This window comes from Patiria miniata, unplaced genomic scaffold (genome assembly GCF_015706575.1).
Source record: "Patiria miniata isolate m_02_andy unplaced genomic scaffold, ASM1570657v1 HiC_scaffold_29, whole genome shotgun sequence".
Lineage (NCBI taxonomy): Eukaryota > Metazoa > Echinodermata > Asteroidea > Valvatida > Asterinidae > Patiria > Patiria miniata.
The window spans coordinates 25164205-25299226 of record NW_024037068.1 but is presented as its reverse complement, the minus strand read 5'-3'; the positions used below and the strand labels follow the sequence as shown (position 1 = coordinate 25299226).

The 135022-nt window shown below is 40.9% G+C and overlaps 7 protein-coding genes and 1 pseudogene across 8 annotated transcripts; 2 read left to right on the top strand and 6 right to left on the bottom strand.

The window, feature by feature from the left end:
• Positions 1-2313: 2313 nt before the first annotated feature.
• LOC119735315 (tripartite motif-containing protein 2-like) lies at positions 2314-4970 on the bottom strand. The gene is made up of 3 exons (XM_038209014.1): positions 4949-4970; positions 3728-4525; positions 2314-2936 (listed from the first exon to the last, which is right to left on the bottom strand). Exons 1-3 carry the CDS (start codon positions 4968-4970, stop codon positions 2314-2316), a joined length of 1443 nt encoding a protein of 480 aa, XP_038064942.1.
• Positions 4971-17729: 12759 nt separating this feature from the next.
• Positions 17730-18920, top strand: LOC119736071. Its single transcript, XM_038210080.1, has 2 exons — positions 17730-18386; positions 18838-18920. The coding sequence occupies exons 1-2, from the start codon at positions 18039-18041 to the stop codon at positions 18859-18861; spliced, it is 372 nt and encodes a 123-aa protein (XP_038066008.1). The 5' UTR covers positions 17730-18038; the 3' UTR covers positions 18862-18920.
• A 5289-nt stretch (positions 18921-24209) lies between these two features.
• On the bottom strand, positions 24210-45250 carry LOC119735725 (multidrug resistance-associated protein 4-like). 2 transcript variants are annotated; one of them, XM_038209624.1, is made up of 25 exons: positions 45047-45250; positions 44435-44524; positions 43399-43562; positions 42855-42917; positions 38220-38282; positions 37558-37807; positions 36758-37108; positions 35631-35720; positions 34480-34671; positions 33984-34165; positions 33791-33887; positions 33326-33499; positions 33068-33205; positions 31608-31694; positions 30507-30711; positions 30057-30136; positions 29708-29858; positions 28963-29193; positions 28030-28136; positions 27368-27559; positions 26817-26972; positions 26499-26588; positions 25983-26155; positions 25455-25560; positions 24210-25251 (listed from the first exon to the last, which is right to left on the bottom strand). In XM_038209624.1, the coding sequence occupies exons 1-25, from the start codon at positions 45245-45247 to the stop codon at positions 25093-25095; spliced, it is 3792 nt and encodes a 1263-aa protein (XP_038065552.1). In that variant the 5' UTR covers positions 45248-45250; the 3' UTR covers positions 24210-25092. The 2 variants fall into 2 exon arrangements, with proteins under 2 accessions (XP_038065552.1, XP_038065551.1); XM_038209623.1 differs by lacking the exon at positions 31608-31694 and having other exon boundaries at positions 45047-45247.
• Positions 45251-46087: 837 nt separating this feature from the next.
• Positions 46088-48808, bottom strand: LOC119735314 (multidrug resistance-associated protein 4-like). The gene is made up of 4 exons (XM_038209013.1): positions 48231-48808; positions 46851-46961; positions 46494-46614; positions 46088-46168 (listed from the first exon to the last, which is right to left on the bottom strand). The coding sequence occupies exons 1-4, from the start codon at positions 48401-48403 to the stop codon at positions 46088-46090; spliced, it is 486 nt and encodes a 161-aa protein (XP_038064941.1). The 5' UTR covers positions 48404-48808.
• Positions 48809-52126: 3318 nt separating this feature from the next.
• Positions 52127-69730, top strand: LOC119735313 (multidrug resistance-associated protein 4-like). The gene is made up of 26 exons (XM_038209011.1): positions 52127-52233; positions 52476-52596; positions 53219-53434; positions 53981-54070; positions 54941-55104; positions 56182-56307; positions 56969-57218; positions 57608-57955; positions 59812-59901; positions 60521-60712; positions 61049-61230; positions 61327-61423; positions 61714-61896; positions 62018-62155; positions 62407-62493; positions 62885-63089; positions 63422-63501; positions 63706-63856; positions 64342-64572; positions 65870-65976; positions 66414-66605; positions 66975-67130; positions 67710-67799; positions 68135-68307; positions 68693-68798; positions 69453-69730. Exons 1-26 carry the CDS (start codon positions 52127-52129, stop codon positions 69630-69632), a joined length of 4062 nt encoding a protein of 1353 aa, XP_038064939.1. The 3' UTR covers positions 69633-69730.
• A 3137-nt stretch (positions 69731-72867) lies between these two features.
• LOC119735312 lies at positions 72868-74970 on the bottom strand. The gene has a single exon (XM_038209010.1). The coding sequence runs from the start codon at positions 74968-74970 to the stop codon at positions 72868-72870; it is 2103 nt and encodes a 700-aa protein (XP_038064938.1).
• LOC119735724 lies at positions 74940-78771 on the bottom strand. The gene is made up of 2 exons (XM_038209621.1): positions 78623-78771; positions 74940-78251 (listed from the first exon to the last, which is right to left on the bottom strand). Exon 2 carries the CDS (start codon positions 78139-78141, stop codon positions 75121-75123), a length of 3021 nt encoding a protein of 1006 aa, XP_038065549.1. The 5' UTR covers positions 78142-78251; positions 78623-78771; the 3' UTR covers positions 74940-75120.
• A 48051-nt stretch (positions 78772-126822) lies between these two features.
• Positions 126823-135022, bottom strand: part of LOC119736046 — a 23437-nt pseudogene continuing 15237 nt past the window's right edge.

Below are 135022 nucleotides of genomic sequence, written 5' to 3'. Positions count from 1 at the left end.
ACATATCACTTTATAACATTACGACCATAAGCAAAACAATTGACACACGCCCAAGCCAAACATTATACAATTATGGTTCATTTCTTTTAATCTCTTATATTGTTATGCTATGAACAAAAGTAATAGCAACCGTCATTGTTCTAAAATCCAAGTTAACTGCCAGATTACCGCACTTTTTGTATTACAATTCCATGTCAACTGCAGTTGTTTACAACGAAAGTTTGTTACCATGACAAGTCAAGTCAAACGTTAAAACGAGTGAATTGTTGAATCATTGTCGTCAAATCTCTGCATTAGTGCTGGCTAGATACAGCAACAATTTAATTGATACCATTATTTATACACCAAACAACGGAACTACGCCATTTGGATAATGTGTTTACGACATGTTTTAGTCTTCAGGTTATGGCGGCTATTGCGTGTGTTAGGACGAATAAAAGTATTATGGTGTTCAAGTACAAATTTAACATGAAAAGTGTTTTATCAAATATATCCACCAAATTAATTCAGTTTTCAACCTGAACATACTTTTCAGAAGTAAAATCTGAAAGTTATGCGGAAAAATGAAAGCAACAAACGATCAAACAAAGGTAAAAAAGGGCTCTGCAATTTACGAGGTTACTTTTCGGTAATCAAAGGGGAACGCAAAATACCATTCGTAACGTTTAATCGCAAATTACCAATGGAAACGTTATGTACTGCTTTAGTTTACTTCGTTGATCATAAACTGTGATTTACCGATTACTATTCAAACTAAACAGTTTTCTTTCGGATAATCAAATATTAGTCTTGGGAAAAACAAAACTTGTATTTATTATAAGAACCTGTCCACACGAATACCGGAACATCCAATGAAAAAAATGCTATAAGATCATTTAAAACACAACAGTTCACATGCAACCAAAACAGGTCCCACAACACACAAAAACAACAACGAAAATATGCAATACCAATGAATGTTGTGTACATGCAATTGTACAACGTTTACACACTGTAATCTATATGCAAACCATTTGTATACACAAAAATCGGAGTCGAATTTTTCTAATCTAATTCAATAAAAATGAATTCATAAAAGGTGTAATAAATTCATAAAAGGTGTTTACCATGTTCCTTGTAGAATAAAGCACTGTACCTCCAACATGGAAGTAATGCAACGGGTCCATATTAGATCGATTAACCGGAAAAGCAATGTAAAGATTCCACTGTTGTCATCGGAAGCTGGTACGACATTTGCGTTTTCTTCAGACAGTATATACAGAAATTATAGCGTTGCTGAACTTGCTGTTGAAACCCCTCAGCCAGAGTCAAGTAATCATCCGTGACCTTGACCGTTGAACTTTGACCCCAGAACCAATCCCAACATGCCTGTACCAATGGGCAACCTACCGAAGTTAGACACCAAAATCTCATTTCCAACATAAGTCATCATCCACAAACCATTTAACTTTAACTCCCCCACAGTGACCTTGACCTTTGACCTTTTGACCTGAAAACCAATCCCAACTTGCGTACTTATGAGGGCAACCCGCTACCGAAGTTACAATCCCAATAATCATTTCTAACTCAAGTTATCATCCGGAAACTAAGCTGCCTGGACACTCTGGCCTAACGGACGGACAGACGGACAGCTAAATATTTCATTTGCGGGGTACCTCGAACAGGTACCCCACAAGTGGTCCATGGTAAGGGTTTCTCGGTGGACGGACGGACAGACGCCGTAGGCGTACGCGTTGACAGTACCCCTTGAGCCTCTCGGCTGAGGGGTAAAAACTAACATACATGTTTTAAGTGTGGATGCGTTTCAAAACCAAGATTGTATCTCTATGTAAGGTTGACAAGACATGCAATTATCGCTTAGAGTCACCCATCAAGATTTCTGAAAAATATGGCTGTGTATCAATATTACCTATAAAAATGTAATTTTAAAGAGTCAAAGTCGATACACATACCGGCGAATGGGAGTCAACTTCGTGCAGTGGTTCTTTCTCACCTTGCACATATGCGACACAGATTCAAATTATGCCTAGTGTTGACATGTGGATAGGGTTTATTGTCTCACTCTATGGGGTTTGCGTGGAGCTTTATTCTGGGTTTCTTACCACCTCATTGTCCGAATATTTCTTCATTGTATTCACGTTGTCATTTTCGTCAAGCATTCGAGCTACTATTGCTTGCTCACTTCCGTAAACTAAAGAAAATACTTCCAAGAAATTATGGAAAGATGGGGATATCTTATAGAACAATGTTATAGACCGTTTTCAACCGTTTGTTCGGAGCTAGGGAGTGACATGCCAGTCGCGTCATGCTGAATTACACCTTGTGATATATCTTAACTGAATGGAGGTCAGCCACTGCCAGCTGCTGCCCATCGGCTGTGAATGCGATTCCTGTGGGATTGTATAGTCCCTGGGCCACACAGCTGACAAACTGACCTAAATCATCATAGTGGTGAACGTGACCGCTGTTGACGAAGCCTGTGCTCACCACAAGGTAGATACCCGAGCTGTTGCTGCAAACACCCGCGCAGTGATTCACTGGATCGCCGTCGATGGTTGGTCGGACGGTGGCGACTTCAGCAGCTTTGCCATCAGACACATCCACTATGCCCGCTAGTCCCTCTTCATAGTCACTGATCACAATCCAACCATTGCTCAGTACAGACAAGAAGTCAGGTCGTATCGAAACCGGTATGGTGCGTATGAGTTTGCCCCTTTTTCCCGACTGATGTTGCGTCAACACCTTCCGTTTGATATCGCCGGCTATGATGTCTCCATTCTGCATGACTGTTACACTCACGAGGCGTACCTCTGTCTTGCCAACCTCACTCTCAGCTACTGTCTTGAACTCATATGCTAGCGTCATGTATCTTGTGTACACCTTGACGTCTCGTTGGCTAGCAACCACCCATCCATCCGGCATAATCGTTACGTCATCTGAAAATAAAATTGAGAAACTGAAATGGAGTTCTACCTGAATGGGTAAAAAAAAATACAGGATTCAAAAAAGACATCTCAGGTTTTATTACTATAAAACGAATCTCGACGATAGCCAGCATAGAATCTACACAGATTGAACCAGCCATATCAAAACCTTGGATAAAAAGAAAGAAAGAAATTATCTAATTCATTGATTCGCTTTAAAAAATGTGGGTTTTTTTCGTCTTAACTCATGATACCTAAAAACAAACATGGAACACTTTCCTGCAATTTTGTTGGTAAAGTCACTTAAAACTGTAGTCTGAAACACTGAAGTAACGTATACCTTTTATACAACTGATAGTTAGTGCCAAATCCCATTGAGAATCATGTCAGTGTCAGTATGTATAATGGATGCAAGGGAGGTACCGTCACTCATATTACATCACTTGCATTACTCCCTCTTCGTTGTTTCTCACACGGTAATAATTCTAAATTTTCCAAACGGAAACGATTTTTTTGGGCAAATGTATGTTTTGTTTAGAACAATTGTGCAATTACTTCATCACTCGAATAAAAGCTTTTGTAGTTCTCTTTAATTTGACATTTGAGACTGTGTTTTTGTTTGATTGGAAGAGTTCGAAGAGTTCCCTATTTTAGCTTTCTCCACTAATTATTTTTCAATTTTTAAGGAATATTCATAATTGTATATGTAAGACCAGGCTTTGAGTCTAAATGAAATGCGTTCAAGTCAGATAACTTACCTGAATCTCCGGAATGTAGTTATTTAATTCCCCCCTGATTGTTACAGATGACGAAGCGCCTGTTTTTCCAGTCCGTCACAGCAATCTCGTCAGGTTCAGCAGCAGCAGCAACTCCTCTGGCTGTTTCAAACTCCCCTACACCTTGTCCTTGTTTCCCAAATTCATGACACAGCTCCCACGTGTCCTCCATCACCACCTTACCAAGATCGACGGCACCAATGTTTTGACTCCGTTGAAACGTTGGGTATACAAGTTTGACGTCGCTTTTGGGAGGACGTTCGCAACCACGCTTTTGCAACTGCATGCGTATGTCAGTGTAGCGGACCAAAAAAATGCTGCTAAAGTCTTCCTGATTGGCAGCCTCGGCTACAGCCAACGTATGCAGTTTCTGTTTCTGCAGTTCAAGCAGTATTTTCCTTTTCTCTTCCAATGTTTGTCCGTTATCCTTTTCTCGTTGTTTCAGTTCATCCAAAACTCGTTTCTCTTCTGCTTCGACTTCTTTCATTGCCCGAGCAGCTCTGTCTTGCACGACGCCTAATGCCTGAGTAACTCGGGAGCTGAATGTCTGTTCGGCTTGAGATATGGACATCAAATTTTGGTCTATTTTGACCAAGTCTGTGTTGAGTAACTGCAACTTATCGTTCAAGTCATGTTTAAATTTTGCCGAAGCTTCTTCAACAGTAACGTAATGATGAGATTCATGATCGTCACGTAACGAGCAGAACCTGCAAATCAGTTCTTGACATGTTTCACAGTAAAACTCTTTCTTGTACTGATGCTCATCACACGACGTGGTCTCAGCAAATCCTTGTAGTTTTTTTGCACCGTCGCCCTGGTGAATTCCTGTGAAGTACAATAATATTAGAATTCACCTTATAAAGTTTCCCATAAAAACAATAATCCTAACAGAAAGCAGTTGTTCACCTCTATTGCAATAAGTGTCACAAGAGCTGTACCTTTTGCTCACAGTGTCATGCTCGCCGAGTTTCATTGAAAGGTGATTTAACGGCCCATTTTCAAGTTGAAAGGGAAACGACATTTGCAAATACCAAAAAAAAAAACGTCAAAGTTTTACGAAATACCTTACAGGATAATGGTAAATGACAGTCTAAAGCACCCTGTAAAATAATGGCACCTGATGTGAAGTTGTTTTCAAGAAAATGGTATTTTTTGTATACATTTCCAACGATGGTTAGCCGACCACCTTTGGAAAATCCTAACTATCTTTCAACCACTGCTCCAAATTTACCCTTGTTTCAGTCCAACTTTTGGTTAGTTTTCGTTGCATGTTTACGAATGAATGCAGGCCAGCTAGACCGGTTCCCTTAACGTACAATTTTCCGGCATCTTAAAATTGATCAATTTCATCTTCAGTGGAGTCAGGGAACCAGACTACTTAAACATATGGGTTTTTCTTGGTTTCCCAGCATTTTCAAACACAAAACGTCAAAATGTAAGTGTAACAATAATTTGATCTATTATACTGAACTCCTTAAATAGTTCATTTCTGAAAATTAAAGCAAAAGCCAATGATGTACATTCGCTTTAATACCATATTTTGATTTTAATGCAAACATAGTTAACTTTTGAAGGAGATAAACAAAACAATATTTTGCCCACGTTAGGTATGGACTATTTATTTTACAAACAGGGGAACTATTATGCATCCCAACAACAATTCAGGAGTAACGATTGTTTGCATTAAGGGTGCTAAGGCAATCCGAAACAAAGGTGTGTGTTTTTTTTAGAGGGAACAAAATAGAGTTTTCTTTTGAAATAAAAATGCGCAATTAAAACCGACAATTTTCAATGTAAATGGTTTTCGAGTACATTTGTAAAAGAAAAATGATCCGGCTACTGGCAATGCTTCTTGGAGATAAGATGGAAGTACCTAACAAATCATCAGCTAGATGCTCTCTGCCAACTTTACGCAAGTGGCTTGACAGTGTTTTAACCTGAGCGTCAGGGGTTAAAGGACTTTGTTGTCTCCACTCGACCAGCATGCTGAACATTTGCTCTTCTGTTTGTTGTGGATTGTCACTCTCTAATCTGTAGATTTGCGCATTGCTGAAACCGAGGCGTGTAGCTAAGTTTTTCCATGCCTGACCAAGTTCACTAGCCAGCTTCCGCAAGAGTACATCAGTCAGCTCTAAATGAAACGACAAGGTAAAAGTAATCAAATGACAGAGCGCGCAAAAGTCTCAACAATAAACATTGGCCAGTCACTGACAGTATTTTAAAGCTTCTTGTGTTGATAATGGACCGGATTTAGCCCGATAACTAGCTGGTAAAATCATGTATGTACGAGGCACCAGCCCACAGGCACAGTGGCGTATCCAGCGGCGGGAAGAGGGTGTATTGGGTATTTTAACCCCCCCCCCCCCCCCGCCGTAAATAATTACTACCCAGGTGCCCTTATTTCAGCAGCAGTGACCCCCCCCCCCGTAATATTTTATACAAATTGCTTTTTTTTTTAAACACAAGTGTATTTTTCGAGTGCCCTTTTTGGAATTTCGCGCAAATGTCGGCAATTGTGCTGCCCGAAAAAGCGCCACATTTTGTCCGATAGTGCCCATGACCTTCCTGTTTGAACAGCGCTAACATGGGAATTATTGTAGCACCCCTACACTTACATTTTTTTACGGCGGCCCAGTGATAAATGAGAGGAAAAAAAACGATATGTTTCAGCACGGATGTACGGTGGCCCTGGTACGACATTTTAATATTGACCTTCTTAATACGAACCTTGTAACTCCTAAATGTTTACGTTGTACGTTCGCAATATGCACGTTGCACGTACTTAATATCGTATTGTGGAAGTAGTTTCTGCTTAATGTGAATGTGCCATCTTGTTAATGTTCACGTTTGATCTTCTTAATATACACCATTGATCATGCTTGATGTCATCGTTGCACCTTCCTTTTTCGCAATATGAACCATGTACCTTCGTATTGTGAACGTTTGACCTTGCATCTTCTTAATATCATTGTTTAATCGTCCTCCTTCGCAAAGTGAATCATGCATCTTGAAAAGTACAAAGTCCTTGCCAAGCCCTACACTTAAACAACCAGTTATGAGGGAGTTTCAATCTGACGGCTGTTTAATGTCACTTAACCTGTTTCTACATTGTAGTGAGTTTTATCATGAATCAAAGCTCTCTGTTTTAATTCACTCATCTTTTACAATTCATGTTCATGATATTGTGCGCTGTTTCACTAGAAAAGAAGTCTGTTTAATTAATTAGACTAATTAATTTCTTGACGGTATACTCTCCGTCAATTACAAAAATGCAAAACAGTGTTCTGTGATCACGTTGAGAAGGCTTTTATCGTAATACTTTACATCCTTCTATCCCTTTCCCTATGGATTCGTCTTGATATCCGCGTATTTAATTAGTATAAGAGTATGATCTAAAGAAGCAATTGAAAGGACCATCATTTATTTGCGGTGGTACCGTTACGAAATAATGTCCACGTCTTTTAAATCAATAACAACAATAGTAAGGACATACTTTGATATTTATTACTTATGGGAAATATCGGGGATTTCACCAACGGTCCCATTCCCGTCAATCATTGCAAAAGCGATAGCGCGCGGGGCACAGGTGGCTTCCGTCAATTATTTTATTGTTTATTCAGTGCATTCCCCCGCAACATTTTACTCGAGTTTGTCTAGGGGATGGATGTTTTCATGGTTTAATGCGCGATTACCCGCCTCTGCGATAACCCGCCACCGCGAGAGAGCGTTATCACGACCACACCGTTGCGTTGAGCGCGAAAAAACGTGTTGCCGGGGCACCCTATACGAAGTTGTTTGCTTGGAGTCAGCCAATTGCACATATTCTTCATGGGGGGGGGGGGGGTGGTTTTACTGAGCAGTAGACCGAAAACCAAAATGCTAGTCAAAACAGCGGGGATTCTCATACTATTGACAAATCCGTAGGGATAGGGATTGAAGGATGTAAAGTATTATGATAAAAGCCTTCTCAACGTGATCACAGAACACTGTTTTGCATTTTTGTAATTGACGGAGAGTATACCGTCAAGAAATTAATTAGTCTAATTAATTAAACAGACTTTTTTTCTAGTGAAACAGCGCTCAATATCATGAACATGAATTGTACAAGATGAGTACATTGAAACAGAAAGCATTGATTCATAATCAATGCTCACTACAAGGTAGAAACAGGTTAAGTGACATTAAACAGCCGTCAGATTGAAACTCCCTCATAACTGGTTGTTTAAGTGTAGGCTTGGCAAGGACTTTGTACTTTTCAAGATGCATGATTCACTTTGCGAAGGAGGACGATTAAACAATGATATTAAGAAGATGCAAGGTCAAACGTTCACAATGCGAAGGTACATGGTTCATATTGCGAAAAAGGAAGGTGCAACGATGACATCAAGCATGATCAATGGTGTATATTAAGAAGATCGAACGTGAACATTAACAAGATGGCACATTCACATTAAGCAGAAACTACTTCCACAATGCGATATTAAGTACGTGCAACGTGCATATTGCGAACGTACAACGTAAACATTAAGGAGTTACAAGGTTAATATTAAGAAGTTCAATATTAAAATGTCGTTCCAGGGCCACCGTACGGATGGGCTTCTCCCCTTTTTCACGTCCCCCTTCTAAAATGGAACCTGCACAGGACACAAGTCCTGCAAGTAGAAAAAAGTGTGAAATCACATGCGAATGGACTCCCCAGTTGTGAGGCCGATTTTCTCGGTTTTACCCCACCTTATGTAACCATACACATCCATAAGAAAACAAATTATAGGAATTGCGCCTCTTTGGCGGGTATTTATGAACTACCAGGGTGACGTGATCAAAACAAGAAGAAGAAAGAACACCATTCCGAAAGGCTGAGACTTTATGGCACGTCTATGTCAACTAAAAGGATGAATACTCATAATTAAATACAGGAACCAAAACGTGATAGATAAAATATTGCTTTCGCCATTGAAAAGGGTCTCCAGTGTACATTTAAAGCGTGCTTTGATCGGTCAATAGGGTCTAGCAAGAATCATGAAACATAACACTTTGCAATATTTTTTTTGTTTTTATAGGAATGAAATTTCTCAAAAGAAATAAGTCAAAACAATAACTAGATTATCAACTAGGACGGATTTACATCGGACCATCAGAGTATACGTCTGATCCCCTGATGTAAATCAGAGTTAAAAAAAAAAAGGCTATCCCGTCGGATTTTTACCTGTAACACAGGTCTTACGCAGCCTCTTCACACCAGTCGTAATTTCCTCGTCATCTCCGACCTGTGTACTAGCTTCTACCGACGTTCTCTTGGCGGTATCCCTTGACGTGTCCATTTGACTGGAAAAGAATCAGCGTAGTTCTAATTTACACATAGTTGTGACGTAATATTGATGAAATCACGCAAGTCGTTAATTAGTCTTCAATTACACTTTGCCACCTTCAAAATGTTTCTGAGACATTCCTTTAGTAGTTTACGTTTTGATTCTAAGAATAAAACAAGTCCTAGTTCTTACACAACACCTGAGGGGTAACTCTTTTTTTTTTAAAGAGGTTTGTTGGTCTTGGTGAACTTTGGCGACCTACGTTAAATGCTTTACCTTTGCTTTACCTTTGCTTTACAGAGAAAAGTCTCTAGAAAAGTCTCAAAATGTTTACAATGCCGTTTTGATATGTTCACTCAACCATTAGAGGGTTCACGTCAAAGCAATGAACATCTCTATAGGCTTAAAGCATTACAGGTGAATGTTATCTGTACCCTTATACAACTTATTAGAAACGGCATTATTTTCCCATTTCGTATCGGTCCATTTACATGCATGTCTAATGCCTTTTGTTTTCCATAACATAAACCAAAGATAGGCTTTACGTCTTGTGAAAAAGTGAAGAAAAAAAACGCTCACTGAGATTTGAACTCGATCACCTGATTACAAGTCAGGACTACTGAACCAGTCCACGAATCAGTGGTTGAACAGCATTATCCCTTGTTATATAACTTGTTCTCAAAAGCCCTGGAAATCATCAATATGCATAACGCAGTGAGAGCGCCCTCTTTTGATATTGTCCGATCCCGTTTGGGTTTGACGCCGTGCAACTTCCGCGCCTAACTTAAATGAAATAAGTGCAGCAATAGCTGTCTATGGCACTACAGTTGCTCTAAATGCCGAACGTAATAGTCGAACCTTAATGCATACTGAGTAATGGACCGTAATTAAAGCAGTTCAAGCAGATTAGTGAACTTTCAGCGCGGTAAAACTATTCGCAGCAATTTACATCCCCCCCCCCCCTGCAGACACGGGAGAGGGTATTGTTAGCGTGCGCATTTTTGAAAGGTTTGCTATAACTTCGGATTGGATTGAGTTTGGCATTCGGTTCAGTTCCATTCATTCTGCGGTGTGCAATAGCACTGACATTGTCTGTACATGTTAAAAACATTTTTTTTTAATTACTCCGTCTTTATTTTCTTAGTCAAAACATTTCATATTCCACAAATTTGAGACATAGTTAAAAAACAATTGTTGGTCTTTTTAACTAAAAATTCTTAGGCAAAATCAGACCCAGGATTAGGACAACTCCCATTATGATTTGTTATGTCCAGCTCTAAACACCAGTGTTGAGAAGTATACGCTCCTGTTATTAAAAGGCCATCAATCATCCATTTTTTTGTGATGCAGGTAATGTCTCAATGCTGTTCAAAAAATGATTTCCCCAAATGTTGTAGTTCATCTTAACGCGTCACGTAAAACCGTACGTATTAACGTTCCTTGGTCTTGACACTGATGCACCTAATCCATTATCCCAGTTCTTGACTCCTGAATGTAAGCTGCGGCGTGGTGATAATTTTTTTAAGTGATCTCACACGAAAAAAATGTCAGGGATGTGAAATCTGGTGAACTTGTGGCCATATTCGACTCGGTAGAATAAAGAAATAACCCCGTCCCAAAAATTCTTCCATCGACGCCCCACAGAAACAAATCCGAGACCACCTCACCAATCCGAAAAATCCACGTCGCGACGTGGAGCTTCAACTGAAACTCAGCTTTAACTGTAGTACCATAAAGTGATTGATAATATCCAGATATGTTATATGCGGCCTGTCCAACCATGATTTATTATAACGGCAAAATGATAACATTTGTCTACCAAGCAGGTAAACACTTGCCAGAGTGCTTATTTTGACTTCTTTTATGCCTATAGAGGCCAAGTTTGATCAGACATATATGGTAATGACGTAATGACAACTGGGCAATTTTTTCAGGATATTGTTTGTGTTTACAGCAATAGTCTTACTGAGCCTTATCAAGATGCAACGAAAACAAGCGCTGTTGTGAAATTTGATTTCAGCAGGCATTCACAAAAATCTTGCATGTCATGAAGTAAAAAACCATAGGGTTTCAGACCAGTAGACTGGCATATACCTCAATGGTAGTTACAGGTACCTCCCAAAATTATGAAATTCTACTCACAACTCCAAATGTTCACTACACGCATCAAATTAAAGTCCTCATCTTCTTAATTTATTCATATGTGTTTATTTATGTATTCATTTATCTATTTATTTACTTTGGGGGAGGGGGCCGCGGGTTAATCTGATGACTCTGAAGAATGATCACCCTTACAAATGGTACCGAAGACCTCACAATTTTGGGGAAAAAAACATGCAAAACAGAGCGCTTTTAGTGCCCAATTTCATTTAAATTTCACAGAAATACAAGGTCACAATCCTTTGCACGGCTTCCACCTTTTTTTTACCAACCATCAAGTTCATGGACCACACAATCCTCTAATACCGAAGAATTTGAGGGCAGGCAAATCGTGATTTGACGGCGTACGCAATTTTGGGCCTTTTTACTGGTCTGGACCCTGTAGAATTCCATGTTTGCTCCGTCATTTCATGGCAATGACGTACTAACATTTAATTTGGTCAAAGAAATCCTGGCCTTCTTCATGACATTTCTGATAATTTGCATTATGGGTATACATTATTTTGAGACACCATGTACGCAGTTTACCAACTACATAAGCTAGTACAATAAGGAGGACCCGATACACTGAGTTTGTGAATTTAATGAACACCACAGGATGAAAAAAGGGGGAAAACAGCGAAAGAAAAACACCTGTACACTGAAATAAGAAGGTTGATTAATTTAAGAGTACATATGGAACCTGTGCACATAAGACATTGCTTTAAGTTCTCCCTATGTTTTCCAGCGTACTTTGACTTTTTTATTGAAATTATATGATAACAGCCCTTCAACTTTGTATTGATAATTATTTGTTATACTCAATTTTAAACAGGTAATCCGATTCTCCACAATTAAAGGCCCTACCCAACACGAGACAGATCACACCACAGGGACTTATATCACAGGTTGATATGAAGGGAATGTCAGTGTGAGGACCCAGTCTTCACTAAGGGAATAAATGTGTGTTTGGGAGGTATTATAACACTCTGTTTAAGACCGGTATGAGTCTGGGCGGGCGATAATTACCCGAGGCGAAGCCGAGGGTAATTATCGCCCATCCAGACTCAAACCGGTCTTAAACAGAGTGTTTTATACCGACCGAACACACATTTATTCCCATTCATAAATACCTTTTCGGTCCAAAAATTAAAAAAAATGTCAAAAGCTAGACGTTGCCAACCTTTTTGTTCAACAATTTTACATCATGTTTTACGAAACACCCCTCTGACTATAATATGGAATGCCCCTCTACAACTCGTTACCTTAGAGGGACATTGGCGTGCGCGTCGCGCGTACTGCGCAATGTCGCGCAAAACGCAGCTGGGCAGGTGAAGTGTAAATTTCGGACCATGAAATACTGATTCACTGGTAGTACATTGCACATGCATACGGGATGAATCTGAACGTTCAACCAATGAAACGTTAAAAGGCACCGGGCCTTTTAACGTTTCATTGGTTGAACGTTCAGATTCATCCCGTATGCATGCGCAATATACTACCATTTCATGGGACTCCAAATTTCATGTGACACTGGAAAAGCGTTTAAGACCAGCTAGCCATGTCTTTATCATCCGTTTAAGACCGGCCACGTGACGGGCTCTCTCGACAAGTTGCCGTCTTTATAGACAGCATGATTTCTTTTGTAGCATCGCAGTTCACTTAACTTATATTTTGACCACCACTACTGACCAAGGTTTTATTTTTCTAACGTCGTGGTTTACTTTTTTAATTCCAGCAGTTCACTTTTTCGGCGTTTTGGAAATAATAATCACTACGGAAATGTGTCCTTTTTAGAACATCATGATATATGTGTACGTGACCAAATTGCGCGTCAACTGTTGAATCAACGGTCGCTGTATACGCGTAGAACGTTCGTATTATACGCGGCCATCTTCGTGAGACCGGGGGCGAATTGGTCAATATGCAAAGTCTACTGTGAATGACGTATGGATATCCGCTATCCAGTCTTTATATAGAGATCAGTGAATGTAAAGTATGCGCCGTGAGTGGATTTACTATAGGCACAGACCGAGCGCAACCCAGACTTGGCCAAGTCTACCATAGAAATTATTCGTTATCTTGCGAGCGCGAGTGGAACACGGAATAATGTAGTGCGTCTGTGTCCCACATGCCACGAGGCCGAAGGATCGAGGAATCTAGTTTGCTTGAAGATAAAGAATAATAAGACTAGATTGGCAGTGCATACAGACGCGCGTTCTACCATGGGCGGCGCCATTTTTTAGCGCGTGGGGCATAAGTTGCGTTACGCGCACCTTTTGTCCCGTAGGTTTGTATGGAAAGACATATTTTAATGTCCGCAAAAGTGATATTTTTTACCTGTAGTAGTTATTTCTTCAACAAAATTCGAAATGGGTTATCAAGCTGAATGTTCATTTCGAAGTTTGGTCCATTTTATTTCTCGTATTTATTTCCCGTTTTAAAATGCTGGTGTGCGTTGCTTAAAAAACCCTTGCATCCAGCTCTTTGAGTGTTATTTTCTTCAACAAACAGAACAATTATCATTTTGAACGTCTTAAATCCGTAGGTGTTGCACTGTCCTTTAATTTAAAATCATGGCAACTTTTAAGGGATAACACCCAGAACATTTTTTCTCTCCATTGTCCCTCCTCAGGGTCTGTTATACGCCGTAATCAGATGCAGTTTTGTACTGTTGAATACGGGGGGGGGGGGGGGGATGCATGCCCCTCCCCAGCCCTTGAATTCACTAACTTTGGACCTCTAGTGGCGTATCCAGCATCTGAAAATCCCCAAGAAGGCGCAAGAATCTCACGATGTTGAAAAAAATGGGTACCAAAAGTAAAGCACAATGTAAATAAACTTGAGGAGTTAATTAGGTTATTCAGAAGTCTGGAACATTACGGGAGTGTAATTTAATCTCATTCTTAAAACGGTTTTCAGGGGCAATATTATTGTCATTAAAAGTCAGACATAAATAATGCAATCCAAGTAAATTGTTCTCATCCCAAAAAGATAATAATTGTAACACAAATATCTTAAATCATCCATTGAAACATTTTACAATTTTCTTAAATAATTCAACGGTAATTTAAAGCAGTTTTTACATTCTACGTTTTCCTTTTCATTGTTTAGAACAATGTCTTTATACACATTATATCAGATAAACTGACATTCATTTGGAGATTTTTTGCAACGCGCACCACAATTTTGAAACGAAAAAAATACGAGGGGAAAATAGGGCAAACTTCGAAATGACCACCAAGATTGAAGATGCATATTGAATTTTGTTGGATACATAATAACTACTGGCTAAAAATGTTACTTTTAAGGACATAAAATTGCAAGATTGTGCACAATTCTACGGGACATACGTGCGCGTAACGCACGTTTTGCCCCACGCACTACTGCGCGTACAGCGTCTATGCGGGATCCGGGAACGGGAAAAGTTCATAGATATATAGTCGTGTTCCCTAACGTGGCGCACTTCGAAGTCTACCCAACTTTCCTCGTGTAGCGTTGCCAAACCTCTTTGTTGACAAACCTCAAATTCATGCAGTAAAATACTTGTACGTTTACCTTATTAATGCTTGCTGTTTAACCTCTATGAACAATTTCGATTTCATACAATTTATTCCGAAATTCAAAAACGGTGGCGTCCGAAAATTGGGCACAAATTGGCGGAGTGTTCCCTAATGTGGCGCACTTGAATGAATCTCGGAAAATTACAAATCAACATTTGAGAATTTCTGTAACTTGATAAATTCTGATAAATCGTTATTATCTCTATTAACATACCCAGCCAGATGTTTGTCAGAAAATTATTTTCTTATTTTTTGGGGCATTTTCAAAGGGTTCACTTTGCAATTGAAAAAAACCCAGAAAATCACGCCAAAATATTTTTTTTCTTCTAAATTTGATACGGGTGAATAAACTTGCGATTAATGAACTGGAGTGTTTAGAACTTGATGAAATTTCAGTTAAAACTTTTGCTCTAGATCGGCGCTACAGGCAAAAAATCAAAGTGCACCACGTTGGGTGCCGCGCCACGTTAGGGTACATCAACGATATGAGAGCAACAGTGTTTCAAACGCGCGCGTAAAACTTCAAACGATGATTGTTGAGCGCATGTTTACTGCTGTACCGTTACAAGCTACCGTAAGACTGTTGTCTATTTGGTCAATCATTGGCTGGATCAATGCTGGTTCAGGGTCCATTTATTCGTTCGAAGCCGGTGGAGCGTTTATACCGACTCCTTGAAATATAGACTCTTTGGAAGTATTGCGCATGCATAAGTATGATAATTAAGAAAGTGATTGGTTGCGTGCGTAGGATTAACCAATAATAGGAAAAAGGAGTCCGATTTTAATAGGAGTCGGATTTTCATATGACACCGGTATTTATATCACACGTTAATACAGCCCCAAGTGTTCGAGTCTCAACCGATCAAAAGCTATCAACTCTCCAAGGTTTGTATAAATTATTAATAGCGTTATCTAGTTGAAGTGTTTACAGCACTGCATAATGATATTTCTCATATATAAATAGATTTGGGTCTACTTGACTTTTGAAACTTTGAGGGTTAGGCCAAAAAAAAAAATACTCGGTCTCTGGTCAGACCAAAGTTCAGTTGTTTGTGTGTGTGCATGTCTTTTTCCTTTTCCCCTTGCTACTCAACCCTATTTACCCTCCAGCATACCTTCTTTATCCCCAGGCAGCCTGATTAATGTGGTCCATGTGTGTACTTTTAGGCTTTTAACGTATTTTGAGAAACATTTTAATCTATTATTTTATTTATTGCCTTTTATTGAAAGTTTTAACGTGTATACTGTATGTTTATATATATTTATTTTTCTATTTTGTAGGTATTTGAAATTTTCAGTGCAAATCGAGATGGAGAATGTCATGCTGGCATGATGAATAAATTTAATTGAATTGTAATTGTATAAGTCCACGTTATTCTCCATCTGTTATCGTTGACTATGCACGGAGATCCTAGATACCGACCAAAAAAACACATTTTATGCCATGAATACTCAAGGTTGGAAGCCAAGTCTGTATAAAAATATTTTTATGCCACAAAATAAATATCCCAGGTTGAAAACCAAGTCTATGTTCGATACTGAACATCCTTGTAATATTGACTGTATACTTGCACATACTTCGATCCTAAATATGTTGAATTATAGGGTCAATGCACTTTATTGAACTCAAATTTGGATAGCGTGGATTGCAAGAGAAAAATTTTAGCCTGAAATGAAACACATGATACATGTAGATGGATGTACGAATACAGAATATTGAATACTCTTTTTATATGAGCATCGCTGTTTAAACAAACAATGTAAAGACATAAATGTACCGTATAAAATGCATTGTAATTTCATCAATATAGCATAACTAAGGATGTGTACACATGTACTGTGGAGATGAAACATGTTTAATGGCCAATGAGCACTTTACACTGGTGCTCCGCGCGTTCTGTGCATCATCATACAGTACGCACCAGGTGCACGTTAGTCACCATAATTATAAGGAGATTGTTTACCTACTTACGAGAGGATATTCTATGGCATAGCTATAGGGGTGTTTAAAAATGAAATAAAATTGTTCAACAAAAGCATTGGAAATTTATAATGTTTGACTTGTGTCAACTTTTAGAATCAAATGTATTTTTGAATGGGCATACCGCAAGTACATTTAAGACCGTATCAGGGGAATGCGCGTTGATAATAGCTCGAGCCGAACCGGCCAAACACTAAATTACGGTAAAGAAGTCACATGATTGTCTATGCTGTGGCGTGGAATTGTGGTCGATCGTGACATAAGCATGGTTGCGATTATTTTACGTCGGGATGCCACTTGTTCCAGAGAATCACACGATTTTTTATCAGTTTTGTGACCTAAGCATAAATGTTCTGCTTAATGCCGACCTGAGGCCGGCTTAACAAGTCGTAACTTGGGTTGCAACGCGTCGTAGCGTTTCGTGAAATCGGGCCCTTGACCTCCAAAGTGGGGACGAACGAATCTATGGTAAGGGATATGGACTGGCCGACACTAGAATTTACACTGTACATTGCTCACCAAGGTAGCATAAACAAACACCCTATAAATCAATAAAAAATCAAAGTCTTAATTAATTACATGTACAGTACAATTTATCAATAAATAATATTCTAATAATCATACAATAAGATCCTCATAAAGTGTCAATACCTCGCCGAAGTGAGCAAGGGAGAGTGCTCGAGTGTTTAGCAAGCGCGCGACTGACGAGCGCGCGTTATAGTTTAGCGAGCCCTCTCGCAATCACACTCGAAGAGCTGCACTTGTACCATGTGTATATGCTGCACACACACAACACGTTACGTCATGTGAAAAAGTCACAAGCTAAAGTGTCGAAAAACGCAAAATACCGTCGCAAGGACATATGAAATACACTGAAATCCTACTCACCCGGACAATAAGGGGTGGGCAGGAATTCCCTGCGGCCAGCAAGACCAGGATGGAATCTCAGAACTCAATCTCTAATGCAATTTGCTGCCGGAAACGATGCTATGTATCAAACAGATTCAGCCATCATGGAAAAAGGACAAGTAAGTCCGTGGGACGAGGCCTTTTTTTTCGCTCGTTACGCGATCTGGTTTTCCGAATTTTTTCTAATATTTCTCATTCCATTGATCAAAAATAGAAAGCGCTAACAAACCACGTTCCCGCATTCCTGGGTGGTTTGGGACTTCACAAATGAATTTTAATTAACGTCAAATTCGAGGTTACAGCCAAAAAATCGTTAGACAAATATAACGCCCGAGAGAGGATGAAAATCAACCAATAACGTGCAAGGTTTGTGTTGCGTCGCCAAAGAACCAATCAAATTGCACGTTCTATATACGTCGCCAAGAGGCGAGTCCAACATGGCGTCGTCCATGTCGTCGCGGAAGCAAGTACCGAGTCCGAGACCGCAGCGGAGACAGAAGGTGAAAATGCTCCAAAATCATCAGTTCAGTGTCTCATGCACTTTCCGACTGGAAAGGGTGAAATGCAGTTTTTCACGGAGCACAGCTGGTCACGTTTCCTTGAGTATACCGACGTCTGGAAGGCCTTCACAAAAGGACCGCAAAGTGCAAGCCGAGATAGCAAGGCACTTCATCGCCAAAACATGCGCCACGTCAGCTGGCGCAATTGTTGCTACGGATCAGCATGATCAGCCCGTCAGTATGCGGTTGCAATCTCACGATCCTAGAGAATGCCGGTCATCATCGGTGAGATACAAATCATACACTTCCCTTCACTTCGAGATTGTGTAATATCATACTAACCTACCAATCATCATCGATCATATCCATGACCAGATGACTTGACTATTTTATGATCATGATGATCGAGATAAAATAAGGGCAAGGGCATTAAGGGGGGGGGGGGGGGCAAGGGGGGGCTCTGAAAATTCATGGGCAAGATTGCCATATGCGAAGTTCACTAATTTTCCTCTGTATTGACTAACAAGCCCCCAGATAGCAACTTCATGTCATCAAAGTCAATTTGAGCAGTGAGAAAATACAATCATTTTCTTAGAAGACACTTAGAATCTTTCAGTTCACTCTCATAGGGTTTGTACACAGAGTGTTGAGTGAACTTCGTATATGGAAATCTTTCCGCCTATTGGTCATGTTGGTACTATGTAAATGTAAACCTCCACATTTTTTTTCTGTATAGGTCATGCTACAGTCAGTACACTGACAAGTCCAAGGTGAAGAGAGCAGTTCAAGCCCAGCAAAAAGAGAAGTCTTAAATTGCAGGTACATTTTATTTGTATAGAAACTGCTGCTTCCATTTCTATTCATTAACACATTTGGTAACCTTCATGAAAAAAAAACTGCAGGGGGAGGGTGGTGTGATAATCTTATACAAGTATATTTGTGAGGTGCTGTTGATAATCTCCCTCCCCCCAGTATTTATCTGATGTCTGTAACTAAGTTACTCTGGAAAACTGTTGTCATAGTTCAGTTCACCCAGTGTCCATGTGAAATGTATTTTGTTTATGAAAAAACAGTCCAAAGAGTTTAATGTATCTTTTGAAACTTTTACTTTTAGCTATAAAAACGCAATGTACGTGTAACGTAGGGAAAGGGAGTCCACCTGGGCTAGTGTACCATCCACAAATATATACATGGCCATGTACATGCACATGTGTATACCAGTATTAGGCCCAAGAACTGATAACTTTCTTTCCATTTATTTGTAATTTCGAAGAAGGGGAAGGTTTTAATGTATACTGTTGTTTACCCTCCCCAACCGACCCCCCCCCCAAAAAAAGATAATCTCACAAATTTAAGGAAGAAACATGACATATACCCTCCTGATTTTGTTTATTTGAGAGCAACACAACATTTTCATTGAAAAAATGGCCTTATTTCAATAAATACAACCAATTAAATGTTAATTACATGTTAACAGTTGAATAAGATTGTATTTTCTGTTTCTCTACTGTATTCTAGAAACTGTAACAGCCAAAAAGGTTCCCCACCCCCCTGTGAAAACGGGAAGACTCCGTTCAGCCACGCAAACGGTTTCCAAGACTGCAGCAAGATCACAACACGTTCTACCCAAACAGTGCATCCTTTGCAGGAAGGAGAAGTGTGTGACCTGCCGAGTCACAAGGAAGAGGAGGCAAGAACCCCTGGTCACATTTACTACCCTACAGGCTGAAAGATTGCTACAGGCGGCGGAAGACAACAACAATGAAGAACTTCTTATGCACATTGTCAAATCCAAAATGGATGTGCTGAGAATTGTTTCGGTGCATTTGTGTAATTGCTCTTATTGTTTATTGTATTTGACACTTATACATGTACTGTAATTGCAGAAATTCAACTGAGGAAGTGCCATTGCATTGGAGTGGTCAGAATAATTGATATCTGTGAAAACACATTTGTGTTTGTTTACAAACTGGCATTTAGAAAACTTATTTTTGTTTTAATTTCTTTTTCATGAAGGCTGTTAACCAAATTGGCAAAAAGATACATGTAACACTGCATAAGGTGTGTTTGAAGTTGTATTTAACCCTTGTGAATGTTTGATGTGGTGTATATTGGGATTTGGGGAATGGATAGGGCCAAAAAGGAAATAGTGGTTGTATCGTCGTTTAAAACAGAAGTTCAAGAAACAAATGTATACTAGATGGTTTTGAATCCAATTTTCTACTTAAAGTGGAATGCCTGCACACCTTAAACAACTTTTGTAAAGTTATCTGCTACTGGAAGCTGTTCTTTTGGGCTCTTTCTTCTGGGGAGGATCTTTGTCATTTCATTTGGAATACATGAACTCATCCTGTTTGAGGTACCTGCCGTCTTTACTCAAATTGTTCATTCAAGAAAACAACACTAACTGATTAAGATTTTTCCATCTGTGTATTTCTTTTGGCTGAATGCAGAATGTCATGTACAGCACATCAAAGTTGGAATAAAAAAGTTATAGAAACAGTATTCGGATCGTATTTGTTATTTATTGTTTCAAATCGTTCTGATCAAATTTAATCTAAATTTAAATCAATTTAAGTATGACACCTGCTCCATATTAATGATGATCTTGCGTTTCAGCTAACTAGCAGCCATTTAGAGAAGATTGACTGATTTACAGTTTTTGTGGGATATCATAACAAAGCAAATTGCAAGTTCTCTCAAAATGGATTTGTCTGGGGCTCATGGGTTTTACACATTATTCTTTCATAAAGGCTTGTCATTTACAAGATATTTTATAATGTAAGGAACTCTCTGGTTATTTCAAATTGAAATTAACTGTAATAAGCATCCTGCTTTAGAAATAATTACAAATAAAAAGGCTAGAATCTAACATTAAACAAAATGTTCAGCAAGACGGGCGAACCCGCCTCGCGCGCGCATGCATTGCGTGTAAAATGTATATTTGCTGTGTCAAAAGAGGGCGCTATTTCTTTCTTTTTTTCTCATGGACAATTCGTGCGTGTTTTTGTCGTAGAATTTCTCATTCCCAAACAATTTGTTGACCAGGGAACAACGTTTTTCTTAAATGGTACACCGTAATCTACATATCTGGCAAGTTTCATAAAATTAGGTGAACCAGATCGCCTATCTCGAAAACTAAAGCGTTTTCGGGCTCTCGTAAAGCTCCTGCGAAACCAAATATAACGGTGGGGCCGGTCATATATCCGTGCGCGGTAAAATACACAAATATTCATAATAATTAACATTATGAAATGTGCCATTAAAACAATATGGGGACAACATTCATGATAATTTGCAGGAAAATAATAGATATGAATTCCTACCCAAATGTGTTTAAATGATATTATTATAGGAAACATGGTTAAGGAACTACTTTCCCTACAGGCGTGGGAACAATAAAAAGTATACGGTGAACCAAATACTCGTTGCTATTTACGCAACAATGTAAAGGAAAATTAAAGGAACGGTGGAAGTGCATGAGCGATAATTGGGCAGATCGCCACGTTAATGTAGACAACGAAAAGAAGATGACCAAGTATGGAGCCTCGAACTGAGCTCTTTCCAGGTTAACGTCGGCAATGTCGAACTTGTCACCTAGTAGGCTATTTGCCTGTGCTAAACAGTCTACTCCGGTATTTTGTGGAAGGCATTATCGTGTTGCGGCCATCTTGATTGTTTTCCATTCAAATCAACGTGGTAACATGATCTGCGGATTATTCCTGCGGATGAACTGTTCCAGTTTATATAAATAACGATAATATTAATAATAATGACAATAATAATCAGAATCGGCATTTACGAACCCTCTTAATAGCAAACTAAATCACAGCGCTTACGAATAATGAACAATTAGTTGTAAATAAATAATTTAAGTTGAATAATAAAAACAGGTATGAATTGATTATTGGCTGAATAAATGGGCCATCAGCTTTGTGAATTGCTCGAGAGATTTGACATTTTACATAGAAAAGGTCAGAAGAAAAACTAGTTTGGTTCTATGTTGTTGTTGTTTTGGTTTTTTTTGGGGGGGGGGAGTTGAGTTGTTCTGCCCGATCTGCAATGATTTGTTTTTTGTTAAGCCTTTGCCATCTTCGATACAAGCAGATCAAGGTCTTTCTTCTTGCATTGGAGGTCATTGATGCGCAAGCAGATGGTACAAATGTATGATTATACTGTATTGGTGGCTGAGTTGTCAGAACCTCTCAGTTGTGCATCTTTATTATTATCGCCGTTGTAGAAAGAAACATAATGTAGGTTTCAATATTGTTAAACGAACATCATCACTATTTTAATATTCAAATTGTTTATCGAAGATCAATAGCAAATATAATAGGACAATGCCTTTTCGACTTATTTGCATTTATCTGTAATTCAGTGCTTTATTTAAACAGCTCAAATTTTCTGTATGTTTAATTACACTTCCGATATATACGTTTATGCATCACAAGAAATTGACAGATCTAAAGGCAAGGCAAACACGTTTCATTGACACGGTCACTCACGTCTAAGGTGACATTTGAAAATTATCGTTCACCTCGACTCGAATCGTAACTGAGTGGAAAGAGAAACAATGTTTTATTTGTAACATTTATTCAAAATAAATAATTTACTCAAGATGGGCATTTCTTCACCACACATTTCTCGTATTTCGTATTTCCTCATTTGCAAACCCTTCAGGTTTGTTGTCCTTTTTATATTGTTTACTCCAAAGGTGAACCTTACCTCAAAACTACAGCCGCCTTAAGATAATTTAAAGGGGAAAATGAAGAAGGAAAAAACAATATTAGTATAACTACCTATTAGCATAGCAATTGGAAGCAGAACGTTTGAAAGCCATGCATCGGTGAGCGAGCACATGATTATGCGAATGTGTTTCAATCAATCATGCGATCACTTTGAGTCTCTAATGAATAGAGTTGGGGTTGACTGATGCACAAATAATTGAACTATTTCAATCATTTTGATCGTAGTACAGTGTTGTCCGCGATCGGTCGAAGCTTACCAGTGATATAAAAGGCTTGGCGAGGTACGGTATTTAAGGGGCTAACAGGGATGTTATTTTTTGGGCTTAGACCAACTTCTTTTGTAAGGAAACTAAACACGTTTAAATGTGCATACATAGTTCAATTTCCTCATGCGATACAAACTGTGCAAAGTACAACGAGAATCACAGCTCATTTGTACCTAAAGGGTGATGGAGCTATTCAAGGGCGGATCGGGGGGGGGGGGCAAAGGGGACCATGTCCCCCCCCCCCCCTCCCAAAAAAAACCCCGAAACCAATTGGGTTTTTTTATGTGACATCGCAATAAAGGCAGGCAATGAGTACACCACCATCTTTTCCTCAAAAAAAAACATTGGTTAAAGTGGTCAGAAATTGCCTCAGATCGCACCACAAAGCATATAGAATCCATTTTTTTCGGGGCCCTTAAGCGGGCCCCGAACCCCACGCCGTAATTTTTTTGACCCACTTTTTTGCGGGACCACAATTTTTTTGGGCCCCCCAAAAAAATGTGTTCTGGATCCGCCCTTGGAGCTGTTTGTTGATTTCGAATTGCTGGCAACGACCTTCAGTACAGCTATTCTACTAGTTGTATGTGATAACAAGGAATAGGGGGAAAGAATAAGAAACACGCACGTGACTTCCTGGTTCAATGCCATCACACACTTCGGCACGGAGCACGCTTTGGTCGTTCTTTAGGTGAGGGCGCCCTACCGTTCACGCCTCTCAGACTACATCTAATCTTGACTTGCGTTATCTTGGGCATACTCTTCTTATGTCTGGATATGATAATGTTTTACACCAAACTGTCCTTAGGGGGTTTTTACATAGTATTGCAAAGCTTACAGCGTCTTGTTGTTATAATATTGGTCACCAATTTCATATCTTAAAAAAATTGAAAAAATCATGAGTAATAAACGCATGCAGGGACGCAGCACCGTAGCCGACAAATAATGACGATGCAAGGATGACATGTATTCATATCTTACTTATTTAATAACAAAATCAATAATAATACTTTTAAAGATGTTGAATTGAATTAAATTGATAATGGTTATTTCACAGAAATCGATGTGGCAGCGCAAAGGCTGAATTACATGATTTACACAAAAATACAAAGAGTAGTAATTTGGGATAAAATAACACACCAATTAAAATACAAAGATGAAAACACAACAATATCGTAAACAAACGCTGAAGAATAACATGATTTCCACAAAGGCTGAACTACATGACAAGGAAAAAAGGTGACAATTGGGTACGGCTTTTGTCTCGAAGATAAACCCTTTCAATGCAAAAGTACGAATTACAATATTATTTTTGAAGGGAATACATGTAAATGTATTCATTGATACATTGATTTATGTTGATATAACACTAAGCATGCTATTTTTCAATGAACATTAGTACCGTTTTGCATATATTAATTAATAAGGTTAACTTAAGATACTTTTTAAATCCGAATTGGGGCATGGACGCGTACAACGGCCCTGATGGAAGGTGAGTGACAATATCGGCGACCAGGGCCCGAGCCGGTTTTAAACGTTCTTGTTTTATACTGTCTCAGGCATTTATACAAAAATGATTATACACACGTATTGAAGTAACTGAATTGGCTACATATTAATGACCGCTTATCGCTTCAACTATTCTTGCTTTGCCTTCAAACAATTCATGGACCCTCACCAGTTTACATGTCAGATTTCAGCCAACAATACAGACCATCACGCATCACTCGTTCAGCTACAACAACACAGTTTACTATTCCCTGGAACTATCGCTTATGGGGCATTGTTCATTCTCAAACGCCTCTACCAAACCCTACCACAATCCAGAAGTTCAAATACGACAAACGTCCTTATTGAAGACAATACAATCTTCTCGCCGATCAAATTCGTTCACATCTCGTGTTTTTTTTTCAGTTTCACTGTGAATCTAACATTAATTGTTTGTTGATGTCAAATTTGTCAAGGGATACATGGGTTTGTCTACGTCTTCAGGGTCGTTGATGTCTTTCTGGCGATCTGCAGGAGTTTGACTGCCTCTGCCTTGCCTGTCTCTTGCACCATCTTGCTGAAGATACCGTCTTCCTTCTGAAGCAGAACGTAAGGCTCGTCAAACTCGATGAGCTGCCCTGCGTCAAGCACCTGAAAAACAGCAACAAGACTGAATGATCACCTGGGGAATTAAAATACATCACTTTCTGAATGTATTAATGATTTAAGAAAATATTTAGGATAGATAAATACGACACATCACCTCACAATGAATTACTAATGTAAGAACACTTTTTGTACTTGGTCAATCAGAACTCGATTATAATAAAATCTTACATAACATTTAATCTTACCATAACTTTGTCCGAATCCATGATTGTGTTGAGACGATGAGCTATTGTCAGAACTGTGCAGTGTTTGAACCGCCGTCTGATGGTTGCTTGAATCAAACGGTCAGTTCTGTTTGATTGAATGAAATAAATAATATAATAGAAACTTCATTATTTATATGACAATATTAAGATCACTTCAAACTGCTGCCAAATATGACTGAGGGTTTTGCCGTCTTTAATTTTCCATCAGAACTAAAACAACCGCAGATTATATCACTTTGACCATAAATGGTATGCGTCTATACCCGCAGAGAAAAATGACTCAGCTCTTCAACTCAACATGTACCCTGTAAAACAGGTGCTGGTGCAAGATAGGAACACGGTAATGAAGTGGTCTTTCCTAGATTTGTTTCAGGGTTAGAGTAAAGCTCCAGTGGTTTATGTTCGGGTTATCGGATTGTCTGTATAATTAACCATGTGGATAATACCATTTATTTAATTAAAGCGGGAGTTGCTGTTGCTCGATAATTTCTAAGCATGTACACTCACCTGATGTCCACGTTGGCTGTGGCTTCGTCCACTATGAGGATCTTGTTCTTGCGTAGGATAGCCCTAGCCAGGCACAGTAGCTGCCTCTGACCCACACTGAAATTAGTGCCTCCCTCGGTCAAGACTGCCTCCAACTTGTCCGGTAGCTCCTCAATCGCTGGTTTCAACTCAACCTTTAATTTGGGACACAAAAAGGCGCTCGTAAGAGTGGATATCATATCCACAGGTAGCCTCTTCTAGTTTTCTAAGATTCCCCATCTTCCAGAGATTTGTCTGTTGCAAGATTTGTAACAGCAATTAAGCCCCGTTGCGTGTAAAACCATCAACGATGGAAACCTTAGAATAATTAATTAGTAGGTTCACACTTTTAGACTATCAACTGCTGAAATTGATACCAAGCGACAGCTATGTGCGAGAAAAAAGGAACATTGAACAGCTGCAATTATATGTGTTGTGTCATCTCACAAGTCTGAATGAATAAACAGAGTATAGTCAACAGCAGAACACAAAACATACCTCTTCAAAAGCCCTCCATATATCAGAATCCGAGTGCCCACTGAAAGGATCCAGGTTCTTGCGAAGTGTTCCACTGAATAGAACTGGGTCCTTTGGGCATGGAGAAACAAAACAAGGTTACACGAAAAATGCTTCTACGATATCATGAACTATTCTTAAATGTTTATAGGTACACATTATGTTTGACGTTAACAAAGAACTAATCTTTAACATGTCCCAGAAAACTAGCAAAACACATGCTGCAGCCTACTCGAGAAGATTATTTCGCTTTTGTTAACACAATAATGTACAGTTTGCTAAGTTAAAGGGCTTAATTACCTGTGGGATGAATGAGACTTTCTTGCGGAGGTCATGCAGTCCTATCAGAGCTGTGTTGATACCGTCTATCATTATGGTACCTGTGGGCTCAGCCAGTCTCATCAGTACTGTCATTAGAGAGCTCTTGCCGGCTCCTGTCCGGCCTACGATGCCCACCTGAAAGCCACGATATGATGGGTGAAAGGACGGCTTTTTTAAGCCTTCGAAATTGTTCTTGGTATAACTTGGTCGAATTCACTCTACACAAATGTGTTCCAACCGGTTAATCTTAAACTAAGCTACAGTTGATGGAAGTCTTGAGTAATCCTGAGAGAAAATTTATCCAACCTTCCTTGAAAATTCATGCTGGTACACGTTCTTACCCTTATTTAATAATAACACAATAAAAAAAACAAAAAAGAAGATTGATAGGACTGAGGTTATCGATCACATCGGAAAGTACATGTAGATTCTTCCTTCTTCCAATCCCTCGTCTGATGCCTGATTCTGACGCGCATTTTTTTGCATGTAAAGTAGAACCTTCGTTTGCATACATGGACATGTAGTCTCACCTTTTCTGTTGGCCTGATGGCGCAGTTAATTTCGCGTAGTACCAATGGCCCATCATCACTGTATCTCAGAGAGACGTCTTGGAGCGTAATGCCGCCATCTTGTGGCCAGTCTGGAGGTGGCATGTGATCGGTTTGCAACGGTGCCTCCGGTTTGATATCGATATACTGGCAAACACGCTCCACTGAAGTCATCTGAATGTACATAAATGACAGAGTGTCAGTGTATGATGACACAGATATCCTTAAAAAAAATTCAGCTTGTACTGTCGACAAAATATTCTGACGTCAAAACAGACTGAATTCTGATGAAACGCTCAAATGTTGTCGAGTCCTGCATAGACGCACTTGAGCTCATCCCAATTGCATGCATCGACTTTGGAAGTGTCCCGCTTTGAAATGAAATCTTGCCACTAAATCAAACTAAACGTTGGTCGCCAGATTAATACTGTAGTTTATCACCTCCTCTGACATCTCTCTGCTGACCATGATAGCTGACCATGATATCACCATGATTGCTGATCGTCTCGCATCTGACTTGGGTCTTGTCCAAATGCACGGGATAAACTTTGTGTCGACAGCTTTAGTGCTGGCAAAGAGACAGGGTGAAAAAAGCCATAGCCAGAAGAATGGCGTTGGGAAGAGGGAATACTGTACGGACGTACCTGGTTTTCTAACTCTGCACTCTGTCGCACCGCCCACTGGAACTCCCCCATGAGACTCATGGCATAGATCAAGGAGAGACCGACAATGCCAGAGTTGAGATCAAGAACTTTGGGGAAAACATATCGAACCAGGTTATCCGCTACACGGACTTTGGCAATTTGTTCAAACCAATAATATACCAAATTCATCACATGTGGCTGTATGTAGCATATCTGCTACGCCTTCTAAAGTGAAATAGCCCTCTCTTTTGATCATTACTAATTACCTAAAGCTGTTATAGGTGAATCCAAGATGGCGGTCAGCTCAATTCTTAGATGGTACCTCTTGTAATTAAAAGGATGCGCAAAGCTTGAAGACGAAGTAAGGACTAACATCTCTTTAATTACTTTGTCCCTAATAGTTAGTAGATTGGTCTAAGCCCTACATTCCGAACAATAATGGGTTTACCTGGTAACAGTATTTTTTTTTTCTTCAAATGTGCTCATTTGGGTGACAGTGTCGGTATTTGTACACGTGTCACTTGTGCAAACACGCATCCACATGAGCAGTGTACATACACATGTGTATAATAGCCATTGTACATGTATATGCAAATCCTTAGCACATTTGAAGCATTTTTGTTTAGTTTTACCCCAAAAGAGTCAAAAAAAGAATCAATATTGAAATTGTCCTCAACTGCTGTATTGTCTTGATTTATATCAGGTTAATTTGTCCTATAAAGTCGGATTTACTCTCAAATGTTAGCCAACATACCAATTGCCTACACACTTGAATGAATTCCTCTTAAAAGTTCGTAAATTGTTATCCGAATCAACAAACGATTGAGGCACTGTAAGTTCACGATATAGTCGGGCAAAACTTGTGTACTCATTATTAAATGTCATTATCTTCTGTTTACTGGGCTGATATAATAGGTGTAGTTACTAACTTACGATCTGCGGCAAAGATGCAGGTCAAACTGACTCCGGTGATAACTAATACACACAAGAAATCCAGCTGAATACCGAACCATCGAGTCGCGGACAGGAATAGGAACCATGCCCTAGTGTGGCCGTCCAGGTACCCGTCAAAGTCCGCGGTGAATCGCTGCTGAGCCTTGAAGGCGCGGACGGTACTCAGACCAGTCAGGGTGGCTGACAGGTGGGAGAATACCGGACTGCGAGCTGAAACAGGTGCACATGATAACTAACGGTCAAAATATCGCATTAACAAGACGCAACTGAAAATTTGTTTGATGTCTGAAGTCCTCACGAGTTCATCAGCAAAGAATATCAGGTTTAGTGACAAGCTACATCAAGAACTGTGAGTAACTATTGCCGTAACAAACAGGTTTGGGTCCATGGGACAAAACAGGTAATGTTTCTGAAAAGAAAATAATTAACGGCCCCAATTTTGTTTAAAGGAGCAAATGGTATATTTAATCTAAAGGGGCGTACATAATTTTGCTGAAAACGAAGCTCAAAATTATCTGGAAATTTAAAATGGAGCGTAAATGTAGTATTTGTTTTCTTTAAAAAGTAAGCAAAAGTTCAAAGGGAAATGCTCCTTCCTGCTCCTTCCTGCGCCTTCTCCCCCTGTTGGATACGTTACTAACTGTGTCAGAGGTATTTTCTCCATTGTACATCATTTTACATGTGGTCTTGTGATCATGCATTTCAACGTTCAAGACTGGCCTACCTTTTCCTTCTAATCTTTTAACGTCTCGAGAGGAGGCTAGGTAGTACTTCCTTGTGAAGTGAAAGACGACTGCGATCGGCAATGTGAAAGCGAGGCAAAAAGGATTGAAGATGGAGATCACGATGACAGTTGCAATCGCACCTAAAGAAAGCTGGAGAAGAAGATGAAACAATGACATTAATTAACAACAGGAAAGGGAGGCATTGACCATCAGGTATTTTGATTGACTTGTCAAGATACTCAGAGAATCAATATTTAAGTAAATACAATTGGTTAGAAATTGTCATTAGAAGGCAACTTTTTTTTTTTTAATATACAGATAATATTGTTTGTGTAATGTGTACTTTACCTCAAGGAATTCGGTGAATGTGGATGGCAAAACGTCATCCATGTAGCCGATATCCTTAGCAAAGCGATTCAGAATCCGACCTGGAACCAAAATATACATCCATCGGGTCCATGCATTAGTGGCAGGATGTTTACATTTTGCCACCGTGCAGGCAATATGTGGTATCAAAGATCTCCCATGAACCCCTTCGAGGTTGGCGTAGAGCCCGAATCAGATCACGTGCCCATTCGGTGCACACGAATGTCTAATAATGATCCATCCAACTGTGATGTGGGTATGTGTGCAGGCCCTGCAGTATGATTGAACAAACTCATGGCCTCGATGATGTACATATATAACGCACAAAATTCTTTGTTTAAATGTAAACTACAAAAACATGAACCTCTCATTGCCTTCAAGGATACCGAGTGCACTTGACCAACGCGGTGATTGATTATGACAGTGTCTCACCCACGGAATTTGTATCAAAAAACTGCATGGGCGCTCTGATGATAGCGTCAAACATCTGGTTGTGAAGAGCCTTTGATGCCGTAACAAAGACATGATAGAACAGAAAGGCCCGAAGAAACGAGGCGGCGGTGGTAGCTCCACACAAGATGGCGTATATTCTGACGTAGTATGACCGGTTGCCGTACTCCGTACCGTCCTGATAATACTGCAAAGAGGACAAAATGAAAAAAAAAAACACAGTAAGCTAGGCCAAGCGTTTTTGGAGGTGTTACCTGTCACATTACTAACATTTGAGTAATCGTTTGTTACAATAATCACTTTTTCAGGCCTGATTGGAATTGCATTCAATGTCATCGCTACGTTCTTCGAGCGCCCTTGCTTTCGTGAGTAGTCTGCACAGACAGTTGAACTCTTGGGGGATCAAGTTAAAAAAAAAAAAAAAACCCAGAATTAAAGTTTGCGCCTACTCGCTAGCTTTCAAAACTCCTGTCCTTTTCAATGTAACTGCACGTATCTTGAGTAGATCACACACCAACCTATACATACCTTCCACGCGCACATCTCAGTACAAGAACACACTTCGCTTCTACGGTCCCAGTCTTTTGAATAGCATTGACCAATCAAGTCCAAAACCTCCATGGGCTCTTTTAAGAACTCCTTCAAAGAGTATCTTATCTCCCAATATGAAGCATAGATTGTTTTTTTTTCCTCCTTTGGTTTGTTCTCCAGCGTTGCCATCTCTTTTCGCTATTTTTATGGGTTTTTTTCCCCAGTCATTTTTCTTGATCTAAGTTCTGGTCAGAATACTTTGTCCCCTTGTTTATCTTTGTCTTTGACTTAATTAACTAACTATTTGATTATTTCATGTCTTTGTTCTCGTTTCTAAAGGCACTCCGCTACAAGCCTTGGCTTATTAGGATTGTGCCTCCACAATATTGTATTCTGCTTTCTATTATGTTATTTTTTAGTATGGAAATAAATGTAATATTGAATTGAAGTGAAGTGAAGTGAACTGGACTGGACTGGACTGATCAAGTGCACTTTAGTAAATGCCTAGGTACGCCATACCTTTCCTGATACTGATCCTAACCGTCAACCAACCTGACTGGTAATATTTCTGTCCACCAGATCGTTCTCTTCTTCGTTTGTCCACATCGCTAGCCAGACATCCGCGTAAGAAAGCAATGCCTTAAACCAAAAGCAGAGAAGCAGAAACTGTAGCCTAGATGAGCCAATTCTATAGAATGCCGTTTATGTTTGTTATTTTCAAACAAACACAGTATTGTAACGGAAAGTGTAGGGACTTATAGCTAGTTTATTTACAACGTCATCCCTATTGCACTAACGTAAATTCACTGTGTGTTGGTGACTGGGCGGAGCGTAAGAGCCTAGTGGCTGAATGCGCGTACGCTATTGGTTGCCTAAGGCCCATAGGTTTAGTGCATGCATATGTGTTTGTACGGCGTATGCTTGTTCACGTGAGGGCTATTCACGTGATCGCGCGAAGGTGTTGTGCTGTGGACAGCGGACGGTACGGTCGTGTATTGCTCGCGTTCTGTGTTTTAGGTAATGCTGACGCGCACTGTGTAAGGCGCTGGCCCTGACTGTGCTGAAGTTACGCTGTGTGATGCTGACGCGCAGCCGTACAAGTGAATGTACGGAACGATGCTGACGCTAGCTTGCATGGGTAAGGCGTAAATCAGGTTAAGGCTGACAGCGTGTATTACTTACATTGGCGTGCATTGCTTACATTGGCGTGTGTTATTTACATTGGCGTGTGTTATTTACATTGGTGTGCATTGTTTACTTAGGTACATTGTTTACTGAGTGAACGTTGCTAACTTGGTGTGCATTGTTTACTTAGTGTACATTGTTTACTGAGTGAACGTTGCTGACTTGGTGTGCATTGTTTACCGTAGTGTACATTGTTGACTTAGCAGTGCCTTGTTTACATTGGGCGCATTGTTCAAGCTGTGCGCATTGCTGCTTAGTTGAGCTGTCAGTTAACTCCCAAGTGTAATTAAGTGACCCTGATAATTAACAACCCCATCAAAACTCAATCACTACTGCCTATTTCTTGATTATTGTATAATAAATTACGTTCATATTTGTTGTGCCGACAATCCTGTTGTCCAGGTGTATTTGTTGTTGGTTTATTGTGCAATTAACAGTGGGTAATCACAATCATCATAATCGGCGGTATATTTCCTCCAAAACGGACCTGCTCCCTAGGCCTTGAGGTCGCTCTGAGTGGTCTCTCGTCTTGGGAAAGCTTGCGTTCGGGAAGATCAGCTACACTCTAATAGGTGTCAGACTTGGTCCCAACGAACTTAGGTTTGGCCCGGGGAGATCCCCGCCACAGTATCAATGGTAACCATGTTGTCCATCAACGGTGTACCATAGTAAGCCAACAGATTATTTCCAAGCTTACTTATGATTTAGAATGACTTCCTTTATGAAAGTAAGTAAACAGATTATACAAAAAAACCTCACGACTAGTATTGAGTTTGGGGCGGCAGAAGCAGGCTCTTCTTTTTTTATCCTGGCGATTTAGAATCTACCTGTGCACCGACTACGACAATGACCCAGACGAGCGCAAAGGGGACCCCTGCAGCCGCTACGAGGAACCGGATGTACACCATCCACTCCACAGTGCCGGCCGCCATCTCCTCCGGGACGATACCAACAGGTGTCTCAACCTAAGCAATTAGATAATGCATCATTTTATGTAATATCATATCAATGAATTCCATTTAGATTGTATGCTTAGAAGGAATCCACTTGCGAATAGTTTTTGAGCATGAACCAAAGAAACGCACCCCATCCGAGTCATCTGAACAGATGGACACCTTGTCGTCAAGTCGTTCAGGATTTACATCCTGCTTATCCTCTCCATCGTAATCACCATCTTCAGATTTCTTCTTCAAAAGGGATGCAAAGTCCATGCCGTCTTCCTGCAGCTCTTTGTAGGTTCCGTATCCAGCCACCTTGCCCTTTCAGACAAGAGACAAATGTCTTAAAACAATAACCACCTTTCAGAAGAAAATAATGTTGTCATTTCTTTTCTTTCAAGACTGACGTTATTAACGTGCAGTGAACTGATTCTATAAAATAATAATTCTCAATACAGCTTTGCAGCATGTACTATCACTTTATACAGCTACTCAAAGAGGATATCCTCAAATAATGTGAACTAAGTTAATGTAGGATTATCTCCGGAAACACTGCGAAATGAAGGCGGCTGCCCAAAAAAATATATTTTAGAGGTCGTTTTATTTAATTACCTCCTGAAGGATGAGAATCTTGTCAGCCTTGTCAATGAATTGAAGCTGATGGGTGACAATGATCACAGCTTTGTCCCTCATTTCATGGAGAATGCACCTATGGGAGACAAAGGGCCGTTACGTCTCAAGATAATGAAATGTTTCTTTAAAAATAAGTAGATTTGGTGTTTTTTTTTATTGTAGATATTCTCACTTTTCAAAGAGGTGTCTACCAACTGCCGGATCCACTGCACTCAGAGGATCATCTAGTAGATACACATCGACATCACTGTACAAGGCCCTGGCGAGGCTAACCCTTGCCCTCTGACCTCCACTAAGGGTCACACCACGCTCACCAACCAGCGTCAGGTCACCTTCAGGAAGCAGTTCGATATCCTGTAAAAAAAGAAGCTCAAGTTTTGGTATCAGCCTCGAGTTTTCATCTGTGGCTTAGGAATTATCAATAAACCTGAATTGTCAAGACAACGTGAGAGTTTTCTTTAACCTTTGTCCCGGGATGACATAGTTCAATGTTGTCCCAAGCAAAACGCGGCATAATATAAAGTCTCTCAAATCTTTCAAGAAATTGCCCCCAAATCTCCTAGAACAGAGACTGTAGACGAAGTCAAGATTTGGAAAACCAAAGAAGTGTCATGCAAACATCACCAGCGATTGAACAGCGCCACTTTCAATGCTCCCAACATACTTACTCTGGTTAGCGCACAATGTTTAATGATTCGCTGGTACTTGGCCTGCTTGTATTTGCTGCCGAAGAGGATGTTGTCTCTTAGCGAGCCAGAAAGGATCCAGGGCTGTTGAGCCGTGTAGCCAACCCGACCATTCAGGGTGTTAACTCCTGATACAGTAGGTATCTCTCCCAGTAAGGCAGCCAGAAGCGAAGACTGTCAGGAAGAAAACAATAAACACTTGAGATTGTGACGCCTACATCTGTTCATTTCGTGTATTCATTGACGTTTTACAAGCGGGGGCCTAACACAAGAGTGCAATCATAACTATCTAATCGGTCTTTGACTGACTCTACCAGTCAAGAGAAATTGTGGAGAATCTGGAGAACAGGAGAACACTTCGAGCATCTCATAACCACTTAAACAGGATGTGAGCGGCTTACCTCACCTGTAAAAACTGAAAGTTGAACTACACACACCAAAATGAAGAGTAAAGTAAATATGTGGCAAAAGTGCGACACACATGTAGACTGGTTAGGAGACTAGCGCAATGTAGGGAAATTTTCCCCAGTGAGCAATGTCACAGGGTGGAGCAAAGGGGACATCTCTATAGTCTGACGTCCAATTGGTCCGACGTCCTATTGGTCCGACGTCCCATTGGCCCGACGCCCCATTGGTCCGACGCCCCATAGGGTTAGGGTTAGGGTAAGGGTTTAGGTTAGGGTCAGTCAACCTGAACCAGTGGAACTACACAGTAATGTTTCAACGGACCAATGGGACGTCGGACCAATGGGACGTCGGACCAATGGGACGTCGGACCACTGGGACGTCGGACCACTGGGACGTCGGATCAACGGGACGTCGGAGTAATAAATTGATTTATCCAAGAAGCTCAATCAGGTCATGTGAAATTCATTATCCATTATCCAAAAAGGCAATTGTTGATTCAATTAACTATATTTCCATTGTTGTGGTCCGAATCCAGGTGTCATGCAGTGCCTATTTGACTTATTTAGGCAGAGTTAGCCAATCAGTTCTTTCGGTGGTAAACTTTCACCAAAACGAACTTGCATCCCTTAGCCTTTAGACTGCTTGTAGGTCTCCGGTTCGAGGAGAATCCACCACAATATGTCTAAGAAAGGATTCACCGGATTCGAATCATTTGGTTTACTCACCTTGCCACACCCAACAGGCCCAATGACTGCAAGCAACTCCCCTGGTTGAATTCGGAAACTGACGTCTTGTAGCACTGTGTTCCTGGTGTCCTTTTGATTGAGTTAAAAATAATTTTATATCTGACTGTGTTTTACACGACATTTTTACTTTGAATCGAATAAAGAATTCGTGGAAAAACAACGATGACACGAATTTTACTTCCATCGTTCCATCGGACAATGTTATGGCGATACTGCAGTGCCGTGGTCTCCACCTGGCCTGAGACATTGAATTTGTGGTCTGCGGGTACTTCTGCATGTTGTGGGTTCGAGTCCAGCCTGCAGCTATGGTGCTTGTGCCCTTGGGCAAGGCACTTTGTCAATTATTGCTTTTTTCCATCCCGGAGTAAATGGGTACTTTTGAGGGTAGAGATTGTTATAGTGGTAGATTTTGGCTGCTTTGCGCCTAAATGGCAGCATCGAGCTGTATGCTCCACGTGGAGCTTTGATGGTATTTGGAATCTTTCATTGGCCAAGCGAGCAGGATAATAATGATGTAGCGCCTTACTGGTGGATACGTGCGCTTTATAAATACCCGTTATGGTGATATGGACATTTTCTTGGTTGGGTCGACTTTTTGTATAATAGGGCGATGAAACTAATAAGGGCGACAGATCAAGTACTGTCGCCCTATTCCCTAAAATCGCCATTTGGACCAGTGCTAGGGATAGGGTTTATGGCTTAAGGTTGAGGGTTTAAGGTTAGGGCTAAGGTTAGGGCTAGGGTAATTTTGTGCACAAGTCTATGAAGTGTCCACCTATTGGGGTTGCTAGTAATACTATCGCAATTATACCATTTAGGTCCACACTTCAGCGTGGGAGGTTTACCATTAGGAGACGTGTGGAATTTCAACGTCTTTTAAATGCCTCAGCTCCTATTGAGAGGCAATATTTCAGTGTCGCAAACACACTGGATCGATTGCTCATGTTCCAATTAGTAAAAAAATACAAAAAAGGCATTACTCTGAGGGAAATTGGGGTTAGGGGTGGGAAAAAGCGAATTATTTTTCAGTGCACAAGTCTATATGAATGTTTCCCGACGTGTATGATTATCGACAATATTATAATTATTACTAAAGGCAACTCTACCTTGTTCCAAGATCCGTACATATTCTCCACGACAATTTGGGCCCGTACGTCTGTCCCAGTATTGAGCTTGTTCGCATGAGGATTAGTCTCGACTGGTTCCTCTTCCTCGCTTACGGCAGTTCTAAGGTAGTCAACCAACTCACCATTGTCCGCAGACTCAATCACACTATTCGTTCTGTTTGTTTGTGCGCTCTCTGGATGCTCTGAAATGTCCAACTTATCATTCTTTAAGGTATCATCTGCTTTGATCTCGTCCAATAGGGCCGTTTGCTCTTCCAGGAAAATATCATCCATGACGTCCGTATTAGGCTCGTTTACGTGTCTCTGCAGCTCATCCATCAGCAAAAACATCTGGTCAGAAGCAAACAAGTATAACTATAGACACTATGAAAGACACCTTCTTTTGTATACAGCATACCACGCCGGACCTAGGGTGTGTTACATGTAATTCAGAGTGTTGTATTTACTAGAATGCGGGTCCTGTTCACCGTGCAGATAATTTTAACAGCCGCGACCAAAGGCTTATGGTTGTAACACATGTATAACATGAATCTGTATTAACATTGTTTTTATTAAGAGTCTACTGTAATTATCTCAAGTGTAACTGTTCATCAAGGTCTTTATCACCCGAAGTCTTTGAATGGAGTCAAGTACTCTGAACGGTTGGAAGCCAACAACCACCAATGACGGGGAACACTTTGGGAACTCGACAATTTAGAAAGTTGAGCTTCATTTATTGAGACTCGGTTCATTATAGTCTTAATTCGCCGGCGTGAGGATTTTCTCTTTGCAATTCTCACCTGAATCCTTCGAATGGAGACGAGTCCCTCCGACCCGTGCATGATCGCGAATGGGAAATTGTTGGACAGGCAAATCCTGGCGCTGTAGAACAGTGCGAGCACGGGGAAGACCTTAGAGGGCGTGACAGGATTTCCCAGAGAGGCGTAGACAATGAATGTGATGAATGTCGTCAACAGAGCGCCATCGAACCGGAGGGCTCCAATTATTGCGTGCAAATAGGCACTGTGTAAAATCTTTCGTACCTCCTTTCTGTAGACAGAAAGAAGCAAAACTATGTACGAAAAACCATGCTTTTTATTCTGCAGAGTACTCATTTGGGAAAACCGGTTTATTTGCCAATCGTCTGACCATCGTGAATTTGAACACCTACCGAGTGTGTACTCGGTAGGTCTGCCAGTTCTAAATAATCACCTGAACTGACAGGAATTGGCAAAGGCCGAAAGGGCTCCTCACAGCAGCCAGAGGCCACAGACAGTTGAAAACAAGCCTTGTCAACAGGTAAGCTCATTGACTTTAATCCCTCATATCCATCTTATTTTTGAGGAAATGAATTAAAATCTTCCTCGCAAGCCACCAGTTACGCACACCTCTTTGCCCCCGAAATTTGGTTGTGGATCTGCCATTGCTCTGAGCAAATCTTGGAAGAGGGAATTCAACTTACGCTCGGCTTTCGGCGACCAGTTTTCCAAACGAATGTTCCCACGCGTATATCTTGATGACGCGTATTAGTCAAGTTCACTGTGTAATTTCGTTAACTTTTTTGGGGGATTTGCAAACCTATACATTTTTGGAATCTGTGTGGTACAAGCAATCAGAAAACCAATGTTTACAATTTGCCGGAAGCATGCATGGCGGCCATCTTGGATTTTCAAAATGGCCGCCTTCAAAATGGGTGTTTCTCAATATCTCAGCATCCAGGTGGCCTAGAGTCATGATTTTAACGGCTAAACATACATTTTCAGGGGTGAAGAAGCCAGTGGTACAAAGTAAAATAAGCTAAACATAACCACGAAGCGGCCATCTTGGATTTTCAAAATGGCCGCCTTCAAAATGGGTGTTTCTCAATATCTCAGCATCAAGGTGGCCCAGAGTCATGATTTTAACGGCTAAACATACATTTTCAGGGGTGAGGAAGCCAGTGGTACAAAGTAAAATAAGCTAAACATAACCACCAAGCGGCCATCTTGGATTTTCAAAATGGCTGCCTTGAAAATTGGTGTTTCTCAATATCTCAGCATCCAGGTTTCCTAGAGTAATGCTTTTAACGGCTAAACATACATTTTCAGGGGTGAGGAAGCCAGTGGTACAAAGTAAACTCAGCTAAACATAATTACAAAGCAGATTTTCATGTTCATTCCATTATAATACATTTTTTAAATGGCTCAAAACTTCTACATGTAGCAAGTCAAACCTCTAGCATGTCTAGGCAGCTTCTTGGACAACTTCAATATCGTGATAGCATGACAAAATAAGTGTGGTATAACAAAATCTTTGTTATATAGCAGAATCTTTACACATCATCATCATCACTGTCACTGGTCGGCAACATGTCATTCCTAGAGTCCTCATCATTCTGGCACTGGGTGCTGCACTGGCAGAGGTCTGTGCATGATAAGTTCTTGGACCTGCAAGAGCATCGAGATGTTGAACAGTCTGCTCTGCACTGGCATCTCACCATCTCAATGATGGCCTTGGGGGCTGGGAGGACCTTAGTTGTGATTGGCTTCACCTGATCAGCTGCTGTGTCCTTGTAGAAGCCATGCTGCAGCGGATCCAGGAACTGCTGCTGAGCAATGCTTGCCTGGCCCCATACTGTGGCCTGGATCTGGACTCGGTGGATGTGCTGCTTGAGAGCACCAAGGGTGGGAGGCAGCTTGTCACTTTCAGCCATATGCTTGCAGAAAAGATGCCATCGCAGCTCAGGGATGCTCGCAATCTGGATGCCCTTTGGCGCGTATGCAGCACAGACGAATGTAGCCAGCGTTGACAGCAGCTCTTCAGTGACTTCAGCGGCATCTGAAAGCATCTGCAGAGCATTGATGACTACTCCGCCTGCTTTGAGGTAGACTTTCAGCCAGGTTGTCTTTCCTATGCGAGAGAACCTCCCAGTGTTGTCTGCCCCCGTGAATGCGTGGAAGGCTGGCAAAGCCTTTGCTCTTTCTGGACCTAGATCTGTCCATATTGGCTGCACTTGGACCACTCCGGAAGCCATTGACATGGACGTGTTTCTCAGCAGAAGGTCATAATGTGCTACGACCAGCACCAGAACATCAGTGTCTGGGGAGAAGACCACCAACTCTGCATCAGGTGGGTTCCTCTGTGATGCCAGCACTGCATGATAGATTAGCAGCGTGTCCGCCTCTTCGTGATTGTTGTCCTCGATTAGCAGCTCGCTATTGCTCCTAGTACGTCCTGCGGCAGATGCGATAACCAGCTTTGACGAGTCTTGGTTGTACTCCAGGTTTTTTGCTGCCAGAAACTCAGTCAGATCAGCCTTCGTTTTGTCGTGGGAAAGGAACCGGGATGTGCTTGATGCTGGTGTCATCTCTGATCTGATATTGGATCGGATCCTTCCCTTGTCTCCGTTTCTCCCTTGTGGTACTCTTCAGGGAATCAGCCTTGTATGTGTCAAACACCAGAATGATCTCATCACAGTCTCTTGTGAGAGACATCAGTCCGGTATTGAAGCATTCACTGAGGTCTTTGACTGTCACTACCGTGGCTGGTTTCTTTGTTAGCTTCTGCACGACCACCATACCGTCCACCAGTGCAATTTTTCGACTTCGATGAGGATCTTCAGTGGGTGTGCAGTCTATTGTTTCTGGATCCACTGCATCGCGCTGCAGAACACTTGCATCGTGCAGCTGCTGCTGCTGATCTTCATTGGGTGGTTCTGCTGTTCCGAGCTTCTCAAGGAGGTGGATCAACTTTGCCTTGTCAGTACATGGTAGCATTGCCCCGTTTGCAGCAAACAGTGCCCTTGGTGTCAACGTGAACTCATAGTTGCCGATGGCTGACTTCCCCATTGATTCGCTCTGACACGTACTCTTGATACAACTTCTGCCCAGTGACACCAATGTTCAGGATCTGTGGCACATACTCGTCTGGGATGTAGGCATGGGTGATCAGATTGTGCAGCTGGTCACCTTCAATAGCAAATGGATTGCCATGACTCAGGATCGCAGCCTTGATCTTGTCAATTGCGTCATGCTCCCTCTTGACTGCACTTGGTCTAAGGTCATGGTGCTCTGTGACCTTGCCAGCTTCCACATCAAACTGACTCTTGAACTCACCATCAACGAGGTGGGAGTCTCTTGCTCATATCAGCTGACACAGCTGGGATGGGTTGTCGCCTCTTTGGCAATGTCAGAGCGAATCAATGGGGAAGTCAGCCTCTGGGCACCAGTGAAGAAACACAACAACAAGATGTTCATGTCTGGCAACAAGAAAACCAGTGTGAAACTCAGAGACAATACTGTAGATCTGAAGGAGACCAAGGATCTGTACGGAAGGCTGATGGTCCTTGCCAGGTCAAACCGAGACATCAACCAGATGAGATCATTCTGGTGTTTGACACATACAAGGCTGATTCCCTGAAGAGTACCACAAGGGAGAAACGGAGACAAGGGAAGGATCCGATCCAAAATCAGATCAGAGATGACACCAGCATCAAGCACATCCCAATGAGCCGGTTCCTTTCCCACGACAAAACGGAGGCTGATCTGACTGAGTATCTGGCAGCAAAAAACCTGGAGTACAACCAAGACTCGTCAAAGCTGGTTATCGCATCTGCCGCAGGACGTACTAGGAGCAATAGCGAGCTGCTAATCGAGGACAACAATCACGAAGAGGCGGACACGCTGCTAATCTATCATGCAGTGCTGGCATCACAGAGAAACCCACCTGATGTAGAGTTGGTGGTCTTCTCCCCAGACACTGATGTTCTGGTGCTGGTCGTAGCACATTATGACCTTCTGCTGAGAAACACGTCCATGTCAATGGCTTCCGGAGTGGTCCAAGTGCAGCCAATATGGACAGATCTAGGTCCAGAAAGAGCAAAGGCTTTGCCAGCCTTCCACGCATTCACGGGGGCAGACAACACTGGGAGGTTCTCTCGCATAGGAAAGGCAACCTGGCTGAAAGTCTACATCAAAGCAGGCGGTGTAGTCATCAATGCTCTGCAGATGCTTTCAGATGCCGCTGAAGTCACTGAAGAGCTGCTGTCAACGCTGGCTACATTCGTCTGTGCTGCATACGCGCCAAAGGGCATCCAGATTGCGAGCATCCCTGAGCTGCGATGGCATCTTTTCTGCAAGCATATGGCTGAAAGTGACAAGCTGCCTCCCACCCTTGGTGCTCTCAAGCAGCACATCCACCGAGTCCAGATCCAGGCCACAGTATGGGGCCAGGCAAGCATTGCTCAGCAGCAGTTCCTGGATCCGCTGCAGCATGGCTTCTACAAGGACACAGCAGCTGATCAGGTGAAGCCAATCACAACTAAGGTCCTCCCAGCCCCCAAGGCCATCATTGAGATGGTGAGATGCCAGTGCAGAGCAGACTGTTCAACATCTCGATGCTCTTGCACGTCCAAGTACTTATCATGCACAGACCTCTGCCAGTGCAGCACCCAGTGCCAGAATGATGAGGACTCTAGGAATGACATGTTGCCGACCAGTGACAGTGATGATGATGATGTGTAAAGATTCTGCTATATAACAAAGATTTTGTTATACCACACTTATTTTGTCATGCTATCATGATATTGAAGTTGTCCAAGAAGCTGCCTAGACATGCTAGAGGTTTGACTTGCTACATGTAGAATCTTTGAGCCATTTAAAAAATGTATTATAATGGAATGAACATGAAAATCTGCTTTGTTCCTCACCCCTGAAAATGTATGTTTAGCCGTTAAAAGCATTACTCTAGGAAACCTGGATGCTGAGATATTGAGAAACACCAATTTTCAAGGCAGCCATTTTGAAAATCCAAGATGGCCGCTTGGTGGTTATGTTTAGCTTATTTTACTTTGTACCACTGGCTTCTTCACCCCTGAAAATGTATGTTTAGCCGTTAAAATCATGACTCTAGGCCACCTGGATGCTGAGATATTGAGAAACACCCATTTTGAAGGCGGCCATTTTGAAAATCCAAGATGGCCGCCATGCATGCTTCCGGCAAATTGTAAACATTGGTTTTCTGATTGCCTACACCACACAGATTCCAAAAATGTATAGGTTTGCAAATCCCCCAAAAAAGTTAACGAAGTTCAATATCTGGACATAGTGAACTTGACTATATGCCAGATATCACTTCATTCATGATGCGGATCCTTGCATCCGACAACAAGGCCGTTTTGGATCTGAAAGGGAGAAAGCACAATATAAACTTTTCTGCAAAGATCTGGGGACTTTATTGAGGTCGTTTGCAGTTTCAAATGAAAAAAAGAAACACTCCTCATGCATTGGAGGTTAGTAGAGTATGAAGTTATTGGTTTCTATAACAAAACATTTCACTATGTATAGGGTTTGTATAACAAAATATGCACATACCAGACAATTGCTTACTTCGAAGACATTGGTACCATATTATACTGAAAGGTGTAGTCAGGTGTAGTGGTAGTGTAATAGCTGTTGCACCGAGTGGTGATTAATGGTACTATGCTAGTAATAGCGAGCATTCTCAAGGCAATATTTGACACTGCTAAAATACCAATTGAAACGGGGGGTCTAAAACTGCCGTTTATAAGCAAACATTATCCCAATGGTTATCTGATCGACAGTTTACCCAAGAATAAGTCAAAAGGGATATCACGATAGGTTTCTGAATGCACCCAGGATTACCTAAATTTGGAAGCTAGTTTCCCAATGTAAATTTGGAGGGGTGCCATGAAGATCAAAATGGAAGTCCCGGCAAGGCAAGACACTCCGATCTCTCTCCAGGCTAGGGCGACCACGATAGTCAGCTGTAGAGGAGCTATCCAGAGGTAGTGGAGGAGCCGGAAAGCCTAACAAGAAGGAGACGAGGCAGCTTGATTCATTATTAAGCAACTTCTGACATACGAAATGGGGAAAGTATGTGGGATCGATTGGGGTTGATCGATTGATATCCGTTTTGACTTTAGAGTTGCTATTACATCTGGTGCACGATGACACAGTACCTGGTTAACAGTCAGAATGTTACATTAAATGCTCACACAATGTCTCATCGAAGTGGTGTAGCCAACAAGTAAGGATAATTTATCCTGTCCAACAACATTTTTTTCACGAGTGTTTTTTGAACGTCGCGCGATTGTCGGCATTGTTATGCCATGAAGAGCAACACCTATAGTCCGATAGTACCTATGATCGACGGCTTTTAGTCTGCTTACCAGACCAAAATATTCTGACTATTTCTGATGAATATAAGGGGTAGTACGTAGCCGTTAGTGTCACTTGACCGAAACGGGAGGATTTTCGAATACATTTCGTCGACACTCTCGGATAGCACCTGGGTAATTTTGGGTATAAAATAGGTTTTCTTTGCCTGCACTGCTCATTAAAGAGAATACGCAAATGAGTTGATAATTAAAATTCATTACTTGCATGAAACAAAAAATGTAATTCAATGAATACTCTGTGAATCAAGTATTGCACGACGGACGAGCTTCGCTGCATCACTTCGCATCACATTGGTTCCAAAGTGTTCTTTACAGTATCAAGTTGATATATTGGTCACACCCAAATAATTATCAGAGGATTCAATTTCTGCTCAATTTGTCACCACAGTTTTACAACACAAACAGTTTCCACTATGGAGTATCGTGGATAATTGTAAGTCCCACTGGCAGTCACACGCGTTTTTTTGATTTTTTTTTTTTTTTGGGGGGGGGGCACCTACCAAATCGAATCTGTTGACGTCATTGGATAAGATGTTGACCAGTTGACCGATTGTCGTTTCTCCTAAAGCTAGGTTGCTGAGTCTTAAGGCCTGCAATATTGAGAAGGGAAAAAAGTATTAGCTATAACACTTGTACTTTATAAGGACATAAAAATGTGAGAATACTGCGAGGATCCTCTTACCAATATCATATCGTGCTTAAGATATCCTTGCTGAGATTACTAATTGAATGAATACGCATCGCTGGAGTAATCCTGTGCTCTGAGTTTGCTACGTATGGGCGCGTTTTTTGTTACTGGTGCTGTCATCTTTTGTATTTGACAACATGATGGGGTTTTGGTTTGTATTGTCACCTTAGCCCTCCAATGAAAACATGCATTGTGAACCTTGCTATTACTTGGGTCAATTTTAGTCAACCCCCGTTGGTCTGTACACAGTATGCCAGGAGGTGAGATAGAAACATTTTGACCGTTTGTGACCTCTTAAATAGCAGGAGGATTAGTACCTTATACTGATTGAACGGTAGGCCTTATAGGGTATTACACCATGCTGGATTTACTCCATGTTGGTTTCACCCCATGCTCCAATTTCCTACTTGAAATCTTGAATCACCTTTCTGAAGATGAGACCCGAGCAGGCCGTCCTTAGCCTCATTCCTGTGATCCAATAGCCGAAGTAGCAAAAATGGCTGGCTATAAGTATGAGCAGGGAAGACAAGGACATGCCCAATGCTTGCAAGTAGGCTTCCGTGGTCGACACGAGGTCCGTGGAGAAGTACAGAACAAGACGACTCAGCATCACTGGCTGGGCCATCTTAAAGACGACCTAATGTGATAATAACCACATCCAAAATACATGTATGAGAAGTAAGACAGATATCAGAATAAACGAAACACGGGTTGAATATACGAATTTACGATTTATTGTTGAAACAACCTTTTAAAAGTTTCTTATAATGTAAACAGCATTTAATATTGTCCGTAGTGATTTGTATTCAAACATGTACAAACACAAGACCCATTCCTGACAACAAATTGTAGGGGTGGATTATAACTTCTTCTTTTTTTTGCGGAATCCCCGCTGCCATTTTTAAGGAAAATATCGTTGATTATCCATCGGCCCTTTGGCCACGGCAACCATCATCGTATTAGCAGCGATACCTACCTCAAAGTGAATACAGTTCATAAATCGCTGTAGAAATTGTGCTCCATCATTTTCATTGTCCCCGGGGATTCCAATCATTGTAACCTTAAGAAGGGTTTACCCAAGTACTATTAACATGTGGATTGTGCAACTTGCCAAAATATAATCCTGGACCATTGTTGTACAACAATTAAGGGAGCCTGCAGATCGCTGAAGCGAGCCCCTTTTGGCAACTCAGACTATAATGTGGAACTCCTGGTTCCAGCACATAAGCAACAGCTTAAACGCCAGAAACCAGATGAATGCCTTGTTCCAAGGTGGACATATGAGGGTATTCAGCGACTGCATGCATGTTTTGCTTGAACTGAATCGGTCTTATTTACAGAAAGTGCAGCTGATTTGGATGAATGTGCAGAGTTCACAATGGACTACATCAAGTTGTGTGAGGAGCTGTGCATTTCAAAGAAAAAAGTGACTCGATATCCAAACGACAAACCTTGGTTTGACCGTTCAGTGGACTCGGCACACTGCTCCAGGGACAAGGCATTTGAGTGTGGACAGGTCAGCTTTGAAACGGGCAAAATATGCCGTCTGTTAAGCAATAAGTGATGAAAGAGGGGACAAGGAAACAAGAACAAAAATGTTGCTGTTAATTTCATGGGGGCTGTTAGGGTGAATGTTCCCTTGACCGAGCTCGGTAAAAAGAATATGTCGAGAAAACGAAAGACGTTTTGGGGAAAAATACTCCCCCCCCCCCACCTCCCTCTAGGAAAAAAATCCTGGCGACGTCCATGAAAACAACTTCTACTTTCTGGTGACCGTTTTCGAGTCGGTTTTATATTCATTTATTTTCTTTTGAAAAAGTTCCACAGATCTCTAGTGCAATAATTCACACTAAACAGATGGTTTTGGTTACCTCAATGAATGCAGGCAAGCCATGTATCATGTAATGCCAGCCAAAAGCTCTAAGCAACGCCCATCGAAGAGACGAAGGCTTTCCCGTGGCTTCACTTTTCTTAATTTCTTTATTCCACTCCCTGCATGGAGAAGGGATTCCAAAGATCATACTTGACATACCCACGGTAACATACAATTAAGATTTACAATAGTAAAATATCATATTGTTTTCACTCTCCATAGTTAGTCAGATGTAGATGTACTTGTTCATATTATTGTCATTGATCTGAAAGTCCTTAGTGTGCTCAAAGACTATTGACACTTTGTTGCATACATTTTATTTTGTGATAGGGTATTGCACTGGCACATACTTTACCTCTCGAGTTTACCGACCACAATAACAGCGGAGTCGTCAGGCAGAACGTCATACAAGTCTGTTTCAACAAGAGGTCTCTTGTAGCCTCGACGGAAGAAATTAAACATCCAGCTTCAAGAAGAAAATGATTATGTATGGAATTGAAAGCAAAGGAGGTTATGAACATTACAATACGTGATTGTGTCAGTATTTAATGCGCACTTTGTGTTTGATTTAGTATTTGCTTACTTTCCATGTAGAATTACTGAATGTTTTTTTTTTTCTCAGTGAAATGCAAATCAAGGCAGCAGCAACTAGCATATCAAAACGGAAGGGTAATTGTTCCTGGCGGATTGTCTAAGACTTACAGTTATGATGGTTTTAGACAGAAAAAAAAATCAGTGGAGTGTCATGGCCTAGCGGTTAAGAACACCGGACTCATATTCTGGTGTTTCAGAGGCAACAGTGACGTGGGTCAAGCCCGCCGGCGGACACTTGTGCCCTTAAGCAAGGCACTTAACCATTCCTGCTTCATCCTTCGGATGGGACATAAAGCCGTAGGTCCCGTGTGTTGTGTAATGCACGTTAAAGAACCCATTAAAACTTGTCACTAAGAGAAGGGGTTCGCCCCGTCCTGACAGTGGCCGCAGCGCCTTGTAAACCCTTATAAGGTGCTACATAATGGGTCTCATATTTCTCATGTACTTCATTCATCTAATAATATACATAACTCCTAGTGCCTTGAGTACCTATACTCCATTGCGATAATGCCTGAATAGGTTTCTGCAACGTAACCATACAGATACAGATCAGAAGATATATCGTCAAAAAATTGTTATGTATAATTTGCTTATAAATATGTATTTTATACCAGAAAATTGCTGAAAAGGTTTTTAACTTAAAAAAAATACGCTTAAGATTTTCAACAAAACACAAAATGCCCCAGTATGTTAAAGCAAATCGGTAGAAACAAACTCCACTTCAGAATCACATTCACTAACTGACTAAAGGTTACAGTTTACGGTAACAGAAAAACACTGTACGAAATGAAGTGGCGCGTCATTGTGCAGGCCTACGGGATACGTAGGCCATCAGCCTCGGTCCATTGTTTTGGCCACCGGTATCAAATGAGGGGAATATTCGTCATAGCGATTTTTGGCAATGTATTCACCTCCGGAGTTGGAAAATATGTCATAGCATTGCAGCGGTGGCAGCTTTTGGGTGTTATCACCTTTTTTCTCAAAATGTCCATCAAAATGCTTGTTACCACTCTAAGGGCGGTACACCTTGCGCATGCTCACTATAATAATTTATGTCCTGATTTGATACCGACCAAACCCCCAGGCTGATGGCCTGATGTGGTGTATGTGCAGGTATAAAAGGGTGCATAACTTATCTTACAAGAATACTAATTTTGAGAAGAGACCAGCTGTCTTCATGGGGTGTGGCGGTCTTCTGACTCCGGAGGGGGCTTTGACGGGCTCATCCTCAGTCTGCGCGAAATCTGAAACATGTCTAGGTTTGATGTCGTAACCCGATGTTTTGGACGAAACGTCGACGTTATGGGCCGCCATGACGGTGCTTGCAATATGACATGCGAATAATTATTATTGTATATTGTAGCAGTAGTGGTGCTTGTTGGTAACAGTTATTCTTTGCAGTGAAACGTACGTTCCCTTGGTGTTATTGCACAAAGATAAGGTAACCAATACGTGTACACTTACGTTTCCCATAATACAGAGTTCAAGTGTAATACAGTTGACATATGCACAATGATGTATCCAGGACTTTGGTCCAGAGTATAAAATTGATAATTAAAGGGACATTACGGTCTGAAATCCCCGAATATTTCATGTTCCGGAAAGTTAACTTCAACTATTTTTAAAACGTATGGTTGAAAAGGAAACAAAGCTTTATGTCTTACCGTTCCCGAGAAAGGCAAAACTTTGGTAGTTGTGCATAACTGTCGGTTCTGAACAGCGCCCCCATCAGCCCCTGGTACACTACCAGCCAATGATGTTGGTATGGTTTCGAGGCGGGAAGTCACTTATGTGACTCACCTTTGAATATGAATTGCGCCCCCTGTTGTTTTCAAACGAAACTTAATTACGACTTCTTTAAAGAATTTTTCGACGAATTCTTGCACGTGATCAGTAGCTGTACACTCATGAGGGCACCTACAATGGAAAAACCATTGTGCACGCTATTGTACTCAGCAATTGCTCTGTGATGGATTACTTGAACAGCTATCACACGATTTTGCCACGGAAGGGGGGGCATTCGTGATACCATTGCTATAACGTGCTCGGATTGGCCTTCAGCCGCAAAAGCTTATGCATCGACGCAACTTGCTTTGAGCTGTGCAGAAAGTTGCATGTGATCATCTTTCTCAACCATCCTTTTCAGAAGTATTATAAGCTCTTTTTATCAGATCAGTTATTTTTCTACATGGGATATAGAAGTCCATTTCGGTCTGTTACGCGTCGTGTCTCATAAGTTTGGTAGTGATTGATGATTCTACTTGGTAGATATTGATGATTCTATCTTGGTGGCGCTTTTCAACAAGCTGAAAGACTAAACAACACAAGTTGTGGCATTCCAAATCATTTAATTTACGAATCCAGAAAATGTATCATTCGGTTTTCTGAATCGCGTTGATTAAATGTAATGGTTATATATATTTATTTTTATCAATTTCTGAGATACAATTATTTGGGTTGGATTCTTTCATCGCAAAATTCAAGCTCTTCCTTATGATTAAGGGTGTCTAATACCGAGATTTAAAAGTAAAACAACCACACAACTATCCTTTAAAAAAAACTGGGCGCTGTTGTAGTCTTATTGTGTTATTGTGACTTTCGGGTCCTCTTTTGCGACCCCAAAAAGTCGGGCTGTTCGTGCTAGTTGTGATTCCATCCGGAAGGGTTTGCGTTTTGCGGATGTGTAAGAAATCACATACCGTGCCGTGCATTGGTGATTGGTCACTGCTGTTCGTAAGCACGGCGTTGGGTAAGTGTGGAATACCAGACACACCAAACGTGTATCGTACATTGTATGAAAACGACAGGAAACACGTTTTATACTCCGTCTTGTCCGATGTAAAAAAACCGTAGTTTGTGTTTGTTGGTTTTTTTCTTGGGAACGGTAAGACATTATTAGTTGGTTTCCTTTTCAACCTTGTTCAACTTTCCTTTTCAATGTTTGAAATATGATATTCAAACAATTCAAAGCATGACATTTTTGGGGATTTCAGGACGCAGTACCCTTTTAAACGAAATTCATAAAAACCTCAGACAGTTTAGCCATTCCTATAGACCGCTTGCAGACGCGTTCGATAATTGACGCGCTCAGGTGAGCGACGCCATGTTATGGGACAAAATGTGCGTGGATAGATATACGCCTGTCCCACAACATGGCGTCGCGCGCCTTCGCGCGTCGATTATCGAACGCGTCTGCAAGCGGTCTATTGGTCGAGAGCCCGTCACGTGGCCGGTATTAAACGGATGATAAAGACATGGCTAGCTGGTCTTAAACACTTTTCCAGTGTCACAATAAAATGTGGACTCCTAAAAATCCAGTGCCTCTTATCGTTTCATTGGTTGAACGTTCACAATCCTCACGTAGGCATGCGCAACACTACCAGGGAGTTAGAATTTTATAGTTCTAAATTCAAAACGCAACGCGCCAGGTGCGTTCTGCGCGACATCGCGTAGAACATGATACGCGCGCGTCAATCTCCATAAAAGGGTTGTTTTCATCCTACTCGCCAGCTGAACACTCCATTATTTTGCAGGAGGGATGTTTCAAAAAGCATAAAGTGAATTTTTTGAACAAAATCGGGATGTTTTGAACGAATTATATGATTTTTTTTACCGAAAAGGTATTTATGAATGGGAATAAATATGTACTCCGTCGGTATTTATCACTCTGTTTAAAACCACTTAGAGTCAGGGTGCTGATAATTACCCTCGCCTCCGGCTCGGGTAATTATCAGCACCCAGACTCTAAGTGGTATTAAACAGAGTGATAAAAACCTCCGGAGCACACATTTATTCCCTTATTATATTTACTAGAAATATCGTTTTGAAATAATAATCACCAACCTTTAAAAGCTGGGCGTTTCTGTTTGATTCTTGCGAAAACCATGCAAGAACGAATTTCGGTGGTCACAGTTTTGTCTCCGAAAAATCGAGCTGTGATCCAGCCGCACAGCGGTGAGAAACAACATTTGTGTATTGGTAATGTGTGTATTATGTACCACATACACAACGTGTGCCGTGCCGGGCCTTGATTAGACACGACTTGACATACGTCTGTGGTTATGCCACAAGATGGGTATGCCAATACATGCTGGGAATTTCAGGCCGTAATGTCCATTTCATTACTGATTTTGTACCCTGGACCCAAATCATATATACTCTATTGTTCTTTGGTCCAATGGACACACTCGAACTTTGTATTTTGGGAAACACACGTGTACACGCATCGGTGACCTTATCGTTCGGCAAGTACGTGTCACTGCAACAAAATAGCTGTAAGAACAAGCACCTATATTCTGACACAATAGACAATAATTTATTCACTCCATATTATATTTCCAGAACCGTCATGGCGGCCCATAATGACGGCGGATTGTCCAAAACGTCGGGTCACGACAGCAACCCTAACCAAGTTCCAGATTCGACGCAGACTGAGGACGAACCCGTCAAAGCACCCTCCGGAGTCAGAAGACCGCCACATCCTATTAAGACAGCTGGTCTCTTCTCTAAACTATTTTTCATGTAAGATAACTATACACCATACCTGCACATTTACCCATACTTACTTTATAATCAGGCGCGGTTCTAGAACCAATATTTTTGGGGGGCTAGCACGGTGGATCCAGAATTTTGTTCAGGGAGGCGTGCTGAAATGTTGACTGGTTATTTTTTCCAGACACTAAGGCCTCCGAAAATCAATAGGGAGCTCATGCCATATTTTCAATGGGGAGCGTCAATAAAATCCTAAAATCATTCACACTAAATTAACTAATGCACCCTTGTCAGGGCTATTTCTTCTTTAGCGGGAGACCGTTCGCATGTACATCACAATCCTTCTTTTTGCTAATGTTTTTTTTTTTTTTACGGAACTTATTTTTTGGGGCTAGACACAATTTTTGGGGGGCTACAGCCCCCCTAGCCCCCCCCCCCCCCCCCGTAGAACCGCGCCTGTTTATACTCCCTGTATTGTTATCTACATTTCCTCCTTAATTTTTTTCTCCTTAATACAATAAATTATCGTTTTCTTCTTGAAGCTGGATGTTTAATTTCTTCCGTCGGGGCTACAAGAGACCTCTTGTTGAAACAGACTTGTATGACGTTCTGCCTGACGACTCCGCTGTTTTTGTGGTCGGTAAACTCGAGAGGTAAAATATGTGCTAATGCAAAACCCTATCCCAAAACGAAATGTGTAAATGAAAACAAAGTGTCAATAGCATTTGAGCACACTATAAGCTTTCAGATCAATGACAATAACACGAACAAATACATTTACATCTGACTACCCATGGAGAGGGAAAACAATGACTATATTACAGTTGTAAATCTTTATTGTATGTTATCGGTGGTAGGTCGAGTATGGTCTTTTGAATTTCATTTCTCCACGCAGGGAGTGGAATAAAGAAATTAAGAAAAGTGAAGCCACTGGAAAGGCTCCGTCTCTTCGATGGGCGTTGGTTAGAGCTTTTGGCTGGTATTCCACAACACACGGCTTTCCTGCATTCATTGAGGTAACGAAAACCAGCTGTATGATGTGAATAAGTTTACTACCTTCCACAAAAGAGATGTAGGGAGACATTTTTCAAATACTTGGCAATTGAAACGCTAGACATTGATTACATGAATAAGACATCCGATTCGAAGTTAGTCACCTAAAGTCGAAATCGTTATTCTGGGTTATGTAATCCTAGGTTATTCACAACATTTTAAATAAAACGCATCTTTTAAATGGTAAACATTCAACACCAGATTTATGTTGAAAAACGACGGAGAGCACTTTCTACAGCAATTAATGGTCTTGATTTACCTTAAGGTGGGGATCGCTGCTGATCAGGGGATCGATATCGAGGCCAAAGGGCCGATTGATAATCAACGATAATTTTCTCAAAAACGGCAGCGGGGATTCTGATGCAAAAAATAATCTTCGCCTACAACTTGTAATTTGGAGTGGGTCTCGTGTTTGTAAATAATTGAACAAAATTCACTGTGGAAAATAACCACAAAGGGTCCATGCTGTTTACATAATATATAACTTCAACCAATCGTAAATACGTTATTATATCAGTGTTTTGTTTATTCAGATGTTCTTCTTAATTTTCAAACATGTATTTTGGATGTGGACATTGTCAACAGGAGGTCGTCTTGAAGATGGCGCAGCCAGTGATGCTGAGTCGTCTGGTTCTGTATTTCTCCACGGATCTCGTGTCGACCACGGAAGCCTACTTGCAAGCATTGGGCATGTCCTTGTCTTCCCTCCTCATGGTTATCACCCACCATGCCTGCTACTTCAGCTATGGGATCACAGGAATGAGGCTAAGGACGTCCTGCTCAGGTCTCATCTTCAGAAAGGTGATTCAAGATCCAAATAGGAAAATTCAGTATGGAGTGAACCCTTCATTGAGTTAATCCAGCTTAGTGTTATCCCCGCACGGTCCAATTCCGACCAACCAGTATAAGCTATTCATTGTTATTTCGGTTGTGTAAAAATCAAACGATTGTGTACTATATGAACCTAGCAACCTTTTGTGTAAACTGTTGTTTACACAACTTGTGTAAAATAGTACACACAACTTGTTCAGTTTTTTACACAACTGGTTACACAACTGTTGAATTATAACAAAAAATAATGTGATATTAAAAGACCAATCCCTACCATGTTGTCAGTACAACGCCATTACAGTATAAATAAACCCATCAATGCGTAGCAAACGCAGAGTACATGATTACTCCAACGATGTGTATTTAATCATTAAATCATTCATGAGTAATCTCAGCACAGCTAGTTTAAACACGATATGATATTGGTAAAGGAATCTTCACAAAATTTACAAAATGTCCTTACAAATGACATTGTAAGGAATCTAGCTAATTCTTGTTTTGTTCTCAATATTGCAGGCCTTAAGACTCAGCAACCTAGCTTTGGGAGAAACGACAATCGGTCAACTGGTCAACATCTTATCCAATGACGTCAACAGATTCGATTTGGTACGCGCCAAAAAGAGATCACGTGTGACTGCCAGTGGGACTTACAATTACACGATACTCAAAATGTGGTGACAAATTGAGCAGTATGTAAAAAACAACCCTGACCGATTGCTGTTGACGTACTAAATCCTCTGATAATTATTAAAAAAAAATTGACAGCGTCTGACCAATATACCAACTTGTTACCTTCAAGAACATTTTTTTTTGCAACAAAAGTGATGCGTAGTGAAGCAGAAAAGCTTACCCCTCTTGCGATCCGAGTGCATTCTTGATACATCAAGTCGTCAATGAATTACAAGGGTTTTATTTTACGTTCAATTACGTTCATTATTTAATGTTAATAAGCAGGGCAGGTAAAGAAAACCTATTTTATACCCAAAACTACCCAGGCGCTATCCGATAGTGTTGACGAAACGCATTCGAAAATACTCCCGTTTTGGTCACGTGACACTGACGGCTACATGACCTTAGATTCATCAGAAATAGTCAGAATCTTTTGGTTTTGGCAAAACTGTCTTGCATCCAGACCAAAAGCGGCAAATCATGGGTACTGTCCGACAAAAGGTGGTGCTCTTCCTGGCGGAACAATGCCAACAATTGCGTGTCGTTTAAAAAAAGAAACTTGTCATAAAAAAAGACACTCCTGAAAACATAATTGATGGACGTGGTTAATGCTCCTTATTCTCACGATGGGTTCTTCACAATGTTGAGACTACGTTTGACTGGCTGTTAACTTTGTGTCATTGTGTCATGGTGCACCAGCTGTAGTAGCAGCTATATATACCCCCATCGATCCCACATCCTTTCCACATTTCGTATGTCAGGAGTTGCTTAATAATGAACCAAACTGCATCGTCTCTTTTTTAATAGGTCGCCGTGTTCATCCACTACCTCTGGATAGCTCCTCTACAGCTGACTGCTGTGGTCGCCCTAGCATGGAGAGAGATCGGAGTGTCTTGCCTCGCTGGGATCTCCATTTTGATCTTCATGGCACCCCTGCAAGGTTACATGGCGAAACTATGTTCCAAATTTAGGTAATCCTGGATGCATTAAGAAACACATGGTGATATCCGTTTTGACTTATTCTTTGGCAAACTGTCGATCAGATAACTAAAGACAGTTTTGACCCCTGTACCAACAGGCAGTAGGCCTTTAGCTGTGTTGAATGTTGACATGGGATTGCTCTCTATTACGTGCACAGTACAATAATAATGACCACTTGGTGCAACAACTACTATACTACCACAACACTGGGCTACAGCTTTCGGTACACTGTGGTACCGGGGCTGTATCATTAGTCCGACGCCTCATAGGTCCGACGCCCCATAAGTGCACAATTTCGGACTTATGAGGCACAAAATTCATTTATTCAGCCTCATAGATCCTACGCCTCATACCGTCACCGGCACCACGAACTGACACCCTCTGCATCACATGTGTACACAAAAATTTAAAAATTCAAATTTCCTTTTTTTTGGCCGATATTAGCAGTTTGTATCATGAAGTTTAACATGACGAAGATTAAATTGCTGAAATCATCTAAAATAAGCAAATTTTACTAATGAATTTTCAAGAAATTAGTCAATTCTGGTCTTTTTTGTTACCACGAAGTGACCCTGCACAGGGTGTCAGTTCGTCAAAAACAAACATTTACGTGTTTTTTTAGAGTGTGCGCATGCAATAGCGTTAGGGAGTGTCAGTTCGTGAAAACGAAAATTGACGTGTTTTTGGAGAGTGCGCGCACGCATGCGCAGTGTGTGCGCGCACTCTCCCAAAACACGTCAGTTTTTGTTTTCACGAACTTCTGACTCCTCATAAGTCCGAAATGTCGGACTTATAGGCGTCGGACTTATGAGCAGACCCCGTGGTACCAATGTCGTCTAAATATACAATTGTCTGGTATGCATATGTGCATATTGTGTTAGACAAACCCTGTGCAATGTGAGATGTTTCGTTATAAAACCAAAAAGGTAGGTTAACATTATACTACACTAATTTCCGAGGTGAGGAGTGTTTTGTTTTAAATTGTCTTCACTCTAAAGTAATGCAACTTTAAACAACCTCAAGATCTTTGTTGTAAAATTTCCCATTTGCCGTTTTCCTTTTTTCAGATCCAAAACGGCCTTGTTGTCGGATGCAAGGATCCGCATCATGAATGAAGTGATATCTGGCATACGCGTCATCAAAATATACGCGTGGGAACACTCGTTTGGAAAACTTGTCGCCGAAAGCCGAGAGTAAGTTGACTTCCCTCATACAATATATCTGCCCAGAGCAAGGGCGGATACAGAACTTGATTCTCGGGGGGGGGGGGGGGTGAAGATGGCTCGAGTATTATTATTTCTTGAAGGGGAGGGAATGCAGTGTATGAAGTATCGCACGCTATTGCCATAGTGTAATTTAAAACTAAAGGGTTTGTGTAATGAGCTTACCTGCTGACCGGACTTGTTGTCAGCTGTCTGGGGCCGATGGCTGCTGTGTGGAGCCCTTCCGACCTTTGGCAATTCCAGTCTGTTCAGGTGATTATCGACAACTGGGGCCTATTTTTTGGCTTTGCTTAGCACAAAAAAGTCTGGTTTATAAAAGCAGGTTACCAGCAAAAACTCCATGTATGTATATTACTCTTGATTAGTATTTAGCTGTTGTTTGCTATAGCATGAAAACCACGCGGAGTTTTGGCTGATAGGCTGCTTTTATAAGCCAGACTTCCTTGTGCAAAGCAAATTGGTTTGCTTAGCAGCACCGTGAAATTGGGCCCTGGTACCGTGCAGTGAGTAGGTCTACAAAGTTGCGATGGTGAGATGGTCGGCAAATAAACCAGTTTATCTAAGTAAGCAGTCTGCTGAATAAACAAAAATAAGTTTTTTTGTAGACAGTTTTGTTTCTTCCTGTCTACAGAAAGGAGGTACGGAAAATTTTGCACAGTGCCTATTTGCGCGCAATAATTGGAGCCCTCCGGTTCGACGTCCCTCTATTGACGACATTCATCACATTCATCGTCTACGCCTCTCTGGGAAATCCCGTCACGCCTTCTAAGGTCTTCCCCGTCCTCGCACTGTTCTACAGCGCCAGGACTTGCCTGTCCAAAAATTTCCCAAGCGGGGTCATGTACTTGTCAGAGGGACTCGTCTCCATTCGAAGGATTCAGGTGAGAATTGCAAACAGAAAATCCTCAGGCCGACAAAGTTAAGATTATATGTATCCTCGATTTGTGAAGATCGTCTTCCTAAGTGTTCACTATCATAAATGGTTGTTGGCTTCCAATTTTTCAGAGTACTTTACTCTATTCAAAGACTTCGGGTGATAAAGACCGTGGTGAAAGGGTACACTCAAATATAATTAGAGTACACTTTGTAATACAAACAAATTATGGATATAATAAAAATAAATCCTTTGTCCCGGCTGGTAATTATTATCTGCTCACTGAATAGGACCAGCACTACACTCGTTTCTGCTAGGTCTGGCTGGGTATGCTGTACACAGACGAAGGTGTCTTTCATATTGTCTTTGATGGTACTTCTTTGTTCTTCTGACCAGATGTTTTTGCTGATGGAGGAGCTGCAGAGACAGGCAAATGAGCCTAATACGGACATCATTGATAATATTTTCCTGGAAGAGCAAACGGCCTTATTGGAAAAGATCAAAACAGATGGTTTTCTTGGGAACGAATTGGACATCTCAGAGCATTCAGAGAGCGCGCAAACAGAGAGAACGAGTAGTCTAAATGAGTCTGTGGACAATGGTGAGTTGGTTGACTACCTTAGAACTGCCGTAAACAAGGAAAAGGAACCAGACGAGACTAACCTTGATACGAACGAGCTCGATACTGAGAAAGAAGATGGGGCACGAATTGTTGTGGAGAACATGCACGGATCTTGGAACAAGGTAGAGTTGCCCATATTAATAATAATAATAATAATATAATTGATAATCATATACAGGGAAGACATTCACATAGATTTGTGCGTACACACACACACACACCCATTCTCAAATTTGTATCCTTGTGGAGACATTCCTTTGTTCTCATGTAGTAAAGTGTTCAATTTTGAAAGTGAAGATTCAAAATGCTCTTATTTTAACCAGAATTAGTTTCCTTGGCTGAAATTTGGACTTAATATCCCTTTTCTAAAACTCTTTCATTTGCGACCGATCAACCCACCTTGGAAATTCCTAGTTTTTGAGTAAAACCCATATATCTATTTCGTGAAAACCTTGTGGAGACCTATTCATCTATAGAAATTGCCCTGTGGAGACCTTTACAATGTTTTGTTCCCTATTGTGTGTGTGTCTCCACAAGGATACGAATTTGTAGTCACCCCGTCGCGAATTTCTATACGCCCGAGGACAATGCTTTGTGTTTCATTTGTCCTTGTATTATAACACTTCCCCTTACACTAAGCACGCAATCGTGCGATCGAGGACAATTTCGAAAAAAAGCACCGTCGTTCGAGGAATTGAAAGGATCTTTTGTAATCCTTTGTGGGTCTGTCCTCAATCGTAATGCCATACAAGAGCACCCACACACACACACTGACGCTTACATAGGCATAGAAGTGGGGTACTTCATTTGTTCTAGTGTACTAAAATTTCGCAACGTCGCACACTTTTTTTTAAATGCTCTTATTGTAACCATAGTTAATTTCCTGGGCTGAAATTCGGACTTAATATCCCTTTTCTAAAACTCTTTTATTTGCGACTTATCAACCCACCTTGGAAATTCCTAATTTTTGAGTAAAATCTATATATCTATTTCGTTAATAACTTGTGGGGTACCAAAACGGTACCCCGCAAGTTGGTGGGCATTCCTTGTGGGGTACCTCCCATTGTTCCGGTACCCCACAAGGCAGTGGTTGTACACGCCCACACACACACACGCGATTATCCGTTTTTTTCTAAACCCAATTTTCCTCATCCTAGCCCATGAATTTCGGTATTTTTGCTAATTGGAACATGAACGATCGATCTAGCGTATTTGCGACAATGAAATGTCGCCTCTAAAAAGGCGGCTGAGGCATTAGGGAGACATTGAAACGTCTCTCAAATTACGCATGTCTACCCAATGGGAAACCTCACAGGCTAAAGTGTGTCCCAAATGGTAACATTTGCGATAGTATAAATAACAACCACAGTTTGACACTTCATAGACTTGTGACCGAAACTAAGAAGACGTGCATATGAGACGTCATGCACATACATGCCATGCAACCAAAAACTTAAACCGTACGTAGCTCTAGCCTTTGACAAAATGGCGGCCTTAAGAATAGGGCGACAGTACTACTAGTCGACCTAACCAAGAAAATTTTTATGACCATAATGCTTATTCATAAAAAGTACGTATCCACCATTGTTGGTGCTCAAGGCGTTACATTATTGTCATCCTGCTCATGCGACCAATAAAACATTCAAAATACCATCTCAGCTCCATGGGGTGTATACAGCTCGATAATGCCATTTCGGCGCATAGCAGCTAAAATCTACCATAATAACCATCTCTGACCTCACAAATACCCATTTACTCCTGGATTAATAGAAGCAATGAGTGACAAAGTGACTTGCCCAAGGTCACAAGCACCATGGCCGCAGGCTGGACTCGAACCCACAACCTACATAATTACCCAATGGAACGATTGAAGTAATATTGTGTCATTGTTTGTTTTTCCATGACTTCTATATTTGATTCGAAGTAGAAATATCGTATAAAACACAATCAGATAGAATTGTTTTTACTCAATCAAAAGGACATCAGGAACACAGTGCTACAAGACGTCACTTTCCGAATTCAACCAGGGGAGTTGCTTGCCGTCATTGGGCCCGTTGGGTGTGGCAAGGTGAGTAAACCAAATGATTAGAATCCGGTGAATCCTTCCTTTGACATATTGTGGCGGATTCTCCTGATGAGACCATTTCTCAGACCCGAGACGTTGCAAGCAATGTTAATGTTAAGGGATGCAAATTCGTTTTGGTAGAAATGTACCGCCGAATGAATTGATTAGGTAACTCGGCCCAAATAAGTCAAATAAGCACCGTAGGACACCTTGTTTTGGCCACAGCAATAACAATATAGCTTATTGAATCAACAATTAATTGCGCTAGTCTCCTATGAAACAAGTCAACACGTGGGTTGCACTTTCGCTACAATATAGAGGTTCATATTTTTCTGCCCCTTCATATTAGTGTGTGTAGTTCATCTTTCAATATTTATACACGAGGTAAGCCGGGCGGCTTACCGTTTACATCCTGAAGGATTGGTTTAATTTGGGATGCTTGACATGTTCTCCTGTTCTCCATCTTCTCTACAATTTCTCTTGACTGGTACAGTCAGTCAAAGACTTATTCGATAGATATCATTGATCTCTTTGTGTGAGTCCCCGCATGAAATACGTTAATTTATACCCACAATGATGAAGGCGTCACAATCTCAGGTGTTTGATGTTTACTTCTTAACAGTCTTCGCTTCTGATGTCCCTTCTGGGAGAGATGCCTACTGTATCAGGAGTTAACGTCTTGAATGGTCGGGTTGGCTACACGGCTCAACAGCCCTGGATCCTTTCTGGCTCGCTAAGGGACAACATCCTCTTCGGCAACGAATACCAGCCGGCCAAGTACCAACGAATCATCACACAGTGTGCGCTAACCAGGGTAAGTTTGTGGGGACCATTGAAAGTGGCGCTGTTCAATCGCTGGTGATCTTTGCATGACACTTCTTGGGTTTTAAAAATCTTGACTTCGTCCACAGACTCTGTTCTAAAAGAATTTGGGGGCCCTTACTTAAAGGATTTGAGAGACTTTGACTTAATGTCAGGCCGCGTTTTGCTTGGGAAGACATTGAACTATGTTATCCCGGCAAACAAAATAAAGAAAATCCTATGTTGTCTTGACCCTTTTGATAATTCTTAAGCCACGGATGAAAACTCGAGGCTGATACACTTTTTCTGTATGCAGAATAATTGTGTAACCCTGAGCTCCTATTTACAGGATATCGAACTGCTTCCTGAAGGTGACCTGACGCTGGTTGGTGAGCGTGGTGTGACCCTTAGTGGAGGTCAGAGGGCAAGGGTTAGCCTCGCCAGGGCCCTGTACAGCGATGTCGATGTGTATCTACTTGATGATCCTCTGAGTGCAGTAGATCCAGCAGTTGGTAGACACCTCTTTGAAAAGTGAGAACCTACAATGGATAAAAACAAATTGTACTTATCTTTCCAGAAACGTCTCATTTCAAGAGATGGCAACTTTTGTATTTGTTTTTCCAATAGGTGCATTCTCCATGAAATGAGGGACAAAGCTGTGATCCTTGTCACCCATCAGCTTCAATTCATTGACAAGGCGGACAAGATTCTCATTCTTAAGGAGGTACTTAAATAAATATACATGAACCTTTTCGGCACTCACCTTCGTTTCGCGGCAATTTCCGAGGTAAACCCAACCAAGGTAGTTCACGTCATTTAAGGATGTCTTCATGTGAAGATATATATGTGAAGATATAGTACAGGCTGCAGTGCTGAATTTTGATGATTTTTTTTCTTATTAAGAAGCAGTTCATTTCACGTTGATAACTTCAGTGGTGATAGAGAAAAGATAATAACATTATTTGTTTTTTAAATATAGTTATTATTGTCAGATATTTATCTCTCATCTGTAAGGGTAAGGTGGCTGGATACGGAACCTTCCAAGAGCTGCAGGAAGACGGCATGGACTTCGCTGCCCTTTTGAAGAAGAAATCTGTAGATGGTGATTACGATGGAGAGAATGATGTAAATCCTGAACGACTTGACGACACGGTGTCCATCTGTTCCGATGTCTCGTTTCACCCCGACAGTCATGAGGTGCGTTTTCTTGGTTCATGCACAAAACGATTCGTAAAGTGGATTCCTTCGTAAGAAAAAAATACAAGTGGAATTTATTCAAATGAGTTTATATATATCAATCAATTATCTAATTGTCTAGGTTGAGACACCTGTTGATGTCGTCCTTGAGGATATGGCGGCCGGCACTGTGGAGTGGATGGCGTACATCCGGTTCTTCAGAGCGGCTGCTGGGGTACCCTTTCTGCTCTTCTGGGTCATTGTTGTAGTCGGTGCACAGGTAGATTCTTATCGCCGGGATTATAAAAAAAAGCTTCACCTGCCTCTTTAACCTCAATAATATCAAAAATTAGGTTTTTGGTATAATTTGGTGACTCTAAAATCAATTGGAAGGCTACACCGTTGATGGGTAATATGCTTACCGTTGATATTGTGTTTGTTTAACAGTAAAAAAAAAAAAAACCTAAAGCAGCATCCTACTGATTTGGCTTAACTAAGCTACGGTTTCTGCTTCTCTGCTTTTGGTTTAAGGCATTGCTTTCTTACACGAATGTCTGGCTAGCGATGTGGACAATCGAAGAAGAGAAGGATCTAGTGGACAGAAATGTTACCAGTCAGGTTGGTTGACGGGTAGGATCAGTATCAGGAAAGGTATGGCGTACAGAGCCATTTGCTGAAGTACACTTGGTCAAATAGTCAGGGTAGATGCAGTTGTATTGAAATTGAGATACCTTTTTGAAACCTAGCGAGCATGTGCAAGCTTTAATTATGGTTTAATCCTTTTTTAGTTGACCACCCACTAGTTCAACGGTTTGTGCTGACTACTCACAAGTGAAAGGGCGTCTCGAAGAACGTAGCGATGACGCTTACGTGAAATTCCAATCAGGCCATCTTGAAAAATAAAGTTATTCTTTATCCACAAACGATTAGCTCAGTGTTAGTTATGTGACAGGTAAAACCTAAGGAAACGCTTGGCCTAGCTTTTTCTTTCATTTTGTCCTATGTGTAGTATTATCAGGACGGCACGGAGTACGAGGACCGGTCATACTACATAAGCATATACGCCATCTTGTGTGGAGCTACCACCGCCGCCTTGTTTCTTCGCGCCTTTCTGTTCTTCCATGTCTTTGTTACCGCCTCAAAGGCCCTACACAACCAGATGTTTGGCGCTATCATCAGAGCGCCCATGCAGTTTTTTGATACAAATCCTGTGGGTGAGACACTGTTAATCAATTACCGCGTTGGTCAAGTGTAATCGGTGTCCTTAGAGGCAAGGAGAGGTACATGTTTTGTAGTTTACAAAACAGAATATTGTGCGTTGTGTATGCACATCATCGCGGCCGTTCGTTTGTTTAATCATACTGCGGGGCCTGCACACATGCCCCCAGTTCGATGGATCATTATTGGACAGTTTAGTGCACCGAACAGGCTCTACGCTAACCTCAAATGGGATCATGGAAGATACCACATATTGTCTGCACGATGGCAAAATGTAAACGTTCTGCCAGAAATGCAAGGACCTGATGTATGTATATTTCGGTTCCAGGTCGGATTCTGAATCGCTTTGCTAAAGATATTGGCTACATGGATGACGTTTTGCCATCTACATTCACCGAATTCCTTGAGGTAAAGTACAGACTACACAAACACAATTATGCGTATGCGTATATCAAAAAAAAGGTGAGTTGCCTTCTACTGACAATTTCTAACAAACTGGATTTACTTAAATATTGATTATCTGAGTATCTAGAAAATTAAATCAAAGACCTGATTGTCAGTGCCTCAATTTCTGGTTGTTAATTAATGTCATTGTTTCATTGTCTTCTCCAGATTTCTTTAAGTGCCATTGCCAATGTCATCCTGATCTCCATCTTCAACCCTTTTTGCCTCGTTTTCACATTGCCGATCGGAGTCGTCTTTCAGTTCACGAGGAAGTACTACCTAGCCTCCTCTCGAGACGTTAAAAGATTGGAAGCAATAGGTAGGCCAATCTTGAACGTTGAAATGCATAATCACAAGATCATAATGTAAAATGATGAACAATGATAAAAGAAAAACTTTGTCACAGGCGGTAACATATCCCGCAGGGGGAAAGAGACAAGGGAAGGGGGAATTTTACCTTAATAACTTGTTTTGGGGAAGAAAATAAATAAAAAATTAAGATTACTTGAGGTTGTTTTCCAGCAAAATGAGGTACACCTTTTTAAATTAAATATATACTCTTTTCCCCTTTTTTACAAAATTGGGGCCGTGGATTGTTTTCAGAAACATTACTCATTTTGCCCATTGGACACAAACATGCATTTTACGGTGTAATGATAACACAATTCTTGATGTAGCTTGTCATTTCACCTGATATTCTTTTGTGATGAACTCGTGATGACTACAGATATCGAACACAACTGTCCTGTTGCCTCCTTCATTGGATGGTTTGACCGATTATGTAATCATGTGCACCTGTTTTAGCTCGCAGTCCAGTATTCTCCCACCTGTCAGCCACCCTGACTGGTCTTAGTACCGTCCGCGCCTTCAAGGCTCAGCAGCGATTCACCGAGGACTTTGACGGGTACCTGGACGGCCACACTAGGGCCTGGTTCCTATTCCTGTCCGCGGCTCGATGGTTCGGTGTTCAGCTGGATTTCTTGTGTGTGTTATTTGTCACCGGAGTCAGTTTGGCATGCGTCTTTGCCGCAGATCGTAAGTCAGTACTTACACAAAGTAACTTAGTCCAGTAAACAAAGATAATCACAGGTAGTATGGATGAAGTGGCCTTAAACCATTAAACCATTTCATAATAATGAGTGCAAAACTTCACACTTAAACAACTTTGGTAATATAGTTTTGCCCAACCTTATCATGAAATTACAGTGCCTTAATTGTGGGTTGATTCGGGTAATAAGTGGCGAACCTCAAGGATGAATATGCTCAAGAGTGTAGACAATTGGTGAGTGGCCAACATGGGGCTAACTGCCAAATTTGAGAGTATATTCAACTTTATGTGAGAAGTTAACTTGGTATAACCTATGACAGTACAGCAGTTTAGAATAATATTAATTTTTGAGACCCATTGGGGGTAAAACTATAAAAAAAAATATGCTTCAAGATGTGACTACGATATGCATGTATAGGCTACATGTACAATGGCTTTTAAACACACGGGTATGTACAACGCGCATGTACACTGATCATGTTGACGCGCGCGTTTGCACACCTGACATGTGTATAAATAACGACAGTCACCCTAATAAGCATAATTTGCTACATTAATTTTGAAGTAAAAAAACCTGTCATCAGGTACGTCCATTATTGTTCGGAATGTGGGGCTTAAATGAATATAGTATTAGGCCAAAAAAAGTCTCCAGTTTCTGGTATGGAGCTTGCCCAAAAAGTGTTGCGGCGACGCGGCTTCTTTTTTTTTAACCTGACTTTTTTGCTTCAAATGTCGGCTGATGACTGCAAATGGTGCCTGACTAAACTTAATGCAAATATATGGGAGTCCAGAGAGGCCACATAAAGCTTATTCTTGATCATAACCCCATCTAAATACACGTTAAAATTGTGCAGCAGCAGGATTCCAGTCAAACCAGTGAGTTTGGCGGTTTTGAGACATCATCTTTCATTGAAAAAAAAAATCCTTTTGCCGACGCGCATGGCTACGGCGACGCGCGCGCATACCAGAAACCGGAGACTGTTTTGTTTGGCCTTAGGGACACAGTTATTACAGATATTAATCTTTACTTCATCTTCAAGCTTTGCGCATCCTTTGCATTACCATCTAAGTTTTCAGTTGACCGCCATCTTGAATATACCTATAACAGCTTCAACTAATTAGTAATGATTAAAGAAGGGGTTTTTCACTTTAGAAGGCTTAGCAGATGGTCAACAAAAGACACAAGTGATAGATTTGGTATCCATTGGTCTTAACAATTTGCCAAAGTCCGTGTCGAAGATAATCTGGTTAAAAAGGGTGTATTTTATTTTGTTTTTCCCGTAGTTCTTGATCTCAACTCTGGCATTGTCGGTCTCTCATTGACGTATGCGATGGGTCTCATGGGGGAGTTCCAGTGGGCGGTGCGACAGAGTGCAGAGTTAGAAAACCAGGTAAGCTCTGACAGTTATCCCTCTCCAAAAGAAACGCTTGTGGCTACGGCTTTTTTTCACCGTGTCGCTTTGCCAGAACCAAATCTGTAGCCAAAAATGATCTCGTGCATTTGGACACGACTCAAGTCGGATGCGAGCGGATCAGCTATCATGGTGATCAGCAGAGAGATGTCAGAGAAGATGATATTTTACAATATTGATCTGGTGACTAACGTTTAGTTTGACCAAACATTTCATTTCATAGAGTGACACTTCCGAAGTCCATGCATGTAATTAGGACAGTCCCCAGTGCATCTATGCAGGACTCGACAACATCAGAGCTTTTCATCAGAATTCATTCTGTTTTGACGTCACAACATTTTGTAGACAGAACAAACTGAAGTGATTGAAGGCTATCTGTGTCATCAGTGGCACTCTGTCTTTTTATGTACGTTCAGATGATATCTGTAGAGCGTGTTTGTGAGTACATCGATATCAAACCGGAGGCACCGTTGCAAACCGATCACAAGCCACCTTCAGACTGGCCTCAATGTGGCGGCATTACGCTCCAAGATGTCTCTCTGAGATACAGTGATGATGGGCCACTGGTACTACGCGAAATTAACTGCGTCATCAAGCCAAATGAGAAGGTGAGGCTACATGTCCATGTGTGCAAACGAAGGTTCTACTTTACTTGTTATCGTTATTCTTGCCAAAACAAAAATGCAAAGCAGAATCAGGCGTCAGCCGAGTGATTTGAAGAAGGAAGAGTCTGCATGTACTTTCCGATGTAATCCACGACCATACATGTATTAATTAGAATTAGATCGTATACCAACATGAATTTGGAAGGGAGGTGGGATCAATGCTCTCTCGGGATTGCTGCATCAACCATAGCTTGGTCTATGATTAACTGGTTAAAACAGATTTGTGTTTGGTGAATTCGATCAAGTTACATGAAGCACTTATTTCGAAGGCTTAAAAAATCATCCTTATACCCATCACATCGCGGCTTTCAGGTGGGCATCGTAGGCCGGACAGGAGCCGGCAAAAGTTCCCTGATGACAGTGTTGATGAGACTGGCTGAGCCCACAGGTACCGTAATGATAGACGGTATCAACACAGGCCTGATAGGACTGCATGACCTCCGCAAGAAAGTCTCATTCATCCCACAGGTAATGAAAGCCCATTAGCATTGGTGGCATGGGTGGCTTGTGCGTAAAGCGCTCGCCTCTCACCAAGGTGACCACGGCTCGAATCCCGGCCGCGGATCACATGTGAGTAGAGTTGTGCGTTGGTTCTCCCCTGTGCAACGAGGGTTTTTCTCCGGGACCTCCGGTTTTCCTCCCTCTGGAAAAAAATCAAACACTTTTCTCACCTAGGCTGTGCTCCGTAGTCGTATATGGGTCGATGTGGCCGGCAGCCATAGGCGTCTTTACGTGCCAGCGGCCCTATCACGTTGTAGCCGCGTCCTCTGCAATTCAGCATACCAGCTGCGAGTAAGGATGATTAGCCTCCCCAAATTTATTATAATTATTTTTATAACTTAGCAAACTGTACACATGTTCAGTTTATCACCTCGAGTAGGCCTACGCCATGAGCTTTTGCTACTTTTCTGGAAAGGTTAGGGGTGTTAGTTCTTTTTTAACGTCGAACATAATATCTACGTATCTGCTTTTAAAACTAGTTCGTGATATCGTAGAACCATTTTTTTTGTAACCTTGTGTGTTTTTTTGGGTTCCCCATGCTCAAAGGACCCGGTTCTATTCAGCGGAACACTTCGCAAGAACCTGGATCCTTTCAGTGAACACTCGGATTCTGATATATGGAGGGCTGTTGAAGAGGTACGCTATGTGTTCTGCTTTCGTCTATGCCCTGTTTGTTCATTCAGGCTATACTGAGACAATGACACACAAACAAATCTAAAACTGCAGATATAAAAATGCCTTTTTCTCGCACTGGCTTTCGCTCGGTATCGATTTCAGCAGTAGGTAATCTAAACTGTAAACCGAATTAATAATCCAAGATTTCCATCATTGGGGCTTAAAAGCGATGAAAAATGTTGCGACAGATAACTAGACAAATCTCTGGAAGATGGAGAAATGTAGAAAACAAGAAGAGACTACTTGTGGATATGATATTCACTCTTACGAGCGCCTTTTTGTGTCCCAAATTAAAGGTTGAGTTGAAACCAGCGATTGAGGAGCTACCGGACAAGTTGGAGGCAGTCTTGACCGAGGGAGGCACTAATTTCAGTGTGGGTCAGAGGCAGCTACTGTGCCTGGCTAGGGCTATCCTACGCAAGAACAAGATCCTCATAGTGGACGAAGCCACAGCCAACGTGGACATCAGGTGAGTGAACATGCTTAGGAATTACCTGGCAAACGCCATACCCCCGTTTTAACTGAATCAACTGTATCATCCACCTGTTTTATTTCTCATACATACAATCAGATAGCCCGTAAAAAAACTCGCTGGCGCTTTACACTAATCCTGAAAAATAAAATGAGGAAAGACCACTTATAAATATACGCCTATTTCCACCTGCTACTGATTTACAGGATCAGTGTTGATTGAAGAGCTGAGACCATTTATGGTCAAAGTGGATTTCTGGATAAACTGATAGAATTGAAAAGTGGGCTAAACCCCTATTTATATTTGGCGGCGGCTTTTAGAGATCTTATTATTGTCGTAAAAATATTAAGTTCTTATTTTATTTTTTATTTCCTTCCAATAGAACTGACCGCTTGATTCAGGCAACCATCAGACGGCGGTTCAAACACTGCACAGTTCTGACAATAGCTCATCGTCTCAACACAATAATGGACTTGGACAAAGTTATGGTATGACTTCAGGGCATACGAGATTTAATAATAGAATGTTGATTGACCAACAGAATATACTGTTTTCGCATTACGTCGGTCGCACCACGAACCGGCGTATCTACATTTTTGGCAAAATGGAGTTTTCGTTATAAACGTTTATATTGCATCGAAATGCTCCTCTTCACATAGTATTAATCTGATCTGAATATCAAAAACACTCACCAGACTCTGCGGTATATCTCTAAAAACTCCGAAATCATTCACAACAATGTGACGTTTTACGATAAACCGCTTTATACGCAAATTCCCAAAGTGCTAAGACGTCACACAAGAGCATCGACATGAAAAGTGTGAATTTGGCGTTTCACGAACCGACGTATCCCGGTCTCTGCCACAATTACGTGCATTGTAAGGAATACGATAATGTTTCACGAAGTGACGTGTATCTTGAAAACCGAATTTCTTAAAAACTAAGCAACTAAGATGCACACGGATTGCATACAATAAAGTTTAAATTGGGATACGTCGGTTCGTGGTGCAACCGATTTTGTAATACATTGTGATGTGATGTGTTTGATTGATCCATCCAAAATGTCGGGTTTTTTAACAATTCGGAGGAGATGTGTCTTTTGATTCCCGAGGTGATCATTAAGTCTTGTTGCTGTTTTTCAGGTGCTTGACGCAGGGCAGCTCATCGAGTTTGACGAGCCTTACGTTCTGCTTCAGACGAAAGACAGTATCTTCAGCAAGATGGTGCAAGAGACCGGCAAGGCAGAGGCAGCCAAACTCCTGCAGATCGCCAAAAAGACCTCATCGACACTGAAGACGTTGACGAACCTATCTACCTCTTAACCTTTACCAATAAGGAGTATCTTTTTCGGCTGGGACGGGCTACAAATTCCCAAAATATAATATTGTGTTCAAAACAAATTGATTTACATGAAACCATGTAGTGTAATTTAATTAATTTCGTAATTGATTAATAAATCTTATAAAATATTATATAGCGTCGAATCCGCCAAGTAAAATGATCATGGCGCGTTCAACATCATTAAATGATAACTGTAAGGTTTTACAGCAAAAATTAGTGAAATTCAAACTGAAAAGAAAGGAGAGGTGAACAAATTTAAATAACTGCAAAGAAGACGTTTGTCGTAATTCAACTCTTGGGTTGTTCCAGAGGCAAACGCATGACAAACGTTCCATGGCAAACGCATGATGGAGCACTGCATTGTAAGAAGCTTTTCATGTGGACATGATTTACAGACGTAGATACGAGTTTGCCGACACGAGCCAAGATTTGCAATCAACAATGACTAGTAGAAAATGCAGATGAACCTATGCATGCCTGTCTATACATGTGGGCACCCATCGTTGCCCAATGATGTTGATATGGTCATGGACGAGGGAAGCGTAAATTGTATTCCCAGAACAGTTGGGGCCAAGTCATGCATAATTCAGTAGTTTCAATCTGCCAGGTATGTTTATTCATGAAAACAGAACAATGTTATCAAGAACATTGTTGTTATTTAGTCAACCAGTTACGTTAGAGCATTTGAAAGTGCGGCCGTCGTCGAGTTACCGCAGGAGCCTAGCTAGTAGATAACGAGATGAGCTATGGATATAAAGATCCCTGGTTCGAATCCACGTCGTTTTTATCAACTTTTTTTTTCTCTCAATTTATCGTTGCAATAATTTTAATTTAACCCAAAGTGCCTTGCAAGTGCCTTGCAATGATTCAAAGGAAAAACTGAACTGTGCATGATTAGGCCCCAACTCTCCAAAATTGCGCACGCAGGAAGTGACTTACCATTGAATATGAATTGCGCCCCCTATTGTTTTCAAACGATATTGAAACTATCAGGCAGTAAGTTCTTGGAAGAATCCATGGAGGGATTCGGGCATATGGTCACCGTACACTCACGAAGACCCCTTCAATTGAGAAACCGTTGTGTTGCTACTGTACAAAGCAATTGCTCTGTGGCGGATTACCTGAATAGACAACACAATGATTTTGCAATTGAAGGGGGCCTTTGTGATAGAATTACTAGCGTGCCCAGATTGGACTATAGCAAACAATTGTATGCATCAATGAAACTTGCTTTTAGGTGTGTAGTCAAAATTGCATGTTTGTAGTTTCCCCACCATCCTTTGAAGAAGCATTATTAGATTTTGTTGTCAGATCAGTTATTTGTCTACAGGTGACACGGAAGGTAATCTCGGTGTGTTACGCGCCGTGTCTCATAGCTTTAGTAGTGTCTGCAGATTCTATCTTAGTGACACTCTTTAAGAAGCTGAAGGGTTAAACAACACATTTTGTGGCATTCCAAATCGTTTAAATTACGAATCCGGAAAACTTATCGTTCGGCTTGCCAACTAGCGTTGACTGAAATATATTGTTTGTTTTATTTATTATTTTTTGGCAATTTCGGAGATACAGTAATTTGGGTTTGGCATGCAGCTGTTCTTTTATCGCAAAGTTAAAGTTCTTCTTAATGATTAAGGGTGTCCACTGCCGAGATCAAATGTGATCATGGTTTTCAAATTATAAATAGGCCCAGCCTATCCAACTAAACGCATCCAAACCTGTCAACCCAACCAAACTCAAATTAGCCATTTCACCTAAATAAGCCTAACTCAGGACAAAAACAAATTAACATAATGTGTTATCTTCAGTTGTTGTTATATTCCTGTTTATTGGTTATGTATTGCATATAGTTTGATAATCAAATTCTACATATTACGCTGAACGACCTCATCATCGATTTACACGATGCACTTATGCACTACGTTTTTATATCGACGTTGCTGCAGTGAAGTATTAAACGTGAATATTACAAAGCGATCCAAAATATTGGTAATGATTGTAAAGTGAACATTTTTCCCGCAAGATGGTATTGTTTACATATTAATGAGACATAGCTGTGACGGGGTGTCGGTATCAAATGTCAACTTCAGACTTGACAGGCTTGTAAGTTGTAATCAGGTGAACACGGTTTAATCTGTCCATAACAAATACAAAATTTACTTTAATCAGTTGTAAAATATAAGTATGAATCAACAACAATTTTGTTTATAATTAAAGTTAAGCAATCATTACTAATCACATAATATCAGGCAATTAACAGGATTGACGACACCAGCCTTGTCTGTGGGTCTACATGTACATTTTGTACCATTACACGCAATAACCCTATTGTCACATGTAATTAACCACAATGCACATACATGTACATTATAAACTGTCTCTAGTTTATACTTGTGTGTGTTTTTCCCCAAATTAAATACCTTAAACTTATCCCAGAACCCAAAGCATGTCCATAATAACCAAATAAAGGGATTATAAATGATGAGTTATGTATATTTCACTTACGACTTTGGGATGACGTACTAACAAAACATGAAATATGGCGACTGCAAAAGCGTGACTGCAGAAAGTTATAGCTTACGGTCCAATTTAACAGCGCCCTCTATCGATGAAATATAACAAATAATTAGTTTATCAATAAAAGAGCATTCTGACTTAACATTCCGACCCCTTAAATGTCATTTTCTACTCAATACGACATTTACTACTTAATCTCAACTTTAAGCAGAATGCAACTATTTTAACAAATCGGGTGCTTCATACCTTTAAACATTGTCACATGATTATACGATTGCAACAATAACATCATTCCAAATTATAATGTACAATTACAAATAACCTTACAAGAAACTTGGCGCTGGAACTTTAGGTTTTGACACAAGCTACAAATGTGATGAAGACCATATACATACATGTAGTCTACTATTCCTTATCCACTGACTCTAAGAGACACAACTTCTGCACTGGCCTAGTCAGAATGGATGACTTGGTTTTAACTTTGACCACTCTTACAAGCTGATCCTTCCCAGGGTAAGTTTCAAGAACACGCCCGAGAAGCCATTTGTTTCTAGGGAGGTCATTGTCGACAATAAGTACTAAGTCGCCAACCATGATGTTCCCTTTGGGCTCAAGCCATTTCTGTCTCTTCTGAAGTGTGGGGAGGTATTCTCGGATCCACCTTCTCCAGAATACATCAGCAAGATATTGTGCTTGCTTCCATCACCTCCGTGTGTACATCTCCTTTTTGTCGAATTCACCAAGGGAATGGGGTGCACCACGAAGAAGTAGTAGGTGATTTGGTGTGAGTGGCTCCAAGTCATTGATGTCGTCTGAAACGGTGGTAATCGGCCTGTTGTTTATGATACATTCGACTAGACACATTACAGTTGACAAGGTTTCATCGCTTACTACTTGCTCTGTCATCAGTGAACTCAACAGCCTGCGTGTCGACCTTATTTGTCTTTCCCATACGCCTCCCATGTGGGAAGCGGTCGGGGGGTTGAACTTCCACTGGATTCCCTTCTTTAGAAGGCACTTGTCAACCTTCTCTTGACTCAACCCTTTCCAAGCTTCCTTGAGCTCACGCTCAGCCCCAATGAAATTAGAGCCATTGTCAGACCTCAGCTCTATTGGTTGTCCTCGCCGACAGATAAATCTCTGCATGCCGTTTATGAAGGAATCAGTATCCAATGTGTGCAGAACTTCTATGTGTACCGCTCGAGATGTTAGACATGTGAATATACAACCGTATCGTTTGATCTGATTTCTACCCTGTTTCACCAGAAATGGTCCAAAACAGTCGACTCCAACAAATGAGAATGGTGGTCTGCCTGGGGTAACTCTGTCAGATGGTAAGTCTGCCATCTTTTGCTGGACCGGAACTGCAGATCTTCGTCTACACTCGAAGCAATTGCTCAAAACTCTACGCAGCATAGATCTAGCCTTGATGATCCAGAATCTTTGTCGTATCAGTGACAGAACATACTCCCTCCCAGAATGACCAGATTCCAGATGGTAGTGCTTCATGATGAGAGAGACCACATGGTTGCCCTTTGGCAATATGGGTGGTTGATTTGACATATTCCCCGGGGCATTCCGCAATCGTCCCCCAACTCTGATGATGCCGTCTTCTGTCAGGATAGGATCCAACTTGTACAGTTGACCTTTCTTCTTCATTTCAGCTTTTAGCTTCTGAATCTTATCTTCACCCTTCTTCAAGTGGCTGAACTCCTCTTGAAATGACTGGGCTTGAATGTATCTTATGATAGAAGCCTCTGCCCTAGCCAGGTCGTTTGTTGTCAGTGTCTTCATGTCTTGTACTGCCGGTTGCTTCCTGATTCTTCTTAGCAGACTATCAGCCACTCGCATAATCCATGCAACACTTCTTTTCAGCTCATACCATGAGGAGTGCCTGGCTATCAATCTGTCGGTTGGATTAGCTGAATCCTTACGCTCGGTGGCGTAAACGGTGACTATCTCCTTCTCAGGCTTTACTTCTGGATCGTTATCGTTAAGGGTTGTCGAGATTGGTAAACTTGGCCACAGGTGGCCATCTTGGCGCAAGAATTCAGGACCAATCAACCACTTCTGGTTGGCCAGCAGCTCATCCGCCATTTGTCCTCTCGTGACAATATCTGCCGGATTTAGCCCGCTTTTCACATGGCGCCACTGATGAGAACTTGACTGGTTCTGGATGACGGCTACTCTGTTCCCCACAAAGGTGTGGAAACGCTTCTCTTCGTTATTGATGTATCGAAGCACTATTGTGCTATCAGTCCAGAAGACTGATTCTTCCAAAGGTAGGTCTAACTCCTTCTTGATCATTGCATCCAGCCTCACAGAGAGTGTCGCAGCTGTCAGCTCGAGTCTTGGTATCGTAACCTTTTTTAAAGGTGCCAGACGTGACTTTGACAACAGCAAACACGTGTGACTGAGGCCTGCAGAATTCACCATACGAAGGTAAGTAACAGCTCCGTACGCTGCCTCAGACGCATCGGAAAAGTGATGTAACTGATAACTGACACCATCCTTGTACCCATAAGGCTTGATACATCGGTTTATCCGCAGCTGTTCGAGTTTTCCCAAGTCCTGTTTCCAGCGTTGCCAATCCTCTCTGTGTCGTGACGGCAGTGCTTCGTCCCAACCCAACTTCTTCCTGCTTAAGTCTTGGACGATCCTTTTGGCTAACAGCGTGAAGGGACTAGCAAATCCATGCGGGTCATAGATGGAGGATACAATACTTAGCAACCCCCTCCTTGTCAAGGGTTTCTCCTTCTGACTCTCTTTATATCCAAAGCAATCAGTCTCGACATCCCACTGCATACCCAAGGCCCTCTCTGTAGGTAGAGCTTCATGATTCAGGTCTAGCCCCCTGACACCCACAGCTCTATCTTCTTGTGGGATAGACTCAAGAACTTCAGGGCTGTTACTCAACCACTTCGTTAATTGAAAACCACCTCTGGACAAAAGTTCTCACAACTCTCGAGAAACCCGGATAGCCTCAGCTTCTGTTGCTAGTGAGACTAGGCAGTCGTCGACGTAGAAACTGCGCTTGACGCAGCCAACTGTGTCTGGATGGAAATCTTGACGGTTGTCTTCTGCAGTACGTCGTAAAGCAAAGGAACAGCAACTGGGACTCCATGTCCCGCCGAATGGGTGTGCAGTCATCCTGTGCACAGCCGGTTCAAGTGAAGTATCTCCGTCAGGCCACCAAAGGTAACGCAAGACGTCTCGGTTTTCTGGAGACACTCTGACCTGGTGGAACATGGCGCGAATGTCTGCCAAAACTGCCACTTGCTCTTGTCGAAAGCGCAGGAGTACGCCCAACAATTTGTTTGTCAGGTCTGGCCCACTGATTGTCTGCGTGTTCAAGGACTGACCATTGTGTTTAGCGGCACAATCGAAGACGATCCGCATCTTCCCTTGTTTACCCGAATCGAGTACCGGATGATGTGGTAGATACCATATGGCTGCATCTGTTACACAATCATCCCCTACAACTACCTCAGCATATCCATTACCTACCAACTCCTTCATGCCTTCTGTATAGCGTGCCTTCAACTGACAGTCCCTCTTCAGACGTCTGCCCAATGATGTTAGGCGTTGCTCTGCGACCATTCGATTATCAGCAAGCCTTTGCGGGTTGTTCTTGAAGGGTATTGGCAATTCATAGTGCCCATCCTTCAGGCAAACAGTCTTCTCCCACAATGCAATTGCTCTCTTGTCTTGGACTGACATGCCCTTGTCATCATCATACAGTGACTCAGCAGCATCCAATTTCCAGAATCTCTGAAGCTGTTGCTCAAGAGTGTCATCAACTGCCACATAGCTTGACGTGACCGCAGCCCTTCTGGACATTCCTAATGGCCCATTTAAGGACCATCCAAGCCGAGTTCTGGTAGCATAGGGTGCCTTTGTTTCACCACTTCTCACTTCCAATGGTACGAGAGCCTCTGGCGAGTCTTGACCAATCAATAGATGTACCTTTCCTTTCTCGACTTGGGGGATGCTGATGTCTTGCAGATGTGGCCATTTCTTGATGTCTTCTGGCTCAGCTATGTTGTCATCATTAATCGGGAGTGAGTGCCGTGTATAGACCTTATCCAGATTAACTGCCCCTTGTTGGTCGAAACTGTTCACCACCAAGCTGACGACGGTTGTTTCAGTCTTTACCTTTGCCTTTGTCATTGTGGTTAGGGTCAAAGATTGCCTTTTACCCTCAATGTTCAGTTGTGATGCAAGCTCCTCCGTACAGAAACTGCTTGTGGAACCATTGTCAAGAAGAGCGTAAGTGTCAATGCTACAATGGCCATCTACCGCACTGACCTTCACTGCAACAATGGGTAGGGCAACTCTGTACACCCCGACCCCTGTGACGCAAGAAGTGCCAAGGTCCGTCTCAGTGAAGCTACTTTGCGCTGTTGCCTCCAGCCCAGCTGGTCTAGCATCTCCAACACTAGACGACGGTGTCTGTTTTAATGGATGCAAGAACTTTGTGTGTCTTTTACCGCAACCTGTAACAGAACAAACTCTATGCAAACTACATGCACTTGAAACATGTCCTGGCCTTAAACAATTGTAATATAATCTTTCGGCTTTGGCAAAGTTAAACCGCTCTTCTGGTGTTTTACCCTTGAATTCAGAACAACCAAACAGTGTATGGTTACCCTTACACATAACACATGTTACATGTTCATTCATCTTGCTATTTGTTACCAATGCATAGCTAGTTTTGTCTGGTCTGGTTACTTTAGGCCTCATCTCTGGTTTTTGTGGCTTATATGCACTTACATGTAAATTACCATATACAGGATCATTGGCCTCCTGGGCTGCATCTTCAACAAACTCAACCAAATTAACAATCTTAGGAGACTTGTTACTCTTTCTAAACCCCCTAACATGTTTTATCCAGCGATTACGCAAATAACTGGGCAGCTTCTCTACAAGTTTTACCATTACACCCTGGGTTCCTATTTCCTGGGTATACCCCATTGTGTCCAACGTTTCCTTACAAACTTTGAGGTCATCAGCATATTCTCTTAGCCCTACTTTATCATGGGAAGCCAAGGGCGCACCTTTTGTTACCTTATTTACCCACGCCTCAGCTATGACATAATCACTGCCAAAACGTTCTTTGAGAAGTGCCTTCGCCCTCTGGTAACCAACATCTGGCTGCATTATGGCACAACACTCTATGATCTTCCTTGCTTTTCCGGTACAGTACTTGAGAAGCCTTATTAGCTTAGCATTGACATCGATATCTGCATTGTCTACACTGTTCTCGAATGCACGCAGAAAGGTCCAGTATTGTAGTGGGTTGCCATCGAAGGTTGGTAACTCTGCTCTCGGAAGTTGCATTGTTGCTAGCAAGCACCGCTGCTGTTGTTGCCCCCTTTTTACCAATTCCAGGAGCGAGGCTTGTTTTTGTGGGTTGTCATCATCCGTTGGGGTTGTCTTGGGTTTGTCCACGGAGGGCTCTTCGTTCTTCAGTGTCGTATTTGACGGGCTATCCACAGGGGAGTTACGTGGTTCCTTCTGGGGTGTCTGCTCATCCCCTGCTTCAGGGACACTGTCCTTTGATGACTCCTGCTTGTCGCTCAGTGCTGGTGATGGTGTCGAATTTGGGGGTGTCATGTGAAGACAGTCCTCATCAATGGCGTAAACTAATTTTTCCGCCTTAGCCATGTCCATCGTGGTCTTGAGTGCGAGCTCTTGCTTTCTTTGACGCAATTTCAGCTCTTCCAGCTCTATCGCCTGCATCTCTCGTAAGCTTGCTGCCTCTGCTTCAAGCGCTGCCATCTTGGCGACGAGCCTCTTCCTGGTTCTACCAAGTGACGACTTCGTGGTGCTCGTCCTTGACGATAACTGACTGGCGGAGTCCTCTGGACGTACTAACTCCCCCTGCCTTTCACCATCTCCACATGTTGAGTCACCATCATGGTGCTTGACGCTGTGCTCACCACTACTAACTACGCTCATGTTGTCGGCGTACATGTATCTTCAAAGATCCCAGTCATTAAACTCATGTGACGGGGTGTCGGTATCAAATGTCAACTTCAGACTTGACAGGCTTGTAAGTTGTAATCAGGTGAACACGGTTTAATCTGTCCATAACAAATACAAAATTTACTTTAATCAGTTGTAAAATATAAGTATGAATCAACAACAATTTTGTTTATAATTAAAGTTAAGCAATCATTACTAATCACATAATATCAGGCAATTAACAGGATTGACGACACCAGCCTTGTCTGTGGGTCTACATGTACATTTTGTACCATTACACGCAATAACCCTATTGTCACATGTAATTAACCACAATGCACATACATGTACATTATAAACTGTCTCTAGTTTATACTTGTGTGTGTTTTTCCCCAAATTAAATACCTTAAACTTATCCCAGAACCCAAAGCATGTCCATAATAACCAAATAAAGGGATTATAAATGATGAGTTATGTATATTTCACTTACGACTTTGGGATGACGTACTAACAAAACATGAAATATGGCGACTGCAAAAGCGTGACTGCAGAAAGTTATAGCTTACGGTCCAATTTAACAGCGCCCTCTATCGATGAAATATAACAAATAATTAGTTTATCAATAAAAGAGCATTCTGACTTAACAATAGCAATATACAACAAAACAACAATCACTGACAACCAGGTATGTAGTCGGGTCCATCACATGTTAACCGCAAGTCCAGTCACAAGCTCGGTCACAACTGCAGTCACAAGGCCAGTCACAATTTCAGTCACAAGTCCAGTCACAACGCCAGTCTCAAGGCCAGTCACAATAATAGACGAAAGGTAATGAAGAAATATCTTTGTCAAATCTCAGTTGTAAAACTTGTGATTTGAATCGGAGGACTTGTGACCGACTTGCGGGGACTGTCAGTGAATTGTGATTGATTCCACTACATCCCCACTGACAACGATTATTAAAAACAACCGAAGCGTCCAAAACAAGATTGTTTTGATTAATAGCACATATCTACTAATACAGTTAATTTAATTTAATGCATGATTTGTTTTCTGATAACTGATGGTTAATTAAGTGATAACAAACATTTTTTTTAGAAGAATTGTAGCTTACTATGTACAAGCCATTAGTTATTTTTGTAAATTATAATCTTTTTAAATCGATAACGACAAAATGTAAATTATTCTAGGGGGAATATGGGGAGGTGAGATTATACATTCAAACATGTACAGCTTCGAATAACCGTTAATGACGATATGCGTGTCTTCAAACTTTTAATTGTGTTGTAGGGAACTCAAACCTAGGTTCGTCAACAGAGTTGAAAAGAAGAAGGGATATTTGCGCATGGTGGCATTAAGCCAGCAGGTGCAAAGTACCAAGATTCCTTTTTTTTTCACGTGTACACATTTGTTTTCATTGCTAGGCATCCGGTGGAGAACATGAATAAACACAAGCACGTTGTTCGTATAAAACCGATTAAACCTCAGGTGTTGGAAGGCGATTTCATGCCGGATTTACATCGTTGACATCGCACCTCGTGAAAAATCTTGATTGAATGCCAGTCAGCCACTGCCAGCTGCTGTCCATCTTATGTAAATGTGATTCCTTGGGGATTAGAGAATGCCAGTTTAGCTGTATGTTACTAGCCCTCCCCCCCCCCCGCCCCACCTATTGATTTTCGAAGGCCAAGTGTCCGGAGAAAAAAAAAACTGTCTACATTTCAGATTATTTTTGTGATGAAAACCTCCGCCTGCGAAAATCAGAAACCGAAAGCGATCGTCATGTGGCACAATACAAGTTTACATTTGGAAAAAAATATTGGCAATAAGCCAGTTCATTATCTCGATGAAGTAGTCCAGTTCAAATGTCATTCGGGATAAAATTGGGAGATGTTCCGTTTCTTTGTAAGCTTAGCGCCTCTGAATCTAAGAATATAAGCATACCCGTGCATTAATCTTGCATACATCATATTTTTCGCCGCGTTGAAATGGTGTAAATCGTCTATTATCGACACATAGAATATTTGATATTAGTTTTATCCGGCAAAGATAAACAGTAAGCCTAATCATTAAAGGTGAAATATTTGTAATTTGTGCTCTTTGTTCCGTTCAAGCAACAAAAGTGCTCAAAATCTAAAGAAGGTTGATTATACAACTAACCTGATAACGTTTTAGCCCAGTGAATGCTGTATACTCCGAGAAAACAATTCTTGATTTCAATTCAAAAGCTGAATCATGTTTTGAATTGGGCCTAAATTCAGCGTCCCAGACACGTTCTCACTGAGCCGATTGCAGCTACACGATGCCACGCACTCGTCCGACGAATTTCAGCAACCGCGCGCGCGGATGCGTAGTGTCAACGATTTCGCGCACTTCGCCGGATTAAAAAACGAACTACTAACTAACGAACTAACACATCGTTGTAAATAGCCTTCTTCAACTGTTTTCTTCAAAATGACAGCTTGCCAGAAAGAATAATGTCACGGGAGTTAAATGTCCTTACTATCTTGAAACCAAGTATGCTTTTTTACAATAGTAATTGTGTCAGTTACTTTTTGGATAGCTGCAAATGATGGACTGTACCGTTAAAGATGTTAAATGCGATTTTATTTATCCTAATATTAATTTGTTTGAACTTTTATGTTTCCTTTTTCTCGAAAAAAAACAAACTTTGTGTATTTTGGGCGCCTGAAACTCAGAAAAAAAGGCGTGATATTTAGACAGGCCAGTTTTTTGATAAACTGCTTCACATTTGCTGCATTGCTGTTCCTCGAATCAGCAACAAAAAAGAGAGATCAATCTGCGGATAACCTGTTAATTTGTCCTTAACAAACCGCAATACAAGTCTAGCCCCATCTTGGTGCCAAGTCGGTGATTGTTTTGCGTGCGATACCGGGTACAAGCTCCACGCACGCAAAATATCGCTGCAAGGCGCGTAGTCTGGTTCCGAGACCAAATAATGATGACTGTTGATGTTCAATTACCGACTTGGCGAATTTCGTTTTCAATTGTACACAACGTTGCGAGTATTTTGAATCGCTAGCGAATTCGTTGCGAGCACTCTGATTGGTTCAGGTTCCAACGTATATTCTAGGCCGCCACGGAAGATCATTCTAATTACTTATTTATGTACACAATTGACCAAGCTGAGTGCATTTAGTCGTTAAAACGTCGCCAGATCTGCAAACATGTCCCCGACGTATTGAGAAGAACTCCCCGTGTAACGGAACGAATGAGTCCTCATGTGCATAGCGGTGCGCCATTGAATCTCAACGCAAAAATGCACTGCATATGTATTGCGCTGCACGCATACCGGTATATGAATAACTGTGCGAGAACGTACGGTAATTGTCAAGTCGTAAGGGCCCTGTCACACTTCTGCGTATCCCAATTCCTTATGAGTTGCGCATTGACATTTTTTTTTCATGCGCAGTCGTACGCACAATACGCACCTCATATGCATCTCTATCGTTTTGTGTAAGTTTTATGTACGCAGGCATACGCATGGTACGGCCCAGTACGCCGGATAGTTTTGGGCATGCACAAAACTACTGTTACGCAGGTCATAAGTTATAAATGCGCAGCGCATGGGTCCCGCATCTGTCGATCACGGTACGAGTACGCTATGTGTTCGTGGGGGATAAGCGGTTCATACGCAGTAATACGCTGACCTCCCGGCACGCACCCCGTCAGCATTTGAGCCGCCTATAATTGGACGTATACATAGCGTACTTGCAGCGCAGATACAACGCACGCTGAACGAACTCATAGCGAATGCCGACGTATTGCGTCAGGCATGTGGTCGGCATAAGTCGGGTGCGTCCGGAATACGCTCAGCATGCGCACTGCATACTGACCTATTCGCAGCCCGAAAAATAATGTTGTGCACTGCATACGCAACTCATACGCATCTCATACGCGATTGATGCGCTGAATTCGTTACTTGTACGCTAGATGTGCGTCGCACATAAGTCAAAGTATTCAAAAAATTTCGACGTTTTGAGCGTACGCCTGCGTATTGAAAAATTTTGATAAGGAACTCATAAGGAATTAGGATACGCGAAAGTGTGACAGGGGCTTTAGATATGTCGCAACCCGGCCGATTACGTATACGTACTAGTCTCTAACCAGCTGCGCCGATGGAGTTCCACTGAAAGTCACGGACAAAATACGCCTATCTAACGAGTTGTCAACAAGTAATTTCCCATCTCAGTCTGAACATCACTAATGGAATATGTGCCTGGCCGGTTTTAAACACCCTGTTAAAGACCGGTTGAAGCCTGGATGTTGATAAACACCCGAGCGGAAAATAAAACTCAAAATCACTTGAAACAAGTGTAAAATTATTAATTTCCAACTATTTCGTTTAACAAAACATCCCTCTAACTATGCAATGGCCGCTTAAACAACTCCTATTATGGAAATGGCGCGCACGCGTTGCGCGAACTGCGTAATGTGACGTAAAAGGCAGCTTTGCCGGTATGCGCTCCGTTCACAAGTACCCCCTCGCAGGCAAAGAAAGTACAGTTGAGGGTGACCGACCGACGCCATCTTGCCTGACTGCAATTTTGCCGCGACGCGCGGCCGTACATACCACTGCGTGTTCATAGTACAAATCCCCTGGCGTACGTGTGTCACACACAAGGAACGGTGCGCTTCAACCAGCTAAATGTCCCGCCCATGAAACGTCGTTGCTAGGTAAAAGGGCGCCCTCTTTTTAGCGCACGGAGCCCATAGCGCGAGCATTGACCGATCACGGTAAAATCGCGTAAAACGCAGCTTGTGAAATATTGTCCAATAACATGATATACAAATGGACGCGGAACGCGCAAAATCTGAGACAAACAACATTTACCCGTACAACATTACATAGGGTTGTCTAAAGGCGTGGCTAACTGCAAACGGCGATAGGTTGGTTGCGCATGCCTACGTGAGGATTGTGAACGTTCCACCAATAAAAAAGTACTGTCTCCGGATTTCATAGTGGTCTAAATTTCATGTGACACTGAAAAAGTGTTTTTTAAGATGAACCAGCCAGGTTTTTATTAACCATTTAAAACCGGCCACACGACGGGCTCTCGACCAATAGGCATGGGTGAACTGTCTTAGGTATTTATGCATTTTAAATAATCAATAATTTATTTTTCTTTTGTTGGTTTTATCACACACTTCCGTGTTTGTGCCCTAATCTTGTATGGCCAGTTTGTATTCGGATATGATCGTGTGGTTGTTATTATTTTTGTTTAAATCTTAATCACTTTTTTGATTTGTGTGACAGAATTCTTAAAAAGAGAATATATCAAACCAAAAAATGTGTTTGTGTTCATTACAAAAAAATAGTGAAGAACAAAATGGAATTTGCTTTGATTTATATGCGGACTGAAATAGAAAGTTGCTCAAATTACAAAAAAAAATAAGCAAAACTAAAAACAATAATAATCATGAAACCATAGTTTATGCACGTGTGCATATATAGTCCGGGAGCCTATAATGTCCCATGGGAACTGAATGATAAGAAGATCCCAAAACAAAACAAAATCATGTTGGCAATTTCGAAATTTTTGCCGAGGGCGGCCATCTTGGATTTCAAAATGGCCACCGGTTAAAGTTTCATAATGCAATAACTCTGGCTCTGAATGCAAAGCTGACTTAGGTGGCAAAACCTACCCTTACAAGGAAGTAATCGTCTTCGAACTATTCAACCACATGGTCTCAACATCCAACTTGGAAATGATTAATCCTTTTCTTCCTCCATTGTCTTCTGTTACAGATAATCCATCTGGTCTTCCTTGTTTGTGTTTACCCATCTTCCCCCATCTTTCATCCCTTTCCACCTCAATACTGTCCCCCCCCCCCCCCACATCATCCCTTCACTCTCACACTCTTTTGTCCGTTCCCACTCCCTGTGACCTTTGATCCTTCCCCTTTCTGGTCCCTCCCCTGTTTACACAAGACCCCTTGTGGTTTGCCATCTCCCTTTGTTTCTTTGTTCTCTCATCCACCTTCCCCTGCATCTTTCCACACCTTTCACACCTAATCCTCCTTTTGTGTTTCTTCTTTCAGCCCTGCATGTTTGTGTGCACCCCCATGTTAATGTATGTACCTCTGTCATTTCTGTTTTAGCCTCTGAAGAAGAACTTGCTAAGTTCGCAACGTCAGGCCACATTAATTTTAAGACTTACAAGGAAGTAGTTACATCTCACATGATCAGAGTAAGTTATATTTGTTTTCCACAATATTTATTCAAAAATGGTTGCCCCTGTGTCATTGTCGCTAAGCGTATAGCATGTGATATTTTCTGATGAAAATTTAAACTGTCAAATTTCAACCTTTTACAAAAACAATTGGGAGTAGAAAGCCACCAAGATTGATGTCATATGGCATTCAGAGGTTGACAAATTGCCAAAAAGAATCCCTAAATGGCGGTCGTTTTGAAATTCAAGATGGCCGCCATCTGCAGCACTTAATATTTTGCTTGGTTTTTCTTGTTCCTGTGGGTCTAATTAAGGTATCTAGCTTGGTGACATGTTCTAATTAATTCGGTGCCCACGGGAATCAATGTCATGTCATTAATCTGCCTGACTAATCAATCAAATTAAGAAAGAAACAGAAAACAAAAATGTTTCTTTGTTTAACAAATACTGAAACAGGTAGTAACAAGCCAAAATAAGTAATCATAATACTAGAAAAACACTTTGACATGTGGATATTCTGGGTAATTCAACACATTAAAGATGACAGAAGTATTAAACTTAAAAACATAATGTTATTAATCCATAAATTCACGTTATCGCCTCCTAAGTGCCGATCAGCTTGTTACGCCTTAAACTGTTACTGCCCCAAACTGCTGCAGCACTCTATAGTTTTATGCATTCTTCAAGGAATACATACAGGTACAATGCAGTGCAAATGGGTTAAAAATAAACTTCCACAGAGAAGTATTAACACACGACCAAAGCCCTTGCACATGATGGACGTGTTTTTCAATCAAAAATGGAAAGGAAAACCAGAGGAATGGGATGTAAACAATGGCTTGTTCAAAATAAATATCCCTACTCCACAGAAATGTGTGCGAGGTAGGGAATCTATTGTCATGACTTGAAGTGAAACAGGTTGATAAAGTAACAATAACACAAGAGAGCAAGAGTTTATTTCGCTTTATGGCAAACTGACAAGCTGAGCATTGAGAAAACTAACAATTCATCTGCGTATACTTTTATGTTTATTATTATTTTTATAAAGGCCAAATTGCGGTTCAATTTACATTTCAATACAATTTTTAAAATGGTTAAAAAGTTAGCACAAAAGTCATAAAAACCTTGCAATATATATTACTTGTAAAAGATCAAACAAAATCACTAATGGATTGAAGAAATTACGTCCTGGAATACTCAAACTGGGCTACAAAACGCGTTTTGAACGAAATGATTAAGTACAATGCTTTATAGCAAAACAGTGAAAAAATCGAAATCGAAAAAATGGCATTGTTTGATATAATTATGTTGCTCTTCGTGAAAACGGGTGACGAAACTTTCCCCCACGTGTATTGGGAATCCAATTTTCTCCTACGCGTATCATAGATATGTAGTACACATTTTATATTTGTAAAACGTCTGAATCATAATGTTTAGAGCAACTTGTGTTAATTTTCGATGGAAATGCTTAAATCTCAGGTTCATTCCTTTTGCTGAGAACGTGTTGGCGTTCGCGCGTACAGGGAGTACGGGCATTGTCGCCTTCTGCCAGGCACACTTGAAGTGAACTTCAAGACTTGAAGTGAAACAGGTTGACACAGTAACAATAACAAGACAAGAGAGCAAGTCAGACTTGAGTTAGCTTTATGGCAAACTAAACAAATTTAGCACTAAGAAAACTAACGATTCACCTGCTTATTTGTATGTTTATTATTATTAGTGTGAAGGGCGAATTGCGGTTCAATTTACATTTCAATAAAATTTGAAAATGGTTAAAAATTAAGTTAACACAACAGTCATAAAAACCTTGCAATATATATTACTTGTAATAGATATACTACAAATCTGCCTGTGATTTTAAGTGTTTATGGTGTATTTCGAGTAATTTCTGGGCAATTTGGCAGATTTTTGATAAATCTGACAGAATTTTGAAGTGCATTGAGCAGAATTTGGCCATGACCTTACGGTCACCCTGTCGGGAGGTTTTTATCACTCTGTTTAAAACCGCTTGAAGTCTGGGTGCTGATAATATAACCCGAGCCGAAGGCGATACATGTCTTGGGTGAAAAAAAATATCCAATGGGTTCAATTCGCTTCATAGATTTAGAAAAGACATTTTCTTCCCTATCCTATTTTTTCTGTGTTATTTGGGTGTTCTGGTCAAAAGTTATGTCAAATTTGCTGACTCACATGTCAATATCCGCATGGTCCACTTTTTGCACTAGTAACTGATTTCATTCTCAGCTGTGCTTAATGGTTACCAGCCATGTTGGAAGGAATGATGACATGCTTTGCTTGATATAACCCTAGCAATTTAATTTACCTGTTGTACTTTGCCAATCAATATTGAGGTGGGGGAGCTCACAATTATTGTTTTTTTTTTTTTTTTTTGAATTTTCAAAAAATGTTGCTCCAAATGTTTGACCGCACTATTTTGACGTTGGTGGCGCCATTTACACCCATATTATACTACTCGAAAATAGGCTACATACACATCACCACGGTCAAATTGTGGGACTAAAAAAAAAACTGATCAAACAAATAAGAAAATAAAAAAATTGACAACCTCTGGGAGGGGGGGGGGGGCACAAGGGAAAACAGCACCGTGTTGAGAAAAAAATCGTTCTTTTTTTTCTAAATGTATCATTTTTATACACAAAATAGCGGGGATGACTTGAACGTCGGTAATGGAACGCTCAGGACTTGCGCCAGCGTGGGGCCAGGTGGATTGTAGAGACAGCTAAGAAGCCCATTGTGATGTCGTCCGCCTACTAATTAAAAACGGGAAGTCCTTTTGATGGCAGCATATGTACATGCACAGAAGACGACTGCAACGGTGGTAAGATAACGGCGGCGGCAGTGCGGTGCGCCCTCTAGCAGCTAATAGTGCTTCTTCCATCGTTGTCAAACAGCACCTGCTCCAAGTGGGTGGGGGGAGGGTTCAAAACCCCTCACTTTGCCTTTGACTCATCAAAGTATTTCCTAACAAAAGTGACAATGTTTCTCAGTCACAAATTCATGTTTTTTTTAATGTTTTTGCAATGACTTACCTTTAATTAGATGATATATGAAGTAAAAGTGTGACGTCAAGTTGCACTATAAGACTTTAATTTGCTATCTCTCGAACAAAACTGTATACAACTGTACATGTAAGCCTAGTTATTTTCAGGGAACTTAGGTACATGTAAACGTGTTGAAGTTATTTAATTAATGTGAAAATAAGCTATGTACAAGCCAGTAGTTATCTGTGTAAACCATTATTTTTTTAATCGATAACGACAACAAATGTAAATAATTCTAGGGAGAATAGGTGAAGGTGGTCGAGATTAAACATTCATACATGTGCAGCTTTAAATAACCGTTGATGACGACATGCGTGTCTTCAAACTTTTAATTGTGTTGTAGGGAACTCAACTGAATAATGCAAACCTAGTAAACATAGATTCGTCAACAGAGTTGAAAAGGAGAAGGGATATTTGCGCATGGTAGCATTAAGCCAGGAGGTGCCAAGTACCAAGATTCCTTCTTTTTTTTTCACGTGTACACATTTGTTTTCATTCCTAGGCACCCGGTGGAGAACATGAATAAACACAAGCGCGTAATACGTATAAAACCGATTAAACTTCGGGTGTGGAAAGGCGTTTTCAAGCCGGATTTACATCGTTGACATCACACCTCGTGAAACATCTTGATTGAATGCCAGTCAGCCACTGCCAGCTGCTGTCCATCTTATGTAAATGTGATTCCTTGGGGATTGGAGAGCGCCGGTTTAGTTTACTGTATGTTACTAGCCCCCCCCCCCCCATCCCCCACCCCCGCCCCACCTATTGAGTTTCGGAGGCAAGTGTCCGAAGAAAAAAAAACTGTCTACATTTCAGATTATTTTTGTGATGAAAACCTCCGCCTGCGAAAATTCCTGGATCCGCTCCTGATGATTACTATTATGCAACTAGCAATGTATTGCGTGTTCACTGCCGAGATCAAGTTTTGTCATGGTTTTCAAATGATGAATAAGCCCAGCCCATTCCAACTAAACCCACCCAAACCAATCTACCAAGCCCAGCCCAGCCCAGCCCATCCAAGCCTATTCACCTTAGCCTAACTCAAGACAAATACAACATGACAAAAAAACATTATTGTCGGTTGATATTGTTCTCATCTTTTTTTCTGGCTCGTTTATTACAAACAGCGTTTTAATCAAATTCTATATACTACGCATTTCAAACTACATCCATAATTTTACACAATGCATTTAACTTCTGTTCACATTAACGTCGTTGCCGTGAACTATTAAAAATGTATTTTCTAAAGCGATATAAAACATTGTGTAATAAATGTAAACTTATTTTTCCGGGAAATATGACGTTGATGTTAGCAATAGCAATATACTTGTGAAAAGTAATCGCTGACAACCAGGAATTTAGTCGAGTCCATCACAAGGTAATCGCTATTGTTTTTTTTTTTATTGGTTTTTTTTATTCCAGTCACAAATAACAGTGGATGAACAATAACAAAGGAATGCCTTTGTCAAAGCTCATTTGAATAGCTTGTGATTTGAATTGGGGCCAGAGGACTTGTGTTGGACTTACAGGGACTTGTGATCGACTTGACACCATTCCCGCTGACAACGATTACTAACCGCAATATAATTGAAAACAAGAATCGAAAACAAGATTGTTTAAACATATCTATACTGAACAAAATATAACAGTTCGTATGCATGACTTACTCTTGTTTTCTTCGAGTAACAAATGGCCGAGTGATAACACAAAATTGTTTTCTTTAGTCTTTGAATTGAGTAGAATCTAGATAAAGTTATCATGAAATGTGGAACTCAGCTACCTGCGTACACATCAGTAGCAGTTATTCTTGTAAACCATTATTCCGATTACCATATAAAGTTGCGCAAAAATCTATATAGGTTATGACTTATCAAATAATGATCGTCAGGTGAGCATTTAGGGCTTTATGCTGATTAAATTTAAATGTACTAGTTAATATTCCTACCTACTTCCTTAAGCAATCTGATAATACTTTTTTGAGCGACTCTTTTTCCTGAAATTCAACAGTAGCATTTCCTTTCTCCTATTTTCATGCTTCTAGAAAAGATGGACCATCCGGATAACCTTTTTGGTAATTTACGATTACATTTGGACAGTAAAGCATTTATTTATATAATGCGTTGTGCATGATTGCAATCAAATTGGATATACAAGAGTTTCAATACAAATTTCACGTGATTTTCACTTCTCATTGGCGTTTAACCAACACATCCAATTTTTTTTGTTTTAGTTTTCCTATAGTATTTCGACACTTTCCCCCAAATTACTGACTAGTATATGTCATTCCACTACTTGGAGGTTAATAACGTACATTTGTCATGTGAACTGAACATACCACGTGCATGGGATCAAAGACAAATAAAACACTTGATATTGGGTTCTCAAAATATATTCAGGTAGAATTCACTTATTTACCACCAGAACTGACAATTCCCAAATCATGTTGCAAAAATGACACTCAAGTAACCGAGTGGAATTTACAGGACAATTTTCAAAAATTTCAAGTATTCTTCAACAAATTTTTAATTTCGCAATTATGCAAATGGATATGAAAAATCGAAAGTGGATTGTACATTGAACTGTACACAAACTATTTGGGACTCTAAAATTCAATAATCAATGTGCCCAGAAAATGCAGGCCCTACTCTATAAAATAGCCTACGATATCAAGAATGAATTGCGAAAGTGTCTCACTTACTGAATGGTACCATGTTGATCACTACAAACCCATTAAAACATCAATTGTATACATCCTTCAAATGTTTATATTCTAAAACCTTCAATTCTCAAATTATTCTTCCCATTTTCGATTTCTGTATTACTTTTCAAACATTTAGTGATCTTAACTCGAACACTCCACTGAGGATTGTACTACCATAATTATGTTTATTAACCTTAGTCAATTCGCAGCTTCAAATCACCAACTAACCCGTTAACCTTTAATTTCATTCATCAAATGATAATACCTAGAGTTTCGTTCTTCCTTAAAATTCACAATTATGTTCCTCAGATTAACCTTTGAATCACTGGATCTTCGTTTAACAAAGCGGGCGCTCGACCGCGAAGATTGTGACAGGCGGAGAAGCCACCTCTCGACCTGGAAGCGGACGAAAGGCGGCAAAGCCGCTTTCTTGGCCTCCCGCGTAGCGGGCAAGGCGAAGACTTGTCTTAACCAGGCGCAGTTTTAGGGCCTATATTTTAGGGGGCTAGCAGGGGTAGATCCAGATTGTGTTTGCGGGGAGGCGTGATGAAATGTAGACCGTTTTTTTTCCCGGACACTTAGACCTACGAAAATCAATAGTTGGGCGTGTACATGTTCATCTTTTCAAACCGTGCACGAAAAATACCAGGGAACAAAAGAGAACAATATCGTCCACGATTCCCAGCATACGTCCGCGATTGGGGTCGTGTTCAAAACATATGGGAGTCTTGCTAAAAAGTTGGAGTACAAACAAAAGAGGGGCAATAGGAGGTCCACGATCGACGGTGAACACACGTTGGGTGTTCCTGCATGTGTGCGTGTGTGTGTGTGGGGAGGGGGTCGTACCATATTTTCAAATAAAATAAAATCCTTCAATCATGCACACTATATTAACTAATAGTGTACAAAGGCCACCTTCTCACGACTATGTATTTTGAGGCAACCGTTCGCATTTGACGTAACCTTTTAGCATTTGCCACTGCCATGTTTTATGGAATGTTTTTTGTTGGGGGAGAGACTAGACATTTTTTTTTTGGGGGGGGGGGGCTAAAGCCCCAGCCCCCCCCCCCCCCCCAAGAACCGCGCCTGATCTTAACTAATGCCTACCACAACGGAAACTCACTGCTTAACACATGAGGGAAAAAAACCGCTTTAATATCGTATGCTAATTTTAAATCTGAAATAATAATAAACTCGTGGATATAAATGGTCTCCTGAGAGGGTCTTTTTTTCCGAGTGTTTGTTGTCGTTGCATGTATTATCCATAATAGTATATGTGAACACACTTGATTACGACAATCGTTTAATTTACGTTACAACGTTTTACCTCAAAATGTAAATCAACTTTAGTCGCCGGGAATCACAGAAGGGTGTACACGATAGATATAAATTGACAGATAATATGAATTCAGGAATTATTGCTTTCCGTAACTCATCTGAAGCCATTGGTACTGCGAATTGATCACCTTGGCTTTACCAACAGATGACAGGAGAATACCCTTGAAATCTTGTGGAAAGGCTTTCCTGAAACAATCGGTGCACATATGCTTGTAGCCGCCTTTACGGAGGTAAGTGATGAGCCACTCACCTTTTACGACTGAACGTGAGCCCCCCATCCCAGTACTTGCCCCCACGCTCCAATTCGAAGTGACGGTTTCTGTTCCCAAAGCCTGCTTCATAAATGCGTAAGTGCCTTGCCCCGTGCTGGCCACCAGCTCACAGATGAGTGTCACGCCACATTGTACACACCTACAGTCACATTCGTCGGCATTTGGGCTCCATGTGTTTAGTCCAGCTACTGAGCTTCCGCTACCCATTCTTGTTTCACTAGTTGACGTGATTGGTTAACTGGGCGCAAATGGTATGATACTCAGAGTTCGACAGCAATTACTAGAAACAGAAATATGGGAAAGAAAACGTACATATGTTTGTTGATGCATACACATATACTTCCACTTTGTCATCTTTTGATGGAAATGTTCACACCTGTTTGGGAGCTTTTTTTCACCCAATGAAACCACATCTGCAGAAAACCTACCCCACAACCACCAAACAAAATGTGTTCGTGGACATGCACACAAGCTAGCTGTTTTGGCAGTTTAAAATGACTCTATAACATCCCTTAAAATGTCATTGTTATGTCCGTGACGTAAACGACATAATGATTAGTCAGCATGACGCAATGATATCGTCACCGTTTCACAAAGGGGCGAATTTCATGAAAATCGTCTGTTTTTTTATTTTTATTTTTTTTTGTGAAAATGAATAAATATATCAATATCTACAACCTGGTGAGGCTATACTTTGAAAAAAATTAATTAGAATCCCAATTAACCTAATTAACGAATGGGTGCATTTGCCACAAGTGCCGTTTTACGTTTTCACGAAGGGGCGAATTTCCGCACTCTATGGTATTAACAAACTTTCAGTAAATACATACATTGAAATACAATGGCGCGTTATTTGGAAGGGGCGAATTTCAGGCGCGTGCAATGAAACGTTTTCACGAAGGGGCGAATTTTAATGCGCACGCGCAGTGGGGCAAAATCTGCGCGTACTGTACACAAAAATGCATTTACTCAGGCCGCAGAAGGGCGAAATCTGCGCGTACTGACTTTAGCGTTTTCACGAAGGGGCGAATTTGCTAATTGTTTTTTTTTTTTTTAGTTTTCACGAACGACCACTTTTCTTAATTGATTAATTCTGCAGAACTAATAACCTATTTTTCTTAAAGTTTTGTACATTTAAAAAGATTAAAATCTCTTCTTTTCTCTGATACCTAAATATTGCCTATTGTTTGCATCATTAAGTTTCAAATGTTAAATGAAAAAAAGGACCAACTTTAAACGCGATTATCTCGAATGTTTGTTCAGACAGTGAATGCTAAATTTGCCTCTTCGTGAAAACGATGACGATATGTAGATGTAGATATTTTGAATTGCCCCTTTAGTGTGACGTCACCTGACGTACGTCATCATGACGTCACTGAAATGGTCATCTGTAAAACATCCCGGTCTAAGAACCAACCAGCTTACAACCAAATCCGACCTGTAGTTATATAGATACAGGCCTTCGAAAAAAATGCCCTTTTGATGTGACGTCACTTGACTTGTGATGACGCCATCATGACGTCACTGAAACTCTCATCAGTACCACATCCCGGTCTGAGTGCCAACCGAATTAACAAGTTTTAACCAAATCTTGCCAATAGTTCAACATATTCAGGCCTATTTGGCCACCAAAAGCATCTTTAGTTTGAAAAATTATTAAGTATGATATTTTTGGGTTGTAAAAGAAGATATTTTGGTTAAGATTGTTGTTGTAATTGAACAACGACACAGCTGTTTGCCAGATGGTTGTTATTTGTGTCTTAGACTGTACAGAACGATTGAATGATTTATCAAAAACTGTTACATTTAAACTGGAAATTATGACGTTAATAATTGCACTTCTTCCGGTAACACCGGAAGAAGGTGTAGAAAGAAGGTGTACAATTTAGATTGTACCCAAGATGTTCATCCTTATGATCGTTTTCCTTTAGGGACAATCTATATCGTTTTGGTACATTGAAGACGTAATCTTAAGCTTTCTTACATTACCTTTTTGACAGTTTTTAAAGATTGACGCATTCAAATTAGCAAAACGTCGGTGCATATTGTCACCTTTGACCATGCTAACCAGATTAACCAGATGTTTTAATTGACATGCTTGTTATTTCCATCTGAGGTTCATTTAAAAAAAACACCTTTGGTCTGTAAAATTTATAATGTAATACTTTACTGATATAAGGGCTAGAGATAGTTAATGTAACCAAATACTGAAATGGAAAAAGCTATCGACTTTTTTTTTCAATGTTTCATTTTTTCTTCTTGTTAAAAGTTATTCACACACATCCCTATGTGATTTGTTTTCGTTTTGATGAAAGAACAGTTACCTTTTCGAAAAGTGAAAAATAAGATGACGTCATCATGACGTCATAAGAAATGTGATGTTATAAAACGCACACAAGGGAATGTTTGAATGTCATGAAAGTTGCTGTGTTGGTAGATATATGTACTATTACTCGTATGCACAATCCAAAGTTTGACATAAAAATTGACATCAAATACAACAAGTTTAATTAACTTTAAACTAAACAAAGACCAAGTCGAGGTTGGTCCTTAGTGACATCATTATTACGTCATCATAAGTGGGGTGTCATCCGATTGGGTTGATACCTTGCATTTGCAGACAGTGATTGTAATAGATAATTGAAATGAAGTTATGGTGATGTCATTGCGCGGTTTAATCATTGTGTGACGTCACTGTGACGTTAAAACGACATTTTTAAACGTCTATAAGCGAATGACCATTCGTCTTTAAACTTGGTGGGTAGTTGGATAATGTTAAGGTATGCAATATTTGAAATTACGTCATGATGTTGTCATCAGTTAATTTGCTTCGAAATTTAACAGTTTTATGTTTGAAAGGTGATGTTTAAAAGTCTTATAACTACAGGGTGTTTCAATAAAAAGGAAACCCAACTTTGAAGAACCAGTATGGACAGACTAAATGTTCATTGGCTGTAAAACTGGTATCATCTGAAAGCGTAATCTCTATGCTTTTCAATGATACCTTGTTAACATTTCCAGGGTCATGCATCACTGAGCGCCACTGTCCTGAGAATTTGATGCAAACTTGCAGTTGGTTCACTTTCATGTCAAACACAATGGTGTGGTAATGTGCATAATAAGTATTTAAGAAGAAGACACGAGTGCATAAAAAGAAACCCCAAAAAAGTCGGGTTGGTTTCAAAATTGGATCTTATTGTTTGTCATGAATTTCTCGTTTTGATCAAGCTACGTTGAAAACAATATGCCATTTTCCCTAGGATTATTACATTCAAGCAATTTCACAGACATTTCCGTAAAAATAGGCACACCGTGCCCAGTGGTTTTTTTTTTTTCATGGAAGTGAACCAACTGCATTTTTTGCATCCAGTTTTCAAGACAATGATGCTCAGTGATGCATGACTTAGAAAACCTAAACGCGGTATCATTGAAAAGAATGGAGACTACGCTTTCAGATGATACCAGTTTTATAGCCGGTAAACATATCGTCTGTCCATACTCATTCTTTTGACGTTGGGTTTCCTTTTTTTTTTTGAAACGCCCTGTATATGCTTATAACTGTTAAGACTTGCCATCCAACTATTGTTCTAAAAACCTCTGTTCGTCCATTAAATTGAACTTTCACAGGACTGCACAACAAGATTAAAACTTTTCAAAAATATTCATCGAACAGAAAAAGCTCTTAGGTTTTTTGGGGGAGAAGGTATGGAGGCATTAAGCGCCAAAGTTTCAGTAACTTCAGTAACTTCTAGGAGATATGAAAACATTTAGAGAAAATGAACAACTGATGTTTTGTGGAGGACAAATTAAATGTTGTTCAATTAATGGACTCATGCTTAATCTTTTGGTTGTACAAGTCACTTACCTTATTCAAGATGAAATCTTGTAAATACCGGAAGAAGATTTGTTCTTGAAAAGCCTGAAGAAGAAAAAAAAGACAAATGAATTTAGACCTCAAATTAAGGCTGAAATATTATCATCACAACATTAGCTGTGTGCGAAACGTCTCGAATTCCCCTCAGGCAATAGCGTTGAGACGGTGGGAATGTCTCCAAAAACTACCTTTGTTTTTGGCTCAAAGCAATTTAGATAAAGATGCCTATTTCAAAACACATTCTGAATAAAGATAATTCAAAATGATTATCCCGACACTTGTTAATACACGAACTACTTGTCGTTTGTCTGTGTTTGTTCGTGTTTGAAAAAAATATATATAGCTTCCAAATGAATCATTAGGCGAAACCTACATTAAACAGAAGAGATGTTGTTCGAGAATGAACACTCGTCCTCAAGAAGGCTCTTGTCGTTGACTGCTTGTCCACGCTCCTTCTAATAACAGAACTGCGTAGTTTGCAAACCACCACGCGTGACGTCTAGATGTAAACTACTAGTATTCCTAACCAGTCCGGTCTTCTATATGCACAGATAGTTAAAATCGAGGGTCCGAAAAGTCACGGAAATTACAGGATCGCTCAAAAAAAGCTGCACCCGTCAATCTTTGCCATCAATCATTTTATTATCTTGTCTTTGTTATATGCATGCGTGACAGTCACGCCACCTGCAATATCAATATAATTTTTTTAAGAGCAAGTTAATTTTTGTTAATTTGTAATGGCAAGTTTTGTTTTCCCTTTCGTCGTGGAAGCTGGAAATGTCGAGAACACCAGAAACCATGTAATTCGACACCGTGCTCACGAGCAACCACGCACGCGCCGTGTGCTTTCGGTTCGTGAAAACCGCGTTATCAATAAATTCAGTTTCTCGAAGTGACACGGGGGTGTGCGCGCGCACTTCGTACACTGACGCGTGATATAATAATTTTGATTTTTAACGAACTGAAACGCAAACATGTTGCGAAAATACAGTTCGTAATTTGATGGGTGTCTCAAATCACTTGGATAGTTTTTCCCCTGATCTTGAAAAGTTTAAATGGATATTTATCACAGAGGTATGGCAGTGTATTTGTTGGTCCTTAACCCTGAAGGGGTTTGTTAAGTATAGGGCCACCGTCGTAGCCCACTGCCCGAATTGTGCTGGGTATAGGAGTTGGTACCGGTCTCGTAAAGAATGAACACGCCAACAGGTTTTCGAAACTCGCCACGTAATATCGGGGAGTAGATAAAGAACGTCAAGAACTATAACGCGTATACTAATGCCCCTACCACAACTTTCGGTAATCTGTTGTTCATACAATTGGAAACAATCATTCAGGGTAGAAGCAGTAGGCCAAATGATGATCGAGTGGGATTGTTGTTGCCAATTAGTGTCAGATGATGTCCACCACACCTCACCATTGCAATTATAGCTTTCCCGCCCGGATCGCATGGTCACTTGGGCAAGTTTGTTTTTTTTAAACCAAACCATATGGTGACACCCGTTTCTGTAATTATTCAAAAATGAAATATAAATGTCCAGGCAGAAAAAAACAGGGGCGGATCCATGAATTTGTGAAAAGACTGGGGTTTGAGGGGTCTAGCCCGTCAATCTCTTTTCTAATCAGCAAATCAGTGCTGAAATGTAGAAAGGTTTTTTTTCTTTCTACGGACACTTAGCCTCCGTAAAATCAAAGAGTTGGGGGGGGGTACCATCTTCCTATGGGGGCGCTGTTCAAATCAGATGATCAAGCAGACTGTCGTACAATGTGCAAATACCCCCCTTACCCCCGTTTGCTACGTCTCTGTATCCGAGTGTTGCGGACAGGCGGACATACATAATAGGTAATTATTATTAATATCATTGTCATATTTTGGTGTGTGTCAAAGCAGCCCCCCCCCCCCCTGTTTCGCGCCTGAAAAAAAAGTGTCTTTTAATATCCTCAGGTGTCTTAGTTCAAGTTGAGTTTTCCATACCGATCGGTGGCGTGATGTAAAGATGCAAATATATAACTCCAACACAATTACACTGGTTTCTGGTGTCCCGAATCCGGAAAGTCCAAACTTACATGAAGAGGTGAAAACAAAACTTGCCCTTAAAAAACAGGGATCTTAATTGACATTGCAGATGGCATGACTTTCATAGTGGGATTGGGTTTGTGACTCGTAATTTTTGACCGGAACGCATGGTCATTTGGGAAAGTTTGTTTTTAAACTCAGACCACGATGGCAAAAAAAACATGTTTTATTCTCAACGTACTCATCATGGATTAAAAAAGTAAACTTTCACTTAGGCCATAAATTGCGAAGGAAAATAAATACCCTTCAAACATATCAAAGACGTTATCCTGTTCTTGCAATATCCAGAATTCCTATATCACTCGGTGGCTGCAGAAACAGCCCTGACACAATTACATGGTCTGAAGGCGGTCCCGAATCGAGAAATTTCTAGCTAAAATAAGAAAGAGAAAACAAAACTTGCCCTTAAAAATCCAGGGATCTTATTTGACATTGCAGATGGCAGGACTTTCAAGCACGCACACTGCAAATCTTGTTGGCCAACGTTTATTCAACCTTATACCCACGTAGAGTCGCATATCAACTTAGGCGAAACTCCGAACCAACAGTTGTTTGGTAATAGGTCTGTGCAACAACTGGTTATGGATATTGGTTAAAAACGTTGTTCAACTACGAGGTAATTATCACTGACCAAAAAAACCCGTTTGTGGTTTTAAAGTGAAGTTTTTAATGTGAATGTGCAGAACGAGGAGACAAGCTTCACGTTTTACATGATGAGAATGAATTGAATTGTTGGGCATGTTGTTGAAGTAAGTTTTCATTCTCGAAGGGCGTATTCGAAATCCTGCGTTCTCAGGCTCGTATCAAGGGCCCGCGGACCGGACATTCAGCACTGTTATGAAAAGCCCCCCTCCTCCTGGTAATAACAAATTCCTTTCGTACCGGCGCGGCCCAGCTACTGGGCTGAATATCGCCTTATCCACGGAGCCCAGGTTTCAGTCTAACGTCTGCATTTCAAAGCATGCAGATTTATGCGATCTCGCGCCTCAGCCAATCGAAGTCGACTTTACTAAATCGTGAAGTCATTTCATTCCCAAAACAGGACTGAATGTTTGATTGGTCAATTCGAATGCAGTGTTTTGTATAAATACAACAACAGCCGGGCGCGTATTGCGTAACATAATTACATACAGGGCGTTGGACCACAGCCTCTGTTGCTGTGTCATGTCTATGGAGCGACAACGGTGAATATGACCGAAAACCCGATACACAAAGCACCCGCTGATTGGTCAACATCTAGAGGCCAAGATTCGGTTGCCTTGCATAATTAATCAGCGAATCTGCATAGAGTACCCAGCTACCGGGCTAGCTAGGAGCTGGGCCGGTTACTGAGCAGGAACTCCTCAATCCTGGGGTCTATTGTTTGCAAGTGTTAACACATGTAATATCCCCGAAGAAACCCACGATCCACCTTCGTCGGCGCAGATCAAAACCCCTGCCATGCAACCTCGTCCCAGTGCTTACTTTATTTCCAACTTCGTTTCCCAAAATTAAGCCCTGGATAGGAAACTTTCTTCCTGTATCCTGATTCGATATTGCAATTATTGGTTAGTAATGGATTTACATCGTGTACGTGGTGTTGTTATTCACAACGTGCAGTACGTATTTTCGCGATCATTCGTCCACGCCTTCCCGAAAAATGTTCATTTCCTTTCCAATTTGTTAATATTAATAGGAAATGTGATACTGCATGTAACAGTTTGATTAAAATAAAATCGTGTTTTCGTAACTTACGCCATGCTTTCGCTGCGACGAATTGATTCTGGTTATTACCCCAGACACCGCATACAAAAACAAACCCAAATGTAACGCACAGGCAGGCACCGGACTATTCCTCATTTACGTGTAAGTCTTGCACATGCAAATGATCCAATATGCGGTTTCGCACACAATGGGACCGTAAATTACCAACGCCTTTGGAAGGATTTCATCTGCAGAGTGGAACAATAGAGCCCCCTCACTACAGGCACATGAATGCCCGTGCCATGGAAGAGGAAGGTCCATGAAAGTCGTTTGGGGGAAAATTGCAAATTGTCGGGTACAAACCCTGCAGTAAAAATAGGCCCAGAATTTCCCACACGGGCCAAATCATGATCTGTATGCCTTTTATTTTGTTTTTGTTATTTAGAGCATTTTGTGGGCCAAAGAAGTTGATTTTTTTTGTATATTATCAGAAACCGTGGACAGGACTGCGAGCTCGTATTTTTGTGAAATCAGGATTAAATTGGGTCATATAAGTACTTTCTTTTGTAATTGATCGCAGGCATCATTTTTCAAAATGGCAATGGGCTAGATGATGTGTTTAGGGGTGATAATCTTTGGAAAGATTCTCGCCAAAAAGTCATGCGATTCCCACACAGAAAATAACAGAAAATGAAAAATGATGAAGCTTTAATTTGAAGTGCGCGTAATTATTACCGAAGTCTATGGGAGTCTGCAACACCAGGCATGGAGAACCGAAACACATTGTCCAAGCCAATGTCATATTGACTTGACAGAAACACGGGCCGACAGAAACACGCTGGGACGTATCCAATTTTCTTCGTGGACAGAAGCGTGTGCACGTCGGTAGCGAGCAGACCGTGCCTACACTGGTATACACACCGGTGAACTCATGGGCGTCGCCAGAATTTTTTCTAAAGGGGGCAAAACATATTTTTCCCAAAAAATTCTTGTATTTCTTAACAAATTCTCGATTTCTCAGTTTTAGACGGGGGCAGGGACATTTTGCCCCCCCCCCCCCCAACTCATTCAATTTACACCACTATGACTTCGCGCCTCTTTTTCTTTTCTTTTTTTCTCTCAGTTTTTTCCCCTTCCTTTTTTGTGTGCTATTCCGGGGGGGGGGAGCGCCCCCTTGCCCCCCTCGCGACGCCCATGGGTGAACTAAGTCTCAAATTAACGGAACTCTTCTCTGCATGCTAGTCGGAAGGAAAAAAACTCTTCAAAAAAATGCATCAGCTCACAGAGCCTCCCGTCCTCGTAATTGTTTGCATCCCAAGAAATGTAAAGAAATGAGGAACGGCCCTGATGGTGCCGATAGCGAGTCCCACTCCTTGATAAACTCTGATTCACGGCAGCAACTCTCTTGGAATAATAATTATCCTACAACAAATTAATATCGACGATTTATTTCCTGACCGGTTTTCCTTGGCCTTGCTATTTTCTCAGCCATAAAATCACTTCTCAAAGAATTAAATTCTGTGCTTAATAAGAATTCCTGGTGGCGGCCATTCTCCTTCCCATTTTATTTTTTGATGTAGTAGCGGCATGTATGATTACGCCCCTTCCCAATAAACCCGTGGCACTTTTGCCTTCGCCGTGGCGCTTTTGCCTTCGCCGTGGCGCTTTTGCGCTTGCCGTGGCGCTTTTGCGCTTGCCGTGGCGCTTTTGCGCTTGCCGCGGCGCTTTTTCTTTTGCCGTGGCGCTTTTTCTTTTGCCGTGGCGCTTTTTCTTTTGCCGTGGCGCTTTTTCTTTTGCCGTGGCGCTTTTTCTTTTGCCGTGGCGCTTTTTGTTTTGCCGTGACGCTTTTTCTTTTGCCGCGGCGCTTTTTGTTTTGCCGTGGCGCTTTTTCTTTTGCCGTGGCGCTTTTGCGCTTGCCGTGGCGCTGTTGCGCTTGCCGCGGCGCTGTTGCGCTTGCTGCGGCGCTTTTGCGCTTGCCGTGGCGCTTTTGCTTTTGCCGTGACAGTTGTGGGCCACCGTAATTCTTTGCCATTGAGAAACGTGCTATTGTTGGTATAGCACGCACCAGTGACCATTACGGACACACTCTCGCAAAGTGGTCCAGCAGCTTTCTATACAAAAACCACGCTGGCTCGGGGTTTTGTACGTAAACCTTATCAGTCAGCCGATCACGCTCAATTGACTTCGGCCAAACCGCAGTCCCATCATAAGAAATAAGTTAACAATGTTAACCGGACCATTTTTTTTCCAAGAGTGTGTCTCTAATGACGACAAGGTTACACATGCGCCTACACGTGTGTTTCCCATAAACAGTTCGGTAATCCGTACGCAATGGCATATCCAGGATTTGGGTGCAGGGGTACAAAATTGATTATTTATAAAAAGAGTGACCCGGATTCAGATTTCATCTTTTGATCGTCGATATGGTTGAAAGTGTGGGGTGGGGTTCGGGTGGGCAGAATGTAGAGGGGGGGGGGGGGGTTGAAGATGTACATCCTTATATACATTTGATAACATGTTATGTTGCAGAAAAACAAGTTTAACATTTCAGAACAAAAGACAGGATAAAATTGCCTGATTTTACCAGAGTAGTATACGCACTCAATTCATAACTGCTGCTAGGTACAAAACATAAAGGAGTGAGTGAACGTAACCATGGATTGAAATGACGGTTACCGAGAAAAAAAAATAGACGCTGACACAGGAACTTTATTCCGTATACAACCTGCGTATAATGCGTATAGCATTTTCGTGCCAGTGAAATAAAACAATTCAGAAAAACTGAGCGTATGCTAGAAGCTGATTACGCTCTCAATGTATAGAGGATTAAAAAATCATAAAAATAAAAAAAAAATATCTGTTGGTCCTATCCCCATGACATATGATCAGTCATATTTCAATCCAATCAAATGGCGTCCAATGGTTGCCTTTGCCGTATAAAAATTGTTAAATATTACGAAGACTCCCAAACATGTATTACAGAAAGTCTATATAAAATGTTATGCTTTCTAGATGGGTACTAATATTTTTTATGCAAATCGTGTAAGTTAATCTTTCACGAATAACATATAATATATCAAAGGTGTGTCAACATATTTCGAGGTTACATTGTTGTTTAGCACAATTGTACTGCGACTATAGTAGGCCCATATCTTATTGTTTAGTGAGGATACGTGTTCATCAAATATCCATATTTTCCTTTGAATCACAGTTAGCAGTTCCGATTACTGTATCCTCCCCTGATATTCTTTTTTTTTTCAATTCATATCTTTTCCCAGATGTTGACTACTGTGACGGTGATCCTGAAAGAAGTCTATTAGGCCCCCAAAAAAATATTCGGTCTCTGGTCAGACCAAAGTTCCGGAATTGACGCGGCCACCCGGCTTTTTTTTTTTTTTTTGCTTTTTCTTCAAGCTTGGATTGCACAGACAAGGTGGGTACTATTTTGCTTTTTTTGTGTGTCCTCATGTACATTGGTGTCCTCCATAATTTGCCTTGGTGCTTTCGATCATTTGCCTTGGTGCAATTTTTCCATTCCTTGTTGCTCTTTGGTAAACAAAATTGAGAAGGTCAGGAAATAGAGCATTTTGGGGAAAAAAGATCGACGCGCATGATTAAAATCGACGCGCGCGCTGACCAGAGGCCGACTTATTATTGTTTTTGGCCTTACCAATAATTGTTTACTGCTAAAATCGCTGACATTTTGTTGACTGAGAGATACATATTGACTCCCAAGAAACAAATGATGATGTGGCCACAACGACTGATTCTAATTTGTTTAGCGTTCACCACAATGGTTTATTTAATCTCTCACTTCATAACAACTCTGTGCGGATTGCTTCAATCTGAGACATTTCCTTGGCAACGTTTAAGTTGATTAGGTCGGCGTGTAATACATCTCCCAAACTATACTTCAAATACACTCACTGGCAGAACGAAGTCAGCCGATAATTCATAGCTGAATTAACCGTATGGTCCTGGTATTGGGCAATTGCGGAGACGGCCGGGCTGAAGCAGAAGTAGTCTGCTATGATACGGTGATGGGGAACAACAGTTGGCTGGGGCCAGCGAATGAACCACACCCCACTACATTTCCAACCAGGGTGTGCATGTCGTAGGCGCAGCAAGGTAATTTTTTTATGGGGGAGGGGAAAACACCTCGTCAAAAGGCACTCGCACATCCGTGCTGCAATTTTCACCTTTTTTTTTCTCCAGACACGTGGCCCCCGTCAAATCAAACAGCTGGCGCTACTCAGGACGGCAAGACTGCCGTCACTTGGCCCAAATATAAAAAGGGCAGTCGCAAAAGGCCTGTGTTGACAAAAAGACGCTTTTTAATTTTTTTTTAAAGGGCACTTGTCTATAAAAAAAATGCACTTGTCAAAAAGGGCACTCTTCAAAAGTACTTGAGGTGGGGTTAAACGCTGTTGAAAAGAGGCACTAGAATGGAAAATGGCAGTCGTTTCAAATATTATTGGGAAGATAATGCTGGCCTACAACAACCGCCTTGGAGGGATCGATAACAATGAGAATATGTGGTTTTTAAATAATCACATGTGTAAATAGTATTAATATTGTTCAAATGTGGATGCCATACCCCAAAAAGTGCCGGGGCAGAATCCACCCCCTCAACTTTTTCTGCGATAGCCTTATTTTTTTCTCGGGACCAGAGCTGTTTTATATGACTTTTTAGCCTTGAGCCTTGCGCATCGTTTAATACCCAAAACATTAAAATTGGACCAGGGGTTGCCGCGTGGCGAAACATTTTCCCATATACGTTACGTGCACAGAGCAGAAATTACCATTTAAACATATGAATAATTAATTAGCCATAATCCCAAAACCCTTTGACCTAAAGTCATGAAAGTTCTTGGGTACGTTCATTATGAATTTTCCTATGCATGTACCGAGTTTCAGAGATGGCTCGAGATGGCCGAGATCTCGGGGGAGGACCCCCCCCCCTCCCCCGGCTGAGAGATGGTCAAAATAACCCGGCCTGATTAGGGATACAGGTGTTAACCTTATCTTACAAAAAAAACACAACAAAAAATACACTAGAGGTTGTAGGAACAACCACACGGTGTTGGGCCATGGATTACCGCAAACTTTGCCACACACATCAACTAAAAATATGCATGTTTAAATCCATGTTTGACTTTTCAACATGCCGCCAGGGGGCGCTCTAACATTTGATGACGTCACCTGTGAAACGTTTGTACAGTACTGCATAGGCAGACACTCGTTTCGTTGAAAACAAGTTCGCATCTTCTGCCAATTTCAATTAATAAGGCACTTCCAGTTTCGACCGGAAGGAAGGGTCACGTGATTTTGCACTTAAAACCAAAATTGAAAACCCTGCAATATTTTATCGATTGCCATAAAAACAAAATTAAATTGGAGCAGTTGATTTTATATTGATTTTCAAAGAATAAATATGAAAATATTTATTTGCTTGTAATATGACACTTGATGACGTCATTGTGACGTCATCGCCAGAAACCTCCAGAGCCATATTTACTCTGCTATATATAGCCACATCTTGATTAAATCTCTCACGGTTGATTTTTTTAGCAATTGTTTAAGGTTTAAAGGTCTTTTCTTTATAACTACCGGTCTGATGACGTCATCATTTCTTTTTTCGCGCACAGGTCTTTTCTGCATTAAGTTCATCATGTATGTGAGGTTTGAAGCGATTACCGCAAATTTCGCCACATACATCAACTACTCAACCCACCCCTACTCCACCCCCTTATAAAAAATCAAATCTTCATGTAAATCACGACATATCACTTTATAACATTACGACCATAAGCAAAACAATTGACACACTTCCAAAGCCAAACATTATCAAAATTATGGTTCATTTCTTTTAATCTCTTATTTTGTCATGCTATGAACAAAAGTAATAAGCAACCGTCATTGTTCTAAAATCCAAGTTAACTGCCAGATTACCGCACTTTGTATTACAATTCCATGTCAACTGCAGTTGATTACAACGAAAGTTTGTTACCATGAACAAGTCAAGTCAAACGTTAAAACGAGTGAATTCTTAATCAATGTCGTCAAATCTCTTTTTTAGGCTGGCTAGATACAAGCAACAATTTAATTGATACCATTAATTTATACACCAAACAACGGAACTACGCCATTTGGATGATGTGTTTACGACATGTTTTAGTCTTCAGGTTATGCGGCTATTGCGTGTGTTAGGACGAATAAAAAGTATTATGTGTGTTCAAGTACAAATTTAACATGAAAAGTGTTTTATCAAATATATCTACCAAATTAATTCAGTTTCAACCTGAACATACTTTTGAGAAGTAAAATCTGAAAGTTATGCGGAAAAATGAAAGCAACAAACGATCAAAACAAAGGTAAAAAAGGGCTCTGCAATTTACGAGGTTACTTTTTCGGTAATCAAAGGGGGAACGCAAAATACCATTCGTAACGTTTAATCGCAAATTACCAATGGAAACGTTATGTACTGCTTTAGTTTACTTCGTTGATCATAAACTGTGATTTACCGATTACTATTCAAACTAAACAGTTTTCTTTCGGATAATCAAATATTAGTCTTGGGAAGAAACAAAACTTGTATTTATTATAAGAACCTGTCCACACGAATACGGAACATCCAATGAAAAAAATGCTATAAGATCATTTAAAACACAACAGTTCACAATGCAACCAAAACAGGTCCCATAACACACAAAAACAAACAACGAAAATATGCAATACCAATGAATGTTGTGTACATGCAATTGTACAACGTTTACACACTGTAATCTATATGCAAACCATTTGTATACACAAAAAATGAATTCATAAAAGGTGTAATAAATTCATAAAAGGTGTTTACCATGTTTCTTGTAGAATAAAGCACTGTACCTCCAACATGGAAGTAATGCAACGGGTCCATATTAGATCGATTAACCGGAAAAGCAATGTAAAGATTCCACTGTTGTCATCAGAAGCTAGTACGACATTTGCGTTCTCTTCAGACAGTATATACAGAAATTACAGCGTTGCTGAACTTGCTGTTGAAACCCCTCAGCCAGAGTCAAGTAATCATCCGTGACCTTGACCGTTGAACTTTGACCCCAGAACCAATCCCAACATGCCTGTACCAATGGGCAACCCCTACCGAAGTTAGACACCAAAATCTCATTTCCAACATAAGTCATCATCCACAAACCATTTAATGTTAACTCCCCCACAGTGACCTTGACCTTTGACCTTTTGACCTGAAAACCAATCCCAACTTGCGTACTAATGAGGGCAACCCGCTACCGAAGTTACAATCCCAATAATCATTTCTAACTCAAGTTATCATCCGGAAATTAAGCTGCCTGGACACTCTGGCCTAACGGACGGACAGACGGACAGCTAAATATTTCATTTGCGGGGTACCTCGAACAGGTACCCCACAAGTGGTCCATGGTAAGGGTTTCTCGGTGGACGGACGGACAGACGCCGTAGGCGTACGCGTTGACAGTACCCCTTGAGCCTCTCGGCTGAGGGGTAAAAACTAACATACATGTTTTAAGTGTGGATGCGTTTCAAAACCAAGATTGTATCTCTATGTAAGGTTGACAAGACATGCAATTATCGCTTAGAGTCACCCATCAAGATTTCTGAACAAATATGGCTGTGTATCAATATTACCTATAAAAATGTAATTAAAAAGAGTCAAAGTCGATACACATGCCGGCGAATGGGAGTCAACTTCGTGCAGTGGTTCTTTCCTCACCTTGCACATATGCGACACAGATTCAAATTCTGCCTAGTGTTGACATGTGGATAGGGTTTATTGTCTCACTATATGGGGTTTGCGTGGAGCTTTATTCTGGGTTTCTTACCACCTCATTGTCCGAATATTTCTTCATTGTATTCACTTTGTCATTTTCGTCAAGCATTTGAACTACTATTGCTTGCTCACTTCCGTAAACTAAAGAAAATACTTCCAAGAAAATTATGGAAAGATGGGGCTATCTTATAGAACAATGTGTATAGACCGTTTTCAACCGTTTGTTCGGAGCTAGGGAGTGACATGCCGGTCAGCGTCATGCTGAATTACACCTTGTGATATATCTTAACTGAATGGAGGTCAGCCACTGCCAGCTGCTGCCCATCGGCTGTGAATGCGATTCCTGTGGGATTGTATAGTCCCTGGGCCACGCAGCTGACAAACTGACCTAAATCATCATAGTGGTGAACGTGACCGCTGTTGACGAAGCCTGTGCTCACCACAAGGTAGATACCCGAGCTGTTGCTGCAAACACCCGCGCAGTGATTCACTGGATCGCCGTCGATGGTTGGTCGGACGGTGGCGACTTCAGCAGCTTTGCCATCAGACACATCCACTATGCCCGCTAGTCCCTCTTCATAGTCACTGATCACAATCCAACCATTGCTCAGTACAGACAAGAAGTCAGGTCGTATCGAAACCGGTATAGTGCGTATGAGTTTGCCCCTTTTTCCCGATTGATGTTGCGTCAACACCTTCCGTTTGATATCGCCGGCAATGATGTCTCCATTCTGCATGACTGTTACACTCACGAGGCGTACCTCTGTCTTGCCAACCTCACTCTCAGCTACTGTCTTGAACTCATATGCTAGCGTCATGTCTCTTGTGTACACCTTGATCATGGCATCTCGTTGGCTAGCAACCACCCATCCATCTGGCATAACCGTTACGTCATCTGAAAATAAAATTAAGAAACTGAAATTGTGGTCTACCTGAATAGGTAAAAAAAAAACAGGATTCAAAAAAGAAATCTCAGGTTTTACTACTACAAAACAAATCTCGACGATAGCCAGCATAGAATCTACACAGATTGAACCAGCCATATCAAAACCTTGGGATAAGGGATACTCAAAATTGGAAAGAAATCATCTAATTCATTGATTCGCTTTAAAAAATTTGGGTTTTTTCGGTCTTAACTCATGATACCTAAAAACAAACATGGAACACTTTCCTGCAATTTTGTTGGTAAAGTCACTTAAAACTGTATTCTGAAACACTGAAGTAACGTATACCTTTTATACAACTGATAGTTAGTGGCCAAATCCCTTTGAGAATCATGTCAGTATCAGTATGTACAATGGATGCAAGGGAGGTACCGTCACTCATATTACATCACTCACATTACTCCCTCTTCGTTGTTTCTCACACGGTAATAATTCTAAATTTTCCAAACGGAAACGATTTTTGGGGCAAATGTATGTTTTGTTTAGAACAAATTGTGAAATTACTTCATCACTCGAATAAAAGCTTTTGTAGTTCTCTTTAATTTGACATTTGAGACTGTGTTTTTGTTTGATTGGAGGAGTTCGAAGAGTTCCCTATTTTTAGCTTTCTCTACTAATTATTTTTCATTTTTTAAGGAATATTCATAATTGTAAATGTAAAACCAGGCTTTGAGTCTAAATGAAATGCGTTCAAGTCAGATAACTTACCTGAATCTCCGGGAATGTAGCCTTTAATTCTCCCCTGATTGTTACAGATGACGAAGCGCCTGTTTTTCCAGTCCGTCACAGCAATCTCGTCAGGTTCAGCAGCAGCAGCAACTCCTCTGGCTGTTTCAAACTCCCCTACACCTTGTCCTTGTTTCCCAAATTCATGACACAGCTCCCACGTGTCCTCCATCACCACCTTACCAAGATCGACGGCACCAATGTTTTGACTCCGTTGAAACGTTGGGTATACAAGTTTGAGGTCGCTTTTGGGAGGACGTTCGCAACCACGCTTTTGCAACTGCTTGCGTATGTCAGTGTAGCGGACCAAAAAAATGCTGCTTGAGTCTTCCTGATTGGCAGCCTTGGCTACAGCCACCGTATGCAGTTTCTGTTTCTGCAGTTCAAGCAGTCTTTTCCTTTTCTCTTCCAATGTTTGTCCGTTATCCTTTTCTCGTTGTTTCAGTTCACCCAAAACTCGTTTCTCTTCTGCTTCGACTTCTTTCATTGCCCAAGCAGCTCTGTCTTGCACGACGCCCATTGCCTGAGTAACTCGGGAGCTGAATGTCTGTTCGGCTTGAGCTATAGACATCAAATTTTGGTCTATTTTGACCAAGTCTGTGTTGAGTAACTGCAACTTATCGTTCAAGTCATGTTTAAATTTTGCAGAAGCTTCTTCAACAGTAACGTAATGATGAAATTCATGATCGTCACGTAACGAGCAGAACCTGCAAATCAGTTCTTGACATGTTTCACAGTAAAACTTTTTCTTGTACTGATGCTTATCACATGACATGGTCTCAGCAAATCCTTGTAGTTTTTTCGCACCGTCGCCCTGGTGAATTCCTGTGAAGTACAATAATATTAGAAATCACCTTATAATGTTTCCCATAAAAACAATAACCCTAACAGAAAGCAGTTGTTCACCTCTATTGCATTAAGTGTCACAAAAGCTGTACCTTTTGCTCACAGTGTCATGCTCGCCGAGTTTCATTTAAAGGTAATTTAACGGCCTATTTTCAAGTTGAAAGGGAAAAAACAACATTTGCAAATACCAAAAAAAAAAAAAATACTAATTTGGTTATGAAATGCCTTACGGGATAAGGGTAAATGACAGTCTAAAGCACCCTGTAAAATAATGGCACCTGATGTGAAGTTGTTTTCAAGAAAATGGTATTTTTTGTATACATTTCCAACGATGGTTAGCCGACCACCGTTGGAAAATCCTAACTATCTTTCAACCACTGTTCCAAATTTACCCCTTTTTTTCAGTCCAACTTGTGGTTACTTTTCGTCGCATGTTTACGAATGAATGCAGGCCAGCTAGACCGGTTCCCTTAACCCTAAAGGGGCCGGGTTATTTTGACCATCTCTCAGCCGGGGGGGGGGGCGGATTTCGCCCCCCCCTAAGATCTCGGCCATCGAGTGACGAACATTTTTAAAACTCAGCACATGCATAGAGCAACTCTTCCTAAACATGCCCAAGAAATTTCATGACTATAGGTCAAAGGGTTTTTGAATTATGGCTAATTAATTATTCATATGTATGAATGGCAATTCTGCTCGGTATACACGACGTATATGCGAAAATTCAGTTTTCACGGCGCGTAGCGCCGGAAAATTTTTCGCTACGTGCCAACCCTTGGTCCGATTTTTATGTTTTTGGTATCAAAAGATGCGCAAAGCTCGAGGCTAAAAAGTCATATCAGCTCTGGTCACGAAACATTTTTTTTAGATGCTATCGCGGAAAATGTTGAGGGCGCCCCCGGCCCCTTTAGGGTTAAGGTACAATTCTCCGGCATCTTAAAATTGATTAATTTCATCTTCAGTGGAGTCAGGGAACCAGACTATTTAAACCTATTGGGTTTTCTTGGTTTCCCAGTATTTTCAAACACAAAACGTCAAACATGTAAGTGTAACAATAATTTGATCTGTTATACTGAACCCCTTAAATAGTTCATTTCTGAAAATTAAAGCAAAAGCCAATGATGTACATTCGCTTTAATACCATATTTTGATTTTAATGCAAACATCGTTAACTTTTGAAGGAGATAAACAAAACAATATTCTGCCCACGTTAGGTATGGACTATTTATTTTACAAACTGGGCACTATTATGCATCCCAACAACAATTCAGGAGTAACGATTGTTTGCATTAAGGGTGCTAGGGCAATCCGAAACAAAGGTGTGTGTTTTTTAAGAGGGAATAAAATAGAGTTTTCTTTTGAAATAAAAATGCGCAATTAAAACCGACAATTTTCACTGTAAATGGTTTTCGAGTACATTTTGTAAAAGAAAAATGATCCGGCTACTGGCAATGCTTCTTGGAGATAAGATGGAAGTACCTAACAAATCATCAGCTAGATGCTCTCTGCCAACTTCACGCAAGTGGCTTGACAGTGTTTTAACCTGAGCGTCGGGGGTTAAAGGACTTTGTTGTCTCCACTCGACCAGCATGCTGAACATTTGCTCTTCTGTTTGTTGTGGATTGTCACTCTCTAATCTGTAGATTTGCGCTTTGCTGAAACCGAGGCGTGTAGCTAAGTTTTTCCATGCCTGACCAAGTTCACTAGCCAGATTCCGAAAGACTACATCAATCAGCTCTAAAAGAAAGACAAGGTAAAAGTGATCAACAAAAGTCTCAACAATAAACATTGGCCAGTCACTGACAGTATTTTAAAGCTTCTTGTGTTGATAATGGACCGGATTTAGCCCGATAACTAGCTGGTAAAATCATGTATGAATGAGGCACCAGCCCACAGGCACAGTGGCGTACCCAGCGGCGGGAAGAGGGTGTATTGGGTATTTTACCCCCCCCCCCCCCGCCGTAAATAATTACTACCCAGGTGCCCTTATTTCAGCAGCGGTGACCCCCCCCCCCCCGTAATATTTTATACAAATTGCTTTTTTTTTTAAACACAAGTGTATTTTTCGAGTGCCCTTTTTGGAATTTCGCGCAAATGTCGGCAATTGTGCTGCCCGAAGAAGCGCCACCTTTTGTCCGATAGTGCCCATGACCTTCCTGTTTGAACAGCGCTAAAGTGGGAATTATTGTAGCAGCCCTACACTTACCTTTTTTACGGCGGCCCAGTGATAAATGAGAGGAAAAAAAACTATATGTTTCAGCACGGATGTACGGTGGCCCTGGAACGACATTTTAATATTGACCTTCTTAATACGAACCTTGTAACTCCTAAATGTTTACGTTGTACGTTCGCAATATGCACGTTGCACGTACCTTAATATCGCCTTGTGGAAGTAGTTTCTGCTTAATGTGAATGTGCCATCTTGTTAATGTTCACGTTTGATCTTCTTAATATACACCATTGATCATGCTTGATGTCATCGTTGCACCTTCCTTTTTCGCAATATGAACCATGTACCTTCGCATTGTGAACGTTTGACCTTGCATCTTCTTAATATCATTGTTTAATCGTCCTCCTTCGCAAAGTGAATCATGCATCTTGAAAAGTACAAAGTCCTTGCCAAGCCCTACACTTAAACAACCATTTATGAGGGAGTTTCAATCTGACGGCTGTTTAATGTCACTTAACCTGTTTCTACATTGTAGTGAGTTTTATCATGAATCAAAGCTCTCTGTTTTAATTCACTCATCTTTTACAATTCATGTTCATGATATTGTGCGCTGTTTCACTAGAAAAGAAGTCTGTTTAATTAATTAGACTAATTAATTTCTTGACGGTATACTCTCCGTCAATTACAAAAATGCAAAACAGTGTTCTGTGATCACGTTGAGAATGCTTTTATCGTAATACTTTACATCCTTCTATCCCTTTCCCTATGGATTCGTCTTGATATCCGCGTATTTAATTAGTATAAGAGTATGATCTAAAGAAGCAATTGAAAGGACCATCATTTATTTGCCCAGGTACCGTTACGAAATAATGTCCACGTATTTTAAATCAATAACAACAATAGTAAGGACATACTTTGATATTTATTACTTATGGGAAATATCGGGGATTTCACCAACGGTCCCATTCCCGTCAATCATTGCAAAAGCGATAGCGCGCGGGGCACAGGTGGCTTCCGTCAATTATTTTATTGTTTATTTAGTGCATTCCCCCGCAACATTTTACTCGAGTTTGTCTAGGGGCTGGAGGTTTTCATGGTTTAATGCGCGATTACCCGCCTCTGCGATAACCCGCCACCGCGAGAGAGCGTTATCACGACCACACCGTTGCGTTGAGCGCGAAAAAACGTGTTGCCGGGGCACCCTATACGAAGTTGTTTGCTTGGAGTCAGCCAATTGCACATATTCTTCATGGGGGGGGGGGGGGGGTGGTTTTACTGAGCGGTAGACCGAAAACCAAAATGCTAGTCAAAACAGCGGGGATTCTCATACTATTGACAAATCCGTAGGGATAGGGATTGAAGGATGTAAAGTATTATGATAAAAGCATTCTCAACGTGATCACAGAACACTGTTTTGCATTATTGTAATTGACGGAGAGTATACCGTCAAGAAATTAATTAGTGTAATTAATTAAACAGACTTTTTTTTCTAGTGAAACAGCGCTCAATATCATGAACATGAATTGTACACGATGAGTACATTGAAACAGAAAGCATTGATTCATAATCAATGCTCACTACAAGGTAGAAACAGGTTAAGTGACATTAAACAGCCGTCAGATTGAAACTCCCTCATAACTGGTTGTTTAAGTGTAGGGCTTGGCAAGGACTTTGTACTTTTCAAGATGCATGATTCACTTTGCGAAGGAGGACGATTAAACAATGATATTAAGAAGATGCAAGGTCAACCGTTCACAATGCGAAGGTACATGGTTCATATTGCGAAAAAGGAAGGTGCAACGATGACATCAAGCATGATCAATGGTGTATATTAAGAAGATCAAACGTGAACATTAACAAGATGGAACATTCACATTAAGCAGAAACTACTTCCACAATGCGATATTAAGTACGTGCAACGTGCATATTGCGAACGTACAACGTAAACATTAAGGAGTTACAAGGTTCATATTAAGAAGTTCAATATTAAAATGTCGTTCCAGGGCCACCGTACGGATGGGCTTCTCCCCTTTTTCACGTCCCCCCTTCTAAAATGGAACTCGCACAGGACACAAGTCCTGCAAGTAGAAAAAAGTGTGAAATCACATGCGAATGGACTCCCCAGTTGTGAGGCCGATTTTCTCGGTTTTACCCCACCTTATGTAACCATACACATCCATAAGAAAACAAATTATAGAAATTGCGCCTCTTTGGCGGGTATTTATGAACTACCAGGGTGACGTGATCAAAACAAGAAGAAGAAAGAACACCATTCCGAAAGGCTGAGACTTTATGGCACGTCTATGTCAACTAAAAGGATGAATACTCATAATTAAATACAGGAACCATAACGTGATAAATAAATATTGCTTTCGCCATTGAAAAGGGTCTCCAGTGTACATTTAAAGCGTGCTTTGATCGGTCAATAGGGTCTAGCAAGAATCATGAAACATGACACTTTGCAATACTTTTTTGTTTTTATAGGAATGAAATTTCTCAAAAGAAATAAGTCAAAACAATAACTAGATTATCAACTAGGACGGATTTACATCGGACCATCAGAGTATACGTCTGATCCCCTGATGTAAATCAGAGTAAAAAAAAAACGCTATCCCGTCGGATTTTTACCTGTAACACAGGTCTTACGCAGCCTCTTCACACCAGTCGTAATTTCCTCGTCATCTCCGACCTGTGTACTAGCTTCTACCGACGTTCTCTTGGCGGTATCCCTTGACGTGTCCATTTGACTGGAAAAGAATCAGCGTAGTTCTAATTTACACATAGTTGTGACGTAATATTGATGAAATCACGCAAGTCGTTAATTAGTCTTCAATTACACTTTGCCACCTTCAAAATGTTTCTGAGACATTCCTTTAGTAGTATACATTTTGATTCTAAGAATAATACAAGTCCCAGTTCTTACACAACACCTGAGGGGTAACTCTTTTTTTTTTTAAGAGGTTTGTTGGTCTTGGTGAACTCTGGCGACCTACGTTAAATACTTTACCTTTGCTTTACAGAGAAAAGTCTCTAGAAAAGTCTCAAAATGTTTACAATGCCGTTCTGATATGTTCACTCAACCATTATAGAGGGGTTCACGTCAAAGCAATGAACATCTTTATAGGCTTAAAGCATAACAGGTGAATGTTAACTGTACCCTTATACAACTTATTTAACCCCATGCGCACGGGAAGCGGTCATGGCCGCGGCCGCTAATCCTCATTGGAATGCAGTTGCCAGCTGTGGTATGCCGTGGCACGCAGCTATAGTGGGTAGTTCCACAGCTGCTGCTTTTGTGCAGTCCCGCTACCACACAAAGGCTGTGCAGTCATGCGGGCCACTTGCTCAATGTGTGGAGGAATGTCCCCATTATAACCCAACCTTAAGGGTTAAAAACGGCATTAGTTTCCCATTTCGTATCGGTCCATTTACATGCATGTCTAATGCCTTTTGTTTTCCACAACATAAACCAAAGATAGGCTTTACGTCTTGTGATAAAGTGAAGAAAAAAACGCTCACTGAGATTCGAACTCGATCACCTGATTACAAGTCAGGACTACTGAACCAGTCCACGAATCAGTGGTTTAAACAGCATTATCCCTTGTTATATAACTTGTTCTCAAAAGCCCTGGAAATCATCAATATGCATAACGCAGTGAGAGCGCCCTCTTTTGATATTGTCCGATCCCGTTCGGGTTTGACACCGTGCAACTTCCGCGCCTAACTTAAATGAAATAAGTGCGGCAATAGCTCGTCTATGGCACTTCAGTTGCTCTAAATGCCGAACGTAATAGTCGAACCTTAATGCATACTGAGTAATGGAACGTAATTAAAGCAGTTCAAGCAGATTAGTGAACTTTCAGCGCGGTAAAACTATTCGCAGCAATTAACACCCCCCCCCCCCCCGCAGACACGAGAGAGAGTATTGTTAGCGTGCGCATTTTTGAAAGGTTTGCCATATCTTCGAATTGGATTAGTTTGGCATTCAGTTTAATTCCAGTAATTCTGCGGTGTGCAATAGTACTGACATTGTCTGTACATGTTTAAACGTTTTTTTTAATTACTCCGTCATTATTTTCTTAGTCAAAACATTTCATATTCCACAAATTTGAGACATAGTTAAAAAACAATTGTTGGTCTTTTTAAAGGGAATATACATCATTTGCTTTTGCTGTAATTTTCAGAAATGGATGGAATTGGGGGGTTGGAAATATAAAGCAAATATAGTTACACTGACTTTTTGGAGGTTTTGGGTTCGAAAATGCTATAAAAACCAAGAAAAACGATCATTTTCCTGTAGTCTGGTTCCCTGACTCCATATAAGAAGAAACAGAGCAGTTTACATACATTGGGGAATTGTAAGGTCAGGGAACCAGTCTAGCTGGCTCGTACCCGTTCATAGGTTTGTAATCGATTGCAAACAAGTGCAATGGTCAATTGGGGCCAGTATTTGAAAAAAAGCCAGTTGTTTCCAACGCTGATCGGCCGATCAGCGTTGGAAATTGATATAAAAATACAACTTTTCTTGAGAATGACAGTATACCAGGTGCCATAATTTTACAGGATGCTTTAGACTGTCATTTACCAACATCCTATTAAGGTATTTCGCAAAAACTTGGTAGTTTTATTTTTCGATGTTTGCAAATGTTGTATATTCCCTTTAACTAAAAATTCTTAGGCAAAATCAGACCCAGGATTAGGACAACTCCCATTATGATTTGTTATGTCCAGCTCTAAACACCAGTGTTGAGAAGTATACGCTCCTGTTATTAAAAGGCCATCAATCATCCTCATTTTTGTGATGCAGGTAATGTCTCAATGCTGTTCAAAAAATGATTTCCCCAAATGTTGTAGTTCATCTTAACGCGTCACGTAAAACCGTACGTATTAACGTTCCTTGGTCTTGACACTGATGCACCTAATCCATTATCCCAGTTCTTGACTCCTGAATGTAAGCTGCGGCGTGGTGATAATTTTTTTAAGTGATCTCACACGAAAAAAAATGTCAGGGATGTGAAATCTGGTGAACTTGTGGCCATATTCGACTCGGTAGAATAAAGAAATAACCCCGTCCCAAAAATTCTTCCATCGACGCCCCACAGAAACAAATCCGAGACCACCTCACCAATCCGAAAAATCCACGTCGCGACGTGGAGCTTCAACTGAAACTCAGCTTTAACTGTAGTACCATAAAGTGATTGATAATATCCAGATATGTTATATGCGGCCTGTCCAACCATGATTTATTATAACGGCAAAATGATAACATTGGTCTACCAAGCAGGTAAACACTTGCCAGAGTGCTTATTTTGACTTCTTTTATGCCTATAGAGGCCAAGTTTGATCAGACATATATGGTAATGACGTAATGACGACTGGGCAATTTTTTCACGATATTGTTTGTGTTTACAGCAATAGTCTTACTGAGCCTTATCAAGATGCAACGAAAACAAGCGCTGTTGTGAAATTTGATTTCAGCAGGCATTCACAAAAATCTTGCATGTCATGAAGTAAAAAACCATAGGGTTTCAGACCAGTAGACTGGCATATACCTCAATGGTAGTTACAGGTACCTCCCAAAATTATGAAATTCTGCTCACAACTCCAAATGTTCACTACACGCATCAAATTAAAGTCCTCATCTTCTTAATTTATTCATATGTGTTTATTTATGTATTCATTTATCTATTTATTTACTTTGGGGGGGGGGGGGGGGGCGCGGGTTAATCTGATGACTCTGAAGAATGATCACCCTTACAAATGGTACCGAAGACCTCACAATTTTGGGGAAAAAAAACATGCAAAACAGAGCGCTTTTAGTGCCCAATTTCATTTAAATTTCACAGAAATACAAGGTCACAATCCTTTGCACGGCTTCCACCTTTTTTTTACCAACCATCAAGTTCATGGACCACACAATCCTCTAATACCGAAGAATTTGAGGGCAGGCAAATCGTGATTTGACGGCGTACGCAATTTTGGGCCTTTTTACTGGTCTGGACCCTGTAGAATTCCATGTTTGCTCCGTCATTTCATGGCAATGACGTACTAACATTTAATTTGGTCAAAGAAATCCTGGCCTTCTTCATGACATTTCTGATAATTTGCATTATGGGTATACATTATTTTGAGACACCATGTACGCAGTTTACCAACTACATAAGCTAGTACAATAAGGGGGACCCGATACACTGAGTTTGTGAATTTAATGAACACCACAGGATGAAAAAAGGGGGAAAACAGCGAAAGAAAAACACCTGTACACTGAAATAAGAAGGTTGGTTAATTTAAGAGTACATATGGAACCTGTGCACATAAGACATTGCTTTAAGTTCTCCCTATGTTTTCCAGCGTACTTTGACTTTTTTATTGAAATTATATGATAACAGCCCTTCAACTTTGTATTGATAATTATTTGTTATACTCAATTTTAAACAGGTAATCCGATTCTCCACAATTAAAGGCCCTACCCAACACGAGACAGATCACACCACAGGGACTTATATCACAGGTTGATATGAAGGGAATGTCAGTGTGAGGACCCAGTCTTCACTAAGGGAATAAATGTGTGTTTGGGAGGTATTATAACACTCTGTTTAAGACCGGTATGAGTCTGGGCGGGCGATAATTACCCGAGGCGAAGCCGAGGGTAATTATCGCCCATCCAGACTCAAACCGGTCGTAAACAGAGTGTTTTATACCGACCGAACACACATTTATTCCCATTCATAAATACCTTTTCGGTCCAAAAATTTAAAAAAAATGTCAAAAGCTAGACGTTGCCAACCTTTTTGTTCAACAATTTTACATCATGTTTTACGAAACACCCCTCTGACTATAATATGGAATGCCCCTCTACAACTCGTTACCTTAGAGGGACATTGGCGTGCGCGTCGCGCGTACTGCGCAATGTCGCGCAAAACGCAGCTGGGCAGGTGAAGTGTAAATTTCGGACCATGAAATACTGATTCACTGGTAGTACATTGCACATGCATACGGGATGAATCTGAACGTTCAACCAATGAAACGTTAAAAGGCACCGGGCCTTTTAACGTTTCATTGGTTGAACGTTCAGATTCATCCCGTATGCATGCGCAATATACTACCATTTCATGGGACTCCAAATTTCATGTGACACTGGAAAAGCGTTTAAGACCAGCTAGCCATGTCTTTATCATCCGTTTAAGACCGGCCACGTGACGGGCTCTCTCGACAAGTTGCCGTCTTTATAGACAGCATGATTTCTTTTGTAGCATCGCAGTTCACTTAACTTATATTTTGACACCACTACTGACCAAGGTTTTATTTTTCTAACGTCGTGGTTTACTTTTTTAATTCCAGCAGTTCACTTTTTCGGCGTTTTGGAAATAATAATCACTACGGAAATGTGTCCTTTTTAGAACATCATGATATATGTGTACGTGACCAAATTGCGCGTCAACTGTTGAATCAACGGTCGCTGTATACGCGTAGAACGTTCGTATTATACGCGGCCATCTTCGTGAGACCGGGGGCGAATTGGTCAATATGCAAAGTCTACTGTGAATGACGTATGGATATCCGCTATCCAGTCTTTATATAGAGATCAGTGAATGTAAAGTATGCGCCGTGAGTGGATTTACTATAGGCACAGACCGAGCGCAACCCAGACTTGGCCAAGTCTACCATAAAAATTATTCGTTATCTTGCGAGCGCGAGTGGAACACGGAATAATGTAGTGCGTCTGTGTCCCACATGCCACGAGGCCGAAGGATCGAGGAATCTAGTTTGCTTGAAGATAAAGAATAATAAGACTAGATCGGCAGTGCATACAGACGCGCGTTCTACCATGGGCGGCGCCATTTTTTAGCGCGTGGGGCATAAGTTGCGTTACGCGCACCTTTTGTCCCGTAGGTTTGTATGGAAAGACATATTTTAATGTCCGCAAAAGTGATATTTTTTTACCTGTAGTAGTTATTTCTTCAACAAAATTCGAAATGGGTTATCAAGCTGAATGTTCATTTCAAAGTTTGGTCCATTTTATTTCTCGTATTTATTTCCCGTTTTAAAATGCTGGTGCGCGTTGCTTAAAAAACCCTTGCATCCAGCTCTTTGAGTGTTATTTTCTTCAACAAACAGAACAATTATCATTTTGAACGTCTTAAATCCGTAGGTGTTGCACTGTCCTTTAATTTAAAATCATGGCAACTTTTAAGGGATAACACCCAGAACATTTTTTCTCTCCATTGTCCCTCCTCAGGGTCTGTTATACGCCGTAATCAGATGCAGTTTTGTACTGTTGAATACGGGGGGGGGGGGGGGAGGATGCATGCCCCTCCCCAGCCCTTGAATTCACTAACTTTGGACCTCTAGTGGCGTATCCAGCATCTGAAAATCCCCAAGAAGGCGCAAGAATCTCACGATGTTGAAAAAAATGGGTACCAAAAGTAAAGCACAATGTAAATAAACTTGAGGAGTTAATTAGGTTATTCAGAAGTCTGGAACATTACGGGAGTGTAATTTAATCTCATTCTTAAAACGGTTTTCAGGGGCAATATTATTGTCATTAAAAGTCAGACATAAATAATGCAATCCAAGTAAATTGTTCTCATCCCAAAAAGATAATAATTGTAACACAAATATCTTAAATCATCCATTGAAACATTTTACAATTTTCTTAAATAATTCAACGGTAATTTAAAGCAGTTTTTACATTCTACGTTTTCCTTTTCATAGTTTAGAACAATGTCTTTATACACATTATATCAGATAAACTGACATTCATTTGGAGTTTTTTTGCAACGCGCACCACAATTTTGAAACGAAAAAAATACGAGGGGAAAATAGGGCAAACTTCGAAATGACCACCAAGATTGAAGATGCATATTGAATTTTGTTGGATACATAATAACTACTGGCTAAAAATGTTACTTTTAAGGACATAAAATTGCAAGATTGTGCACAATCCTACGGGACATACGTGCGCGTAACGCACGTTTTGCCCCACGCACTACTGCGCGTACAGCGTCTATGCGGGATCCGGGAACGGGAAAAGTTCATAGATATATAGTCGTGTTCCCTAACGTGGCGCACTTCGAAGCCTACCCAACTTTCCTCGTGTAGCGTTGCCAAACCTCTTTGTTGACAAACCTCAAATTCATGCAGTAAAATACTTGTACGTTTACCTTATTAATGCTTGCTGTTTAACCTCTATGAACAATTTCGATTTCATACAATTTATTCCGAAATTCAAAAACGGTGGCGTCCGAAAATTGGGCACAAATTGGCGGAGTGTTCTCTAATGTGGCGCACTTGAATGAATCTCGGAAAATTACAAATCAACATTTGAGAATTTCTGTAACTTGATAAATTCTGATAAATCGTCATTATCTCTATTAACATACCCAGCCAGATGTTTGTCAGAAAATTATTTTCTTATTTTTTGGGGCATTTTCAAAGGGTTCACTTTGCAATTGAAAAAAAACCCAGAAAATCACGCCAAAATATTTTTTTTCTTCTAAATTTGATACGGGTGAATAAACTTGCGATTAATGAACTGGAGTGTTTAGAACTTGATGAAATTTCAGTTAAAACTTTTGCTCTAGATCGGCGCTACAGGCAAAAAATCAAAGTGCACCACGTTGGGTGCCGCGCCACGTTAGGGTACATCAACGATATGAGAGCAACAGTGTTTCAAACGCGCGCGTAAAACTTCAAACGATGATTGTTGAGCGCATGTTTACTGCTGTACCGTTACAAGCTACCGTAAGACTGTTGTCTATTTGGTCAATCATTGGCTGGATCAATGCTGGTTCAGGGTCCATTTATTCGTTCGAAGCCGGTGGAGCGTTTATACCGACTCCTTGAAATATAGACTCTTTGGAAGTATTGCGCATGCATAAGTATGATAATTAAGAAAGTGATTGGTTGCGTGCGTAGGATTAACCAATAATAGGAAAAAGGAGTCCGATTTTAATAGGAGTCGGATTTTCATATGACACCGGTATTTATATCACACGTTAATACAGCCCCAAGTGTTCGAGTCTCAACCGATCAAAAGCTATCAACTCTCCAAGGTTTGTATAAATTATTAATAGCGTTATCTAGTTGAAGTGTTTACAGCACTGCATAATGATATTTTTCATATATAAATAGATTTGGGTCTACTTGACTTTTGAAACTTTGAGGGTTAGGCCAAAAAAAAAAATACTCGGTCTCTGGTCAGACCAAAGTTCAGTTGTTTGTGTGTGTGCATGTCTTTTTCCTTTTCCCCTTGCTACTCAACCCTATTTACCCTCCAGCATACCTTCTTTATCCCCAGGCAGCCTGATTAATGTGGTCCATGTGTGTGTACTTTTAGGCTTTTAACGTATTTTGAGAAACATTTTAATCTATTATTTTATTTATTGCCTTTTATTGAAAGTTTTAACGTGTATACTGTATGTTTATATATATTTATTTTTCTATTTTGTAGGTATTTGAAATTTTCAGTGCAAATCGAGATGGAGAATGTCATGCTGGCATGATGAATAAATTTAATTGAATTGAAATTGTATAAGTCCACGTTATTCTCCATCTGTTATCGTTGACTATGCACGGAGATCCTAGATACCGACCAAAAAAAACACATTTTATGCCATGAATACTCAAGGTTGGAAGCCAAGTCTGTATAAAAATATTTTTATGCCACAAAATAAATATCCCAGGTTGAAAACCAAGTCTATGTTCGATACTGAACATCCTTGTAATATTGACTGTATACTTGCACATACTTCGATCCTAAATATGTTGAATTATAGGGTCAATGCACTTTATTGAACTCAAATTTGGATAGCGTGGATTGCAAGAGAAAAATTTTAGCCTGAAATGAAACACATGATACATGTAGATGGATGTACGAATACAGAATATTGAATACTCTTTTTATATGAGCATTGCTGTTTAAACAAACAATGTTAAGACATAAATGTACCGTATAAAATGCATTGTAATTTCATCAATATAGCATAACTAAGGATGTGTACACATGTACTGTGGAGATGAAACATGTTTAATGGCCAATGAGCACTTTACACTGGTGCTCCGCGCGTTCTGTGCATCATCATACAGTACGCACCAGGTGCACGTTAGTCACCATAATTATAAGGAGATTGTTTACCTACTTACGAGAGGATATTCTATGGCATAGCTATAGGGGTGTTTAAAAATGAAATAAAATTGTTCAACAAAAGCATTGGAAATTTATAATGTTTGACTTGTGTCGACTTTTAGAATCAAATGTATTTTTGAATGGGCATACCGCAAGTACATTTAAGACCGTATCAGGGGAATGCGCGTTGATAATAGCTCGAGCCGAACCGGCCAAACACTAAATTACGGTAAAGAAGTCACATGATTGTCTATGCTGTGGCGTGGAATTGTGGTCGATCGTGACATAAGCATGGTTGCGATTATTTTACGTCGGGATGCCACTTGTTCCAGAGAATCACACGATTTTTTATCAGTTTTGTGACCTAAGCATAAATGTTCTGCTTAATGCCGACCTGAGGCCGGCTTAACAAGTCGTAACTTGGGTTGCAACGCGTCGTAGCGTTTCGTGAAATCGGGCCCTTGACCTCCAAAGTGGGGACGAACGAATCTATGGTATGGGATATGGACTGGCCGACACTAGAATTTACACTGTACATTGCTCACCAAGGTAGCATAAACAAACACCCTATAAATCAATAAAAAATCAAAGTCTTAATTAATTACATGTACAGTACAATTTATCAATAAATAATATTCTAATAATCATACAATAAGATCCTCATAAAGTGTCAATACCTCGCCGAAGTGAGCAAGGGAGAGTGCTCGAGTGTTTAGCAAGCGCGCGACTGACGAGCGCGCGTTATAGTTTAGCGAGCCCTCTCGCAATCACACTCGAAGAGCTGCACTTGTACCATGTGTATATGCTGCACACACACAACACGTTACGTCATGTGAAAAAGTCACAAGCTAAAGTGTCGAAAAACGCAAAATACCGTCGCAAGGACATATGAAATACACTGAAATCCTACTCACCCGGACAATAAGGGGTGGGCAGGAATTCCCTGCGGCCAGCAAGACCAGGATGGAATCTCAGAACTCGACCTCTAATGCAATTTGCTGCCGGAAACGATGCTCTGGATCAAACAGATTCAGCCATCATGGATAAAGGAGCTCCTGCGAAACCAAATATAACGGTGGGGCCGGTCATATATCCGTGCGCGGTAAAATACACAAATATTCATAATAATTAACATTATGAAATGTGCCATTAAAACAATATGGGGACAAAATTCATGATAATTTCCAAGAAAATAATAGATATGAATTCCTACCCAGATGTGTTTAAATGATATTATTATAGGAAAATTGGTTAAAGAACTACTTTCCCTACAGGCGTGGGAACAATTCAAAGTGTACGGTGAACCAAATACTCGTTGCTACTTACGCAACAATGTAAAGGAAAATTAAAGGTACGGTTGGAAGTGCATCAGCAATATTGGGCAGATCGCCACATTAATGTAGACAAAGAAAAGAAGATGACCAAGTATGGAGCCTCGAACCGAGCTCTTTCCAGGTTAACGTCGGCAATGTCGAACTTGTCACCTAGTAGGCTATTTGCCTGTGCTAAACAGTCCTCTCCGGTATTTTGTGGAAGGCATTATCGTGTTGCGGCCATCCTGATTGTTTTCCATTCAAATCAACGTGGTAACATGATCTGCAGATTATTCCTGCGGATGAACCTTTCCAGTTTATATGAATAACGATAATATAATAATAATGACAATAATAATAAGAATCGGCATTTACGAACCCTCTTAATAGCAAACTAAATCACAGCGCTTACGAATAATAAACAATTAGTTGTAAATAAATAATTTAAGTTGAATAATAAGAACAGGTATGAATTGATTATTGGTTGAATAAATGGGCGATCAGCTTTCTGAATTGCTCGAAAGATTTGACATTTTACATGGAAAAGGTCAGAAGAAAAACTAGTTTGGTTCTATTTTTTTTTTTTTGGGGGGGGGGTTGAGTTGTTCTGCCCGATCTGCAATGATTTGTTTTTTGTTAAGCCTTTGCCATCTTCGATACAAGCAGATCAAGGTCTTTCTTCTTGCATTGGAGGTCATTGATGCGCAAGCAGATGGTACAAATGTATGATTATACTGTTTTGGTGGCTGAGTTGTCAGAACCTCTCAGTTGTGCATCCTTATTATTATCGCCGTTGTAGAAAGAAACATAATGTAGGTTTCGATATTGTTAAACGAACATCATCACTATTTTAATATTCACATTGTTTATCGAAGATCAATAGAAAATATAATAGGACAATGCCTTTTCGACTCTTTTGCATTTATCTGTATTTCAGTGCTTTATTTAAACATCTCCAATTTTCTGTATGTTTAATTACACTTCCGATATATACGTTTATGCATCACAAAAAAGTGACATATCTAAAGGCAAGGCAAACACGTTTCATTGACACGGTCACTCACGTCTAAGGTGACGTTTGCAAATTATCGTTCACCTCGACTCGAATCGTAACTGAGTGGAAAGAGAAACAATGTTTTATTTGTAACATTTATTCAAAATAAATAATTTACTCAAGATGGGCATTTCTTCACCAAACATTTCTCGTATTTCGTATTTCCTCATTTGCAAACTCTTCAGGTTTGTTGTCCTTTTTATATTGTTTACTCCAAAGGTGAACCTTACCTCAAAACTACAGCCGCCTTAAGATAATTTAAAGGGGAAAATGAAGAAGAAAAAAACAATATTAGTATAACTACCTATTAGCATAGCAATTGGAAGCAGAACGTTTGAAAGCCATGCATCCGTGAGCGAGCACATGATTATGCGGATGCGTTTCAATCTATCACGCGATCACTTTGAGTCTCTAGTGAATAGAGTCGGGGTTGACTGATGCACAAATAACTGAACTATTTCAATCATTTTGATCGTAGTACAGGGTTGTCCGCGATCGGTCGAAGCTTACCAGCGATATAAAAGGCTTGGCTAGGTGCGGTATTTAAGGGGCTAACAGGGATTTTAGTTTTGGGGCTCTGACCAACTTCTTTTGTAAGGAAACTAAACACGTACAAATGTGCATACATAGTTCAATTTCCTCATGCGACACAAACTGTGCAAAGTACAACGGTTAAGAATCACAGCTCATTTGTACCTAAAAGGTGATGGAGCTGTTCAAGGGCGGATCCAGGGGGGGGGGCCAAAGGGGGCCATGTCCCCCCCCCCCCCAAAAAAAAAAAAAAAAAACCGAAACCATTTTTTTTGTCATGTGACTTCGCAATAAAGGCAGGCAATGAGTACACCACCATCTTTTCCTCAAAAAAACATTGGTTAAAGTGGTCAGAAATTGCCTCAGATCGCACCACAGAGCATCTAGAATCCAATTTTTTTTTGGGCCCCCCCAAAAAAAAAATGTGTTCAGGATCCGCCCTTGGAGCTGTTTGTTGATTTCGAATTGCTGACAACGACCTTCAGTACAGCTATTCTACTAGTTGTATGTGATAACAAGGAATAGGGGGAAAGAATAAGAAACACGCACGTGACTTCCTGGTTGAATGCCATCACACACCTCGGCACGGAGCACGCTTTGGTCGTTCTTTAGGTGAGGGCGCCCTACCGTTCAAGCCTCTCAGACTACATCTAATCTTGACTTGCGTTATCTTGGACATACTCTTCTTATGTCTGGATATGATAATGTTTTACACCAAACTGTCCTTAGAGGGTTTTTACATAGTATTGCAAAGCTTACAGCGTCTTGTTGTTATAATATTGGTCACCAATTTCATATCTTATTCAAAATACCATTTTGTTTGCGGGTTATCGTTCTGTTGTGACACCTTAAAAAAATCATGAGTAATAAACGCATGCAGGGACGCAGCACCGTAGCCGACAAATGATGAGGATGCGAGGATGACATGTTTTCATATCTTAATTATTTAATAACAAAATCAATAATAATAGTTTTAAAGATGTTGAATTGAATTAAATTGATAATGGTTATTTCACAGAAATCGATGTGGCAGCGCAGAGGCTGAATTACATGATTTACACAAAAATACAAAGAGTAGTAATTTGGGATAAAATAACACACCAATTAAAGTACAAAGATGAAAACACAACAATATCGTAAACAAACGCTGAAGAATAACATGCTTTTTTTAAAAAGGCTGAACTACATGACAAGGTAAAAAGGTGACAATTGGGTACGGCTTTTGTCTCAAAGATAAACCCTTTCAATGCAAAAGTACGAATAACAATATTATTTTTGAAGGGAATACATGTAAATGTATTCATTGATACATTGATTTATGTTGATATAACACTAAGCATGCTATTTTTCAATGAATATTAGTACCGTTTTGCATATATTAATTAATAAGGTTAACCTAAGGTACTTTTTTTAATTCGAATTGGGGCATGGACGCGGACAACGGCCCTTATGGAAGATGAGTGACAATATCGGCGACCAGGGCCCAAGCCGGTTTTAAACGTTCTTGTTTTATACCGGCCAGGGACATATTTATGCACGTTTTTATATATATATATATATATATATCCATTTCGGTCAAAAAGTCTAAACAAGTCAAACAGTATAATAAATTCGCTCTGCAATTATACTTCATGTTTTAACACCTTTCTAGCTTTGTTTATGATATAAACCTCTTAACAATTGTACCAACACTTCTTTATAATAGCGATTGGATATGGCGTGGACCGTGGCGGTGTTGGCGTAGTGTAAATTAATAGGACTCTATGAAATACATACTCTTATGTAGTGTTGAGCATGCCAAGGTGAAGATTGTGAACGTTCAACCTCTAAAAAAGGTAAAAGGGACCAGATTTTACAGAAGACACACCGGGAAAGTGTTTAAAACCAGCCAGACGGCTGCCAACCAGACTTGTTTTATCAACCGTTGAAAACCACCCACGTGTCTGGCTCCCGCCCAACAAGAATGGGTAAACTGTCTCAGGCATTTATACATAAATGATTATACACACGTATTGAAGTAACTGAATTGGCTACATATTAATGACCGCTTATCACTTCAACTATTCTTGCTTTGCCTTCAAACAATTCATGGACCCTCACCAGTTTACATGTCAGATTTCAGCCAACTATACAGACCATCACGCATCACTCGTTCAGCTACAACAACACAGTTTACTATTCCCTGGAACTATCGCTTATGGGGCATCGTTCATTCTCAAACGCCTCTACCAAACTCTAACACAATCCAGAAGTTCAAATACGACAAACGTCCTTATTGAAAACAATACAATCTTCTCGCCAATCAAATTCGTTCACATCTCGTTTTTTTTTTCAGTTCCACTGTAAATCTAACATTAATTGTTTGTTGATGTCAAACGTGTCAAGGGGTAGATGGGTTTGTCTACGTCTTCAGGGTCGTTGATGTCTTTCTGGCGATCTGCAGGAGTTTGACTGCCTCTGCCTTGCCGGTCTCTTGCACCATCTTGCTGAAGATACTGTCTTCCTTCTGAAGCAGAATGTAAGGCTCGTCAAACTCTATGAGCTGCCCTGCGTCAAGCACCTAAAAAACAACAACAACAACAACAAGACTTAATGATCATCTGGAGAATTAAAGTACATCACCTACTGAATGTATTAATGATTTAAGAACATATTTAGGATAGATAAATACGACACATCACCTCACAATGATTTACAAATGTAAGAACACTCTTTGCACTTGTTCAATCAGAACTCGATTATAAAATCTTACATAACACTAAATCTTACCATAACTTTGTCCGAGTCCATTATTGTGTTGAGACGATGAGCTATTGTCAGAACTGTGCAGTGTTTGAACCGCCGTCTGATGGTTGCCTGAATCAAACGGTCAGTTCTGTTTGATTGAATGAAATAAATAATATAATAGAAACTTCATTATTCATATGACAATATTAAGATCACTTCAAACTACTGCCAAATATGACTGAGGGTTTTGCCGTCTTTAATTTTCCATCAGAACTAAAACAACCGCAGATTATATCACTTTGACCATAAATGGTATGCGTCTATACCCGCAGAGAAAAATGACTCAGCTCTTCAACTCAACATGTATCCTGTAAAACAGGAGCAGGTGCAAGATAGGAACACGGTAATGAAGTGGTCTTTCCTAGATTTGTTTCAGGGTTGGAGTAAAGCTCCAGTGGTTGGTGTACGGGTTATCGGATTGTCTGTATAATTAACCATGTGAATAATACAGTTTATTTAATTAAATCTTAAAATTAATGTGGCCTGACGTTGCGAACTTAGCAAGTTCTTCTTCAGAGGCTAAAACAGAAATGACAGAGATACATACATTAACATGGGGTGCACACAAACATGCAGGGCTGAAAGAAGAAACACAAAAGGAGGATTAGGAGGGAAAGGTGTGGAAAGATGCAGGGGAGGGTGGATGAGAGAACAAAGAAACAAAGGGAGATGGCAAACCACAAGGGGTCTGGTGTAAACAGGGGAGGGACCAGAAAGGGGAAGGATCAAAGGTCACAGGGAGTGGGAACGGACAAAAGAGTGTGAGAGTGAAGGGATGATGCGGGGGGGGGGCAGTATAGAGGTGGAAAGGGATGAAAGATGGCGGGAGATGTGTTAACACAAACAAGGAAGACCAGATGGATTATCTGTAACAGAGGACAATGGAGGAAGAAAAGGATTAATCATTTCCAAGTTGGATGTTGAGACCATGTGGTTGAATAGTTCGAAGACGATTCATCCACACCTTCTCTCTGCTGAGGCGAACTGACTCTTTGCGATGGCCAAGAGATTCAATGCCCTGCAAAATCATATCAGAAATGGAGTGGTTAGGCAGGTTGAAGTGATGACCAACAGGGGTGTCTAGTTTCTTGGTGTTGACCGTTGACCGATGGGCATAGAAACGCTTCTTGAGCGTATTCTTAGTCTCACCTACATACTGCACTCCACAGACCCTGCAAGAAATGAGATATATGACATTAGAGGTGTTACAAGTGATGTTACCAATGGTTCTGTGGGTAGTGACAGAAGAGTGGCCAGAAAAGGAGTCAGACTCCTGGATATGAATCTGGCAGACAACACATCTGGAACTGCACTTGAAAGTACCATGCTGGGTGGGAGGGGATGCATCTAAGGATGGGACTTCAGCTCGAACAATCAAGTCCCGTAGATTTCGAGGACGCCTGTAAGCCAATGTGGGGCCGTTGGGGATGGCGCGGGCAAGGCGATCTGAAGTATGGAGGATATGATGATTGTCATTAGTGATTTTGCGGAGGGGAGGGAGATTGGGGTGAAACGTGGTAACCAAGGGAATCATGGGTTTGGCCATGGCATCAGGGGCCTTTCCCGTGAGAGCTTGATTTCTGGGGATAGATTTAGCTCTGGCAATGGCACGATGAACTTGGCGAGAGCTGTGACCCCTGGCCACCAAGTTGTTCTTCAGTATCTGTGTATGGCGGGAGAAATCGGAATCATTAGAACAAATTCTTCTGAGTCTGAGTGCCTGGCTAAACGCTATGCCAGTTTTGCAGTGCCTGGGGTGACAGCTGGAGGAGTGGAGGTACTGGTGGGTGTCTGTGGGTTTGGAATACAGGTCAGTGGTTAGTGAGTTGCCTTGCTTGCGGACGGTGACATCCAGAAAGTGGGTTTGGTGAGCCGAGAACTCCAATGTGAATTTGATGGTTCTGTGAAAGGAATTGATGTGGTTAGTGAAGGTCAAGAGACTGTCCTCATCACTGGTCCAGATGAAGAAAACATCATCAATATATCTCCACCAGATCCAAGGGCGACATGGGGCCGAGGCAAGAATGCGTTCTTCGAGGTCACCCATGAAGAGGCAAGCCATCGACGGGGCCATGTGAGTGCCCATTGCAGTGCCGTGTACCTGTAGATAGTGTTCACCAAGGAAGGAAAAATTGTTCTTCGTTAGTATAAGTCTCATGAGGGTGCCAACATCACTGATGGGAGGAGTCGTGTGTCCTGCCTTGGCCAGAGCCAAGGAGCAAGCACGAACTCCCTCCTCATGTGGGATGTTGGTGTACAGAGATGAGACGTCGAAAGTCCCAATGATGGCTGTGCTGGGAATCTGGTCCTTGATTCCTTCAAGCTTGCGTAGGAAGTCTGGGGTGTCGTGAATGTATGACGAAATCTGTGGGACAAGGGGTTTGAGAAAACTGTCAATGAACAGGGAGATGCGTTCCGTGGGTGAGCCATTACCGGAGATGATGGGTCTACCGGGGTTGCCAGCCTTGTGAATCTTGGGTAGCAGGTAAAATCTGGCAGTCCTACAATCACAGGGAGAAAGAAATTTGTGAGCTTTCTTCGACAACTGGTCACGTGATCGCATATCGTCAAGTACCTGTTGTATATCTTGACAGAAAGTGCCTGTGGGGTCAGAGTCAAGGCGGGTATAGTTAGTGCGATTATCCAACTGGCGGTGGGCCTCATCAATGTACTGCTGACGATCCATGATGACCACAGCTGAACCTTTATCTGCTGGCTTGATGATGATGTCGGTGCGAGAGCGCAAGGAGTTGAGAGCCAGGCGCTCCTCTCTGGGGAGATTATCATGAGTCCTGTGGGGGAAGTTGTCCGGGTTAGTGACTTGGGAATTGATAACTTGAACGTATGTCTCTATGGCTGGCACACGATTCTTGGGGGGTACCCATGAACTCTTGACTCGAAAAGGCTCTGGCTCACACGGTTCACTGTCCAGGAAAAACTCACGCAGGCGGATTCTACGGTAGTATTCCGTGAGATCTTGGCTGAGCTGAACCTGGTTCACAGAACGGGGAGCGGGACAAAAATTGAGACCCTTGGAGAGAAGTTTGTGCTCTGCGTCAGATATAGATGAGGAAGAAAGATTAACTACAGTGTTGACAGGGGGTTCTGGCGGTGGCGTGGTAGATGGGGACCTAGGACGTCTGAAACGTCTGTGTCTGCGTTGCTGTTGCTTGGCAAGCAAGCCACCAATCTTCTTGTTTCTCCTGTTGAGTAGGACAGAGTCAAGGTTAGACAAACCCCTTTCAATCTCATCATGGAAATTCCTGTACGTGGAGTCAGAACAACTGGATTTGAGTTGGGAGTCAAGGTGGGAAATATTCTGATGGAGGTCCTCACGTGTAAATTGACACTGCTGAGAGAGAATATTGATGAGTTTAATAGAGGCACCATGTAGAACTTGATTCCATCTCCTTTGAAGGTGTGGTGGGAGGTTTCCTAAGCAGGGAGTGTGAGACAGTTGCAAACCTTTGGGGATAAATCGAGAGAGGGAGTAAAAACTGTAGTTATCCTGATGGTAGGAAAAGCGTAAGGCCTTTTCCTTTGCCTTTCTGAGCTGTTGGAAAGTGCAAATGGTGTCACTCATATCTGTAGAAAGGGAGAGAATAAATGGTTAATACAATAAATCAGTGGAGGAACACGAAGACAAAAAGTACAAGTCAAATGGAGTTGCTCATGCCTTTTGAAGGGACAGAGCAAAACAAAATTGTAGGTACCTGTAGTGTGGAGAGAACAGTTTGATTAGTACATGGTATAAAACGATCAAAAGAAGGAACAAAACAAAACACAATGAAACAAAACAAAACACAATGAAACTTACATGAAACAACATACCTCTTCAAAATTATTTAATTAAAGCGGGAGTTGCTGTTGCTGGATAATTCCTAAGCATGTACACTCACCTGATGTCCACGTTGGCTGTGGCTTCGTCCACTATGAGGATCTTGTTCTTGCGTAGGATAGCCCTAGCCAGGCACAGTAGCTGCCTCTGACCCACACTGAAATTAGTGCCTCCCTCGGTCAAGACTGCCTCCAACTTGTCCGGTAGCTCCTCAATCGCTGGTTTCAACTCAACCTTTAATTTGGGACACAAAAAGCGCTCGTAAGAGTGGATATCATATCCACAGGTAGCCTCTTCTAGTTTTCTAAGATTCCCCATCTTCCAGAGATTTGTCTGTTGCAAGATTTGTAACAGCAATTAAGCCCCGTTGCGTGTAAAACCATCAACGATGGAAACCTTAGAATAATTAATTAGTAGGTTCACACTTTTAGACTATCAACTGCTGAAATTGATACCAAGCGACAGCTATGTGCGAGAAAAAAGGAACATTGAACAGCTGCAATTATATGTGTTGTGTCATCTCACAAGTCTGAATGAATAAACAGAGTATAGTCGACAGCAGAACACAAAACATACCTCTTCAAAAGCCCTCCATATATCAGAATCCGAGTGCCCACTGAAAGGATCCAGGTTCTTGCGAAGTGTTCCACTGAATAGAACTGGGTCCTTTGGGCATGGAGAAACAAAACAAGGTTACACGAAAAATGCTTCTACGATATCATGAACTATTCTTAAATGTTTATAGGTACACATTATGTTTGACGTTAACAAAGAACTAATCTTTAACATGTCCCAGAAAACTAGCAAAACACATGCTGCAGCCTACTCGAGAAGATTATTTCGCTTTTGTTAACACAATTATGTACAGTTTGCTAAGTTAAAGGGCTTAATTACCTGTGGGATGAATGAGACTTTCTTGCGGAGGTCATGCAGTCCTATCAGGCCTGTGTTGATACCGTCTATCATTATGGTACCTGTGGGCTCAGCCAGTCTCATCAGTACTGTCATTAGAGAACTCTTGCCGGCTCCTGTCCGGCCTACGATGCCCACCTGAAAGCCGCGATATGATGGGTGAAAGGACGGCTTTTTTAAGCCTTCGAAATTGTTCTTGGTATAACTTGGTCGAATTCACTCTACACAAATGTGTTCCAACCGGTTAATCTTAAACTAAGCTACAGTTGATGGAAGTCTTGAGTAATCCTGAGAGAGAATTTATCCAACCTTCCTTGAAAATTCATGCTGGTACACGTTCTTATAATTATTTAATAATAACACAATAAAAAACAAAAAAGAAGATTGATAGGACTGAGGTTATCAATCACATCGGAAAGTACATGTAGACTCTTCCTTTTTCCAATCCCTCGGCTGATGCCTGGTTCTGACTCGCATTCTTTTTAATGTAAAGTAGAACCTTCGTTTGCATACATGGACATGTAGTCTCACCTTTTCTGTTGGCCTGATGGCGCAGGTAATTTTGCGTAGTACCAGTGGCCCATCATCATTGTATCTCAGAGATACATCTTGGAGCGTAATGCCGCCATCTTGTGGCCAGTCTGGAGGTGGCTTGTGATCGGTTTGCAATGGTGCCTCCGGTTTGATATCGATATACTGGCAAACACGCTCCACTGAAGTCATCTGAATGTACATAAATGACAGAGTGTCAGTGTATGATGACACAGATAGCTTTAAAAAAAATTCAGCTTGTACTGTCGACAAAATATTGTGACGTCAAAACAGACTGAATTCTGATGAAACGCTCGAATGTTGTCGAGTCCTGCATAGACGCACTTGAGCCCGTCCCAATTGCATGCATCGACTTTGGAAGTGTCCCGCTTTGAAATGAAATCTTGCCACTAAATCAAACTAAACGTTGGTCGCCAGATTAATATTGTAGTTTATCACCTCCTCTGACATCTCTCTGCTGACCATGATAGCTGACCATGATATCACCATGATTGCTGATCGTCTCGCATCTGACTTGGGTCTTGTCCAAATGCACGGGATAAACTTTGTGTCGACAGCTTTAGCGCTGGCAAAGAGACAGGGTGAAAAAAGCCATAGCCAGAAGAATGGCGTTGGGAAGAGGGAATACTGTACGGACGTACCTGGTTTTCTAACTCTGCACTCTGTCGCACCGCCCACTGGAACTCCCCCATGAGACTCATGGCATAGATCAAGGAGAGACCGACAATGCCAGAGTTGAGATCAAGAACTTTGGGGAAAACATATCGAACCAGGTTATCCGCTACACGGACTTTGGCAATTTGTTCAAACCAATAATATACCAAATTCATCACATGTGGCTGTATGTAGCATATCTGCTACGCCTTCTAAAGTGAAATAGCCCTCTCTTTTGATCATTACTAATTACCTAAAGCTGTTATAGGTGAATCCAAGATGGCGGTCAGCTCAATTCTTAGATGGTACCTCTTGTAATTAAAAGGATGCGCAAAGCTTGAAGACGAAGTAAGGACTAACATCTCTTTAATTACTTTGTCCCTAATAGTTAGTAGATTGGTCTAAGCCCTACATTCCGAACAATAAT

Bases quoted from the DNA above. Each gene is read 5' to 3' on its own strand.
- LOC119735313 (XM_038209011.1), top strand. From the start codon at position 52,127: ATGTTTAATTTCTTCCGTCGGGGCTACAAGAGACCTCTTGTTGAAACA. The intron at 55,105-56,181 runs GTAATCCTGGAT...TCCTTTTTTCAG, and splicing joins AAACTATGTTCCAAATTTAG to ATCCAAAACGGCCTTGTTGT. The intron at 66,606-66,974 runs GTGAGGCTACAT...CGCGGCTTTCAG, and splicing joins TCATCAAGCCAAATGAGAAG to GTGGGCATCGTAGGCCGGAC.
- LOC119735315 (XM_038209014.1), bottom strand. From the start codon at position 4,970: ATGCAACGAAAACTAACCAAAA. The intron at 4,526-4,948 runs GTTGGACTGAAA...TGTACTTCACAG, and splicing joins GCAACGAAAACTAACCAAAA to GAATTCACCAGGGCGACGGT. The intron at 2,937-3,727 runs GTAACAATCAGG...TTTTATTTTCAG, and splicing joins AAACAGGCGCTTCGTCATCT to ATGACGTAACGATTATGCCG.
- LOC119735724 (XM_038209621.1), bottom strand. From the start codon at position 78,141: ATGTACGCCGACAACATGAGCGTAGTTAGTAGTGGTGAGCACAGCGTC.
- LOC119736071 (XM_038210080.1), top strand. From the start codon at position 18,039: ATGGCGTCGTCCATGTCGTCGCGGAAGCAAGTACCGAGTCCGAGACCG. The intron at 18,387-18,837 runs GTGAGATACAAA...TTTTCTGTATAG, and splicing joins GAGAATGCCGGTCATCATCG to GTCATGCTACAGTCAGTACA.
- LOC119735312 (XM_038209010.1), bottom strand. From the start codon at position 74,970: ATGCAGTGGGATGTCGAGACTGATTGCTTTGGATATAAAGAGAGTCAG.
- LOC119735314 (XM_038209013.1), bottom strand. From the start codon at position 48,403: ATGGCGGCCCATAACGTCGACGTTTCGTCCAAAACATCGGGTTACGAC. The intron at 46,962-48,230 runs GTAAGATAAGTT...TTCTTCTTGAAG, and splicing joins TTCTCAAAATTAGTATTCTT to CTGGATGTTTAATTTCTTCC. The intron at 46,615-46,850 runs GTAAAGTATGTG...TTCTCCATGCAG, and splicing joins GTGGTCGGTAAACTCGAGAG to GGAGTGGAATAAAGAAATTA.
- LOC119735725 (XM_038209624.1), bottom strand. From the start codon at position 45,247: ATGGCCCAGCCAGTGATGCTGAGTCGTCTTGTTCTGTACTTCTCCACG. The intron at 34,672-35,630 runs GTGAGTAAACCA...TCTTCCTGACAG, and splicing joins GGCCTGTTGGGTGTGGCAAG to TCTTCGCTTCTGGCTGCCTT. The intron at 26,589-26,816 runs GTAATTAAGCCC...CCATGCCCAAAG, and splicing joins AAGTCTCATTCATCCCACAG to GACCCAGTTCTATTCAGTGG.